The 108524-nt window shown below is 41.1% G+C and overlaps 2 protein-coding genes across 2 annotated transcripts; one reads left to right on the top strand and one right to left on the bottom strand.

Annotated features, from left to right (window-relative positions):
• Positions 1 to 18022: 18022 nt before the first annotated feature.
• On the top strand, positions 18023 to 28553 carry ARL13A (ADP ribosylation factor like GTPase 13A). Its single transcript, XM_040266516.1, has 8 exons — positions 18023 to 18271; positions 18631 to 18701; positions 22759 to 23014; positions 23869 to 23974; positions 24475 to 24659; positions 25232 to 25352; positions 25446 to 25770; positions 28468 to 28553. The coding sequence occupies exons 1-8, from the start codon at positions 18213 to 18215 to the stop codon at positions 28551 to 28553; spliced, it is 1209 nt and encodes a 402-aa protein (XP_040122450.1). The 5' UTR covers positions 18023 to 18212.
• An 18562-nt stretch (positions 28554 to 47115) lies between these two features.
• On the bottom strand, positions 47116 to 91929 carry TRMT2B (tRNA methyltransferase 2 homolog B). The gene is given in 13 exon segments (XM_040264958.1): positions 47116 to 47242; positions 57062 to 57161; positions 57393 to 57521; positions 58873 to 58955; positions 59114 to 59338; positions 59601 to 59714; positions 61334 to 61464; positions 76781 to 76851; positions 80148 to 80247; positions 81577 to 81711; positions 83035 to 83089; positions 83777 to 84012; positions 91823 to 91929. Coding segments are annotated over 13 exon segments (1566 nt in total). The 5' UTR covers positions 91883 to 91929.
• Positions 91930 to 108524: the final 16595 nt, after the last annotated feature.

Raw genomic sequence — 108524 nt, 5'->3', positions numbered from 1 at the left:
GCAAAGTAATGTCTCTGCTTTTGAATATGCTATCTAGGTTGGTCATAACTTTTCTTCCAAGGAGTAAGCGTCTTTTAATTTCACGGCTGCAGTCACCACCTACAGTGATTTTGGAGCCCCCCAAAATAAAGTCTGACACTGTCTCTACTGTTTCCCCATCTACTTCCCATGAAGTGATGGGACCAGATGCCATGATCTTCATTTTGTGAATGCTGAGCTTTAAGTCAACTTTTTCACTCTCCTCTTTCACTTTCATCAAGAGGCTTTTTAGCTCCTCTTCACTTTCTGCCATAAGGGTGGTGTCATCTGCATATCTGAGGTTATTGATATTTTTCCCGGCAATCTTGATTCCAGCTTGTGTTTCTTCCAGTCCAGCATTTCTCATGATGTACTCTGCATATAAGTTAAATAAGCAGGGTGACAATATACAGCCTTGACAAACTTGTTTTCCTATTTGGAACCAGTCTGTTGTTCCATGTCCAGTTGTAACTGTTGCTTCCTGACCTGCATACAGATTTCTCAAGAGGCAGGTTAGGTGGTCTGGTATTCCCATCTCTTTCAGAATTTTCCACAGTTTATTGTAATCTAGAGCCAGACATCTTGGAATGTGAAGTCAAGTGGGCCTTAGAAAGCATCACTATGAACAAAGCTAGTGGAGGTGATGGAATTCCAGTTGAGGTGTTTCAAATCCTGAAAGATGATGCTGTGAAAGTGCTGCACTCAATATGCCAGCAAATTTGGAAAACTCAGCAGTGGCCACAGGACTGGAAAAGATCAGTTTTTATTTAAATTCCAAAGAAAGGCAATGCAAAAGAATGCTCAAACTACCACACAATTGCACTCATCTCACATGCTAGTAAAGTAATGCTCAAAATTCTCCAAGCCAGGCTTCAGCAATACATGAACCATGAACTCCCAGATGTTCAAGCTGGTTTTAGAAAAGGCAGAGGAACCAGAGATCAAATTGCCAAGATCTGCTGGATCATGGAAAAAGCAAGAGAGTTCCAGAAAAACATGTATTTCTGCTTTACTGACTATGCCAAAGCCTTTGACTGTGTGGATCACAATAAACTGTGGAAAATTCTGAAAGAAATGGGAATCTTAACAGACCTAAAGTGAGAAACAACACAAGAGAAGACTCTACACATGGACATCACCAGATGGTCAACACCTAAATCAGATTGATTATATTCTTTGCAGCCAAAGATGGAGAAGCTCTATACAGTCAGAAAAAACAAGACCAGGAGCTGACTATGGTTCAGATCATGAACTGCTTATTGCCAAATTCAGACTTACATTGAAAAAAGTAGGGAAAACCACTAGACCATTCAGGTATCACCTAAATCAAATCCCTTATGATTATACAGTGGAAGTGAGAAATAGATTCAAGGGATTGAATCTGACAGAGTGCCTGAAGAACTATGGACAGAAGTTCATGACACTGTTCAGGAGGCAGGGATCAAGACCATCCCCAAGAAAAAGAAATGCAAAAAGGCAAAATGGTTGTCTGAGGAGGCCTTACAAATAGCTGTGAAAAGGAGAGAAGCGAAAGGCAAAGGAGAAAAGGAAAGATATACCAATTTGAATGGATATTTCCAAAGAACAGCAGGGAGAGATAAGAAAGCCTTCCTCAGCGATCAATGCAAAGAAATAGAGGAAAACAATAGAATGGGAAAGACTAGAGATCTCCTCAAGAAAATTAGAGATACCAAGGGAACATTTCATGCAAAGATGGGCACAATAAGGGACAGAAATGGTATGGACCTAACAGAAGCAGAAGATATTAAGAAGAGGTGGCAAGAATACACAGAAGAACTGTACAAAAAAGATCTTCATTACCCAGATAATCATGATGGTATGATCACTCACCTAGAGCCAGACATTCTGGAATGAGAAGTCAAGTGGGCCTTAGGAAGCATCATGACGTACGAAGGTAGTGGTGGTGATGGAATTCCAGTAGGGCTATTTCAAATCCTAAAAGATGATGCTGTGAAAGTGCTGCACTCAATAGACCAGAAAATTTGGAAAATGCAGCAGTCGCCACAGGACTGGAAAAGGTCAGTTTACGTTCCAATCCCCAAAAAAGGCAATGCCAAGAATGCTCAAACTACTGCACAATTGCACTCATCTCACACGCTAGTAAAGTGATGCTCAAAATTCTCCAAGCCAGGCTTCAACAATACGTGAACCATGAACTTCCAGATGCTCAAGCTTGTTTTAGAAAAGGGAGAGCAACCAGAGATCAAATTGCCAACATCCACTGGATCATCAAAAAAGCAAGAGAGTTCCAGAAAAACATCTACTTCAGTTTTACTGACTATGCCAAAGACTTTGACTGTGTGGATCACAACAAACTGTGGACAATTCTTAAGGAGATGGGAATACCAGAACACCTTACCTGACTCCTGAGAAATCTGTATGCACGTCAGGAAGCAACAGTCAGAACTAGACATGGAACAACAGACTGGTTTCAATTAGGGAAAGGAGTATGTCAAGGGTGTATATTGTCACCTTGCTTATTTAACTTATATGCAGAGTACATCATGAGAAACACTGGGCTGGATAAAGCACAAGCTGGAATCAAGATTGCAGGAGAAATATCAATAACCTCAGATATGCAGATGACACCACCCTTTTGGCATAAAGGGAAGAACGAAAGAATCTCTTGATGAAAGTGAAAGAGGAGTGAAAAAGTTGGCTTAAAGCTCAACAGTCAGAAAACGAAGATCATGACATCTGGTCCCATCACTTCATGGCAAATAGATGGGGAAACAGTGGCTGACTTTACTTTGCGGGGCTGCAAAATCACTGCAGATGGCGACTGAAGCCATGAAATTAAAAGATGCTTGCTCCTTGGAAGAAAAGTTATGACCAACCCCTAGACAACATATTAAAAAGCAGAGACATTACTTTCTCAACAAAGGTCCATCTAGTCAAGGCTATGGTTTTTCCAGTAGTCATGTATGGATGTGAGAGTTGGACTATAAAGAAAGCTGAGCACCGAAGAATTGATGCCTTTGAACTGTGGTGTTGGAGAAGACTCTTGAGAGTCCCTTGGACTGCAAAGACATCCAACCAGTCCATCCTAAAGGAAATCAGTCCTGAATGTTCTTGGAAGGACTGATGCTGAAGCTGAAACTCCAATACTTTGGCCACCTGATGTAAATAACTGACTCATCTGAAAACACCCTGAATGCTGGGAATGACTGAAGGTGGGAGGAGAAGGGGACGACCGAGGATGAGATGATTGGATGGCATCACTGACTCAATGGACATGAGTTTGTGTAAACACTGGGTTTTGTTGATGGACAAGGAGGCCTGGCGTCCTGCAGTCCATGGGGTCACAAAGAGTTGGACATGACTGAGCAACTGAACTGAACTGATCTAAAGTGAGAAATAGGCTACAATACAACAATTTTAGGGGACTTTAATAACCCAGTTTTACCAATGGCTATATCATCCAGACAGAAAATCAATAAGAAAACAATGGCCTTAAACAACACATTAGACCAGATGGGCTTATATATGCACACACATACACAATGGAATATTACTCAGACACATAAAATGAACATTTGACACATGGAATAATATGGATGTCCCAGGACCTGATGGCTCAGCAGGTAAAGAATCCACCTTCAGTGCAGGAGATGCAGAAGACATCGATTCAATCCCTGGGTCAGGAAGATCCTCTGGAGGAGGGAATGGCAACCCACTCCAGTATTCTTGCCTGAAAAATCCCATGGATGTAGGAACCTTGCAGGCTACAGTTCTAAGAGTCCCAGAGAGTTAGACACGACTGAGAAGCTGAGCATGCACACGCAGATGGACCTGGAGAGTATTATGCTTAGTGAAATAAATGAGACAGAGAAAGACAAATACTGTATTGCATCAGTTACATGTAGAATCTAAAGAAAAATAAAATAGTGAATTTAATAAAAAAGAAATAGACTCACAGACATAGAGAACAAACTAGTGTTCCCAGTGAGAAGAGGGAAGTGGGGAGGAGCAAGAGATGGGTAGGGAATTAAGAAGTACAAACTACTATGCATAAAATAAGGTACAAGGATATATTGTACAGTACAGGGAAAATAGTCAATATTTTATAATAACTATAAATGGAATATAATCTAGAAAAATTTTGAATCACCATGTTGTACAACTGGAATTAATATAATATTATACATCGTGTCTGATTCTTTGTGACCTCATGGACTGTAGCCTGCCAGGCTCCTCTGTTCCAGGCAAGAATACTGGAGTGGGTTGCCATTTCCTTGTCCAGGGGATCTTCCCAACCCAAGGATGAAACCTGAGTCTCCTGCATTGCAGCCAGAGTCATGCCATCTGAGCCCCCAGGGAACCACATTAAACATCAACCACACTTCAATTTTAAAATATAATTAAATAAACATCCACAGTATTAAACAAAATCCTGAATATGGATGTTTATTCTAGCTCCAGTCACAACTGCCAAAAACTGGAAATAATCCAAATGTTACTCAAAAGATAGAGTACATACACTGCGGTACATCCACACAATGGAATACTATTTAGCAATAAAGAGAAACCAAGTATTTAATAAACACAACTACTTGGATGAATTTTGATGGCATTAGGCTGATATAAAAAAAGCCAGTTTTAATCACAAATGTATGATTCCATATATATAACATCTCCAAATGACAAAACTATAATGACAGAGAACAGATTATTAGTTACTAGAGGTTAATGGCAGGGGGGAGGTTGAGGTAGAAGTGAAACTATAAAGGGATAACAACAGAGAGTTTTTTGGGGTGACAGAACTATTCTGTATATAGGTGGTGGTGGATACATCAATCTATGTGTCTTAAAACTGTATAGATGCAGGTTTTTAAAGTCTATGTTAATGTATGATAAACTTTAAAAAGAGAAGAAAAAAGAAAGGAATAGAGCATAAACATGTAGATTAAATAAGATAATGGTTACTAGGGTGTTGGTTTTATAGTAACTCTTTAAGCTAAGTTTTGTGTGGTTTTCTGTAGCTTTGTTTTAATTAAATGTTTAAAATAAAAATAAAAGGGATGAAAGGGGAAAGGGGAACAGCCTGGGTCAGGGAAGGCTTCTTTTGAGGAGGTGACAAGAAGACGAGAGAATTGAGAGATGACAATAAAGCATTAAAGTGAAGAATGGGAGGAGAGTATTTGAGGCAGAGAACTAGAGGCAAGAGATAATAGGTAATATAGAAGGAGGTCCTGATGCAAGAACAAGCAGCTGTTCTATCCCAGCAATAGGATATCTGTGTGTGTGTGTGTGTAGATTTATTACAAGGTATTGGCTCATACATTTATACAGTCTGGCAAGCCCCAAGATCAGCAGGGTGAATTGGCAAGCTAGAGATCCAGGAGAGTCAATTGTTTAGTTCCAGGAGGGTTCCTAAGGCCTGAGAACCAGAAGAGCAGATGGTGTAGTTCCAGTCCAAAGACCAGCAGGCTCACAATCCAGGAAGAGCCATTGTTTCACTTTGAGTCTGTAGGCAGGAAAGAAGTCAATGATCCAGTTCAAAAGCAGTCAGACTTTGCCTGACTTTTTCCTCTCTTACTTGGTGAAGGGTCAGCTTTTTTGATTTTAGTCATGCCTCCAACTGATTTTTAGTTGCTCAGTCATGTCCAACTCTTTGTGACCCAGTGGACTATAGCCTACCAGGCTCCTGTGTCTGTGGAATTCTCCAGGCAAGAATACTGGAGTGGGTAGCCAATCCCTTCTCTAGGAGCTCTTCCCTACCCAGGGATCAAACCCAGGTCTCCTTCATTGCAAACAGATTCTTTATCATATGAGCCACTAAGGATGAGGTCAAATTAGGGAGGGCAATTTGCTTTCCTGAGTCTATTTAAAAGTTGCTGCTGCTGCTGCTGCTGCTAAGTTGCTTTAGTCCTGTACAACTCTGTGTGACCCCATGGACGGCAGCCCACCAGGCTCCCCCGTCCCTGGGATTCTCCAGGCAAGAACACTGGAGTGGGTTGCCATTTCCTTCTCCAAAGCATGAAAGTGAAAATTGAAAGTGAAGTCACTTAGTCGTGTCCAACTCTTAGCGACCCCATGGACTGCAACCTACCAGGTTCCTCTGTCCATGGGATTTTCCAGGCAAGTGTACTGGAGTGGGGTGCCATTAACTTCTCCGCTATTTAAAAGTTGCTGCTGCTGCTGCTGCTAAGTTGCTTCAGACGTGTCTGACTCTGTGTGACCCCATAGACAGCAGCCCACTAAGCTCCCCTGTCCCTGGGATTCTCAAGGCAAGAACACTGGAGTGGGCTGCCATTTCCCTCTCCAATGCATGAAAGTGAGGTTGCTCAGTCGTGTCCGACTCTTCGCGACCCCGTGGACTGCAGCCTTCCAGGCTCCTCTGTCCATGGGATCTTCCAGGCAAGAGTACTGGAGTGGTGTGCCATTGCCTGTTAATCTCACCTAAAAACACTCACAGAAACATCTGAAATAATGTTTTGCCAAATATCTGGGCACACCATGGCCCAGTCAAGTTGACACAAAATTAACTTATTACAGAATGTGTGTTACAAATGTACAAAACAACTTCATTGAAGGAGGCAGGGTTAAGAGTGTTGGCCCAGCTAACTTTGGAAGTAAATGGAGTCTGGGACACTAAAGGCAAAAACAACTGCACTAAGGAAATGTGACTGAGGTATGTTCTTTAGTTAGTAATAATGTATCAGTTCATTAGAAAAGACTGATGCTGCAAAAGACAGAAGGCAAAAGGAGATGGGGCGGCAGAGAATGAGATGGTTAGATAGTATCACTGACTCAATGGACACATCAATTTCAAGGGCTGGAGATACTAAAGCACAGGGAAGCTTGATATGCTGTACTCCATGGGGTCACAAAGAGTCAGACACAACTTAGCAGCTGCACAACAACAGCAACAACAATGTATCGATTCTGGTTCTTTAATTTTAACAATTGTACCATACTAGTGTAAGGTGTTACAGAAATGAATAACAGAAACCTCAAATAAAACAGTCAACAAATCAGAGGAGGAGCTCTCACAACTTACGACAGTAGCGGCGTGGAAAAGGAAGAAGAAACAAAGACTTCTTTTTTTCGCCTGACAAGAGTTTAGCCAATGAAAGAGTTCCACCATTCAGCCAATGAAAAGCCACTATATTTGGAACTCTCAATTCGTCCAATGAGCTGTCTGTTTATTAGACTTTGCAACTTCTTTTCCATAACAGTCTTTTTCGCCCGAGGCACAGGGCTTTGTTTGTGGCGGCCATAGTTGGAGACCCCAGGATATAATTGTTTGCTGATTCTGAGTAAATCGGCTTTTACTGGAGAAGCAACTGGCAAACTGTTTAAGGTGAACATTTTGGTGTCCAATGCAGGGATACAGAGAAGACCCCACAACGACTCTGAGGCGGGTAAGCAGATAGGTAAGTTACCTAAAAAGTCCATTGAGGTGTTTTTTTTTTTTTTTTTTAATCACCAGCCCTGAGGCCTAAGGGTAAATTTTTCTCCTGGGGGTTTATTCTGATTAAAGCCTTACTCTGTCTGTGAGTTAAGCACTTCGGCCTGTTTTTTTTTTTTCCAAACCGGTCTATTCCAAATGAAACTATGCTAGCTTTTAGCTGAATTTCTTTTGGAATAGGAGCTGTTTCATTGAAACTGTGCTGTTCAGTCTTCAGCCTGCCTCGTTCAGGATTAGGGTGTGCTGAGCAGCCTTTGTCCTGGCTCCTTTAAAACTAGACTGTTCCCTTAGAACTGGCTGGTATAGGCCTGCAGGGTGTTTGAGCCCATTTAAGCTGTTTTAGGCTGTTTGAAAATTACTGTTTTACTCTAAAGATAAACCTCTGAGAAATGTGATTCCAATTACCTAAATACTTTGAGGGTGCCCTTACAAGAATCCTGACTGATTTTATGTTTAAAAATCTGTAGTCCTTCCTCATGCACATTTCTAAGTAAATGGACCAACCTAACCAAAGGCAATTGAGAACATGAATGGGGATTATAGAGAAATACTGAAATCCCAAACTTACCTTTCTTAAAACAATTGGACAACCATATCTGTAAAATTTCCAAAACTGAATGGAATGCCTATTTCTATATTATATTTCATTATAAGATCAACTGAGGCAACCAAAGACAAAATGGCTGCCAAAGCCTCATGTTCCTTTCCCTGGCTTCTATATCTCGGATACTGTCTCCAGTGTCATCTTGTTCCTTTCCTCTGACTCTGCCTCTGGCATCATCCTCCTTCTTCCCTTTTATACCACTCATACCTCATCTATAACTCTCAGTTCCCCCATACTAATTCTCTTGCCAAACTTTCCCTTTTCTCTGAAACTCCCCTGTGCCATTTCCTCTGAACTTATCAGAACCTGTCTCTTTAAAATTAAGCCTTCAGAGGATCCAGAGGCTAAACTCTTAATTATTTTATATCTCCTGGACTAAAGTGGAACTGCAAAGCCATAGTCAAAGATTATCTCAAAGTAACTGAAATCCTTACAGATTTGCTGATGAATATAATATAGTTATTCAAACTTATCAACTCTGATTTAGATTAGTTAGTTCATATGCCTGTCAGTGAAGACCAGGCCTAAATTTGGATGAAAATTCACAACTGGGGAAATCCTGAAAGCGCTCTACAATTATAACTGGGAGACCAGCCCATTAACGTATAGGATCAAGCTCAGGTAATCACTAAGTGATTTCCGAGAGCAATTCGTAAGGTTTCCCAAAAGCCTGTTAATTGGAACAAAATTCAGGCTTGCACACAAAAATCTGATGAACCTATTCATGACTATTATGATCAACTTCAGAATGTATTTAAAGAAAATTCTTACCTTCCTTCAGATGTTGATTCCACTTGAGTAGCTTTCAACTCTATTTTTATTAGTGTGCTGAACCAGGATCTTTTTCTTCTAGTAAAAAGGACCAAGATTGAATGGGAAACTTTGTCCACTCCATATTTAGTTAATCTGGCAAACCAGGTCTCTCACACTCTAGATTAGTCATGTAAAATGCTGCTGCTGCTAAGTCGCTTCAGTCGTGTCCGACTCTGCGCGACCCCATAGACGGCAGCCCACCAGGCTCCCCCATCCCTGGGATTCTCCAGGCAAGAACACTGGAGTGGGTTGCCATCTCCTTCTCCAATGCATGAAAGCAAAAAGTGAAAGTGAAGTCACTCAGTCGTGTCTGACTCCCAGCGACCCCATGGACTGTGGCCCACCAGGCTCCTCTGCCCATGGGACTTCCCAGGCAAGAGTGCTGGAGTGGGGTGCCATCTACTCACAAACATAACAGCTATGGAAAGTCACTAATTAAAAACTAGGTAAATGAAAACTGCTAAATTCTTAATCTTCAATAAAAACAAATGGAGGTCCCTAAACAAAAACAAAACCCTCCTAGTTTCTGCTATTATTGCAAAGAGCCAGGATATTAGAAAAGAGATTGTTACCAATTTTTGCACTTTGGGTGCCTGCAGCCTTCTAAGTTGTCTTTCCAACATCCCCCTAATTCTCAATAATAAGAGTCAAAGGAACTATAAGAACTATTCCCAATCCCTCCCTCGTGATTTTCTTGAATAACATTTCTCCACGTTAAGGATAAATTTCTTCCAGTCCTAAGTGACACCAGAGCCACACTCTTTGGTGTTCAATTCCACTACAATAAACAGTCTCTGCCTTGGAGTACTAAGATAGTTCAAATAGTAGGGTTCTCTAATGAACTTCAAAAGGTCCCTATCTCCGAAGCCATTCTTTTCTTTAGGCCCTTTGAGAAACACACACCATTTTCTCCTCAGTTCCTCTACCCCTACCTATTTATTTGACCAAGACTTCTTAGGGAAGTATCATGCCAGAATTTTTCTCTCCCATAAGGAGGAAATAATTCTACAACTTGACAGTAGTCATCAAAGCAGTCAATCAGGTAAATTAAATGACCCTTTGACATATTTTATTTCTTCTGTCTTTGATGGTACTACAGCTGATTCTGGAAACACTGACCATTTGTTCCTACTGGATCAGCTACCACCCTCCTTATGGGCAAAATCTCCAACTGATTTTGGTAAAATTCACAGTGCACGTCCCATCATGATCCAAATAAACACCCCCAAATTTCTCGCCAGAATTAATCAACACCCTGTAAGGAAAGAAGGCCTTCGAGGTAAAAAGCCTATAATAGAAGATAACAAGTCATCATTATCCCTTGTACTAATCCCTATAATCCCCTGATTTTACCATCGAGAAACCTAAGGGCTGAGGGTGGAAGTTTGTCCAGGATTTCTGAGCAATAAGCAAGACTCTTATCCCTCGACACTCTTTATTCCTAATTCTCACATACTACTAACATCCATTTCCAACAGAAGCAAATTCTTTACTATAATTGATGTATGCAGTGCACATTCTAACCAATACCTTTTTGCCTTCATTTGGAAAACAAAACAGTGCATCCGTACAGTAATGCCTTGGGGTTTTACTGAGAGCCTTTATTTCTCAGAAATCCTGAAGGCTGATCTGGATGATACAAGTTTCTTAGGGGTTCTGCTTTGGTGCAATGTGTGGATGATTTGCTTCTTTGTTCTCCTTCTCAACCCTTCTCACAGGAAAGCAGCATCCACTTGCTAAAGTTATTAGCCTTAAAGGGACATAAAGTTGCCAAGGGAAGATTGCAGTTTTCCCAAACCCCCTTCAATATTTAGGATAGCTGATACCAGAAAAAGGGCTGTACCTGAACCCAGAAGGCTTCATGTGTCCTAAGCTTCTAAATACCCAAAATGAAGTGCCAAATGTGAGGTTCTCTCAGGCTAGTTGGATATTACTCAAACTGGATTCCAAATTTCTCTCTTATGGCCAAATCTCTGTATATTTTACTAAAGAGCAACCTCAACCCAATTTTATGGGAAGAACCAGACAAAATAGTCTTTAAGGCCTTAAAGGAGAGTTTGATGAACCCACACACTCTTGGGCATCCAATGATCAGATTCTCTTTTCCAGTTTTATATATGAAAAGGAAGATAATGCCTTTGGGGTACTCATCCAAAAACATGAGGACCATTATCTATCCACAGAGTATTAAAGCCAGCAACTGTACACTGTGGCACAGGTCTACCCTGCTATTATTGCAGACAGCCAGGATATTAGAAAAAAGATTGTTACCAATTAAGTACCTTGGGTACCTGCAGCCTTCTAAGTTGTCTTTTCAACTTGCCTTAGAGCCATTACTGCCACTGCCTTTTTGGTTAAGGTCATCAAAAAGATTGAGGTGGGATTCCTTTCAACCATTTTGGTACCTCATGCAGTAGAAGCCTTCTGAATTCTCATCACACTCTATTTCTCAGTGAGCCGCCTCACCTCCTAAGAAGTCCTTTTGTTAAGTTCCTCACATAACTCTTTTAGGTTGTAATAACCTTAACCCTGCTGCTCTTCTGCCCTCCATCACCAATGAAGTCTCTCACCACTACTTAATGCTGATGGATCATATCCTGATGCCTTGTGATGACCTGCAAGAAAATAACTTTGGTAATGCTGACTTCTCAAAGTTCACTGACGGTTCTTATCTAAAAGTTGATCATGGTAAATACTGTGCTGGGGATGCTATTGCAACGCCTTTTGTTGTTTTTGAGGCAGTACCAATGGCTACTTCAGCCCCAAAGTCTGAATTATGTGATCTTACACAAGCTTGTACTTTACTCACATTCAAAACTGCCAGAATTTATACTGATAGTAGATACAGTTTCGGAGAAGCTCATGATTTTGGAATGTTGTGGAAGCAACATGGCTTCTTAACTTTCAGTAGAGATAAAATTTAAAATGTCTCCTATGTTCAAACATTAGTGAATGCAGTACTTTTACCTGCCACTTAAGCTATTATTAAAATTCCAGGACATTTTTAACTTGACTCCCTGGAAGCTAAGGGAAATTACCTTGCTGACAGTTCCACAAGGAACACTGCCCTTAAAGGAATCAAAAGCAGTCAAACTTCTGTCATGATACAAAGGGGTATTTCTCCAAATGATAACTTAGAAAAACTGGCTGGAGAAGCTCAACAATTGGTCTCAGAAAAGAAAAAAGACTGGAAATTCAACTCTTGGTTTGATAAAAAGAGAAACCTCTGATTCAGATCAAATAACAACTCAGTCCTACTAGAGATTCCAAAATTTATACTCCTAACCACTATACATGCCTTAGATCATTGGTCTACTGACAAAATTCTTGCTTTCGTGAATCAATATTGGTGGGGAAACATTTACAAAGTTGCAAAAAGTGCCTACCTCACTTGCCCCACTAATCCAAAGGACAACCCAGGGAAGCCTGTTCTTACTGCTTCCAAACATTTTAAACTGTCTAACGGACTGCGCAAGGTCTGGCAATTAGATTTAATACAACTTTCCCCATCTCAGGGATATAAATATATTTTGGTCATGGTGTGAATGTTTTCACACTGGACTTAAGCCTTCCTTTGCAGACAGGCTACTGCTTTTTCTGTGGCTGGTCTTTCTGGAAAATATTATCCCTACCTGGGGAAATTCTCCCACAATTCATGACGACCAAGGGACCCATTTTACTGGTCAGGTATTTTCATATCTGTGCTGTTTGGCCAGTTTTACAATACTTTCACTGCATTATCCTCTGGTTTAGTCGAATGTACTAATGGAATTATTAAAACTCAGTTGGCAAAATTTGTATGGGCCCTCCAAATATATTGGCCAAAAGCACTGCCACTGATCCTTCTAAATCTTATATCCATCCCTTGTGGAATTCAAACTCTCACCCTTTGAGATAGTCACAGGACACTCAATGTACTTGGCTCCTGCATTGTTTAACCTGCAGCTGATAAAATGAGAAATATTCCAGTGTTGCAAAGGCCTAATTGCTTCTATTAAAAATAACCTGTTGATTTTCTTTGTACAGACCACTGAAGAAACAGATTCATGTTATTCAAATCCCCGCCTAATATTTTGCTTGTTATATGGTGACATAATAAATACAAATTATATTGAAAAATAAAAATAACCATGTTTTCCTAGAGCAGTGTTTTCACAGTCCACTCTCTGGAGATGAAGACTTTAAGCACCCTTGCAACCTGGAGATTTCATATACTGGAAAAAACACCTTCAGAAGGATTCTCTTTAACCTCACTGGAAAGACCCCTATCAAGTACTGCTAACCAACCCTTGTGCCATGAAACTCCAGGCCACAGACTCTTGGATTCATATGATACACGGAGAGAAAGCAGCGCACCCTGAGTGGACCTGCATGTCATCTGGTGACCTGACAGTAAATAGCTCCCAGAATTGAAGCACACAACATCTGATGGAACAGCTTTCCCAAGATAGTTAGATCAGGCTTGTTAGAAGTTTGTCTGCCAAATCTTTCATATGATCTCCAATGTTTATGATCTTGATGATATGTGGACTTTGAGTTCAGTTCAGTTGCTCAGTCGTGTCCGACTCTTTGCGACCCCATAAATCGCAGCACGCCAGGCCTCCCTGTCCATCACCAACTCCTGGAGTTCACTCAAACTCAAGTCCATCGAGTCGGTGATACCATCCAGCCATCTCATGCTCTGTCATCCCCTTCTCCTCCTGCCCTCAATCCCTCCCACCATCAGAGTCTTTGCCAATGAGTCAACTCTTTGCATGAGGTGGCCAAAGTATTGGAGTTTCAGCTTCAGCATCAGTCCGTCTAATGAACACCCGGGACTGATCTCCTTTAGGATGGACTGGTTGGACCTCCTTGCAGTCCAAGGGACTCTGAAGAGTAAGTGGCCTCAGAGTTGTCCCTTCTACTCTTCCTTGTTACCCAAATGTGACCTCAATAGGTTTCCAGTGTGTATGCTTTCCCTCCATCATGGAATACCACACTCAGGAAAGGTCGTTTCTGGCACTGAGGGACAAAAAGTCACTGAAACCAGAAAACCCAAGTCTTAACCAGCACTGCATTAGAATAGGAGGTCAGAAAGAGGAGCTGTCACACCCTATGACAACAGCAGAGCCCAACAAGAAGACTTCCATTTCTTGCATGGCAAGAGCTCAGCTAGTGAGAGATTGCTACAACTCAGCCAATGAGAGATTGCCACAACGCAGCCAGTGAAAAGCCACTATACTTCAAGCTCTGCTGCTGCTGTTGCTAAGTCACTTCAGTCATGCCTGACTCTTAGCGACCCCATGGACTGGAGCCTACCAGGCTCCTCCGTCCATGGGATTTTCTAGGCAAGAGTACTGGAGTGGGGTGCCATTGCCTTCTCTGACTCCAAGCTCTAAATTCCCCCAGTAGACTCTTTTGTTTAGTAAAGCCCACCCAACTACCTTTCCCGCTCCTTGCTGTGACGGGTACTTGTGTGTGACTTGCCATGATGGCAGACCCCAAATTGTAATTCTTTGTTGATCCCAAATAAACCCATTTTTGCTGGAAAAATAACTGGTAGTCTATATGTGTTACATCAATACTATTAATGAAGGGGTAAACAGGTGCAGGGTATAATGTGAACTCTCTGTACTGTCTTTGTAACTTTTCTGTATATCTAAAACTGTTCTTAAAAAAGTTTATTTTAAAGTTGACTTAAAAAGGAGTACAATACAGTTTGTCCAGAAAAGATGGAAAGGCCCGGAGCTGTGGTAGTTTCTCTGGCCTCTGAAAATCTCACTCATACAGCCTGTGAGACCCTTAATACACAGACTCTGAAACTAGACCACCTGGGTTTGAATTCTAGGCATTACCACTTAGTAAATGGGTAAATTTGGGCAAATTACTTAACCATTTTGTGAATGATGGCCCCTACTTTTTGCCATGTTGTTAGTATTAAATGAGTTTAGTATGTATAGATTGCTTAAATGAGTGCTGGCACACTGTAAGTTCTATATAGATACTTTGTAAACTTAAAAACGTGATGACTAAAATTTCATTTAGTAATTAGCTATATAATCAGACAAGGTAGGGAGATATGAGTTTGATTGCTATAAACCAAGCAGTGGTTACCATGGATATGTCAGAACCTTGACAGCCAGCATAAGGGGGCAACTGAGCTGTGTTACTCTGGCAAGAACGCTAGAAGGCACAACACATCTTCCTATTACTCTATTACTCCATTTTAAGTCTTTCTCTCAAAAAGAACCAACTTCTAATCAGATACATAATTAACCACCTCCAGGTAAGCAAAGTATATCATTATCTCCATTCTGTAGATAAGAATTCTGAAAAGGGTAGGTTTAATTTAGGTGATTTCATCCTAGAGTACCCAGGAGAGGTGCAGGAAGTGAAAGGACCTGATAATCCTTAGTCCAATTATTTTCCTTCTTGGTTATCCTACTTATCCTTCTTTAAGATATGTTCTTAAGGAAGAATTTGTGTGATGCCAGTTGGACCTCTCTTGGTGGTACTAACAAATACAGACTGTCTGAGATCAAGCTAGGAAGCTCTGCAATTATCAGGAAATAGACATGAAGCTGCTACTTCCTGTCTTAAAGCAAGATGGCTATCATGGAACCCAGGCAATCAGACACTGGCATTTCAGGCTCCTGGTTTTATCAGCTTCATGAGCAAAGCTGGAATAAGGCTGGTTTTGATCACAGGCCACATATCAGGTTTTCCTTTGGAAGGGCATAAGCCAGACCTATTTTCCAGGAGGTCCTTACGGGAATCTGAATGATTTCCTAGGGAATGAACAATGATCTAATAAGAAATGCTATAAAATGTGAGTCTCTAAAACAGTGGGTGATTCTGCAGAATCCTGCTAAGTTATCCATTGATAAGCAGATACATACCACTGTGGAAAATTCTGAAAGAGATGGGAATACCAGAGCACCTGACCTGTCTCTTGAGAAACCTATATTCAGGTCAGGAGGCAACAGGTAGAACTGGACATGGAACAACAGACTGGTTCCAAATAGGAAAAGGAGTACGTAAGGCTGTATACTGTCACCCTGCTTATTTAAATTATATGCAGAGTACACCATGAGAAACGCTTGGCTGGAAGAAGCACAAGCTGGAATCAAGATTGCCGGGAGAAATATCAATAATCTCAGATACACAGATGACACCACCCTTATGGCAGAAAGTGAAGAGGAACTAAAGTGAAAGAGCAGAGTGAAAAAGTTGGCTTAAAGCTCAACATTCAAAAAACGAAGATCATGGCATCTGGTCCCATCACTTCATGGCAAATAGATGGGGAAACAGTGGAAACAGTGTCAGACTTTATTGCTTTGGGCTCCAAGATCACGGCAGATGGTGACTGTAGCCATAAAATTAAAAGACGCTTACTCCTTGCAAGGAAAGTTATGACCAACCTAGACAGCATATTCAAAGGCAGAGACATTACTTTGCTGACCAAGGTCTGTCTAGTCAAGGTTATGGTTTTTCCAGTGGTCATGTATGGATGTGAGAGTTGGACTGTGAAGAAAGCTGAGCGCCGAAGAATTGATGCTTTTGAATTGTGGTGTTGGAGAAGACTCTTGAGAGTCCCTTGGACTGCAAGGAGATCCAACCAGTCCATTCTAAAGGAGATCAGCCCTGGGATTTCTTTGGAAGGAATGATGCTAAAACTGAAACTCCAGTACTTTGGACACCTCATGTGAAGAGTTGACTCATTGGAAAAGACTGATGCTGGGAGGGATTGGGGGCAGGAGGAGAAGGGAATGACAGAGGATGAGATGGATGGATGGCCTCACCGACTCGATGGACATGGGTTTGAGTGAACTCCGGGAGTTGGTGATGGACAGGGAGCCCTGGCGTGCTGCGATTCATGGGGTTGCAAAGAGTCGGACACAGCTGAGCGACTGAACTGAACTGAACTGACTCACCACATAATCATCAGAGAGCTAACCAAAGCCCTTCTGAGTATCAACCTAAGTACTTTGGTAACCCAGACAGAGCTTCCCCCAGCTCTGGGCCCCATACATAGACATTCAGTTCAGTCACTCAGTCGTGTCCGACTCTTTGCTACCCCATGAATCGCAGCACGCCAGGGCTCCCTGTCCATCACCAACTCCCGGAGTTCACTCAAACTCACATCCATCGAGTCGGTGAGGCCATCCATCCATCTCATCCCCTGTCATTCCCTTCTCCTCCTGCCCCCAATCCCTCCCAGCATCAGAGTCTTTTCCAATGAGTCAACTCTTCGCATAAGGTGGCCAAAGTACTGGAGTTTCAGCTTCAGCATCATTCCTTCCAAAGAAATCCCAGGGTTGATCTCCTTCAGAATGGACGGGTTGGATCTCCTTGCAGTCCAAGGGACTCTCAAGAGTCTTCTCCAACACCACAGTTCAAAAGCATCAATTCTTCAGCACTCAGCTTTCTTCATAGTCCAACTCACATCCATACATGACTTCTGGAAAAACCATAGCCTTGACTAGATGGACCTTAGTTGGCAAAGTAATGTCTCTGCTTTTGAATATGCTGTCTAGGTTGGTCATAACTTTCCTTGCAAGGAGTAAGCGTCTTTTAGTTTCATGGCTGCAGTCACCATCTGCAGTGATTTTGGAGCCCAAAGTAATAAAGTTTGACACTGTTTCTACTGTTTCCCTATCTATTTCCCATGACCAGATGCCATGATCTTCATTTTCTGAATGTTGAGCTTTAAGCCAACTTTTTCACTCTCCTCTTTCACTTTCATCAAGAGGCTTTTTAGTTATCATATGACCCAGCAATTACACTCCTAGTTATATACTCAAGAGAACTGAAACCATATGTCTATACAAAACTTATACAATCCTACACACACACACATATATAGCGGGATTATTCATAAGAATCAAAAAGTAGAAACAATCCAAACATCTTATCGATGGATGGATAAACAAAATGTGGTATATCCATACAATGCAATGTTACTTAGCCATAGAAGGGAATGAAATATTAATACATGCTACACCATGGATTAATCGTGAAGAAATTGTCTAAATTATCCTCCACCCCATCACCAATTCCAAGGTTGAATAAAGATATTCCTAACAGGGATGAACTATGGCTGAAGGGGTAGGCCACACCTAATGCCATCATGCCTGTGTAGGTTGCTTTAATAAGAAATCACTGTTTTCCCACGAGTTGATGATAATCGGTTCCCCCGCACCCCACCCATGACATAAACAAGGTTGGACAGAATGAAATAATGGACTTTTGACAGTCCCAGTCTGTTTATCAGTTTCTGCATATTCATAAGCTAATTTAGGTTCAGAGTTAACCATGGGCTGATTTCTTATTTCCTTTAATATTAAAGAACTAAGCTGAATCATGTTCCGGCTTCTGACCTCCTGCTGGTGTCGTCTAAAGACAACTGAAGAGACCGAGAGGTAATACTGTAATTATTTCCTTAGACCTGTTCCACCATTTCCTCCAGGGTACCTAGCCATGGTCCCTCACAGGACAGATCCTTATGATATATTATTAGGGGCATGACTAGGTAGTGTCTACAAGATTAGGGGCAGGGTTGGGGAAGGATGGCAGTTCTACAAGGCAAGTGAATCAAGGAAGCAAAGTGTCCTTGGAGGCTTTGGGGTGTAGTTCCCACTCCACCTTCTACCACCTGGCTTTGCCTTTATGACTGCATTGGGACTACTGCAGGCAGAGCCCCAAACACCAAAAGTATAATTCTTTGTTTAGACTAACAGTACTTTTAAGGCTTTGACTCATTTTTCTTTTCCATTTCTAGACATGTAGCCATCATCATCATTGGACTGGACAACTCAGGCAAAACTGTTCTTGTGGAGGCGTTCCAGAGACGTAAGGAACTGAGAGCATTAGATACTAGTTTAGGTCTCCCCTGGGTCCCAGTGACCAATGAAATGTCATTCCTTCCTACCCTTACTTCATGGCGCTCCAGTTACCTCATTGGAAGGTAAACACTTCCCAACACACATGAACAAGACACACACACACAGAGACACACATACACTCTTCTCCTCAGGTGTTATCAGCCTGTTTATGTAATGTCTGTTACCTGCTTCCTTTACAAGATATCCCAATTGAAGGTCTTTTCATAGTGTCCGTCTGAATGAACTGACTATGGAAAGCACTGCAGTTGATTAGGAAGGATAGCAAGTTTGAAACAGTGTCTAGTTTCAGAGCTCAATTAATGTGGAATTTGGTCTAGATAAGAGAGACAAGTGTGGGATGATGAAGAAGTTTAATAACGTGAAACTCTTTGTGACAGTTCATATAGAGGGTTGGAGCTTGAGAAATGGTGTCAGTTCAGAGACAGGCAAGTTTAATACCAAATCTCCAGTTTAATACCTTGATATTTCAGCCAGTGGTTCAGCCTGGTATTCCACCTTACAGGCAGCAAACTTGATTCTGCCTCTCCCAAATCTCTGATTGGCAGAAATGATAACTAAAGAAAAAAAAAAAAAAGGTAAGAAGCAGCAAGAAAATCAAGGAGCCAAGATAAATCACAAGGTTACTGATAAAGGGAATAATTTTTAGAGCCCAACTCAGCACCACCCCTAGATTCCCATCCAGTCTGGGTGGGGCCTGGGAATACATTAAGAACACCCCAGGCTTTTCTAATAGCCTTCGTTGGGAAGCACTCAACTGTAATTAGCCTTATGCTATTTTTCCTATGAGAATAGCATGTGCTTTCCATTCTAATTTCTAGAAGATAGAGCTTGCAGTCTAATTTGTCACTGTTTAACTTGCCTTGTGCTTGATGAATAACTTGGGGCTGATTCATAAACTTCATTCACAGAGACATTTTTATGGCTAAGAAGCAAATTTCCACTGATGTCACATTCTGAAGAATTATCTCAGGCCACCTCTGTCTATGTTAAGACTTCCAGAGACTAGTAGACTCCTCTGTACCCAAAATGCAATAGCTTGCCCCCTATCAGTTCAGTTCAGTTCAGTCACTCAGTCGTGTCAGACTCTCTGCGACCCCATGAATTGCAGCATGCCAGGCCTCCCTGTCCATCACCAACTCCTGGAGTTCACTCAGATTCACGTCAGTGATGCCATCCAGCCATCTCATCCTCTGTCGTCCCCTTCTCCTCCTGCCCCCAATCCCTCCCAGCATCAAAGTCTTGCCCTCTATAAGCTCCTGCAAATGCTTATAATTGCTGAAAACAGATGATAGCCTAGGGAGGAAGTTCCAATCTATAAGCAGTAACTTGTGTAAATATTTGAAGACACTGGCCCTAAAATATTTTGGGACATAAGCCATTATTACCAACAACATCATTCACTATAACTATTTTGTCTGGCATGGTCATATGGGGCAAGGGATCCAAGCATGGGCACCAGCAGTGCTCTATATGAGGGTGTTTAAAGCAGTTTCAAACCTAGCTATATATTTCAAACTTGAAAAGAAAATGCTTTCTGAGCCCCACCCCATATCTCTCTCTCTCAAAGAATGAGGCCTAGTGTCATAGGTTTTAAGAGCTCCACAGGTGATCCTGGTGCATAGTGGGTACTGAGAGCCAAAAATCAGAATCACACCAATTCACAGGGGACCTGAAGGTTCAGATATTTGAGCCTGGAGAAGGCCCAGGGAATCAAAAATCTTAACAAGTGTGCCAGATAATGCTGAGACAGGCAAAAATTCTACTGCTCTTTAAGGCAGTGAGTCTCAAAATGTAAGGTGAGAAGAATCACCTAGGGATTTTGTTAAACATAGGAGTTTGCTAAAAAAAAAAAAATTAAAGATACCTGAGAGAAGAAGATGTAAGATTTAAAAAAAAAAAATATGCTTGTGTCCCAAGTGTATGGATTCTTATTCATTTGGCACAGGGTGGGACATAACCGTCACCCCCATATAACTCTAAAGCAGATGATCCCCAAACTGTGCTTTATGTAGCATTCTGCTAGGGATATAGAGATGGATTTGACTCAGTATCTGTCCTCAGAGTGTTTATAAATTAATAGAGGAAATAAGAGAAATGTACATTGTCAGAGAGAAACTTCTGATGGTTTCTAGGGTTTTCCAACAATAGACTGAATTATTGGAGAATTGGAAATATTGGAAAATATAAAGAAATAACAGGGAAAAAACATAAAGTTTGCTTTGATATAAAAAATACAATTTAAAACTTACCTTTAGAGTTTTAACCTATTCATTTATTATTTTTAAGTAGTCTAATATAGACATAACAAATAACATAAAATTGTGAATGAAAATTATATGTTCTGTGAACACTATAATTAAATAATTGATGAAGATAAAATCAGAAGAGGACATTATGAGATGATAGTAAAATGTAATAATATGTACATATAACACATATAGAAGCATATTATGTACACACATAAATGTGTGTATAGTCATACATTTCCAAAGATCTGAAAGCAAGACTTCTCAGCTAATCAACTTATTCTGGCAATCCTATAGAAAATGTCCCATGTAAATTTGAAACTAGAGATAAGAAGCTACTGATTCTGGTCTTAGAACTCCCAGGTATGATTGTAGAGAATCTGTAAAATCATCTTGCTACTAATGTGGGCAGAGATCTAAGCCAGGCTGTCGGTTTAATAGACTGGAATGTGTCTACAGAAATGCTGAACTGCATTTCTCTGGGGGCTGAGTGAGAGGTGGGATGCCCTGTGGGACTGTATGGTCTGGCCATAGCCTTGAAAGGGCAAAGGTGTCTGAGTTTGGCATGGTTTCTAGGAGATATGAGAGGAAGAGGACATCATACTCTCCTCCACAGTAACAGGCCCCATAAACATTTACTGAACACTTGCTATGTGTAAGGGAATGTGGAGCCCCTCCCTCACAAAGCTTATATTCACTGGGGAGGCAGGATGTGCACAGAATGAGGTGAAGGACCAGTTTAACACATCATGTGCTTAACTAGAGATCGAAGTGAGAGCTGGGCCAGTCAGCGAGGCTTCCTAAAGAAAGTGGTACTTGAGCTGGGCCTTAAAGAAAGGATGGGAGAGAAGAGCTTCATCAGATGCATTCAACAAATATTTATTGAACATCTGTCTGCCAGTTTCTGTGCTTGACATTGTGAATATATAATAGTAAATACTGAAAGGGTTTCTATCCTGTTGCAGTTTATAACCCAGATAAATAAATCACAGAATTTATAACACTGTAACATGGGCTTCCCCGGTGGCTCAGACAGTAAAGAATCCACCTGCAATGCAGGAGACCTGGGTTCAATCCCTGGGTTAGGAAGATGCCTTGGAGGACAGCATGGCAACCCACACCAGTATTCTTGCCTGGGGGATCCCCATGGAAAGAGGAGCCTAGCAGGCTACAGTCCATGGGGCCACAGAGAGTCAGACACGACTGAGCGACTAAGCATACATGTGCTGTGGTAGTGGTAAGCCCAGAAGAAAGACACCTTATCCGGACTTGGGGATGGTAGTGTGAGTTAAGAAAATTTTCCAGAAGAAACAAGATCTGAATTGACCTTTTAAAAACCAAGGTGTTAACCAAGCAGAGTCGTGGAAAAGTGTTCTAACCAGTAGGAATAGTATCTTGTGAAGGCCCAGGGCAAGGGAGAGCCTGACATGTGTGTCGAATGGGGGATAGGGAGGCACATGAGTCAAGAAGCAGAAGGAGGAAGAGGCTGGGTACCAGAGACCCTGGATACCAGTCAGGGAAGAAGCGGATCTGGCAGGTTAGGAGGTAAAAGTTTGTATTCTGTCTTCAGAGCAGCAGGCACTCAAGGAAGGTTACTGAGCCAGGATAGGGTAGTGTGGGCAAAGTGCTGGTTTAGGAAGATGAATTAGCATGAGCAGGATGGCAGGACACCTCCATAGGATTCCTGAGGGCAGGCTCTAATCAAGGTCCAGATAATCATGTAACAAATTCTTTCATCCTCTCTTCCCCTATGCATAGAACTCCCTAGTAGTAGTAGGATGGAAAGTTGTTCACACTATGAACTAACCACACTCCTGATGGATAATTATGAAGTTTCCATCTATGACCTGAAAGGAGACACGCAGGGCCGCGAAATCTGGCCAAACTTCTATGCTCAGGCACGTGGGCTTATTTTCGTCCTGGATTCCAGCGACTTGGAGCGCATGCAGGAAGTGAAGGTCATCTTATCCAACCTGCTGTCTGATGAAAGAGTGGCTGGGAAACCCATCCTACTGTAAGACTCTCCCTTTGTGTCCAATTTCCCCTTCCCATTCTGAGCCTTTAGAAGAGTAGACAGAGGAAGGGCTAGGTGGTTTCTCTGTCACATCCAATTAGACTGCCTCTCCTCTTTGGCTGAGGGGTAGTGGCCCAGTCCTCTGTGGGCTGTTTTCAAGAGCCACTTTCTACCAGACATTGCCGTGGGGGAACCTGTTATCTAATTGTGCAAAGGTAATTTTGAAGGCAAGCATCAAAGGGAAATGCACACACCCTCCTCAGCCATTTGTCGAGTCTTCCTGAAGATTGCCTCCCTACATTTGCTTCTCTTCTGGCTTCAGTCTCTGACCTTGAGATGAAGGCAAAAAACTCCTGTGTTGCCTATTCAATGCCAGTGGCCTGCTCCCTTGGCAGACTGCCTGAGACTTATGCCACTACCTCTTATTCCAGGGTGATATTTCAGGTGGCCTGTCAATTCTCCCCACCCCCTTTTAGCCTTTTTTATTCCTTGTTAGTACCCCCAGCTCAAGCATGAACAGAGTTTAGGGGAGGGTATAAAAGCTCCAAATTTGTTCCTACCCCAGTTAGAAATTCTAATTAAAGTTTGATGGTGTAGTGTAGAAGTGAGAAATGAGGCTTGGGGATTATCTCAGATTCAAATTACTTGTGCTATTCTTTTCTCCATTGAGAGCTGGCTAGAAAAATGTCTGGATCACCTTATTGGGTATGGCTTAAAAGCTAGTCCCTGGATATGGAGCAGCTGTACCAGAATTGGATATCCCCCTCTTTCCTTTCTTTTCTTGCCCTTGGTCTCTATCTCAGTTTCACTCATCCTCTCTTCTTCCCTCAAAATCTTCCAATGCCTGGTTTTAGCCTGGCCAACAAGCAGGATAAGACGGACGCCCTGCCGCCTGGTGATATCATTGAATATCTGCTGCTGGAGAGACTAATGAATGAGAGCAAGTGTCCGTGCCGAGTGGTAAGTGCCCTGCCCTCCCTTTCCTTGTCCTCTCAACCAAGGCTGATGCCTTCCACAGCCCATAATCAGTCTCCTATGCCAGATCTCAGGCAAAGCCGCTCCCTGACGCAAGTATGGTGATGATTTCTGACTCAACGGTGATAATAAGTACCACTCACTTACAACACTTTTGCATCTGTTTTCTCATTAGGCCTGCAAAATAGCTCTTTAAAGCTGGAAATTTCAGTAGTCTCATTTTATGGTTAAGAAAGCCAAGACTCAGAGACTCTGTGTGCCTTGTCCGAGGTTATACATCTAAGACATGACACTTGATTAAAGGACCTAGCTTTTGTACCTTTCATTTACCTTCTCAGGAGTAAATGTTGAGTATCTCTTAGGAAGTCTTAAGAGCCTCTCTAGGTACAGCAGAGCTTCTGTGTACCTGTGTGCTGAGGGTGATTGAGACTATGGGCCCCAGAGGTCCCAAGCTCCTGGGCTAGAGTCTTCTCTTTTTGTCACAGGAACCTTGTTCAGTTGTCAAAGACCTCCAAAGGAGCCATCAACCTATAATTGATGGCCTGCACTGGCTGTTATCTGCCATTGGGGAGGAATATGAAGAGCTGTGTACTCGCCAACAGCCACTGCCACCAACCATTGCAGCCTCCAGCGGCACTAGAGGATTTGAGGAAAGATCCCCAGCAGACAGGTAATGAGCTGCCTCTGTTAGGTGTACTGATAAGAACAGATGTGGGAGTTAATCTTCAACAAAAGCAGGGAGTTCTGGGAGGAGCGTGAATTCTGTGAGGTGCTGAGCAAGTCTCTCGAGATCAATTGGCCCAAATGAGGTGAAGGCAGTGATCACAAACATCCCAACACTGTTAGGTACATCCTCCCCTAGGCACAATTTGAGTGGGATGAGTTAAATCATCAGTAGTAGAGTTTCTCCAAAACAGGGTTTCTATTCTCTGGTTTGTTACACAGAGGAGAAAAGGAACACAAGCCCCTTAAGGAGCTTATCGGCAATATTCTATGGATAACTATCCTGGAGCTGCTCCACATTCTCCGCTTCCCATTCTCTGATCATTCCAATAATACAGCAAGGTGGGAGAGAACAGGAATATAGAAAAGAAGAAGGAAAAGAAACAGGAGGTGATCAAGGTTTTGAGGAATAAAAAGACTAAATGTCCTCTTCATCTGTTGTTCCTCTAATTGTCAAAAGACACATGGCAGGAATGGGGGGATAGTTGAATTTGATTAAGGAGCTTGAATCTGTTTTCACTATGGCTTTATCCTCTCTATCGTCTCCAGCTTTGCTACCCAGATGAGAATGTCCAAAGAAAATAGACAGCATGTAGGACAACACTCAATGGAACCTAAGCCTCTGAAGTCAATCCTGCTAGTAAGTGGCTCATTAAATGTTATTGCCTCAGGGACCAATCTCTGAACTCTTTGGGCACCAATTGACTTTCTCCTCCATCTTGCTGATATACAGAAAGAAGGTGTAAGAATAAGACCCAAGAAGAACGTATCAGTAACCTTTGCCTTAGATGAACCCATGGAGGAAGGTGAATATTCTGGGGTAAATGGATCTCGTAACACCGCTGGAGTGCGTAACACCACTGGAGCTCATAACACCGCTGGAGCTGGTAACACCGCTGGAGCTGGTAACACCACTGGGGCTCGTATCGCCACTGGGGCTCATATCACCGCTGGGGCTTGTATCATCGCTGGAGCACCTAACACCTCTGAGCTTCGCTATGGTCCAAGTGATGACTTTCAGCCCCCAGCGCCATATACTGGGGACGATCCTTTTGAAGGTAAGGCTGGATCACTGATTACTTAGGGTAGAAAAGATATAAAGGCCTTTCCTCACAATTTAAAGTGAGGAGTTTTGAGCCCAAAACTCTTTTTTCATGCTATGGTTGGAGATCAGGAGAGAAGCAGATCAAGTGATTGGAGAGTACCATCTGGCAGCCCAGTACGATGCTCCAAGATCTTTGTTTGGATGGCTGTAGGGTTATCTTAAAGGTTATGATTTCCAGTGATAGACGTACAAATTGGTACAATCTTTAAAGAGAGTAGTTTGGTTGTCTGTCTCCCTCCTACTCTCCATCTCTCTCTCTCTCTGTGTGTGTGTGTGTACATGTGCACATGCTCAGTTATGTCCAACTCTTTGCAACCCCATGGACTGTAGCCTGCAAGGCTCCTCTGTCTATGGGATTTCCCAGGCAAGAATACTGGCGCGGGTAGCCATTTCCTACTTCAGGGGATTCCCCAACCCAAGGATTAAACCTGTGTCTCTTGTGCCATATATATATATATATCTTGGAGAAGGAAATGGCAACCCACTCTAGTATCTGTGCCTGGGAAATTCCATGGACAAAGGAGCCTGGTGGGCTACAGTCCATGGGATCACAAAAGAGTGGAACATAACTTAGCAACTGAACAACAAGAACAGCACATATATATATATATATATATATATATATAGAGAGAGAGAGAGAGAGAGAGAGAGAGAACTTTAAAATTGTAGAAACCATATGAGCCAATCATTTTATGTCTTGAATTGTAGCCAAAGATAGACAAGTACACAAAAAAGAATGCTCATAGTTGTTCAATCACAGCATTGTGCATAACAGCTAAAAGCTGGAAACAAGCTAAAGGTCTAACGATGGTGAATGGCTAAATAAATTATGGTGCAGCGATACAATGGAATACTATGCAGACCTTGAAAGGGCTAATGTTGACATATTGACTGGCATGGGAAGTTTTCCACAACCCAGTGTTTTGTTGGAGAAAATAGAAAGTCAGAGGACAGCATGTACAGCATGATGTATATATGTCCATCGACTATCTGGAGGGAAATCACCAAACATGAGCAGTGGTTTTCTCTAAGGGTAAGAGTCTAGGTGATTTTTAGAAGAGCCGAGGTACCTTTCTTAGGATTTTTGTATTATCAGAAATTTTTTAATAATCATATATGATTTCTCCAATACACTAAAGGCACTAAAAAAAGAAAGCTGTGAGGATTTAAAGGCCCATTGTTAATGGCTACTCCATCTCAAATGTTCCTTGGCCTCAGTTTCCATGACGGTAAACCGTCAGTTTTATAATGTCTCCTTTGCTCTCCAAAGAATCTGGCCCTTCAGGCTACCTCAGAGCCTTGGGTTGTTACACCTACACAGAGGGGCTGTTAGTTCTGTCTGTTAATACCTCCACAGTCCCCCTATAATTTCACCTACTCTAACATAGTATCCCTTAGAACTCCCGTTGTGCCCATACATCAATCTTCAAGCCATCAAATTAATCTTATCCCCACCAAGAGGCTCAAAAATAGTTAAGGGGAATGAATAGTTTGAGAATAGCTTGAAATAGTTTAAGGATGAAGACGACCTGGACAGGAACACTGAGGACAGAGGTGCTGCTCTGGGAAGGAGGATGCAAGTTGAGTGGCAGGAATCCAGCAGAAGAGTGGAAGAAGTGTCTTTCTAGATGTCTGATTCTACTCCTAAGTCTCTGTCCAAAATTGAAACGCATTTTTCATTTCTATAACCTCAGAGCCAAGGGCAAAAAGGATAATGGACATCTGGGACTCAGAGATGTTACTGGACAATCCCTGATGAAGCCTTTGAAGCCTTTGACGTGGTTAGTATTCCTCAGGTGAAGGGAAGAGAGCAAGAGGGAGAGCAAGTATGAGGTCAGGGCAGAGGGGGACACCTGGTGGGATGCAATCTACAGCCCTTGGAAAGTAGGCAACACTCTCCTCACCTGGAAGGACAGGAAGTCTGGTGCCTAGCTTCACTTGCAGTGACGCCTGTTTTCTTTCTCTTTTAGCAGACTTTTAACAGAGAGCTAAAGAGAAAAATGAAGGAACATCAAAAGAAACACCTCATATCCCTCCTTTATAAATGGATTCATTTGCAGAACCATTAAGATTTGTCAGTTTTCAAATTTCTGTGTGTTAATACCGCCACAGTCCCCCTATAATTCCACCTACTCTAACATAATATCCCTTAGAACTCCCGTTGTGCCCATATATAAATCTTTGAGCCATCAAATGAATCTTATCCCCACCAAGAGCTCAAAAATAGTTAGGGGGAATGAATAGTTTGAGAATAGTTTGAAATAGTTTAACAATGAAGACGACCTTGGCAAAGAAGATCAGAAGATCTTTGTACCCAGATGCTCCTGATGAAGTCTGTGAGCAACATATCAAGGATAACCAACTGCAGTTGAGTCTTAGAAGTACAGGGCCAGTTTAGAACTACATTTTCTCCCCTTGTGTTCTTGGGTGGAAGGGGACTGGCATTATTCTGCTGAGAATTATGCTCTATGGAATCATTTTTTAGTCACGCCTCCGAAAACAACTCGGTTTTAAATTCCCAGCCACTGTCTGTGAAGCCTGGCAACAATTCTTTTGCTGTCCCTTCAGGAATAGCAACTGTCTCTCCTAACATTTAGGTTAGGTGTGCAAAAACTGTATGAGCTTAAAAACATTCAACTGTCCATCCCAGAGAGGGCAGTGTTAGTGGTGGGAATCATCATTCATTATGATTACAGCTGCTACTTCACCATCAGTACCACAGCCCCCATTGCCTGAGTGCCTTCTGGTTGTCAGACATAGCACGAAGCTCTTCACGTTCATTATTTTATTCACAAAAACCCATGGGTGTAGGCAGCGTATTTGTTTCTGTTTGATAGATGAAGAAATTAAGGGGCAGAAAAAAAATAACTTATCTAAGGTCCCAGAGGCTGTAAGATGCAGAACAAGGAACCAAACCCAGATCTGACTCTGAAGCTACTTTAGGCCAGAAAGATCTTCTTATGCTTTTCTCAAACTTTACCCAGAAGAGAAAGCTATATCCAGGGAAAATGTTGACGCTTCATCATGCCCATGTTAGAAGAATTAGGTTGACTGCAGTAAGCACACTGATGGCAGTGGCAGACCCAAGTGAGCTAGCACTTCCATTCTGCCAGACACTAGGCTAAGCGGTTTGCGTACATTCCTGCCTTTCATCTTCATAAGACTTTGAGGTCAGTTCTACTATACCATCATCTTACAGAGGCAGAAACTGATGTTTAAAGAGGCCAAACAATTTGTCCCAAGGCACCCATTAGGAAATGACAGAACTGCTCTTCAGACTAAACCAAGTCCCAACTCCATAACTCATGGTCTTAACTCCTACCCTATGTGGTCTCACCAGGAAGTATAAACCAACTAGCCTATAATTGTTTCTGAGAGAGAGAAACCTGGCACATAATAAGCATCAGTCTCACAACCCCATCTGGAGAGCCAGACACTGTCTAAGGCTGCAGCATTTGCTATTATGCATTGCATATGGCCTTATGTCCAAGGGGACCACCTCAGGCACTTTGTGGGTCTTTGACAGGATTCTAAGGTCCGGCTTACTAGTCATGGCGATGGAAGCAATCTTAAAGAACCTCTAGTCCAATCCCAGTTGTTATACAGATTAGGCATTTGGTACAGAGAGGTTAAGTGACTTGCTTAAGACTGTAGAGCTGATTACTGACAGACATGTTCCTAAAATCCAGATCTCCTATGTACCTGAGCCAGTGTGCTATCTTCCCTGCCCCAATATACTACACCCTCTCTGGGTCTTCTCTGGACACTCGACCCATTTGGACTTGTGCTTGCATAATTGCTAAGTTACTTCAGTCATGTCTGACTCTGTGCAACCCTATGGACTATAGCCCACCAGGCTCCTCTGTCCATGGGATTCTCTGGGGAAGAATACTAGAGTTGGTTGCCATGCCATCCTCCAGGGGATCTTCCCAACCCAGGTATCGAACCCACATCTCTTCCATCTCCTGTACTGGGAGGTGGGTTCTTTACCACTAGCACCACCTGGGAAGCCCATCTTGACCCCACCTACATTCCCTCCAATTTGTCCAATAAATATTACTGGAAAATTCTGCTGACAGTCCTTCCAACCCAGGGATGTAGCAGATGTCTCTACTGAAGAGGAGTTTACCAGACAGGAGACTATAATTCAACAAACCAAGGTTCTTCACTCATGTTGCTCTTTACAGCATTATGTCTGAGGCAGGCATACTTTCTCAGCCAAGAGGGGAAGAAAGTATGGCTAGAAGGGATTAGGAGTGCTATCTATGAATATGAGCAGGGTGGAGAATTTAGGTTGAAACAACCTCTGACAAAACTGAATTTCAGTATATTGGCTTACTTTCCTTTCTACAATATACGTGTTTCTGGGTGTCAACCAAAGTTTCCTACAGAAAGTCTATTAATCAAAAATATTTAAAGAATATCCCTTCAATACAGCCAGGAAAACCTTATTTATTTTGAGTGAATAATTTGGTTGCTGCAGGGTGTTGCCATACTTTCCAAACCCCTTATCAAGCTGGATGACCTGGCAATTACCCCCAGTGAAGACAAGCACATACCTCACAGGCTTGTTTTGAGGATCAAAGAGGACAAGCCAGGGCCAAAATGCTAGGCAGAGTGCCTGGCACATAATAAGTAGCTCATGAAATGTTACCTACTATTATTATGATTAGGGGAGGATCTTAGATCATCAGATAGCTATACTTCCATACTGGAAGAAGTATCCTCTTTTCTGCAGACTAACCCAAGGAGAGACGTCTTAGATTCTAAACTACAAAGAGTATAGGGAATCTAGGCTAATTATAGGGCTTTCCTGGTAGCACAGCTGATAAAGAATCCACCTGCAATGCAGGAGACCCCGGTTCAATTCCTGGGTTGAGAAGATCCCCTGGAGAAAGGATAGGCTATCCACTCCAATATTCATGGGCTTCCCTGGTGGCTCAAACGATAAAGAATCCACTTGCAAGACCTGGGTTTGATCCCTGGGTTGGGAAGAACTCCTGGAGAAGGGCATGGCAAGCCACTCCAGCATTCTTGCATGGAGAATCCCCATGAACAGAGGAGCCTGATGGGTAACAGTCCATGGGGTCACAAAGAGTCAGACATGACCGAGTGATTAAGTATATAGCACAGCAGAGTGACTATAACCACTGCCAACCCCCACTACCCAGATCCTTGTCTTTGAGAATCCTAAAATTTGCCAAAAAACAAAGGTCTTACAAACTGTCTCAGTGTGGCAGCCCAAGGACCAAAATTAATGAGAGCTTCTTGAGCCTTGGGGGCAAATTTTCTTTCAGGCAAGTGGTTGCCTTGGAGTTTCTCTCCTTTCATTGTCAAGGTCTTGGCCTGCCTCCTCCAGGACTTTTAAAGTCTAGCTCGTGTCAGAGACACTTCAAATATATGACCCTGGCTCATCATTCAACGAGCCCTATGTGGCTCTGGGTACTTGTCCATTTCGTCTTGCAAGACAGGCCTGGGCTTTTGGATTAGAGAATTCCATGTGTATAGGTAGAGATGCTGTGTTCTGAATGGTTTTAACTCCTGAAATCTTGTCACCACTCTTCATATACTGTTACTACCCATCCTAGTGTGCAATCAGTAGGGCTGGTATCCAGTATGATCTGCAGAACATGGGTCAGAGATTCAGTACACTGTTAAGAGTTAAGGAAGAATTGTGATGATTTGGGATTGGATATGGAAACCAAGAACAGGTAACCTAGTCACAAATCCCCTGGAAATTTGAGCTTTTGGTGCTTGAACCATTCTAGTTGTGTTTCAAATATCACTCTTTCCTCCCAGTATCCTATTAAAACCACTCATCTTCAAGGCAGTTGCAACTGGCAAGACTTAAATACACCACTCAGGAGAATTTTGCCAACTAGCATTCTTAACTATAAAACACAATTGGCTATGGGTAGGGTAGGGCTCAAGTCGGGATTCACTGCTTTGTCATTCACCCCTGTAAACTCTTCAATGGATAGCCCAAACTTGGATTTCTGACAGGAAAGGGTGTAGAGAATAGGTGTTCTATCGCCCACCATCCCAACATCCCACTTCATTTTCACAGGTGCACCTAAAAGAACTACAGCCATGGTACCTCTGACCCATGCCTATTCCTTTAACTATAATAATCCATCCTCCCACTCCCCTGGCTTTTTTTCTTATATCAAGCTCTATGGGAAACACAGGTGGAGTTATTATCCCAGGCGAGAGAGAAAGTAGCAGAAACTTCCTGCTATTGGGAGGGAGACCGTATCAGCTGAGGGCTGTGGGAGTCAGGGGGCTTGTACTTCCACTCCAGTGCTCCTGGAGTGCCTGGCTCAGGTCCCAGGAGCCCAGGAGGCTCTGCTGGTTGGTGGTGGGCAAAGCGATGTTAACAAAGTGCTCAAACTGTGCTGGGCGATGATGACTCAAGAATCCCACACAATCCCACGCTCCTGCTAGTCACCACTTCCAGGAATTAAAATAGACCTCTGGTGCTAAGAGACAGCAGGCCTTTTATATCTGCTCAAAAAAATGAGCCCAGCCTTAAGGACTATCCTGCTATTTGATACAATGGAATATTACACAGCCATTAAAGATGCCAATTATGTGCACTGTGCAGGTGGGAACCAGAATGTGAAATAATGTTACACGAAAACAGCACAATAGGAAATAGGTACACATGCTGATCAGAACTATGGAAAACACACATCGAATAATTCATCCCTCAAGTACCAAAGAGAATGAAGAGCACCAGAGTCCTTTGAGTTTCCACCCCTACCCCCAACAACACCTTGTATTTTTTTTAATATCACAGTCTTTTATTTTATTTTTTCCCGTATTTGTATACATCCCCTTCTTTTTTTTAATTTTACTTTATTTTACTTTACAGTACTGTATTGGTTTTGCCATACATCAACATGAATTATAATGCACTTTTTAAAATTGTAGTGCTGGTTATGCTAGGTTACTAAAGCATCTGCCTTTTAAGTGACACAGGAGTTAACTCTGCAAATTATTTGATTCAGGAAATAAATAAGAATTTAATGCTAAGGGGGCTGATGCTTTAAAATGGGTTTCCCAGGTGGCACAGTGGTAAACAACCTGCCTGCCAATCCAGGAGACGAAAAGAGACATGGGTTTGATCCCTGGGTTGGGAAGACCCCCTGGAGTAGGAAATGGCAACCCACTCCAGTATTCTTGACTGGGAAATTCCACAGACAGAGGAGCCTGGTGGGCTACAGTCCATGAAGTCGCAAAGATCCGGACGTGACTGAGTGACTGAGCACATATACACCATTTCAGGTTTAGCACTCCAGTGAGAAATTCCTTCAAAACACCTAGTCCACCAAGCTCCAATATGGGAGTTTAAGGAAACATGTGTTTGGACCTCTTTTAAGTGGGATTGCTGTGTTTTGAACTAAGCTAGCTTATAAGGAGAGAAAGGAACTATTTTTGGATAGGCTTCCAGAAATCCCTTATTGAAGAATTGCTAAATGCTTTCCCCCAGCCCCACCCTTGTCTCCGGTAGTGCTTATTAAACTTAGCCAAACATCTAGCACATATATGGGTGTCTGGGTAAGCACTATTTTTCTGGAGCTCTGGCCTCAAGCCCTGCCCAGACTTGGTTTTTTTTAGAATTAGCTTTCAATCAGTACATCTAGTTTTTAAAAGACTATGTGTAGACTTTTCTTTATTAAAAAAAGAACTTTGTATTCTGAAATTTCAGATTTATGGAAGATTTGTAAATACAGTATGAAGAGTTCCCATATACCCCTCACCCAACTTCCCCTAACGTTAAGATGCATATAACTCTGCTAGATTGATCAAAACTATGATATTAACATTAGCACAATACTATTTATTAAACTATAGACTTAATTCAGATTTCACAAGTTTTTCCAATAATGTCCTTCTTCTGTGCAGGGTTTAATCCAGGATCCTATGCAGTGATTATAGTAGTTTAGTTTAAAAAAAAAAAAACAACCTAGAAACGATTCTCCTTTTAGGAGGTGAAACAGGTAAGCCAGTAAGTGACTGGCCAATTTACGATCCTGAGCTATTCTAAGAAACTCATGAAGGAACTCTATTACTTCTGTACCAAAGCTCTGAATTTGTGACACCTCTCATCATGGTTATTTTCAGAAAACATGTCTTGCATCAGCACTTCTCACAGTAGTACAAAGGGATTTGACAAGTGGGTTATTTTAGCAACCAATATTATGAGGGTGACAAAATGAGCAGGATGGCCTTATCTGTTGCCTATGTGTCATTTTTCTTCAGACTGTATTTAAGCGTCTAACTAGAAGCTGTAATATTTGACTGTAACATAAATGCTGAGAAACACCCACACCAGCACGGAAGGGACTCTCTCCAATGTGTGTTTGGTTTTGTTTGCCTGAAATGAAGTATTGAAATCTTACAGAAACCAAATTGAATAGGTTATTTTGACTCTTTGTTAATCTCAAGAGAGGAAAAGGAAATGAGGCTATGATATCCATTTATTCCCTCAACAAATAATTGGATTATTAAGAATAATCCCCCCTTAATCCATGCAAACTAGGTGCCAGGCAATTTGCAAAGTGCTTCACAAATACTCTTTCACTGAATAAATCACAACAATCTCATGAAGTAAGTACCATTACCATTCTTTTACAGATAGAGGGGCAAGGAACAGAGGTTAAGTAACTCACCCAAAGTCATACGGCACATAAAAGTGATGCAGCCACAACTCAAGACTAGGTCAGCCTGATTCCACAGCTGGTCAGCTTGGCCAGTATGCTATATTATTGCTCTGAGCACCTGCTGCATTTCATACACTGGCTTGGGTGCTAGACAGAAATAGAATAGTGAACAGTCCTTATTCCCTCAAATCTTATTCTAGTTGAAGGAGAGAGACCCTAAAATAGCTAAATAACAGCCCTCTCTTCTCTTTAGGTATTCCTTGGATTGGTTACAAGGTGAGCAGTAAATGCAAACAGTGAATCCCCACACCTTTATATATTTAAACTCCCTGCGTGTACCCTGAGGATCTCTGACAGAAATGGACTAGAGGATATTGACATATTCTTCCATTTTGTGGCTCTGGGCTAGGTGTCAGCATCCCTCCCCACCCACTTAGTCTCCTTTGAGGAAAACTATATATGCAAATGCATATAACAATGAAATCAAATCAGCTGATGGAAATGTTTAAGTCTGGTACATAATAATTATACTCCATTTCAACTGTCCTTTGCACTTGCATTACTTGGTGAGCTCTAAGGGAGCTTCAGTTGGTTCATGACTGTGCTTTATGGCATGCCATTTTGAAATATATTTCTCAGAAAAATGACAATGATGACCCTGTAAATTATAAACTGGAAATGTGATTTTAAAAGTGAAGGGCTAAAAGTTAAATCTCAGCAAATGGCAATCATTCTCTCCTCTCTCCCAACCTCCAAACATCAAATACCCTAACCCTGTGGTTTTCAATGCTGGCTGCATATGGGAATCACTGGGGTAACTTCAAAATTACTAATGCCTGTGTCCACCCCCAGAGATTGAAATGATTTAATTATCTGGGGTGTGGCTTGGGCTTTGGAAGTTTTAAAAGATCCCCAGGGGATTTTAATGTGCAGACAAATTTGGGAACAATGGCCCTTATTGGAGGATCATAACCCTGGCTGCAGACTTTCCAGGTGGCGCTAGTGGTTGCGGGTAGACAGAAGAGACACAGGTTTGAATCCTAGGTCAGGAAGATCCCCTGGAGGAGGGCACAGCAACCCACTCCAGTATTCGTGCCTGGAGAATCCCACGGACAGAGGAGCCTGGCAGGCTGCAGTCCATTGGGTCGCACAGTCAGACATGACTGATGCAACTTAGCACACACATGCAATCCTGGCTGTGGGCTTCCTCTGTGGCTCAGCAGTAAAGAATCTTATCTGCAATGCAGGAGATGTAAGAGACGTGGGTTCGATCCCTGGGTCAAGAAGATCTCCTGGAGGAGAGCATGGCAACCCATACCAGTATTCTTGCCTGGACAGAGGATCCTGGTGGGCTACAGTCCATAGGGTCATAAAGGGTTGGACACAACTGAAGTAACTTAGAAAGCAAGCAAGCAAGTAAGCAACACTGGCTTCACATTAGAATCATGTTCAGGGAATATTTTAAAAATCCTGATGCTTGGGCCACATCCCAGACTAATTAAATTAGAAGATCTAGGGGTAGCGCCCCGGAGAAGGCAGTGGCACCCGACTCCAGTACTCTTGCCTGGAAAATCCCATGGATGGAGGAGCCTGGTAGGCTGCAGTCCATGGGGTTGCTAAGAGTAGGGCACAACTGAGCAACTTCACTTCCACTTTTCACTTTCATGCATTGGAGAAGGAAATGGCAACCCACTCCAGTGTTCTTGCCTGGAGAATCCTAGGGATGGGGGAGCCTGGTGGGCTGCCGTCTATGGGGTCGCACAGAGTCGGACACGACTGAAGCGACTTAGCAGCAGCAGCAGCAGCAGCAGGGGTAGCGCCCAAGTCCCCAAAACCAGGATTTTCTGAAAAGCTCCCAGAGGTAATTCAATGTGCAGCCAAGACTGGGAAGCATGGTTGTGGGAGCAACTTCACACCTGTAAAGGCAATGGTAAAATTTGCACTCAGAGGTTCAGCAACTCTAAGATGAGCCTAATGAGAAGCCAGTTCTAGACACCAGGTAGGAAGCAGGCTGAGGACAAACCCTTAGAATAACTGTCCTACTTTAATATCAATAAAATGAGCTCATCTTTTCTTGTCATTTATGCGAGTCAACTTTAAGGCTTATCTAAGACCACTAGCAACTGAAGGTTCTATGCCTGACTTCCTACCACACCTACCAAAATAACTGCAGAGAGAATGGGAAAGGAAGTGCTTTAAAGGGATGAAAACCTTTGCAAAGGACTGCAAACCAGTGCTCAGAGACCCTGCATGGATATAGACAAGGAGAAACCACAAAAGCAAGTTATTTGGCCTACACATTACCCAACTAGTTAGGTTTTTAAATTTTTTTATTGGAGTGTAGTTGATTTACAATATCGTGTTAGTTTCTGCTGCATAACAAAGTGAATCTGTTATACATATACCTCAACTAGTTAGTTTTTATCTGCAAGTTGATGTGCATTTTTACTCATCAAGCCAAATGCTGGGCTTGTAGGGGGAAAAAAAACCCTAGCACATGATTCTCATCCTTACCTACACATTAGAGCCATCTGAGAAGGTTTTAAAATAATGATGCTAAGGCCACACCCAAAGTGAATTAAATCAGAATCTCTGAGGGGATGACACCCAGAAATCTGTTTTAAAATATCTCCGGGTGGAAAGGTGAGGGAGAGGGATAAATTAGGAGGTTGGGATTAACATATACACACTATATATTTACTATATATATATATATACTATATGTAAAATAGATAATCAACAAAAACCTACTGTATAGCAGAGGGAACTGTATATTCTGTAATAACCTATATGGGAAAAGATTCTGAAAAAAATAGACATATATATATATGTATATATGGGCTTTCCTTGTGGCTCAGCTGGTAAAGAATCCGCCTGCAATTCAGGAGACCTGGGTTCGATCTCTGGGTTGGGAAGAGCCCCTGGAGAAGAGAAAGGCAACCCACTCCAGTATTCTGGCCTGGAGAATTCCATGGACTGTATAGTAATTGGGGTCGCAGAGTCAGACATGACTGAGCGACTTTTATTTTCACATATGTGTATATATGTGTGTGTGTGTGTGTATATATATATATATATATATACACACATACCTATACAGTAGGTTTTTGTTGATTATTTTACATATAGTATGTGTATGTGTGTGTGTGTAACTTAATCACTTTACTTTACACCTGAAACTAACACAACATTGTAAACCAACTACACTCCAATAAAAATAAAAATTAAAACACATACCTTGATTAAAAATACTTTTAAAAGTAAAAATTGCTTTAAAATTCTTTTAAAAAAGGGTCCCCAGATGATTCTAATGTTGCAACCATAAAACAAAGAATGTTGCCCACCATCCACTCCTACCTAAAGTACCCCGAAAGGAATTCAGGGCAAAGGTCAGGAATGAGGCACTCTGTGCTCTTGGAAAAAAGGCTTATAGTTAGATATTTTCAGGAAAAAATTTTATGTCCTCAGGTTTTTGCATCTTTCCATACCCAGAAAAGCACTAAAATCATTAACTGAGATATCTGTTCCTCGTGACAACCAGCAACCTTCTACTGGGATGTGTGCTTGATCGCTCATACCCCCTGCTCCGTATGCTACCTGCGTACGGAGGCTGGCAATGGCACCCGACTCCAGTACTCTTGCCTGGAAAATCCCATGGATGGAGGAGCCTGGTAGGCTCCCTGGCTACCTCATCAGAGCAGTTCCTCAGAGCTATCTGAGAGGCTATCTCCTGGGCTACAGCCCTCAGTAAGTCCCCAAATAAAACTGAACTCACAGCTCACAGGTTGTGTGTTTTTATTTCAGTTGATACAACCAAGGCTGCGAACTGTCATTTTAAACCAGTGGTTCTCAAACTTGAGTGTACATTAGAATCACACACATTCAGTAAAACACAAAAAGCTGGGTCTCACCCTCAGAGGTTCTAATCCAGTTAGGATGGAACCTCGAAGTCTGCATTTCAAACAAGCTCCTAGGTGATGCCAATGCTGTTGGTCTAGGGACCACACCTTGAAAGGTAGAGCCCCACATGGACCACTGGTTCTCAGCCTTGGCTGCACATGAGAATTACCGGGGGGGGGGTGTTGCATTTTAATAATACAGATGCCTGAGTCCTCTGCTAAACCAATTAAACTGCAATATCTGAGGTCCAGGGATCAGTATCTTTAAAGGTGATACTAATGTGCACTGCAGCCATGAAATTAAAAGACGCTTACTCCTTGGAAGAAAAGTTATGACCAACCTAGATAGCATATTCAAAAGCAGAGACATTACTTTGCCGACTAAGGTCCGTCTAGTCAAGGCTATGGTTTTGCCAGTGGTCATGTATGGATGTGAGAGTTGGATTGTGAAGAAGGCTGAGCGCTGAAGAATTGATGCTTTTGGACTGTGGTGTTGGAGAAGACTCTTGAGAGTCCCTTGGACTGCAAGGAGATCCAGCCAGTCCATTCTAAAGGAGATCAACCCTGGGATTTCTTTGGAAGGAATGATGCTAAAGCTGAAACTCCAGTACTTTGGCCACCTCATGCGAAGAGTTGACTCATTGGAAAAGACTCTGATGCTGGTAGGGATTGGGGGCAGGAGGAGAAGGGGACGACAGAGGATGAGATGGCTGGATGGCCTCACCGACTCAATGGACGTGAGTCTGAGTGAACTCCGGGAGATGGTGATGGACAGGGAGGCCTGGAGTGCTGCGATTCATGGGGTCGCAAAGAGTCAGACATGACTGAGTGACTGAACTGAACTGAACTGAATGTGCACTGAAGTTTGTTATCCTAGACCTAGATATTTTACAGTTGCAAGAGATCATTTAGTATAAACCCTTGAATTTCCTGAGAATTTAGAGGTACTTTAGCTACTACTGGTCCACAAACCCCAGTTTCTACTATTCTCCCTTAATCATTAGTAGGTATTAACTACATGAACTGTAAATCAACTATACTTCAAGAAAAAATAATAATAAAAATCAACATGACCAATTTAGGGTGACCAACTTGTCCTGGTTTGTCTAGGATGCTTCTGGTTTTAGCACTGAAAATCCCAGATTCAAAGTAAATCAGGATAGTTGGTTATTACAGTTATGTTTCGCAGCTCACAGACTGAATACAGTGCTATTAAATTTTGCTTCTAACATCCAGCATCCAGATCTTGGTTTCTAAATACCATTCTCTAATAAAAGGGATCAGGGCTCCTTGGAAATGACTGATTTCAGGACTAAGGCAGAGAAATGGATGATGAACCCAGGAATTTTCTGTCAGAATTTAAGTTAGTGATCAAAGACTCATGGAAGCATGTCTAAAGGACTAAAGGGATTCCCATTGGCCAAACTGGAAAAAATTTGAGCATTACAAAGAAAATGACAGAACTGGATGGAAAACATTAAGTAACACTGAATTAAGTGATATCCAAAAAAATAAATAAATCTACCTCTCCACTATTGAAAGTAACTATTATATCAATTTGCTCTGAAAATTGGTATTTGAGGGGAAAGAATCTGGCTTTTACCTGGCCCTTTTGGGTCATATCCTATGGATAAGAAAAAGCTCATTTTTACAGAAGAATGCCAGCTAGTAAATGTAGACTGGACGACTGAATTAGAAAATCATCATTTTGCAACCCCAATCAAATCACAAAATCAGAAAATACATTTTAAAAATTAGAAGAAAAAATTACTGAGTTAGGAAACAATAACTGATGGATGCTGAATTTTTTAGGTGAGAGGTAACTGAGGAACAGGACAGTCTGCTGCTGCTGCTGCTAAGTCGCTTCAGTCGTGTCCGACTCTGTGCGACCCCATAGATGGCAGCCCACCAGGCTCCCCGGTCCCTGGGATTCTCCAGGCAAGAACACTGGAGGGGGTTGCCATTTCCTTCTCCAATGCATGAAAGTGAAACGTGAAAGTGAAGTCGCTCAGTCGTGTCTGACCCTCCAGGTTTATTGTTAATTAGGGAGAGAATAAAATTACATGGAGAGTTCTGAGGGCCATGACCTTAACCACCACCTTTACTATGAGTGGACAATTGTCAGTGTGTACCTCTTAATGGAATGCTACATGAAGTATGCAGAATATTTATGAAGCATTCTTATCAAAACTGAATCTAGTGAAGTAGATAAACCTAGATCCTGTTATACAGAGTGAACTAAGTCAGAAAGGGGAAAAAAATATCATCTGCTGTGCTTAGTTGCTCAGTTGTGTCCGACTCTTTGTGACACCATGGACTGTAACCCAGCAATCTCCTCTGTCCATGGGGATTCTTTCCCGGTAAGAATACTGGAGTGAGTTGTCATGCCCTCCTCCAGGGGATCTTCCCAACCCAGGAATTGAACCCAGGTCTCTTGCATTGCAATCAGATTCTTTACTGTCTGAGCCACCAGGGAAGCCCAAGAATACTAGAGTTGGTAGCCTATCCCTTCTCCAGGGATCTTCCTGACCCAGGAACCAAATCGGGATGTCCTGCATTGTAGGCAGATTCTTTACCAGCTGAGATATTAATGCATATATATGGAATCTAGGAAAATGGTACTGATGAATCTATTTGCAGGGAAGGAACAGCAATGCAAACGTAGAAAACAGACTTGTGAACACAGTAGGGGAAGGAGAGGGTAGGATGAATTGAGAAACTAGAATCAACATATACATACTGTCAGGTGTAAAATAGTTAATGGGAAAGCTACTATATAACACAGAGAGCCCAGTCTGGCACTCTGTCACAACCTAGAGGGGTGGGATGGGAAGGGGGAGGGAGATTCCTGAGGGAGGGGATATATATATAATTATGGCTGATTCACGTTGTTGTACAGCAGAAACATTGTAAACACAACATTGTAAAGCAATTATCCTCCATTTAAAAATAAATTTAAAAAAACTGGATCTAATCAAGCCTCTAAACCCAACAATTTCCAGTTTATAGGAAATTCAGGGGCTGGAAGGGAAAGCTAAACACTTTAGCTTTTCTTAAGAAAACAAACCATCCCGGTTTGCCCAGGACTGAGGACTCTCCAGGATGTAGGGTCAGTGTTAAACCAGGAGAATCCTAGGCAAACCAGGATGGTTGGGCACACACACTACAGACAGATTCATAAGTGGGGTAGACCTGGTCTCTAAAAGTCCATGCCATTAACAAAAAGTGGGCAAACTGTTTTAGATTAAAAGGCACTAAAGAGAGACCATACTCAAATGCACCATATGAACCAACCATCAAAGACATTCGGGGGACAGCTGGGGAAATCTGAATATAGAGCAGTACTACTCAGGCAGCCCAGAGATGTAAATGAACCATGTCACTAAGCACAGTATTTAATCCACCTGACCTATTTCTGGAAATGAAACTTCCTCAATGAAGGATGTGGTGCACTGATACACACTCTGGTGCAAGCTCCTTATCTTAGCAAAATGCTAACATGTGTTGAATCCTGGCAGTGGGTATACTGCCGTTCGTTGTATTCAGATCAGTTCAGTCACTCAGTCATGTCTCTTTGCAACCCCATGGACTACAGTGTACCAGGCTTGGCCAAAAAGTTCATCCAAGTTTTTCATAAGATATTCCAGAAAGACCCAAACAAACTTTTTGGCCAACCCAATACTTATTCTTTCAACTTTCCTGTATGTTTAAAAGTTTGCATTATAAAAATGATGAAAGCACAAATTCTAAAATCATATTACTTACACAATGTACACTAACACAGTTAGCACAAAGCTGATTATCTACAACTAATCCTATATTTATTCATTAGATATTCCTCAGGGAATAGCTAAGTTAAAAATAGAAAAAAAAGTTAGCCAAAAGAAAAAAGCACATTCCATGCTGAGGAAACAGAATGTAGAAGGGACCAGAATGGAAGAAATTTGTCTTTTTCAAGGAAAGAAACTCAATGTATATAGAAAAATGAGGCTACCCAGATGATGAAAGGGCTGTGAGGCTCTATGAAGAAGGGTCTTTATTTTATTTAGGACCTTATTTTAAAAACAAGAAGCCCATGACAGACAGATTTCAAGCACTGGAGAAACAATGAGAATGGCATTTTAGAAAACTCACTCTGGCTGCAGAGAATGGAATGGATGGGGGCAAGCGTGAATACAGCAGCACAAGTTGGGAAGATGGCCCTTTCAATAATAAGCTGCTGCAAGATGATGCAACCTGCAGGACGGAGACCTGGTGGCCAGCTGCATGTGGGCAGAGGGCACAGGAAAAGGACTCAGGTGTAATTCCCAGGCTTCTAGCTTGAGTGACTGAGTAGATTGTTATATTCATCAAGATTGAAAACACAGAAGCAAGAACAGGTTTGGAGCAAAGATGTAAAGTACATAAATTAGATGCTTTGAGTTCAGAGTACCCAGAAGATATCCAGGTAGAACCTACCTTGTAGGCAGTTGAATATGAGAATGAGAAAGATAACTCTGACTTCCAGTTTACACTGAGTAGATAGGGAACAAAGAAGGAGAAAATAAGTCATTTTACATTTATAATTTATGTTAAAATTTTTCAATTATAAAAATAATATACTAATATTATTTATATAAAATAAAAATGGGGAAATGGAAATATATGTCTATAATATATAAACATATATTATTTTCATAAAATGAAAAATAGGGAAATGGAAATAAAACTTATTTGACAACCATTAATCAACACTCTTTATCATTCGAGACTACTTCCTTCTAATATTTTTATATGGATATGCATACAATGGGGCTTCCCTTGTGGCTCAACTGTTAAAGAATCCAACTGCAATGCAGGAGACCTGGGTTTGATCCCTGGGTTGGGAAGATCCCTTGGAGAAGGGAAAGGCTACCCACTCCAGCATTCTGGCCTGGAGAATTCCATGGACTGTATAGTCCCTGGGGTCGCAAAGAGTCAGACACGACTGAGTGACTTTAGCTTTTTCCTTTCACACAGTAGCTTTAAAAGCCGTATTTTTATGACAAAGAGGCTTCCCTAGAGGTATTTACGGTTGACAACAGTTAGAAACACTAGGTGACCTGATATTACTTTGTAAATCAGAAAGTGCTTGCTAAGTTATATGTCCTTAGGCTTTTAAGATGTAAAACATAATTTAACTTTTTAAATTATTAAATTTAATTAAATTAGCCTAAGATTCAAATCATAGTTTGCCTATTTTTCTGAAACTCTTCCAAAAAATTACAGAGAAAGGAACACTTCCAAACTCATTCTATGAGGCCACAAACACCTTGATACCAAAACCAGGCAAAGACAACATGAAAAAAGAAAATTACAGGCTAATATCACTGATGAACATAGATGCAAAAATCCTCAACAAAATTCTAGCAAACAGAATTCAACATCACATTAAAAAGCTCATACATCATGATCAAGTTGGGTTTATTCCAGGGATACAAGGATTCTTCAATATACACAAATCAGTCAATGTGATACACCATATTAACAAACTGAAAGATAAAAACCATATGATCATCTCAATAGATACAGAAAAAGACTTTGACAAAACTCAGCATCCATTATGATAAAAAAAAAAAAAACGCTTTCAAAAAATGGGCATAAAATGAACCTACCTCAACATAGTAAAGGCCATACACGAAAAGCCCACAGCAAATATTATTCTCAATGATGAAAAAGTAAAAGCATTCCCTCTAAGATCAGGGACAAGACCAGGGTGTCCACTCTCACCAATATTAGTCAACATAGTTTTGGAAATTCTAGCTATGGCAATTAGAGAAGAAAAATAAATAAAGGGAATCCAGATTGGAAAAGATGAAGTAAAACTCACCATTTGTAGATGACATGATACTATACATAGAAAACACAAAAGAAACTATCAGAAAATTACTAGAGCTAATCAGTGAATACAGCAAAGTCACAGGATACAAGGTTAATACACAGAAACCACTTGCACTCCTATGTACTAACAATGAAAAATCAGAAAGAGAAATTAAGGAATCAATCCCACTCACCATTGCAACAAAAAGAATTAAATATCTAGGAATAAATCTATTTAAGGAGACAAAAGACTTGTATATGGAAAACTATAAGACACTGATCAAAGAAATTAAAAAATGACATAAACAGATGGAGAACTATTCCATGTTCCTGGGTAGGAAGAAACAATACTGTGAAAATGACTATACTACCAAATGCAATCTACAAATTCAATGTGAATCCTATCAAATTACCAATGGCATTTTTCACAGAACTAGAACAAAAAATTTCACAGTTCATATGGAAACACAAAAGACCCCGAATAGCCAAAGCAGTCTTGAGAAAGAAGAATGGAGCTAGACTTCAGGTTATACCACAAGGCTACAGTCATCAAGAAAGTATGGTACTGGCACAAAAACAGAAATACAGACCAATGGAACAAGATAAAAAGCCCAGAGATAAACTCATGCACATGCACCTATGAGTACCTGATTTTTGACAAAGGAGGTAAGAATATACAATGTGGCAAAGACAGCCTCTTCAATAAGTGGTGCTGGGAAAACTGGACAGCCATGTGCAAAAGAATGAAATTAGATCACTACCTAACACCATACACAAAGAAAAACTCAAAATGGATTAAAGACCTAAATGTAAGACCAGAAACTATTAAACTCTTAGAGGAGAACATAGGCAGAACACTCGATGACAGAAATCAAAGCAAGATCTATGAGCTGCCTCCTAGAGTAATAAGAATAAAAACAAAAATAAACAAATGGGACCTAATTAAACTTAAAAGCTTTTGCAGAGCAAAGGAAGCTACAAACAAGGTGAAAACACAACCCTTAGAATGGGAGAAAATAATAGCAAATGAAACAACTGACAAAGGATTAGTTTCCAAAATATACAAGCAGCTCATACCACTCAATGCCAGAAAAGCAAACAACCCAATCAAAAAGTGGGAAAGGGACATGAAAAGACATTTTTTCTAAGAAGACATACAGATGGCTAACAAGCACATGAAAAGATGCTCAACATCACTCAGTATCAGAGAAATGCAAATCAAAACCACAATGAGGTACCATCTCACGCTGGTCAGAATGGCCACCATCAAAAAGTCTACAAACAATAAATGCTAGAGAGGGTGTGGAGAAAAGGGAACACTCTTGTATTTCTGGTGGGAATGTAAATTGATACAGCCACTATGGAAGACAGTATGGAGATTCCTTAAAAAGCTAGAAATAAAACCACCATATGACCAGCAATCCCACTCTGAGGCATATACCCTGAGGAAACCAAAATTGAAAAAGACACATGTATCCCAGTGTTCACTACAGCACTATTTCCAATAGCTAGAACATGGAAGCAACCTAGCAGATGAATGGATAAAGAAGCAGTGGTACATATATGCAATGGAATGCTACTCAGCCATAAAAAGGAACTCATTTGAACCAGCTCCAATGAGGTGGACAAACCTAGAGCCTATTATACAGAATGAAGTAAGTCAGAAAGAGAAAGATAAATACTGTATACTGACACACATATATGGAATCCAAAGCAATAGCACTGATGAATTTATTCTCAGGGCAGCGATGGAGAAACAGACATAGAGAACAGATCTATGGACGTGGGGGGAGGAGAGGAAGAAGAAGGGGAGATGTATGGAGAAAGTAACATAGAAATTTACAATACCATATGTAAAATAGATAGCCAATGGGAATTTGCTGTATGACTCAGGGAACTCAAACAGGGGCTCTAACAGGCTGAAGGGTAGGATAGGGAGGGAGATGGGAGGGAGGTCTTGGAGGGAGGGAACATGGGTGTACCTATGGCTGATTCTTGTTGATGTATGACAGAAAACCACAAAATTCTGTAAAGCAATTACCCTTCAATTAAAATTTTTTAAAAAATTGTTGGGCACATATCCAAGTACAACTCCAGAGTTGAAGAAATCATGACTAGAGAATGTCAGTTTCAATATCCAGTTTGTTATAGTATATACTGGATCATTAGGGGATTCTGGAACTTTCTGCCTCCAAACTACACAGCACAATTATAGGTATTCAGTTTCTTCTTTGAAGCTCTCCTTTCCCATAGGGTCTCTACTACAATCACTTCTCCTTCCATAGGTGAGAGGTAATTGGGGGTATTGCTCTTAAAGGTAACCACACTTTTAAAGGCTGTTCTAGCCTAAAAAACCCAAAGGAATGAAGCTCTACTGAGATCACACAGCCACTCTGGGATCAATTCATAGCTTACTCTGCTTTTTTAAAAAGCTAGACTTGTTTCTAATTCTAATCCACAGCTACTTCATGAATGCAGAACACATCTAGTAAAATCTCTGGGTAAATAGAGATACCCGAGTCAATGTGAAATTATGACCACATACAGAGAAAAGCTCAATTATCACCCCACCACAGGCAGAACCAGACGGAGGAGACAGGCTATAAACTGGGATCAAGGGAGCCATGACAGGCTGACAGCAAAAGGAAGGAATAGTCCAGATCCACATCCAAAGAATGGTCACAACCAGGCAAATATGCACGAGAGCCAGTTAACCTGAAAACTAAGGTTATAAATCTGCCTCGGGAAGGAGGCCCACTTATTCTTCCTGCTCAAGATCCAAAGATTGGTTTCCTCAGTAATGTTTTCAGGGTCTGTGGTGTCACAATATGCCAAACCTGGAAGTTACTGACAATGCAGCCTTAACAAAGAGCCGACAGGCTTGTAAGAGGCTGCTTATCGAGTAAAGAGAAGCACCAGTTCACAGTGAGGGCTGTGGGGGAACAGATCCATGGGCACAGCTTGTCTCGGGATGAAAGGCTTGCCGAGGAGCTTCTTAGTGGAGTTTGGGGGACAGCACAACCTGTAGAAACCAATCCTAGTATCAGTTTAATAAACCGAGGAGAAACTACAGGAATCCAGTTCCTTATAATTTAAGCCCTCGCTCTGTGTTCCCACAGCCCCATGTTTCTCTCTATAATAGCACTTATCATATTTAATGTAACTACCTGGGTTTGTTTTTTTGTAACCATCTTCCTCATGGGCGTATATAATCTTTTTAAGGGTAGAAATGAGGCCAAAGCTGCTTATTATTCATCTCTGTGTTCTTGGTGTGTAACACAAAGTAGGGATTCAATGGTAAATGGAGCATCACATATTTTTGTATAATCTGCAACCACTAGGTAATTAACATATATTACTGACTTACTCTATTGGAAATTTAGAACAAAAATTCACCTATAAGCTCACCATTCAGTGAAGAATAACTGCTGCTAACTTTTTAGGATGTATCTTCCCAAGTACGTACATTTAAATTGGTGTCTTAAAATGGAATCACACTGTACATATTATACATATTGCTTTACAACAATTTCTTCAAGTAATAATATCATGAGCATCTTTCCACTATACTCTATGTAGTTATCTCTTATTTATTGGCTATATGGTATTTCATTAAATAAATGTAATGTAGCTTATTTATCTAATTCCTTACCACTGGAAATATAAGTTGTTTCTAACCTTTTGCTATTTCAAAAAGTCTCTTCATCAATACTCTGACAGTAAAATTTCTGCATACATTTTTAGTTATATAGTAGAACTGCTCAGTTGAAGAGTCTGTATTTTTTTAAGGCCCTAAGATATGTATGACTAAACAGTTGTCTAAAAATGTTGTATTAGACTTCCCTGGTGGTCCAGTGGTTAAGAATCTGCCTGTCAATGCAGGAGACATGGATTCGATCCCTGGTCTAGGAAAATTTCACAGGCTCTGACGCAACTAAGTCCACGTGCCACAACTACTGAGCCTGCACAAGGCAACTACAGAAGCCGGCACCCTAGAGCCTTGTGCTCTGCAACAAGAGAATCCATCACAATGAAAAGCCCACACACCACAAATAGAGAGTAGCCCCTACTTGCTGCAACTAGAGAAAGCCTGCACAGCAATGAAGACTCAGCACAGCCAAAATCAATCAATCAATTAAAACTGTAAATGTTGTACTAATTTACACTCAAACCAACAAAGAAGAAGAGTTCTGGTTTCCCTGGCTAACACTCAGTAGTTTCAAGCACTGCCCTATTGAAATAAGGAAAAAGACAAGATATGCACCATCATTCCTACATGGGAACATCTTCTATCCAATATAATGAGGGAAAAAAAGTATTTGAAGGAAAGAGACAAAACTGTTTTTATGACCAGCTACCAATAATATGCAAGAGAATCAACTGTAAAATGTATAAAGCAAAGCAAAGAATAGGTAGCTTGACCCAAAATCTCCAATAATGATAGTGATAGTCGCTCAGACTTGTCTGACTCTTTGCGACCCCATGGACTATAGCCTACCAGGCTCCTCCATCCATGGGATTTTCCAGGCAAGAATACTGGAGTGGGTTGCCATTTCCTTCTCCAGGAGATCTTCCCGACCCAGGGACTGAACCCGGGTCTCCCGCATTGTAGGCAGACACTTTACTATCTGAGCCACCAATAATTACTTAGCAAATATCGTGAAAATGGTCCCTTTCATAATAGCATGAAAAACTTTACAGTATCTTATATTAATCTTAAGAAAAAAGACCTATACTGGAAAAAAAAATCAAGAATCACATAAGCCTACAGTAATTTAAGAGACAGGTCACAGAAAAAAATACTGTAAAAATTTCAATTCTCCTTAAATGAATTAATTACTTCAGTGTTCTTCCAATCACAAGCCCCAAAATATTTTTGATAAGTTGATTCTAGAGCTCTGTTAGAAAATACATGAAAATGTTAACAGTATATATCCTTTAACCCAGAAATTCCATATCAGGAATTTATCTCAAATATATATATATCATCACATACACTTATTCATCACATATATACAGTCATTGCACAAATACACAAAGATATATGTACAAGGACATTCACTAACATTATGATAACAATAAAGTAGAAACAACCTTAAAATTAATTAGCAACAGACAAGTTAAATGACATATTTATGGAAGTTAAAACTATATAGCCTATACTAAAAAATCAAGTGGACCTGTAAGTACTGATATAGATTCTACATCATTGTAGAACAGTCTCCAAAGTCTCTTGTTAAGTGGCAAGCATGGTGCAGAACAGTGGTTTTTAACATTTTTTTTAATTGAAATATAGCTAATTTACAATATTGTGTTAGTTTCAGGTGTACACCAAAGTGATTCAGTTATACATACATATTATATACAATATATATTATATATATATATTCCTTTTTAAATTCTTTTCCATTATTGGCTATTACAAGATAATGAATATAGTTCCCTGTGCTATACAGTAGGTCATTGCTGTTTACCTATTTTACATATGTGCATGCTGTGTGCTAAGTCACTTCAGTTTCATCTGACTCTCTGGGACCCCATGGACTGTAGCCTGCCAGGCTCCTCTGTCCATGGGATTCTCCAGGCAAGAATACTGGAGGGTATTGCCATTCCCTCCTCCAGGGGATCTTCTTGACCCAGGGATCGAACCCACGTCTCTTCCATTTCCTGCATTGATAAGCAGGTTCCTTACCACTAGTTCCACTTGAGAAGACCCATTTTATATACAGTAGTGTATAGATGTTAATTCCAAATTCCTAATTTATCTCCCCACTAACCACTGCTAACCCTTTTGGTAACCATAATTTTGTTTTCTATGTCTGTGAGTCTATTTCTGTTTTGCAAATAAGTTTGTTTATATCACCTTTTTAGATTACGCATATAAGTGATTTCGTTGGATCATAGAAAAAGCAAGAGCTGCTGCTGCTGCTAAGTCACTTCAGTAGTGTCCGACTCTGTGTGACCCTATAGACGGCAGCCCACCAGGCTCCCCCATCCCTGGGATTCTCCAGGCAAGAACACTGGAGTGGGTTGCCATTTCCTTCTCCAGTGCATGAAAGTCAAAAGTGAAAGGGAAGTCGCTCAGTCGTGTCTGACTCTTCGCGACCCCATGGACCACAGCCTACCAGGCTTCTTTGTCCATGGGATTTTCCAGGCAAGAGTACTGGAGTGGGGTGCCATCGCCTTCTCCAAAAAAGCAAGAGAATTCCAGAAAAACATCTACTTCTGCTTCATTGATTCACGCCAAAGCTTTTGACTGTGTGAGTGTGAAAGTCACTCAGTCATGTCCGACTCTTTGCAACCCCATGAACTAAACAGGCCATGGAATTCTCTAAGCCAGAATACTGGAGTGGGTAGCCTTTCCCTTCTCCAGCAGAGCTTCCCAATCCAGGGATCAAACCCAGGTCTCCCACATTACAGGCAGATTCTATACCAGCTGAGCCATAAGGGAAGCCCACAGTTTGACTGTGTAGATCACAACAAACTGTGGAAAATTCTTCAACAGATGGGAATACCAGACCACCTGATCAGCCTCCTGAGAAACCTGTATGCAGGTCAAGAAGCAACAGTTAGAACTGGACATGGAACAATGAACTGGTTCCAAATTGGGAAAAGAGTATGTCAAGGCTGTGTATTGTCACCCTGCTTATTTAACTTATATGCAGAGTACATCATGCGAAATGCTGGGCTGGATGAAGCACAAGCTGGAATCAAGACTGCTGGGAGAAATACCAATAACCTCAGATGCGCAGATGATACCACCCTTTTGGCAGAAAGTGAAGAAGAACTAAAGAGCCTCTTGATGAAAGTGAAAGAGGAGAGCGAAAAAGTTGGCTTAAAACTCAACATTCAAAAAACTAAGATCATGGCATCTGGTCCCATCATTTCATGGCAAATAGATGGAGAAACAATGGAAACAGATTTTTTTTCTTGGGCTCCAAAATCATTGCAGATGGTGACTGCAGCCATGAAATTAAAAGACACTTGCTCCTTGGAAGAAAAGCCATGACCAACCTAGACAGCATATTGAAAAGCAGAGACATTACCTTGCCAAGAAAGGTCCGTCTAGTCAAAGCTACGATTTTTCCAATAGTCATGTATGGATGTGAGAGTTGGACTACAAAGAAAGCTGAGCGCTGAAGAATTGATGCTTTTGAACTACGGTGATGGAGAGGACTCTTGAGAGTCCCTTGGGCTGCAAAGAGATCAAGCCAGTCACTCCTAAAGGAAATCAGTCATGAATATTCATTGGAAGGACTGATGCTGAAGCTGAAATTCCAATCCTTTGGGCACCTGATGTGAAGAACTGACTCATTGGGAAAGACCCTGATGCTGGGAAAGATTAAAGGCAGGAGGAGAAGGGGACAACAGAGGATGAGATGGCTGGATGGCATCACCAACTCGATGGATATGAGTTTGAGCAAGCTCTGGGAGTTGGTGATGGACAGGAAAGCCTAGCGTGCTACAGTCCATAGGTTTGCAAAGAGTTAGACATGACTGAGCAATTGAACTGACTGAAGCAAGGGATATCATATGATATTTGTCCTTCTCTGTATGACTTACTTCACTTAATATGATAATCTCTAGGTCCTTTAGAACAGTGTTTATAGTCTGTTTCTACTTGTTTCAAAAAGAGATAAAGAAGGATGTGTACACATACACACACACACACACACACACAAGAAACTAGTAAGAGTAGTGACATCTGAAGCACTAGGAGCCATGAATGGAAAAGACTCATTAGCTGCACGCACAAGCACTTTTTATATTGTTTTAATTTTTCTACCACGTGCACATACCATCTTTTCAAAATAAAATTTTCTTGCCTTTTTGACACCAAGTTGCTTGTTTTACTCAGTCTGACCATTAGCAGAATCCTAGGCTTACTCTAAATCATTGCATTTTTAATCTACTGTTTTGCAAAATATTTTCATTTTATTCAAAAGTGAAACAACATGTAAAGATATATAATGAAGTTTCTCCCTACCTCTGACTCCCATCCCGGTAGTTTTCCTCCACAGTAGGTAACTACTATTATCAGTTTCTTTTTTTTCCCCCCTCCAGCCATGTGGCATGACATTTGGAATCTTAGTCCTCTGACCAGATATCAAATCTGTGCCTCTTGCTGTGGAAATGCAGACTCTTAACCACTGGAATGCAGGGAAGTCCTTTTCATTTTAATTTTTTTCAATTATCAGTTTCTTATAAAACTGATCAATTTCTCTATGCATATACAGCAAATACAAATCAATATTCTGTTCATCTTTTGCCCTTTTTTACAAAGATATTATGAATGCCTTGCTATTTCCACTTAGTAACATACCTTATAACCAAAATCAGAAGCCACAAAAGAAAAAACAGACTGGACATCATCATAATTAAATAATCTTGTGCTTCAAAGAAAGTAAACAGACGACCCACACAATAGTAGAGAATTTTTGCCAATCATGTATCTGATAAGGAACTTGTATCTATAATTTTAAAAGAATTATTAAAACTCAATAATAAAAAGATGATCCAACTGATAAATGGGCAAAACATCTAAATCAACAGGTCTCCAAAGAATATATACAAATGGCCAACAAACATGAAAAAATGCTCAACACCATTAACCACAGAGAAACACATGGTTAACATCATAAACCATGGGGAAATGCAATCCAAACCACAAGGAAATACCACTTCTCACCCACTGGGATGTATATAATAAAAAACACAGACAGTAGAATTGACAAGGATGTAGAGAAAGTGAAACATTCACATACTGCTGGTAGGAATATAAGATGGGCTAGCTGCTTTGGAAATAGTCTGGCAGTTCCACAAAAGGTTAAAATAGGTATCATATGACCCAGCAATTCCACTACTAGGTATCTTCCCAAGAGAAATGAAAACATATGTTCTCACAAAAATTTGCACATGAATATTCATAGCAATACTACTCATAATAGCCAAATAAGGAAACAACCTAAGTGCCCATCAACTCACGAGTGAATAAATAAAAAGTGGTATAGCTATAGAATGGAATATTATTCAGCCATAAAAAGGAACGAAGTACTGCTACATGCTACAACACAGATGAGCCTTACAAATATCATGCTAAGAGAAAGAAGTCAGATACAAAGGACCACATTTGCGAAGAACTTCACTTGTATGAATTGAGCAGGATAGGCAAGTCCATAAAGACAAAGTAGATTAGTGATTACCTAGGGCTAGGAAGTTAGGAAAAAATGTATTCCATTATATGGGATGTAGCATATTTAATTTAACTTAGTTCCTCACTGATGGGGCTTTTTGGCTATTTCATCATTTGCTGTTACAATATTGCAATCAATTAATCAATGTATATCAGTATATTTGTAGGACAAAGCCTCAGGAATGGAATTACTGTGTCAAAGGGTATATATACATTTATAATCTTAATCCATATTGTAAATTTCCCTCCATAGAGATAGTGCTAATTTACACTCTGATTGGTAAATTTTTAGGATTTGTGTTTCCCCACAGTATTGCCAACAGTACATTATCAAATTTATGAAATTGCCAATCTAAGATATAAAAATGGTATCTCAGGGTAGTTTTAATTTGCATTTTCACTGTAATGGAAGAGACTGAATTTCCTCTCGTGGGTCATAAACACATTTATGTTTTCTTTTTATATTGTGCATTCATTTTCCTTTTAGGCTATTGTGTTTTTTCTTATCTCTTTCCAGGAGTTCATTATAAATTAAGGAAAAAAGCCTTTGTGATATGAACTGCAAATTTTTTCCAGTTTGTATGTTTTCTCCTCTCTTTGCTTTTGATGCTTTTTATGAAGCAAGTTACTGATTTTTTAAAACTGTCTTATTGCAATATAATTCAGATACCATAAAGCACAATCATTTATTCAGTTCAGTGGTTTTTGGTATAGTCACAGGGTTATGCATCTCTAACAACAATCAATTTTGAAATATTTTCATTAACTCCTTAGCAGTCACCCCCATTTCTCCTCAAACCCCCGATCCTCTGCCCTGTTGTTGTTCAGTCACTAAGTCATGTCTGACTCTTTGCAACCCCATGAACTGTAGCCCACCAGGCTCCTCTCTCCACGGGACTTCCCAGGCAAGAATACTGGAGTGGGCTGCCATTTCCTTCTCTAGGGGATCTTCCCGACCAAGGGATTGAACCTGAGTCTCCTGCATTAGCAGACAGATTCTTTACTGCTGAGCCACCAGAGAAGCCCCACTCTAAGGCCTGCTGCTGCTGCTGCTAAGTCGCTCAGTCATGTCCAACTCTGTGCGACCCCTTAGACGGCAGCCCACCAGGCTCCCCCATCCCTGGGATTCTCCAGGCAAGAACACTGGAGTGGGTTGCCATTTCCTTCTCCAATGCATGAAAGTGAAAAGTCAAAATGAAGTCACTCAGTCGTGTCTGACTCCTAGCGACCCCATGGACTGCAGCCCACCAGGATCCTGCGTCCATGGGATTTTCCAGGCAAGAGTACTGGAGTGGGGTGCTATTGCCTTCTCTGACTCTAAGGCCTAGGCAACAAATCTACTTTCTGTCTCTAGAGATCTGCCTAGTCTGGACATTTCCTATAAATGAAATCATATACTATGTGACCTTCTGTGCCTGGCTTCTGGATACCAGTCCCTTATCAGGTAAATGATTTTTCAAATATTTTCTCCTATTCTGATATTCTGTGGGTTCTTTTCACTTTGTTGATGGTATCATTTGTAGCACAAAATTTTTTTTTTACCTTTGACGATGTTCAATTACACACACACACACACACACACACTCTTGTAGCTGTTCCTTAGGTCTTTGATGTTATTTCTAAGAAGGGTTTGCCTAACCCAAGGTCAAAGAGATGTACTCCCATGTTTCAGGCTCTTACATTTAGTTCTTTAAATCCATTTTGAAATCATTTTTGTGTATTGTGTAAGAAAGGAAATTATGTTTTACTTAGCCACACTTAACAACCTTTTATTATATGTCTTCTGAATTTTCATAGTTAGGGTTTCTACACTTGATTATTTTTTAAAATTCTCTGATTTCCTAGGGTATATTTATGATTTCTTCCTTTTACACTTAAATCTTCAGGTCTGCAGCATGAGATATGGATCCAATCATTTTTCTTTTTGCCTTGGCTTCCCAGTTGTCAACCACCACCTAATGTATTAAGTAGGTCATTTGTTCCTCAGTGATTTGAGGTCCCATCTTCATAAACATATATATAAACATTTTTAAACTGTATAATGAAAATAAAGGACAACTGGAAGAGTATTCAAGAAAAGAGAAGGAAATAAGAGTGTGAAAATATATGGGCTTCATGACTTTATTTTGGGTAGAAGAAGCTCTTTAACTACTTTCTTAATTTTTTCTTGTGGGTACTGGTATGTTAAAGTTTACTATAGCTTCTAGAATTCATATTAGCCATTTGCATTCTTCTTGAAAATCTTCCATTTCACCTAGGTTTTCAAAGTATTAGGAGGGAGTTATACAAAGTACTTCTTTAAATTTTTAAAAATGTCTTCATACCTATAGTTATACTCTTTTTCTCATTTAAGACTATATTCTTGATTAGGTTTACCTATCTATTTCATTTTCTTCTTCTAATAATACCTTCTGGCTTATTTGTTGAGGTCTATAGGTTTTTTGTTTTGTAGTTCATTTATTTCTGGAATTTTAAAATGTTAGTGATTTCTTCCTTCAGTTATTCTTAGAGTCACTGTTCTTTTCTAGCTCACTAACTTGAAAGCTCAATTTATTTCCTTTTAATTCACACTTTAATCTAGGTATACCATCTTTAATTTATCTATCTGTCTGCCTATCTATTTATGCCACATCATACAGCTTGTGGGATCTTAGTTCTCCAACCAGGGACTGAAGCCAGCCAGGCCCTTGACAGTGAGAGCACAGAGTCCTAATCACTGGACTGCAAAGGAATTCCCTCATTTGTACTTTATGCCTACCTATATTGTTTGAATATTACAAAGAAGTTATGTTACTTATGTAAAAAGAGAGAGAGAGAGAGATTACAAGAAAAGAACATTTCAAAGATCAAAATAATTGACCAGGGTCAGAACTGGGAATAAGGCAGGAGGCATTCACTGTGGGTGTAAAATGTAAAACGGTGCCCCAAACTCAGTACTCAAGACAAATGATATCTTCATACAATAATCTGGAAAATCAAATTGTAAAGCTATGACCTGCAGACTGGCTGCCTGCTTTTATAAACAAAGTTTTATTGGAAGTAGGGCCAGGACTAGAGTAAGATGAATAAGGCATGGTTTAGCAAGTACAGGAATGAATTTCACTTAGTAAAAAACTTAGTATTTTGTTCACAGATATTTTGGACTAATTTTAATTTTTTTAAATATTGCATTAAAAATGTTCTTGAGGATTTCCCTGGTGGTCCAGTGGTTAAGAATCTGTCTGCCAATGAGGGGGACAATAGTTCGATCCCTTGTCCGGGAAGATTCCACATGCCTCAAGGCACCTGGGCCTGTGTGCCACAATTGCTGAGCCCTCGTACCTAGAGCCCATGCTCTGTCTTAACAGAAGGCCCCTGTGTAGCAACAAAGACCCAGTGCAGCCAAAAATAAATAAATACATAAATAATTTTTAAATGTATCTTGATTACTAAGATTTGGGGTATCCTCTTAAATTTTATATCCAATGTGGGTTGCTTTACTTGCCTCATCCAAGATCTGGCCCCATAACTAATGCTTGATGATAGAATAATGACTTTTAAATTTCTTTTCACTTCTCTATGCTTTCCAAATTCTGCACAATAAACATAACAATAAGGATTACTTTGATCATCAGGAAAAGATAATCTGAAAATGAAGTCAAGACTCACTCAATGATGTTCCTTGTGGTTTCACCATGGGACTTGCAGGAAACAAAAACTAGAGTGTGGATGGCCCCACAGTTGCAATTGGCTTGAACCACCTGGTAGTCTGAAGGAGGAAACAGGTTGCTATTAATATAATTAAACTATCATGGTCCAGGTTATCACAAACTCCCAACTGGTAAGCACACAGGACCGGTTAGGAATAAAGAGAAGAAGCAGGTTCAGAGCCAGCCCACTAAGAGCAGCCTTACCAAGGAGTAGATGTGAGGAACCAAAGCTGGTGGACATCATGGAAACGCCGAACTTGCTCCATAGCAGGAAAGCTAGTCATCCGTACACAGTCCTGCCCGGGCTGGGTTCACCACAGCAACAATTAACTGCCCATCTTCCTTTGACTTTAGTAGCTGTGGCAAAATCTTCTCTGCTTGACCAGGGTGGAATTCACAGTTGGTGATGCCTGCAAAAGAGAGGCCCACATGCCATAACCAGGGCTTGGTAACAACCTAGAGGGGTGGGACAGGGAGGGAGGTGAGAGGGATGTTCAAGTGGGAGGGGACATGGGCAAATCTGTGGCTGATTCATGCTGATGTTTGGTAGAAACCAACACAATACTGTAAGGCAATTATCCTTCAAATAAAAATAAATAAATGAAAAAAAAAAAAAAAAAGAACAAGCCCAGCAGTTGGGGGTGGGGAGCTTCAGCTTTACGGAAACATGCAGAAGCCAGGGATCTTCCCATTGGATCTAGCATATTTCTGCCTAACAATGAAAGAAATGCTTTGGACCTGCTTCATTTTTTCCAATGCACTTCCCTTGCAGTATCTCAGTGAGACTTTCACCTTGAAAGACTAGATGTATTATTTTACAGCTCAGCAACTCACACAGTACTTAAGGCCCTATACCAAGAAGAGAACCTTGACTATAACTCAAGTGCTCTTTCTGCTATATTGGAGGCTTTCACACAGAGCCTCAGGAACTGTCTGGAGGTGAGGTAGAGGGGGAGAGAAAATCTTTTTTCTATGTTGCATTTGGCAGAAGATTTTGTTCAAAGAAAAGATCTTATTGCTAAAAATAATTTGAAACTGACTGTATTATGTTATGATGCCTCGTAAGTCTAATGTCAAGAAGGCTTTTATACTAAAGCTTTGCCAAGTTCCCTTTCTATCAACTAGGCTTATTCCTTTCTTTAGGCTTTTTCTGGATAGAAAAAAAGAATGATTCAGGAGGGATAAATTAGGAGTTTGGGATAAATTCAGGAGGGATAAATTAACAGATACATACTACTATATATAAAATAGGTAACCAACAAGGACGTATTGTTTAGGACAGGGAACTACACTCAATATTTTGTAATAACTTATAAGGGAAAATAATCTGAAAAAGAATATATGTATGTATATATATATATATATATATATATATATATATATATATATGAATCATTTTGCTGTACACCTGAAACTAACACAATACTATAAATCAACTATTAGAGAAGGAAATGGCAACCCACTCCAGTACTCTTGCCTGGAGAATTCCATGGACAGAGGAGCCTGGTGGGCTGCAGCACACGGGGTCGCAAAGAGTCGGACATGACTGAGCGACTTTCACTCACATCACATAAATCAACTATACTTCAATTTAAAAAAAAGGCGGGGGGGGAGATTAGTTATTGGGATCTCTTTTGGAAAACCATCAGGATCCAACTCTGACCATTCCAGAATACTTTCCCTTCCTCCCCACAGTCGTGGATACAGTGCATGCTCTTTCCCATGGCAGAGGAACAACAACAACTCTTAATTTCTCCCCAGAAGGTAAGGCTGCTGTCCACCTGGCATCCTCTGCCGCCTGCTCCACCAACTCAATCCCAAGGACCTAGGAGGCATACTGGGCTAGAGAGGCCGATCACACCTGAAGAAGTAGGAGAGAATAAGAGGAGGGCATTTTAGGGTATGGGACCAGTGAGCTTATGCCTATACCACTACCACAGCCTCCCAGTCTGCAAGGGCCCTGGGTGCAGGGTGGATGGTGTTAGGGAGATAAGCTGCATGCAGATTCTGCCCTGGGCTGCCACTTCCACAGCAGATGTCAAGGAGGATGGTGTTAGAGTTCACTCCACTCAGCTCGCCCACAGTCCAATACAGCATCTCTGCACCAGCAGTGTTGACCTGGAAAAAGGCATCCAGAGACATGCAGATCTTCAAGCCTAGGAGATCTTCAAAGATGTGGGGATTCCCAAAGAGGAACTAGTAGGGAGACTGCTGATGGCTGCAATGGGTCATTGTGCTACAAAAGAATAAAAGAAGACAGCCCTTTGGAATGGCAGGCCAACCTATCTCTGTGGTTGGCTGGAGAAGGAGCCCCCAGCATCTCAGCTAGGAGACAAAGCCTCCATGGCGTGGCCCTGAGAGCTCTGCTGGTGTTCCCCTCTCAGGGGATGGAGGTGCGTGCAGGCACTCAGCCATCAGCAGCTCTGCCTCACTATCCACAACCCAGGATATAGCAAGCCATCAGCCTCCAGCTTGCTGTGGGGCTGTCCCAGGTTTACCTTTCCTGGAAGTAAAGTGATGTTAAGTCACAGATTGCTCCTGGCCCTTTGGTGAAAAACTCCTTTACAGCTTCCTTCTGAACAGAGAGCTCCTCCTGAACAGAGAGCTCCTCATGCCCACAGCACAAAATCAGGAGTCAAGAAAAACTCATCTCTGATAATTTTCTCTCCAAGCTCTATGGTAATCAGCCATGCAGCAGTCAGACAAGAAGGTACATTTCTCAAATCCTATTATAAATAACACCTAACATAAAGCAATGTTCTGTAGAACCAAAAAAAAAAAAATGTTATTTTCACTTTTCAGCAGAAGCATTGCTTTGCTTATTGGGTTTTGACAAATCCTAAAGTGCCATAGACATGGCACTTTCTCTGGTTTGAGCATCTTTAATAATTCTCTAAAGAAACTGTGACGCTTATATTTGTTGTAACCAAGGAGCTAAACTAAGCTTTTGTTCCATCTCAAGTAAACAATGATCTTTCAATTTGCTTCATACTTCTCTGTTTCAAATACCCCACCCACCCATCCAAATGCCATCTCAGAAGACATGCATCTTAGGAGAAAGGAAAGAAAGGGCATGGAAGAGAATGACCATAGTAACTAAATCCTTTCTTCGAGTCCCAAATGTTTTAAAATTCTTGTTATCACTACAGAGAGCCCTATCCATTAGCTTGGCACCAGGACATATGACAATAAGCAATGTTTGAGCTCTAGAGCTAAAAGGCCAGGAATCAGTGGTGTAGGTTCAAGCCTTAGCCTTGCTATTCTGTTGTTGTTGTTAGTCTCTTAAGTCGTGTCCGACTCTGCAACCCCATGGACTACAGTATGCCAGCCTTCCCTGTTCTTCACCATCTCCCAGAGCTTGCTCTAACTCATGTCCATTGATTTGATGATCCTATCCAACCATCTCATCCTCTGTCACCCTCTTCTCCTCCTGCCCTCAATCTTTCCCAGTATCGGGGTCTTTTCCAATGAGTTGGCTCTTAGCATTTATTTACTGGCCCTTTAACCTCAGGTACCTCTATGCCACCCTCTCCTTCTCTAGTCTACTTCACAAATTACTTGAGATGATCACTTAAGAATGTTTTAATGTTGGAATGTTTGAAAGTTCTAAGTGTATTACAAATGTAAAAGTATCATGTGGATTATGAAATTCTGACCATATTATGAAAAAAAAAGTGAAAGTATTAGTCTCTCAGTCACGTCTGACTCTTTGCGACCCCTTGGACTGTAGCCCTCCAGGCTCCTCTGTCCATGTAATTCTCCAGGCAAGAATATTGAGTGCGTTGCCATTTCCTTCTCCAGGGGATCTTCTAGACTTAGGGATCAAACCCAGGTCTCCTGCATTGCAGGTGTATTCTTTACCATCTGAGCCACTGGAGAAGCTCTATATTCTAGTCTCTATTAAATTGGCTTTTTGAATTTGGTAGAGCACCTAATAACTTCCGTGGGCAAAGTTCTTGTGAAACACCTTAGAAGTCCTTCCGTGATAACTAACTTGGTAATGGAGCCTGTCCCTTTGGTTTGATTATGCCAGCAGCATGGTTAAGAGAATCCTGGCCATCTCCTCCTCATCATCATCCCTAACCCTTCTAATGCATACAAATGTTCCATGGATGCTTTGTATCTGCTATTTACCCTGAAACCTCTCAACACCAACTACAGCATACTGATAGTAAGGATTACTATAGAAGCTGCCCCTTGTCATTCCTTGAGTCTCTGCATTAATTCCTAGGGATGAAAAATGACGATGGCCACTGTGTGCCCTTGGCTATTGGTGCAGACTATGAGCTCACGCCAGTAGCCACCTTCACGAAACAGAAGGCAGGGCCCTAGTGGGGACTGTCAAAGGAATACTTCATAGTACTGGAAGAAAACAGTATTATTATACAGGCAAAACTTACAAAGTTTGACAGCTGATTACTCATGCTGAGTGACTGCTATGGGCTAAAATACATCCCTCCCCTTTAATTCAAATGTTGAACCCTCAGTACCTCAGAATGTGACTAGATTTGAAGATGAGGTCTTTAAAGAGATGATTAAGTTGAAATGAGGCCATTAGGGTGTCTGAACCCCAGTGGTTTCAGTCGGCAAGGCTGCCACTCGAGTGGGCCCACCACACCAGTGGGCCTGGAGGACAGTATTAACCCAAAGAGGATTATTCTTGAGCCTTAAAATGGAATTTTCCTGCTAGGCTTCAAATTTGCTTGGGACCTGTGACCCCTTTCTTGTTTCCAATTTGTTCCTTTTGGAATGGGAATGACTATCCTCTGCTTCCCACACTTGGGAAGCAGTTAACTTGTTCCATTTCACAGGTTCACAGCTAAAGAGAAAGCCTGTCTTAGGATGAATTATGTGTGTGTGCACTCACTTAGTCATGTCCAACTCTTTGCGACCACATGGACTGCAGCCTGCCAGGCCCCTCTGTCCATGCAATTTTCCAGGCAAGAAAACTGGACAGGGTTGCTATTTCTTACTCCATGGCATCTTCCCAACCCAGGGATCAAATCCCCATCTCCTGCATTGCAGGCAGATTCTTTACCACTATGCCAGCTGGGAAGCCCAATGTAAGTGAGGGCTTCCTGGGCTGCACATGCATGCTCAGTTGCTCAGTTGTATGCAACTCTTTGTGACCCCATGGACTATAGCCTGCCAGGCTCCTCTGTCCAGCCACCTGGGAAGCCCAGGATGACTTATACTTTGATTGGTATCTCTCATCCACATTTCATTTAGATAAGATTTAGGACTTAAGAATTGATGCTGGAATGGGTTAAGAATTTTGGGCTGCTGGGATGGGCATGATTGTATTTGCATATGAGAAGAACATGAATTTTGAGGGTCCAGAGGATACAGTATTATGAGCTAAACTGTGTCTCCCTTGGATTCATACATTGAAGTCCTAACCCCGAATACATCAGAATGTGACTATGTTTGGAAATAGGGCCTTTAAAGACATGATTAAGTTAAAATGAGGCAATTAGGGTAGGCCCTAATCTAATCTGACTGTTATCTCCATATGAAAAGGAAATTGGATACACAGAGACATTGGGGATGCACATGTGCACAGAGGAAAGGCCACATGAGAACACAGCAGAAAGGCAGCCATCTGAAAGCCAAGGAAAGAGGCCTCCAAAGAAACCAAACCTGCTGACACATTGATCTGGGCACTTCCAGCCTCCAGAACTATGAGAAAACAAGTTTATGTTGTTTAAGCCACCCGGTCTGTGCAGTATTTTGTTATGGCACCCCTAGCAAACTAATGCAGTGATATAAGAAATATGATTTCTGCCTATGACCTCACAGAGGGATCCTACCCATTGTAGCTCAAACAGTATGCTCCATGAAGACACAGAATTGTACCCTGAGTCTAGCATACAACAGATGCTCAATAATTATTATTGAGAGAAGGTATGAAAGAACAGGAAAGGTATTTGTATGTAGAATCTCAGTTTATTGTATGCATAATGTGGCATACAATAATCTTCCATTTCTGTGAATTCCTCCTGGAAGCAATTCCTAATATACTACTAAGCTGCTATAATTCCATTTTTATGATAACCTCCTAATGTAAGCCCATGGTTTCTGTATTTCTTCATGTAACCAGGTACCAACTCTACCATAGCTTAGTCAGATCCTTCATTTTGTCCTGGTAAACACAGGTCAAAAGCAATCCTGATTGAGTTGTTGAGATATCAAAAATCCTTAAAGCCAACCTTCAAACAAAAGCCAGTTGCTACGACAACAGGACACATTATCTGATTTACTAGGTCCTCTTGTTTTCATAATACATGTGTTTGGGGTCCACTCTATTTTCAAACAAACCCAAAATTGTGCATGGAAAGGAGAGTTACACCAGAAACCAGTACTGCCTGAAAGGGTAAAAATCAATTAAGGGTGCACTTGATTACTTTTGCTATAATTTCATATAAATGCGACATAAGATGCTTAACTATACTGAACATATTTTCCCTAATTTTGAAGTTGGTGATTTAAAGAAAGACTGGTTCAGGGACTTCCCTGGTAGCCTCATGGTTAAGAATTCACCTTCCAATTAAGGGGACACGGGTTCAATCCCTGGTTGGGGAACCAGTGTCCCACATGCCACACGGCAACTAAGCCCAAGTGCCACACTACTGAGCCTGCATGATGCAATGAGGAGCCCACGAATTGCAACGAAGATCCAATGCAGACAAAAAATAAATATTTTTTTTTAATTGTTAAAATAAAAAAAGACTGGTTCAACTGCTGTTTACTTGCTGGTTTTCTGGAGGCAAAATTCAAATGTCGTTGAGGTCCTAGAAGGATGGGAACTGAAAAACTGAATCTGACCTGGAAGATAATGGGTAAGTAAATATGAAATACAGCTTCTCCACTGTATGAGCCAAGGCCTTGGTTTATTTACAAAACAGAGGCTGAAACTCTTATTCTTACATGGGAATGCCCAGTTTCATATTACAATATACAGTTGACCCTTGAACAACATGGGTTTGAACTATGTGAGTGCACTTACATGTGGATCTTTTTCAATAAAGAAGTACTACACTATCTGTGGTTATTTTAATCTGAGGTTAGTTGATCTCGAGACCTGGAACCACAGATATGGGAAAACCAAGGATATGGAGGGCTGACTATAAAGTTATAGGTGGATTTTCAACTGCAGAATGTCAGTGCCCAATCCCTGTGTCGTTCAAGGGTCAACTGCATAAATGCATCAAATCAACACACTGTACACCCTAAACTTATGCAATGCTGCATGTCAATTATACCTCAATAAAATAATTTTTTTAAGAGTGAAAGGGCCTTTTGGTTAAAATAACAGACTATTCCTCTTAAAAATCCCACTAAATGAAACAGGAATAAAAAACATAAACTTCTTGAAACTCATTGCTCCACCAATTCTCCCTTCTTTCTCTCCTGCATCATTTTCACCCCTCACTACGGGATCATTCCCATCAATACACAAGCATGCCTTTCTTACTCTCCTACCTTTAGAAAGAAAAGTAACCTTCTTGACCCCACTTTCCCCAGCAGCCACTGTTCCATCTCTCTGTTCCTCCTTGAATCAAAACTCTCACAAGAACTGTCTATACTCACTGCCTCCCATTCCTCACTTCCTATTCACCCACTTGAATCAGGTCCCCACTACTCCACCAAAACAGCTTCTGCTGCAGTCACTAATGGTCCCTATGGTTAATTCGCAGTCCTCATCTTGACCCACCAACTTCCAATAGCTCAGAATAAAAGCCAAAGTCCCCACAACGACCTCTAAGGTACTACATGTTCTGGCCCATATTAATCATCTTACCTCATCTCCTGTTCCTCTTCTGGGTGTACCTTCAGTTCCTCCAGAAAGCATGCCACACTCCCACCTTAGGGCTTTTGCCATGGCTGTTCTCTTTGCCTAGAATGGTCTTCCCTCACCTCCACATGGCAGATACCCTCACTTCCTTTAAGTCTTAATTCCAAAGCTTCCCAACCTTGGCGTTATCATCAATTCCTTGCATTGCAGAATGTTTAACAGCACCCTTGGCCTCTACTAACTAAACAGATACCAGCAGCACTGCCCAACCACCCCCCAGTGGTGACAGCCAAAAATTTCTCTAACACTGCTAAATGTCTCCTATGAAAAAATAAAAGATGGTAAAGAATCTGCCTGCAACTTGGAAGACCTGGATTTGATCCCTCGGTCAGGAAGGGGTTGAAAACTGATTTATTCAAGTATCAGTATCAGTATATATGCCAAGTATTCAGGCTTCTCAGTGAAGCCTGCCTTGATCCCATTTAAAACTACAACCCACATTTCCTCCAAACCTATGAATTCTTATCCTCCTTATCCTGCTGTAGGCTTCCCATGGCATTTTTCTTAGTCTGTCTGGACTGCTAAAACAAAATCACCATAAACTAAGTGACTTATAAAGCACAAAAATTTCTCAGTTCTGGAGACTGGGAAATCCAAACTAAAGATACTGGCAGATTCAGTGTCTGGTGACAGTTTCCTCACTGATGGCTGTCTTTTCACTGTAACCTCACATGGCAGGCGGGACAACCTAGTTCTTCGGGGCTTCTTTTATAAGGGCACAATTTCTTTCATGAGAACTCCATTTTCATGATCTAAGTAACCCCCAAAGGCCCCACCCTCCTAATACTATTACTCTGAGGGTTAAGATTTCAACATATAAAATTTGGAGGGACATAAACATTCAGACCACAGCCATACTTATCACTTTCTAATATATTATATAATTTTCTTTATTATTTTTTAACATCTGTCTCCCCCTACTAAAACGTAAGTCCCACAAGGGAAGGGATATTTTCTTCATTATTATATCCTAAGTACCCAGAACAGTGCCTGGCACTTGGTACTCAACTGAACTTGTTGAATGAATAAATGAAAGAAAGAACAGAGATAACGGGAGAGAAGACAACAAGAGCAAACTAAATAAAGTTTTAAAAGATGCAAAGCAGACTGTAGTGGCAACTGACTTAGCAAGATGAAGGAAGCTACATCTGGACTACCTACAAACGGGGATCTGATGAGATATAAAGCTTATCTGCTCCACACAAGCTGGAAAGACTGAAACTTGAAGTGCAAGGCATTATAGGAGGCAGAGGTGGAATAAGGTATAGAGCTAAACACAGGATTTAGTTGAAAGTCTGGACATAGAACTGGTAAGTAACCTCATCCTACCAAAAACCTCTATCCTTCTATAGCAGGAGATTGGGGATTCTTTTTTCTTCGGGAGAAAATGAACACATAAAAGCTCTGAATTTGGCAATACCAGGCAGAGTGGTGGCAGAGCAATGGACACTGGGAAATTCAATATACATCTGGCGGATTCATGTTGATGTGTGGCAGAACCAATACAATATTGTAAAGTAATTAGCCTCCAATGAAAATAAATTAAATTTAATTTAAAAAAAGAAAATTTAATATAAATTCTCTCAAGAAACTGAAAAGTCTCAGAGTAATGATCTCCCAAGACAGAGACATGGGCCCCCACCCATAAGCACCAGCAGTGAAGCCAAGAATCAACAAGCCCATTTAAGATGAATTGCCAATCAATTTTTTAAGGCCTCATTTTAAAATATGAAGTCAGGCAAATACCAACCAGCTATTTGATTAAAGCCTCCATTGCAAAAGACAGTACCCAAAACAAACAAGAAAAAAATATTCCTAAAGGAAGCAGATAATTCAGTGAACAGGGGAAAAAAAGCAAAATATATATATTTATATATATGTATATATATGAACATGAACTTGGGCAAACTCCAAGAGATGGTAAGGGGCAGGGAAGCCTGGCATGCTTCCATGGAGTCACAAAGAGTCGGACATGACTTGGCAACTGAACAACAACAACAAAATATATATATATATACACATATATTACTAAAAAAAAGAAGATGCTATACAAAAGGAACAATGAGAGAACAAGAAAAGCTTTTGAAAATTAAAAGGTAGTAGGAAAAAAACAATAAAAATGTTGGCATTTATGTCAAGAAATTTTCATGAAAAGAACAAATGGGGAAAGAGATGGCAAATAGAAGAGTGAGTAGCAGACTACAGAATTCATTTGTGAAGTCCAAAGTCTAAATAACAGGCAGTATAGAGAGAACATATAAAATGAGAGAAAGGATATAATTCAAATAATAATATATCACACCAGTCAGAATGCCCATCTTCAAAAAATCTACAAATAGTAAATGCTGGATGCAGTGTAGAGAAAAGGAAACCCTACTACATTGTTGGTAGGAATGATTGGTGCAACCACTATGGAAACAGTATGGAGATTCCTTAAAAGACTAAAAATAGAGTTTCTATATGATTCAGCAACCCTACTCCTGGGCACATATCTGGATAAAACTATAATTTGAAAATATACATGCACCCCAATGTCCATAGCAGCATTGTTTACAACAGCCAAGACATGGAAGCAATCCAAAAGTTCATCAACAGATGAGTGGATAAAGATACGATATATACACGTATACAATGTAATGCTACTCAGCCATTAAAAAAAGAATGAAATAATGCCATTTTCAGCAACAGGGATAAGCCTAGTTCAGTTCAGTCACTCAGTCGTGTGTGACTCTTTGCGACCCCATGAACTGTAGCATACCAGGCCACCCTGTCCATCACCAACTCCTGGAGTTCACCCAAACCCATGTCCATTGAGTCGGTGATGCCATCCAACCAACTCATCCTTTGTTGTCCCCTTCTCCTCCTGCCTTCAATCTTTCCCAGCATCAGGGTCTTTTCAAATGAGTCAGTTCTTCACATCAGGTGGCCAAAGTTTTGGAGTTTCAGCTTCAACATCAGTCTTTCCAATGAATATTCAGGACTGATTTCCTCTAGAATGGACTGGTTGGATCTCCTTGCAGTCCAAGGGACTCTCAAGAATCTTCTCCAACACCACAGTTCAAAAACATTAATTCTTTGGTGCTCAGCTTTCTTTATAATCCAACTCTTACGTCCATACATGACCACTAGAAAAACCACAGCCTTGACTAGATGGACCTTTGTTGGCAAAGTAATGTCTCTGCTTTTCAATATGCTATCTAGATTTGTCATAACTTTCCTTCCAAGGAGTAAGCATCTTTTAATTTCATGGCTGCAGTCACCATTTGCAGTGATTTTGGAGCCCAGAAAAATAAAGTCAGCCATTGTTTCCACTGTTTCTCCATCTATTTGCCATGAAGTGATGGGACCAGATGCCATGATCTTCATTTTCTGAATGTTGAGCTTTAAGCCAACTTTTTCACTCTCCTCTTTCACTTTCATCAAGAGGCTCTTTAGTTCTTCTTCACTTTCTGCCATAAGGGTGGCAAATCTGCAAATCTGAGGTTATTGATATTTCTCCTGGCAATCTTGATTCCAGCCTGTACTTCTTCCAGTCCAGCATTTCTCATGATGTCCTCTGCATATAATTTAAATAAGCAGGGTGACAATATACAGCCTTGACGTACTCCTTTTCCTATTTGGAACCAGTCTGTTGTTCCATGTCCAGTTCTAACTGTTGCTTCCTGACCTGCATACAGATTTCCCAAGAGGCAGGTCAGGAGGTCTGGTATTCCCATCTCTTTCAGAATTCTCCACAGTTGATTGTGATCCACACAGTCAAAGGCCTTGGCATAGTCAATAAAGCAGAAATAGATGTTTTTCTGGAACTCTCTTGCTTTTTCCATGATCCAGCGGATGTTGGCAATTTGATCTCTGGTTCCTCTGCCTTTTCTAAAACCAGCTTGAACATCTGGAATTTCACAGTTCACGTATTGCTAAAGCGTGGCTTGGAGAATTTTAAGCATTATTTTACTAGCGTGCGAGATAAGTGCAATTGTATGGTAGTTTGAGCATTCTTTGGCACTACCTTTCTTTGGAATTGGAATGAAAACTGACCTTTTCCAGTCCTGTAGCCACTGCTGAGTTTTCCCAATTTGCTGGCATATTGAGTGCAGCACTTTCACAGAATCATCTTTTAGGATTTTAAATAGCTCAACTGGAATTCCATCACCTCCTCTAGCTTTGTTCTTAGTGATGCTTCCTAAGGCACATTTGACTTCACATTCCAAAATAAGCTTAGAGATTACCATATTAAGTCAGACAGAAAAAGATAAATATAATATGCTATCACTTATATGTTGAATCTCAAAGAAATGATACAATCTAACTTATTTACAAAATAGAAAGAGTCACAGATATAAAAACAAACTTATCTAAGGGGAAGGATTGGGGGAGGGATAAATTAGGAGTTTGGAATTAACTTATACACACTACTACATATAAAATAGATAAGCAACAAGGATCTGCTATATAGTACAAGGAACTATATTCAATATCTTATAATAACCTATAAAGGAAAAGAATATGATAAAGAATATATATGAATCAGTTTGCTGTATACCTGAAACTAATACAACATTGTAAATCAACTATACTTCAAAAAATAAAATAAAAATAGGGAATTCCCTGGCAGTCCAGTGGTTAGGACTTGGCGGTTTCACTGCAGAGGCCAGGGTTCGACCCCTGGTCAGGGAATTAAGATCCCATGAGCTGAGTGGCATGGACAAAAAATAAAAATAAAAAAACATTTAAAGAAATAACACAGGAAAATTCCCTACATCTGAAAGTACTAGCTTCCAGGTTAACAAAGGCTACAAAGTGCCACCACCATGAGTGAAAGAAGAGCCACATGGTCATGAAGTTTCAGGGATAAAGAGATTTCCTAAAAGTTTCTAGACAGAAAAAGAGGGGAGAGGTTATCTACAAAGAAATAGAACTTCAAGTAGCATTTAGATTTAAACCACACTAGCAGTCAGATGACAATGAAACCATGCCTTCAAATTTATAAAGGAAAATGATTCAAATCTAGAATTTGAAATCTAGAAAAACTTTCAATCACATGTCAGGAAAGAATGAAGACATTTATAGACATGCAAAGACTCTTATTCCTGGGCATCCTTCCTCAGGAAGCTAATGGAGGTTGTATTCTAGCCAAATGAGGTGTAAACCAGGAAAAGACAGAGGATCTCAGAAACAGGGGGAAGGACAGGAGGAGAACAGCAAAAGGAGTCCCAAGGTAACAGTCAGGCAGAAGCCCTCAGGAGCCTAGCATGGATTCTCCAGAAAAAAAGCTCTTCAGGGAAAAAAACTAAACTCAAGTTTTTGACCATATGGATAATATTGATGAATGTTCAATAGAGCTCTTAGAGCACTTAGAAGAAACAAAAAGCAATAGGGTCATAGAAAACTAAGCCAATGAGAAAATGATGTAATTAATCAAGCCAATGAAACCAAAAATTTTTAAATTCATCACACTACATAAAACTAAGCAGCTATTTTTTTTAAGGAAGTACATTATTAAATGGAAAAAAAAACTGGGCATACACACTGAGGAAACCAGAATTGAAAGAGAAATGTGTACCCCAATGTTCATCACACCACTGTTTATAACAGCTAGGACATGGAAGCAACCTAGATGTCCATCAGCAGACGAATGGATAAGAAAGCTGTGGTACATATACACAATGGAATATTACAATATCACACAATGGAATCAGCTATTAAAAAGAACACATTTGAACAGTTCTAATGAGGTGGATGAAACTGGAGCCTATTATACAGTGTGAAGTAAGTCAGGAAGAAAAACACCAATACAGTATATTAATGCATATATATGGAATTTAGGAAGATGGTAACAATGACCCTATATGTGAGACAGCAAAAGAGACACAGATATAAAGAACAGACTTTTGGACTCTGTGGGAAAAGGCCAGGGTGGAATGATTTGAGAGAATAGCATTGAAACATGTATATTATCACATGTGAAATAGATCGCCAGTCCAGGTTCAATGCATGAGACAGGGTTCTCAGGGCTGGTGCACTGGGATGACCCTGAGGGATGGGATGGGGAGGGAGGTGGGAGGGGGGTTCAGGATGGGGAACATATGTACACCCATGGCTGATTCATGTCAATGTATGGCAAAAACCACTATAATATTGTAAAGTAATCAGCCTCCAATTAAAATAAATAAATTAATTTTTTTTAAAGATACAGAACCATGTTCACATTAAGCTACCTTTTAGCTAAGAAAGGGGGAGATACAAATATGTTTCCATTTTTCACAAATAAATAAAAGTGAATAATAATGTCACCCTTAGACGAAGGAAGGGAACTGGGTAGACAGGGCAGAGATAAAAGCTAGAACTCTCTACATACACCTTCATTTTGTAGATTTGACTTTGAAACCATGTAAATATCTTATAAAATTATTTTAAGAATTCAATCAGAAGGAAAAAGTAAAAAAAAAAACAAAACCCATGTATCAAGTGTCAAGTTGGTGATGTAACTACAAAGAGATGAATTCCTTCACAGTCACAATAATTTGACAAAAGGAACTGGACAGAGATCTCAAACTCTTTTCAGTAACCATTTGTTAGTAATATTAGTACGACCGTTCTGAAATTGTACATAAAGACTTGTATAGAATAAATAGGTACAGCTGACCCTTAAACAATACAGGTTTGAACTTCATAGGTCCACTTATAGGAGGATTCTTTTCACTAAACCTGTACTACAGGACTATATGATGCATGGCTAGTTGAATCCACAGATGAAAAATCACAGATAAAAGGTGGATTTTTAACTGCACTGGGGTTGGCACCCCTAACCATGACCTTGTTCAAGGGTAAACTGTAATTATGCTAATGCTGTCAGGACTAAAGTTTTTACTATAAGAGACAGGAGATAAAAATGTAAAATCAAAGAATTTAAGTAAAAACTCTGTAATTTTTAATTTGATTTGGGTATATGGCTATAAATTCACATTTTCTTTTTTAAAAAATATTTTCTAGCACTGTCCACTTAAGAGGCTTTGAAATATGACCAACTTAGTATAAATAAGCACCCACCTAGCACCCTACCATTTCCCATTAAACGAGACAAGGATTCCTTGAAGAAACGGCTGATTTCAGCTCCTAAACAGAAAATGGACTAGATGTGCTAGAAATATCATTCTAGAACTATCAGGGCCATCTAGGGTTCATAAGCAAACTAAAGAAGTTTCAATTGGCCAAAAATGGAATATTTTGAGTACCAAGAAAACTCTAGTAGCTGTAGTAGATTGAAATATATCGAGTATGCTAAAAAAAATTTATGATTCATAATGGTACCAAAACAAACACATTTACCTGATCATCTTTTGAGGAAGGACAAAGAAACAAGGATTTATCCTGCCTTTCTTGTAAGAGTACCTTAGAGTAATCAAAGGATTGGTAGGGAAAAGTTATTTCTATAAGGATTTTCACTAATAACTGATAAATTTAGAATATCATTACACTGTAACCCCTTTCTGAAATAATGGATCTAGGCAATGATCACCAAAGAGAGCTAAACCATTAGGTGAAAAGCTGACAGGGAACTTTTCAATGAGTGGATGAGACTGATGATACCTGAATCAATGGTTCAATCTTAACATCACCAAAAGGCAGCCCATTAGACATTGTGTATAAAAACATTCTTGACCAAAATCAAACATGATTCTGATAAACACTCTACATCTACCAGCTCATAGTAAATACAGGGGATAGAGGAATAACACTCAATGATATCAAGGAGATTCAATCAGCAAAATCCAGAAAGTGAGAATCTCCACAGGAATACAAAGCAGTTTCTTTAAAAAGTAAACTGCAGGGACAAAGAAATTAATAGGGAAGGATACTTATAAATTAAGAGGCTAAAGAGACATGTTAATTAAATGCAATGTGTATACATTGCTTGAATCTTGGTTTGAACAAACCAACTATAACAATCAAGCTTTTTGAGATAAGAAAGAAAGTAAAATCACTCAGTCGTGTCCAACTCTTTGCGACCCCAGAGACTATAGCCTGCCAGGCTCCTCCATCCATGGGATTTTCTAAGCAAGAATATTGGAGTGCATTGCCATTTCCTTCTCCAGGGGATCTTCCCGACCCAGGGATCAAACCCAGGTCTCCCGCACTGCAGGCAGACTCTTTACCATCTGAGCCACCAGGGAAGCCCCTTTTATGAGATAATATAGTGCCAAATCTGAACATTTACTAGGTATTTGACGATACTAAGGGATAAATGCTTATTTTCAGGTGTGACAAGAGTATGAAATTATGTTTAAAACTTTAAGTCCTTTCTGTTAAAACTCAAGCTGCAGTATTTGCATATTATATAATATAATGCCTAGAATTTGCCTCAAACAAATCCAAAGGGGTTAGTGGAAAGTGGGTGAGAGTACAGCGAAAACAAGTTGGGTCACGTGTTGATAGTTATTGAAGCTTGGTAATGGGTATATGTGGTTTGTTATACCATTCTATACTTTATTTCTTTGTTTTATTTTTTTTTGTTGTTGTTTTTTAAATTTTTTATTTTTTTACTTTACAATACTGTATTGGTTTTGCCATACATTGACATGAATCCACCACAGGTAGTGTTCATAATACAAAATGAAAGAAAAAATAGTACAATAAAGGAAACAAAATCTTAATACATCTACTTAGCTCAGGAATGAATATTTATAGGATCATAACAATATAGGGGCTTCCCAGGTGGCTCAGTGGGTAAAGAATCTGCAATGCAGGAGACACAGCTTCAATCCCCAGATGGGGAAGATCCCCTGGAGGAAGGCATGGCAACCCACTCCAGTATTCTTGCCTGGAGAATCCCATGGACAGAGGAGCCTGGCCGGCTACAGTCCATAGGTAGCAAAGAGTCAAACAAAACTGGAACGAGAACAGCAAGAATATTGGAGTGCATTGCCATTTCCTTCTCCAGGGGATCTTCCCAACCCAGGAAGAGAAGACCCATGTGTGTAAGAACACACACATGCATAACAAACAGACCCGAAATAATAGTGAGACCAACTTAGAAGCTACTGCAGCAGTCTGAGAGAAGATGGAAGCTTGGACTGGAGTGGTAGTGATCATGATAGTGATAATGGTGGTGGAAACAGAAAGAAGAGGGTGGAGTCAAGATTTTTTTTTAGAAAGAAAAACTGAACCCAATAAATAAATAAGAACAAAACCAAACAACCCCACCCCTCGCTGCCCCACAGCACCAAAAAAAAAAAAAAAAAGGGAAAGGAAAACTAAAAGGACTTGGAGATAATTAGATGTGGCTGAGGAGGAAGAGGTGGGATTAAGACAGAGGAATCTAGGGTAATTCCCTACTGGCCTAGTGGTTAGGGCTCTGCACTTCCACTGCAGGGAGCATGGGTTCGATCCTTAGCTGGGGAACTAAGATCCTGGAAGCTGCATGGCCCAGCCATAAAAAAGACAGAGAAGGCAAAGATGACGTATGTTTCTAGTACACGTTGCTACCATTTACTAAGGTGACAAAAAATGGCACACTTGGAAACGGAAGAGGATATATTTAGTTTAGGGCAATGGTTCTCAACCAGAGGTGATTGTACTGCACAGAAGATATCTGGAGACGTTTTTGGCTGTCACAACTGATTGATGGCCCCTAAGGGCAGAGGCCAGGGATGCTGCTAACATCCTACAGTGCACCTAACAGCCCCAAATGATAAATAATTATTCAATTCAGAATGTAAATAGAGTAGAGGTTGAGAAATCTTGATGTGGGCCAACACTGACTTGAAGAGCTCTGCAGGACAATGCTCAAGAGGGAGCTGGAATGAAAATGTAAGTTTAGGAGTTGTCAATTTATAGGTGGGCATTCCAATCATCCATCCGTCTAGTCAAGGCTATGGTTTTTCCAGTCGTCATGTATGGATGTGAGAGTTGGACTATAAAGAAAGCTGAGTGCTGAAGAACTGATGCTTTTGAACTGTGGTGTTGGAGAAGACTCTTGAGAGTCCTTTGGACTGCAAGGAGATCCAACCAGTCCATCCTAAAGGAAATCAGTCCTGGGTGTTCATTGGAAGGACTGATGCTGAAGCTGAAACTCCAATCCTTTGGCCACCTGATGGGAAGAACTGACTCATTTGAAAAGACCTTGATGCTGGGAAAGATTGAAGGCAGGAGGAGAAAGAAATGAGAGAGGATGAGATGGTTGGATGGCATCACCGACTCAATGGACATGAGTTTGAGTAAAATCTGGGAGTTGGTGATGGACAGGGAAGGCTGGTGTGCTGCAGTCCATGGGGTCGCAAAGAGTTGGACACAACAAAGTGACTGAACTGACTGATTCCAATCATCAGCTATAGGGCTGTGCAGTTTCCCGTGAATATATTCAAAAAGAAGGCCAAGGGCAGAGTCCTGGAGGACACCAACACCTATCATGGGAAAGAAAATGAGAAAAAGATCTCATGAGAAAGACTAAGAGATTTTGGCCAGTGAAACAGGAGGAAAACCATCAGAGAATGGTATCAAAGAAACCAAACAAAAACAGTGTTCCCAAGGAGGAAAATAAGAATAAGAAGTGGTGCCAAAGGCAGAGAAAAATTGAATTAATTACAGGCAGAAAGTTTCCATTAAATTTGGCAAAACAGAGGTCACTGATAACTTTGGAAAGATTGATTTCTAGGGATTATTGGGGGCAGAAGCAAGAACCATCATATTTTTTTTTAAAAAAAGATGAAAGATACTGAACACGCTTATGAACTAAAAGAAAAGAGCTGACAGAGGTGGGGAAAAAGAGGTAAAGAAATAGGAGAAAGAGGGAATGTAATGAAGGAGCAAGGATCCTGGGGAGAGAGGAGATGAGTCCAAGATGGTGTTTCAAGAAGAACAGCCTTGGACAGGGAGAACTGACAGCATTTCACTGATAGGAGGAAAAAGGGGGGTAAGGTTTCAGCAAAATTGGTAGATGGTAGGGGAAGTAGCTAAGAGAGTTCTCATCTGATGGTCTTAATTTTCCAGTGAAGAACCAGGCACAGCCGTCTGTCAAAAGCAAGGGTAAACGTGATGGGATAGGAAATTCAAGGAGAGGTAAGAATTTAGAATAGTCACTGAATACAATGGGAGAAGATGCTGATAAAGGTCATGTAGGAAGATTTCTGGAGAATGGTCCTGTGATGAGAGCTATGTCCTGGCCAGGACATCTTTGAGGTCAAGATGTATCCTATCAGAAGGAACCACCAAGTCTCATAAAGCTGATGGATACTGGTAAGTATAAATAGGGAACAAGTATGTCAGTTGGGAGTCTTGTTTAGTCCTCATAAGTAAGGGTTTTGCCTTCTTAAGTTCCAGGAGGGCAGGCACCATGTTTGAGTCACCCCGAAATCCCCAGCACGTACCACAGTGCCTGACCCATAGTAGGTACTCAGTAAATAATGGGTACATGAAACAGAAGGATGTAAAAATGTCATGATATAGATGTCTTATGCCCACTCCCACATCTCTCATTATAGTTTTCAACCTTGTTCTGCTGAAAACACTAGCCTTCCCACTATTTCAGACACATGCTACTTGCCATCCTGTCCTCATCAGTACCTCTCTGTTCTAAATTTCCCCCCTATTAAATTCTTTGGACATTTGACATTTGCAATAACGGATGCAGTTCTCTCTCCTCTCCATCCTCTCTGAAATGAAACACTAGCAATGTTCTCTCTGACGTTAAGAGGTACACTTTCAGAACAGAATCCCTCCTCCCCTGCAGCACTAGACGCGGCTCTGTTATTAAAATATCAGCGTTGCTGTAGTTAGACTGCTATGCCTCGGGTCATCTTCAACCAACCTTTCTTTGTTCCTTATTACCTGTGCCACTTGACTGTGTTTCTCGGGGATGTTTTTCAGATGGTTAGACCGTACACAGGCCATGTCCCTGTCTACGGAAAGAAAAAGAATTTGATTTACATGGTTTTCTTCCTAAAAGATAATTTAGAAGAAAATGTCTGGCAACTCAAATCCTCTCCTCTAAAGAGGCATATGCAGATGTGAAGAAGCAAAGTACCTAATTCATGCTCAAGGCCATTTTTCAGAGGAAAAACCTGCTTCCCAGTCTAGCCATTAAAACACCTATTCTTAACAAAGCTAGTTCTCAATATTTTCTCTCCTGCCACAAATGCATGATATGACAATGTATGCTTTGTGTTCAGATTTTAAGAGGGAAATAAAATGTAATGGGTTTTGTTTTTCTGTTAGTGAATAACAGAACACTGACGTCATATACTCATTTAATTCAGTACACAGGGGGAAAAAAAGAAACCCAAGTGCCTGCCCTAATGAACTGTAGTCTAAGGCATATGGATATTAAACAGTGTGACTAATATAAAAAGATGGTTTTTCAAGTGAATTTATTGAAAATGGGCAAATGGAAAGTTCAGGAATGGAATCTGGGAATGGATACTGGAACTAAGTATCAGAAATATGACATTGTGATTTCCCTCACAGAACTCACCTTCCTTATCAATTCTTTTAAGGTAGATTTATCACAGAAAGCTCTGATTTTCACGGATTTAGGGATGTGAAATAGAAAAGGCATCTCTCTAATAAGCAGCAGACCACTGTTAGTACAGAAAGTACCATAAAATGAAGACAATAATGATGACAATGATGACAACAGTGATGATAATGAGAGAGCACCAGTATCAGCATTAACATTGATGAAGTGCTTACTAGGTCTCAGGCATATGGTTTTTAGAGGAAGAAAGCTGGGGGCGGAGGTTGATTGCTAGCACTATAATAGAATGATTACTCACCAAAAAGTATCCCCAACTAACCTTAGTTTTTTATGTCTTTTAAAATTGAAGTATAGTTGATTTACAATTTTGTGTTATTTTCACATGTACAGCACAGTGATTCAGATATATACACACATACACACATACATATATATGTTCTTTATCAGATTCTTTTCCTTTACAGGTTATTACAGAATATTCAGTAGAGTCTAATATATAGCACAAGGACCTGTGCTACACAGTAGGTCCTTGTTAGTTATCTGTTTTATATATAGTAGTGTGTCTATGTTAATCCCAAACTACTAATTTATCCTTTCCCCTCACTTTCCCCTTTGGTAATCACAAATTTGTTTTGTGTTTGTGGGTCTATTTCCGGTTTGCAAATAAGTTCATTTCTATTATTGTTTTTTAGATTCTAAATATAAGCAATATATTTTTCTTTATCTGTCTAGCTTATGTCACTTAGGAAGAAGCATCATTACGAACAAAGCTAGTGGAGGTGATGAAATTCCAGTTGAGCTATTTCAAATCCTGAAAGATGACGCTGTAAGAGTGCTGCACTCAATATGCCAACAAATTTGGAAAACTCAGCAGTCGCCACAGGACTGGAAAAGGTCAGTTTTCATTCCAATACCAAAGAAAGGCAATGCTGAAGAATGCTCAAACTACCACACAATTGCACTCATCTCACATACTAGTAAAGTAATGCTTAAAATTCTCCAAGCCAGTCTTCAGCAATACGTGAACTGTGAACTTCTAGATGTTCAAGCTGGACTTAGAAAAGGCAGAGGAACCAGAGATCAAATTGCCAACAACCGCTGGATCATCGAAAAAGCAAGAGAGTTCCAGGAAAACATCTACTTCTGCTGTATTGACTATGCCAAAGCCTTTGACTGTGTAGATCACAACAAACTGTGGAAAATTCTTTAAGTGATGGGAATATCAGAGCACTTTACCTGCCTCTTGAGAAATCTGTATACAGGTCAAGAAGCAACAGTTAGACCTGGACATGGAACAATAGACTGGTTCCAAGTAGGGAAAGGAGTATGTCAAGGCTGTATATTGTCACCCTGCTTATTTAAGTTCTATGCAGAATACATCATGAGAAACGCTGGGCTGGATGAAGCACAAGCTGGAATCAAGATTGCCGGGAGAAATATCAATAACCTCAGATATGCAGATGATACCACCCTTATGGCAGAAAGTGAAGAAGAACTAAAGAGCCTCTTGATGGAAGTGAAAGAGGAGAGTGAAAAAGTTGGCTTAAAGCTCAACATTCAGAAAACTAAGATCATGGCATCTGGTCCCATCACTTCATGGCAAATAGATGGGGAAACAGTGGAAACAGTGTCAGACTTTATTTTTCTGGGCTCCAAAATCACTGCAGACGGTGACTGCAGCCATGAAATTAAAAGACGCTTACTCCTTGGAAGGAAAGTTATGACCAACCTAGATAGCATATTCAAAAGCAGAGACATTACTTTGCCAACAAAGGTCCGTCTAGTCAAGGCTATGGTTTTTCCAGTAGTCATGTATGGATGTGAGAGTTGGATTATAAAGAAAGCTGAGCACTGAAGAATTGATGCTTTTGAACTGTGGTGTTGGAGAAGACTCTTGAGAGTCCCTTGGACTGCAAGGAGATCCAACCAGTCCATCCTAAAGGAGATCAGTCTTGGGTGTTCACTGGAAGGACTGATGCTAAAGCTGAAACTCCAATACTTTGGCCACCTCATGTGAAGTGTTGACTCATTTGAAAAGACCCGATGCTGGGAAAGACTGAAGGCAGGAGTAGAAGGTGACAACAGAGGATGAGATGGTCGGATGGCATCACTGACTCAATGGACATGGGTTTGGGTAGATTCCGGGAGTTGGTGATGGACAGGGAAGCCTGGCGTGCTGCAGTTCAGGAGATCACAAAGAGTTGGACTCAACTCAGTGACTGATCTGAACTGAACTATGTCACTTAATACGATAATGTCTAGGTCCATCCATGTTGCTGCAAATGGCTTTATTTCATTATTTTTGTGGCTGAGTAATATTCCATTGTGTATATATACACACCACATCTCCAATTAACCTTGTGATCGTGCTCTGAGTCAAAGGCTTCCAATTTAACCTTCTCCTTTGGGCTTCCCGGGTGGCTCAGATGGTAAAGAAGCTGCCTGCAATGCAGGAGACCCAGATTGGATCCCTGGGTTGGGAAGATCCCCTAGAGAAGGGAATGGCAATCCTCTCCAGTATTCTTGCCTGGAGAATTCCATGGACAGAGGAGTCTCGTGGGGCTACAGTCCATGGGGCATCAAAGGCTTCAAATTCAACCTTCTCCTTTAAATCTACCATATTTCCCGCTCCTCTCCACTCCCACAGACTGTTCTCTGCAATCTCCTCTTTCCTCTCAGTGTTTGGTTTCTTATTTCTACTAGGCAGCCACTCCAGCTGACCTCTCCAAGTTCCCAGGTAGTACCCCACATTCTTCGGATTGCCACCTGGACCTCAGTTCACAAAGAAGGTGGACTTATTTCAGTAGCCATCAATGACAGGCTGGAGAAGGCAGAAGGACAGGATAGGGACAACAGGTCAATTAAAACCAAGCAGGACAAATACAAAGAATCAGAGAGTGTTGTCTGGATGAGAAAAAAATAAAAGATGCTTGATTGGGAGGTATGACTACATGAAAGTCCATGGCTGAGAAGATAAAAGCACTCCATAGACACTTTACAGAAGAAAAAGAGCTCCAACCCTTCCATAAAGCAGGAGCTGAAAAACTTTTTCAATAAAGGAAGCGTGCATGTGGGCTTAGTTTTGTCTAACTCTCTGTGACCCCCTGGCCATAGCCCGCTAGGCTCCTCTGCCCATGGAATTTTTCAGGCAAGAATACTGGAGTGGTTTGCCATTCCCTTCTCCAGGGGATCTTCCCAACCCAGGGATCAAACCCATGTCTCTGGCATCTCCTGCATTGGAAGGCAGATTCTTTACCACTGAGCCATCTGGGAAACCCAATAAAGGGCCAGACAGTAAGTAATTTTAGGCTTTTCATGCTGTATGGTCCCTATCACAACTATTTAACTCTGCCATGGCAGTGCAAAAGTAGCCACAGATAATCCATAAACAAGTGAGCTCAGCTGTGTTCTAATAAAACTTTATTTACAGTCAAGCAGCAGGGCAGATGAGGCTTTTGGGCCATAGTTTGTCAACCTCTGTCACAAATTAAATTCTGCCTCTCTGCAGCCTCATTAGAAGTTTTCCAAAGTCTGAGATCTAAGGAGGAAGCAGTGTGTACTGGTTGAAAAAGTGGCTTTGCATCAGATCGACCTAAGTAGATCTGGCACTTTCTAGATGTGTGTCCTTCAGCAAATCATTTAATCTCTTGGGTTTCCCTGGTGGCGCAGTGGTTAAGAATCTGTCTGCCAATGCAGGGAACATGGGTTTGATCCCTGCAGGAAGATTCCACATGGCATGGAGCAACTAAGCCCATGCACCACAGCTACTGAAGCCTGCATTCCCTAGTGCCCATGCTCTGCCAACAAGAGAAGCCACCACAATGAGAAACCCACACAACACAACTAAAGAAGAGTCCCCTGCTTGTTGCGACCAGAGAAAGCCTGTATGCAGCAACAAAAACCCAGTGCAGCCAAAAATTAAAAATTTAAAGCAGACAAAAATAATAAAATCACTGAACGTCAAGTATTCACCTGTAAAATGATAGTGCCTACCCCTCAGTGTGACTGCAAACAGTAAAACAAGACAATGATGCATGTTACTCACTGAGCATAGAGCCTGGTCCCCAGCAAGTGCCCAGTTAAGTATTGGCTGATATTATCAGCTATTAAGGAGACTTAGTAGATAAAGGATAGGGCAGTATGGACTTACAGGAGGTATAATAGGCTGGAGAAAACAACAGAGCCCCTTGGATCTGGGTCCAGTTGTTGTCATATTGACTCCATTTAGCCCTTGGAAGTAAAATGCTAGTCTCTGTAAAATTTTCTTCTGAGCTTCAAATTTCACCTGCAAAAGAACATAAGCAATGACACAAACACTTCAGCAGTATCAACTCAAAGAACAGAAAACAAACAGGATGAGAGAAAGTGGTCTCATGAATCCTTGGGTCATGGTCTCAGCAGACAAGGAACTCAGAATGATGGGACAGCCACAGATCTAACATGGTATTGAAAAAAGGTGAAGTGAGCTCTTGTGGAAACTCATCGTTCTATCTGACCTTTCAGACTGAACACTCCAGCTATATGTTAGTGCTGTCCAGTAGACCTGCTGTGATAATGGAAATGTTCTCTACTGGTGTTATGTTCTCTAAAATACAGCAGCCTACACTAGCTACAGGTGGCTACTGAGCCCTTGAAAAGTGACTCATGCAACTGAGGAACTGAATTTTTCATCTTATTTCATTTTAATAACAGTTGGCTCTGCTATCATATATGACAAGCATTCTTACTCCATACTATGCGCAATACTCCAAACAAATCACAGGGCTCATGGGAAAATGGGGTTGTGCACTCACATTCCAAACCTTTATCAGTTACACTCACAGAAAATGTAGGAAACTAATAAAAAACAACACAGTTTTCTGCATGTTAAATGGTTAAGCAATGTATAAATGGGATGGCACGTTACCACAAAGACCTGAAACTCGCTTGTGGAAGTGGCTGTCCACTTGTGAGTTACCATGAGATGGTGAAAAGAGCGTTATGTGGGTGGAACAGAAAGTTCTCACAGCAGATGTGAATGGGTGTGGCTCATAACACACTCAGTGAACTGAGGAAGCCGGGAGATGTATGATATGTGTACACGTGTTCATTTTATGAATTCATACCCAGCTCAGTTCAGCTAGGTATGGATACCCTTTTATCTTGTGTTTCTTATGGATGAAGTCATTCCTAAGCAAACATGAAATCTGCATTATCTTCAAATTGTTCCCTAAGACCTCAATCTGTTGGAACAAATTCTCATTTTCAAAACAAGCATTAGAGCAGGATTGACTGTATTTAAATTTAAATAGCCACATGTAGCTAGTGGCTCCCGTGTTGGAAAGTGCAGCTATATATGAAGCAAGAACAGTTGCTACACACATACACAGAGCTATAAGTACCACACACACACAAAAAAAAAAAAATCAAGGAAGAAAGGACAGGCATTTGGATATAAGGCTCTAGTGTTTGGCAGACATAACTGGCCTGAAGTGAAAGTTTCAGATTCATTAGCATATTGCTTTTTTAACGACCTGTTGGGGCAGCTGGGTAGAGCTGTCCAGCCAAGCTTCCTACGAGTCTAGGACCTGATGGGATAGAGTAGTGAAGACTTGAGCTGGGTCCCTACCTTGAGCTGCTCTTCATAGCTCAGCCTCCAGAGTGGGATCACAACATCAGCCAGCCTTGAATAAAATAAACCAGGTACCTAATTCATTATCTAAATATGTACCGAGCCTCTTACTCCGAAAAAGTACTTCCTGCGGCCATTTGCTCCGGCATTTTACTTGTCATTCAGAAGACCTAACTCTCAGGCCCCCGGGGAGATAAGAGTCTGGGAGAAGAGCCTGTTTTGGTGCTATCTGCTTAACAAAGCTGAACAGATGGGCAAACCTAATATAAGAAAAATCCAGATTTATCAGGAGGTAATTAATCATATTACAAAAAGGCTTCACTGTTGGGTTCCTTTAAATAGCTCACCTCCCTAACACTTTTAAAATATAATTTGATTTAGAAAATACAGTCGTTGCATAAAATGAGGTGTATTTGTATTTGCATGACTGCAGTGAGACTATTCATTTCTAATCCATCTCATCTCCAAGTCCCTTGTTTTCAGCAGACCTATCCTGGACCTTTTTAGACACAAGATCGCAGTTTAATATCCCCTTTCTGCCAAAAACACACGTAAAGGCGAGAAGAATATTTTCTGTAATCCCAAAGCATTTCCACCAGCATTCCTTAGATGTTTTCAATTTGTTCTGGGTATCCTTCCTGAGGTGCCCTCTGAGTCCTTGCAACACCACATTGCACATCAAGCCTACAGAATTTCAACAGGCCCAGAGATTCACACTTGTTAAGGGGAAGGGCCTTACCTTTCCTGCCAGGAATCATCTAGTGGTCCAAGATGTCTTGGTTTCTTCTGACTTTCCTGTCCTCTTTGATGCTTCTTGGCTATCACCTGGGTGAAGTTTTCCTTACATGCTGAGTCCAGAAAGAGCTGTGACCAACCTGGAGGTTTTCTGGCATACCAGGGGAACAGCCCCGGTTTAGAGAAGAGACCCATTCTGGAGAGGAAGCATCTTGGGCTGTGCACTGGGACTCTTAGTACCTGACAACCACAGAAACACTGAAATTCACCAGCAGGAAAGGTGGACAAACAGAAGTTGGGAAACAGAGGCAGAACTTCAAAAGTCCTTCATTCATTTAGAAAGTTTACCCAGCACCTAGCACAGTGTCACTGCTTGGCTGAACTCAATTACTGTGCTCCAGGCACTAGCTATGGCTCCCAATATAAAAAGATGAGGAAAAGATAGTATCTGTCCTCCAGAAAAGGGTTCAGCTCTCTGGATACATTTTTGTGGCCAGTCCCTCTCCATTCTACCCTCCTACTAAACAACCCATCAATCAACTAATATTTAGTAAGTAGTGACTATGTGCCAGGCACTGTGCCACACTAGATACCAGAGGGGTTACAAAGGTCATAATCTATTGAGTAATTTAGGAGATCAGGCATGGACACAGGAAAAGATGAAATAACACCCTATGCCTGGTTCCTGATGAGTGCTCAGGAAAGGTTTCTCATAGTAAGCAGACCATGCACTGGGTCTTAAAAGATGGCAGGGAGGTGAATCAGATATTTGGAGGACAGTGGCTCAATCAGTCTGGCTAAAATGGTAGTTCATTTTAGGGAACAGAGGAAATCAGGTTGAAAAGTTCCACCAAAGGGTTATCTACAAGAACTTTAATGCCTGAGTAAAATGTGGACTTTATTGTGAAGGTGACTGTGAGCTGATGGAGTCTTTACATAGAAAAATTAAGATGAAACTCAGAGGTCAATAAAAAGCAAAATCATGTTTGAGGCACGTGTTTGAAATGGTAGGGAAACATCCAAGTGGGAACATCTAACAAGTAAGTAGAGAAGCAGTACAATTCAGGAGAGAAGTCAGGGTGAGAGACTTGGTCAAGTGTCTACAAGATTAAAAAAGAGCTTTTAGCAAAGAGAAGAGCAAAATGACAAAACCTGGGAGAAAGGCAATATTTGGAAAGCAAGATGACATGCTGGTGACCCAGTTGAATCAGGGGATTACAGAGCTTGGTGGCCAAGGGAGATGACTTTTGGCCAGAGCACCCACCCATTCAGTAAATCTGAGTCCAAAGAAAAACAGGAAATAAGGCAATGGGAAATGGTAGGCAGTAGGGACAAAAGAAAGTTTGAGACCTTAGGAGTACAGACCCTAGAGTCAGGAAGACCTGGGCAATTCCCTGGCTCCACCACCTACTAGCTAGGTGGCCTTTGGCAGGTTAATCATTTTTTTCTGATCCACATCTTTTTCATCTGCAAAATGCAAATAATAATAGCATTTATCTTATAGAGTAGCTGCAAGAGTTAATAAAGGATAATTAATAAAAAGCACTTAGCAGAACATTAAATAGACATGATGTTTGTAAAGCTCAGAACAGTGTCCAGTGCCTGGGAAAAACTAAGTATGTGTTAATTACAACTGTCATAATGTTTAAACACAGTATTGGACTGAGTGGGGTGACAATATTAAAGGAAGGGAGCAGAGGGGGAAAGAATAGTGGGAGTAACTATGAATCAAAAACTGGAAGAGTTAGAACAGGTGAACGACCTCACTTTGGAAAGAGGAAGTAATCCCTTTTTCCCAACACAAGACTCTATGTTGTTGCCTATTTACCTAATGGTGCATGATCATTGATGTGTAACTTTTTTAAACACCCAGGACACGTGAATGGACTCAGACACCTCACTGATCTGTCATGAAATAACTTTTTTGCCCTTGCCCTCTACCTTGGATTTCATGTTAAGTCATACTTTAATTCAGAATGAAATATATTTAAAGTTTAATTATGGAATTGGTTTATTAACAAAGATTCTTCCATGGCTCTCTCTATTACCACAAAATTAGCATGCATGATCACTAGGTAATTTAAAGGATGCTGACATGGGTGCTATAATATTTAGCCATATAACATTTTGCATGTTTACAAAGTATTAAAGAAGGTAACTGTTATAACATGGAAGCCTTCTCTGTGTGTGGGGGGTTGTTGAGTTGAAGTCGCTCAGTCGTGTCTGACTCTTTGCGACCCCATGGACTATAGCCTACCAGGCTCCTCAGTCCATGGGATTTTCCAGGCAAGAGTATTGGAGTGGGTTGCCATTTCCTTCTCCAGGGGATCTTCCTGACCCAGGGATCGAACCTGGGTCTCCCACATTGGAGGCAGACGCTTTACCGTCTGAGCTACCAGGGAAGCCCCGTGTGTGTGTGTGTGTGTGTGGCGGGGGTGGTGGTGGGGAGTTAAATTTCTAACAGGATAAATGTAAGTTGGCCCAGAGTTCAAGTGTTAATATCAGTTCAGTTCAGTCCCTCAGTTATGTCTGACTCTTTGTGACCCCATGGACTGCAGCACGCCAGGCCTTCCTGTCCATCACCAACTCCCTGAGTTTACTCAAACTCATGCCCATTGAGTCAGTGATGCCATCCAGCCATCTCATCCTCTGTCGTCCCCTTCTCCTCCTGCCCTCAATCTTTCCCAGCATCAGGGTCTTTTCCATTGAGTCAGTTCTTCGCATCAGATGGCCAAAGTATTGCAGTTTTCAGCTTTAACATCAGTCCTTCCAATGAACATTCAGGACTAATCTTTAGAATGGACTGGTTGGATCTCCTTGCAGTCCAAGGAACTCTCAAGAATCTTCTCCAACACCGCAGTTCAAAAGCATCAATTCTTCGGTGCTCAGCTTTCTTCACAGTCCAACTCTCACATCCATACATGACTACTGGGAAAACCATAGCTTTGGGACGGACCTTTGTTAGCAAAGTAATGTCTCTGCAGTTTAACATGCTGTCCAGTTTGCTCGTAACTTTTCTTCCAAGGAGCAAGTGTCTTTTAATTTCATGGCTGCAGCCACCATCTGGAATAATTTTGGAGCCCCAAAAAATAAAGTCTGTCACCGTTTCCATTCTTTCCCCATGTATTTGCCGTGAAGTGATGGGACCAGATGCCATGATCTTAGTTTTCTGAATGTTGAGTTTTAAGCCAGCTTTTTCACTCTCCTCTTTCACTTTCATCAAGAGGCTCTTTAGTTCTTCATTTTCTGCCATAAGGGTGGTGTCATTTGCATATCTGAGGTTGTTGACATTTCTCCCAGCAATATTGATTCCAGCTTGTGCTTCATCCATCCCAGCGTTTCTCATGATGTATTCTGCATAGAAGTTAAATAAGCAGGGTGACAATATATAACCTTGACATACTCTTTTCCTTACTTGGAACCAGTCTATTGTTCCATGTCCAGTTCTAACTGTTGCTTCTTGACCTGAATTCAGATTTCTCAAGAGGCAGGTAAGGTGTTCTGATACTCCCATCACTTGAAGAATTTTTCAAAGTTTGTTGTGATCTACACAGTCAAAGGCTTTGGTGTAATCAATAAAGCAGAAGTAGATGTTTTCCTGGAACTTTCTTGCTTTTTTGATGATCCAGCGGATGTTGGCAATTTGATCTCTGGTTCCTCTGCCTTTTCTAAAACCACCTTGAACATCTGGAGGTTCATGGTTCACCTACTACTGAAGCCTGGCTTGGAGAATTTTGAGCATTACTTTACTAGTGTGTGAGATGAGTGCAATTGTGTGGTAGTTTGAGCATTCTTCGGCATTGGCTTTCTTTGGGATTGGAATGAAAACTGACCTTTTCCAGTCCTGCGGCCATTGCTGAGTTTTCCAAATTTGCTGGCATATTGAGTGCAGCACTTTCACAGCATCATCTTTTAGGATTTGAAATAGCTCAACTGGAATTTCATCACCTCCACTAGCCTTGTTCGTCATGACACTTCCTAAGGCCCACTTGACTTCTCATTCCGGGATGTCTGGCTCTAGGTGAGTGATCACACAATCATGATTATCTGGGTCATTAAGACCTTTTTTGTACAGTTCTTTTGTTTATTCTTGCCACCTCTTCTTAATATCTTCTGCTTCTGTTAGGTCCATAGCATTTCTGTCCTTTATTGAGCCCATCTTTGCATGAAATGTTCCCTTGGTATCTCTAGTTTTCTTTTTCTTTTTTAATTTTTTTAAATATAAATTTATTTATTTTAATTGGAGGTTAATTACTTTACAATATTGTATTGGTTTTGCCATACATCAACATGAATCCGCCACAGGTATACACGTGTTCCCCATCCTGAACCCCCTCCCTCCTCCCTCCCTGTACCATCCCTCTGGGTCATCTTAGTGCACCAGCCCCAAGCATCCAGTATCATGCATTGAACCTGGACTGGTGATTCATTTCATATATGGTATTATATATGTTTCAATGCCATTCTCCCAAATCATCCCACCCTCTCCCTCTCCCACAGAATCCAAAAGACTGTTCTATATATCTGTGTCTCTTGCTGTCTCAAGAGATCGCTAGCCTTTCCCATTCTGTTATTTTCCTCTATTTATTTGCATTGATCACTGAGGAAGGCTTTCTTATCTCTCCTTGCTATACTTTGGAACTCTGCATTCAAATGGGTATTTCTTTCCTTTTCTCCACTGCCTTTCACTTCTCTTCTTTTCACAGCTATTTGTAAGGCCTCCTCAGACAACCAGTTTGCCTTTTTGCATTTCTTTTTCTTGGGGATGGTCTTGATTTCTGCCTCCTGTACAATGTCATGAACCTCCGTCCATAGTTCTTCAGGCACTCTGTCTATCAGATTTAATCCCTTGAATCTATTTCTCACTTCCACTGTATAATCACTTCCATTGTATAATGACCTGATTTGATTTAGGTCATACCTGAATGGTCTAGTGGGTTTCCCTACTTTCTTTAATTTAAGAAAGAAATTTAAGTCTGAATTGGGCAATAAGGAATTCACAATTTGAGCCACAGTCAGCTCCCAGTCTTGTTTTTGCTGACTATATAGAGCTTCTCCATCTTTGGCTGCAAAGAATATAATCAATCTGATTTCAGTATTGACCATCTGGTGATGGCCATGTGTAGAGTCTTCTCTTGTGTTGTTGGAAGAGGGTATTTGCTATGACCAGTGCGTTCGCTTGGCAAAATTCTATTAGCCTTTGCCCTGCTTCATTCTGTACTCTCAGCCCAAATTTGCCTGTTACTCCAGGTATTTCTTGACTTTCTACTTTTGCATTCCAGTCCCCTATAATGAAAAGGACATCTTTTTTGGGTGTTCATTCTAGAAGGTCTTGTAGGTCTTCATAGAACCATTCAACTTCAGTTTCTTCAGCATTACTAGTCAGGGCACAGACTTGGATTACTGTGATATTGAATGGTTTGCCTTGGAAATAAACATACTTCAACCAATTCCCAGAAAAGGGCATGTGATTAAGAACATGGGCTTTGGGGTCATGTTCAAACCCCAGCTCTGCTTCTTACTAGCTCTATGACTTTGGGCAGGTTATTTAAGTGCTATGAATCTCAGTGTCCCCATCTATAAAACAAGAACTGGTATCACCTACCTTTCAGGGTTGTGGTAAGAATTCAGTTCAGTTCAGTTCAGTTCAGTCGCTCAGTCGTGTCCGACTCTGCAACCCCATGGACTGCAGCACGCCAGGCCTCCCTGTCCATCACCAACTCCTGGAGTTCACCGAAACTCATGTCCATCAAGTCGGTGATGCCATCCAGCCATCTCATCCGAAGAATTGATGCTTTTGAACTGTGGTGCTGGAGAAGACTCTTGAGAGTCCCTTGGACTGCAAGGAGATCGAACCAGTCCATTCTAAAGGAGATCAGTCCTGGGTGGTAAGAATTAAATGGCCTCATATATGGAAAACACTCAGGACTGGGTCTAACACAGCAGGTGTTCAACATGTATCACCGTCCTGCCTCAGGCTCTGATTCAAAGTGTGTCACTTGACTTCTTTGTGCCTCAATGTGTCCAACCTGCAAACCTGGCAAGATTTAAAAATGCATGTGAGTGTTGTGAGGGTAAAAACTATTATTGTTGTTGTTTAGTCACTAAGTCGGTTCCAACTCTTTGCGACCCCATGAAATGTAGCCCACCAGGGTCCTCTGTCCAAGGGATTTCCCAAGCAAGAATACTGGACTGGGTAGTCATTCCCTTCTCCAGGGAGCTTCCCGATGCAGGGATCAAATGTGGGTCTCCTGTATTGCAGGCAGATTCTTTACTGACTGAACCACCTGGAAAGCTCAAAAACAATTATGTGGAAACTTAAAAAACAGCACACAGGGACTTCCCTGGTGGTTTAGGGCTTAAGAATCAGCCTTCCCCTGTAGGGGACATGGGTTCAATCCCTGGTCGGGGAACTAAGATTCCACATGCCTCGGAGTAACTAAGCCGGCACAGAACAACTACAGAGCCTGCGTGCTCCAACTACTAAAACCCATGCACTCTGGAGCCTGCACACCACAACTATTTGAGCACGTGTGCCACAACTAGAGAATCGGCGCACTGGAACGAAAGATCCCACGTGCCACAACTAAGACCTGATACAGCCTAATTAATTAATTAAAACACACACACAAACTTTCCTAACCTCAGTGCTTGCTGGAGTGTGATGAACTTAAGGCTCACTCCGGACCACTTGTTAATATTATTAAATGTGTGACCTGTGAGAGACCTTTTTCCAAGGTGAGACACATGTGTGTACTTGATATAAGGAAAAGCAAAAGCCAGAGAGAGGAAGTGAGTGAAGGCACAGGAGACAAAGAATACAGAATGATTTGGAGGGGGCCACTGAAGAGACCCCACTACAGAGAGAGGGAGCGGTGCTCATCCAGGAAAGGGCCACTGTCTCTCCAGCTGGCAAGGAAGGAAGTAAGCTGCATGCCTTAGTGGGGTTGGCAGGGGAGCTGAGGTACCTGAAGACAGCTATCTCTACCCCATAACATCCAGACTTTTGGGGAAAGTGTGGCCCCTTTCCCTCCTGACTGCCACAATGACTGTGTTCCATTTGCCTTGTACCCCTTGTCTTTCTAGATTTCCTTCTCCAAATGATCAGATATAGTCTACAGCAGGACTCTACTATTTCAAGGTGCCAACAAGACATCTCTCCTGGTAAAGAACCTCTCATCATACTCAGTAATTTCTGTAGTGAAATACATGTTTCGAGGCAGTACAGTAATACTAAAGTGAGTTATATCTGTTTCTTGATGACAGAGGGGGCATTTGTTCATAGAAAAGACTACTTTGTTTTTATAATGTTTCCTCTTTTAAGTAAATACTTGGATTCAAAAAAAAAAAAAAAAAGACTGTGACAATCTATTTCTGCCTCAAGAATTTATCAGAAAGGGCACCCAGGGTCCAAAGCCGCCAGACATGGAGGTAAACTAAGTCTCTAGGGCTGAATAGCGAACTAGCCTGAAATGCTCAGAGAGGTTCAAAGCAGAGACTATGTGGTAGGTCTGATCGTCACAGAGCCATGGATCTCCTTGGAGCAAATGTAAGGACTCTGCTTACATTCTCCATTCACCTTTCTTTCAGGTGACCTGGCCCCAGACATGCTTCCTGGCTAAACCAGATGGACAGACGGGTTTACTGCCGCATCCGTGGCTGCAGCCCTCATGACTGCAGCCCGCGTGCAGTCAGGTCCTTCCTTCCCCCACCAGACCCTCATTCACCAGCCCCTCCATCCCTTTCCTCTTTGGGCAAGTTCTGCCCACCGAGTCCATAAGAAGCCTAAAAAGAAGAGACACTAGGAAAGGCAACTACTTAACTTTGGCGGGCTGCAGGGCCAGGGGAGCCGGGAACCCGGAGGTCTGAGCACAGACAGACGGACGCAGGGCAGGACGCGCCCAAGTGCAGCCAGCGTGGGGTCGTCCCCTCCCGCCGCGCCTACCTTCCCCACTCCCCGCCCGGCGGGCAGTTTAGCGCAGTAAGCAGTTTTCTGTACTGTAGGGAATATTCAAGTCGGGTTTTCGGACACTTCACGCACCCCTCTTACCTTCTGTAACCAATACAACCCGCAGGCTGTCAACGAAAAGACTAAGCTAAGGGCCCGCATCGCAGCCGCTGGGTAGAGTCACTTCCTGGTGCGCTCGGCGCCGCGAGTTCCCGAAAGCAGGCGCGGCAGGACGCGAGGGTTTCTGCCGGGAACTAGCGGCCTGGCCCCGGGCAGCCTGTCTCGAAATCCAGTCCCACGACTTTGCCTGGGGCACGTCTTCTGCAGACTTTCCGCCAGAGCACTACTGGCCCTACAGTCTGGCGCCTCCGCGCCCAAGTTCCTCCCACCCCACCCCTCTGCGCGACCCTGCCCACTGCCTGCTCTCCTCACCCTCCCATTGGTGGACCTGGATAAACCTCCAAAATCACTTAGAAATCTCCCTGTGGTGTAAACAGCCCTAAACCTGTCCCGGCTGCTTGCCGTTTAACTCTTTCAACTGAAAGAATAGTTTTCTAGTGGTAGAATCACAGGCATCAGATCCTTAATGGAATGGAAGATTGGGAGATGTAGAGTTGGGTGGTTTCCTCAAATCAGTGTTGAAGGATGCACACATGTGTGCTGTAAAAAAAGTTACTTTAACAGAATAAAATTTACAACAAAGCGAATCTCATTTTATGACACTTGATTTGCATGCTTAATAGTAATTGGGCTTAAATGAAAGCACTTTATAGTCAGCATTTCAGCTTCCCTGGTGGCTCAGAGGTTAAAGCATCTGCCTCCTATGCGGGAAACCCGGGTTCCATCCCTGGGTCGGGAAGATCCCCTGGAGAAGGAAATGGCAACCCACTCCAGTATTCTTGCCTGGAGAATCCCATGGACAGAGGAGCCTGGTGGGCTACAATCCACGGGGTCACAAAGAGTCGGACACGACTGAGTGACTTCACTTTCACTTTCACAAAGCAAAATATGCCTATTATGTGTAAGGCAATGTATTACCCTAGTGAGTACAGCAGTTAAAATTAAACATGGGCCAGTAACTCACTTCAGTTCAGTTCAGTCGCTCAGTCGTGTCCGACTCTTTGCAACCCCATGAATCACAGCACGCCAGGCCTCCCTGTCCATCACCAACTCCCGGAGTTCACTCAGATTCACGTCCATCGAGTCGGTGACGCCATCCAGCCATCTCATCCTCGGTCGCCCCCTTCTCCTCCTGCCCCCAATCCCTCCCAGCATCAGAGTCTTTTCCAATGAGTCAACTCTTCACATGAGGTGGCCAAAGTTACTGGAGCTTCAGCTTTAGCATCATTCCTTCCAAAGAAATCCCAGGGTTATCTCCTTCAGAATGGACTGGTTGGATCTCCTTGCAGTCCAAGGGACTCTCAAGAGTCTTCTCCAACACCACAGTTCAAACGCATCAATTCTTTGGTGCTCAGCCTTCTTCACAGTCCAACTCTCACATCCATACATGGCTACTGGAAAAACCATAGCCTTGACTAGACGGACCTTTGTTGGCAAAGTAATGTCTCTGCTTTTCAATATGCTATCTATGTTGGTCATAACTTTCCTTCCAAGGAGTAAGCGTCTTTTAATTTCATGGCTGCAGTCACCATCTGCAGTGATTTTAGAGCCCCAAAAAATAAAGTCTGACACTGTTTCCACTGTTTCCCCATCTATTTCCCATGAAGTGATGGGACCAGATGGCATGATCTTCGTTTTCTGAATGTTGAGTTTTAAGCCAACTTTTTCACTCTCCTCTTTCACTTTCATCAAGAGGCTTTTTAGTTCCTCTTCACTTTCTGCCATAAAGGTAGTGTCATCTGCATATCTGAAGTTATTGATATTTCTCCTGGCAATCTTCATTCCAGCTTGTGTTTCTTCCAGCCCAGCATTTCTCATGATGTACTCTGCATATGAGTTAAACAAGCAGGGTGACAATATACAGCCTTGAAGTACTCCTTTTCCTATTTGAAACCAGTCTGTTGTTCCATGTCCAGGTCTAACTGTTGCTTCCTGACCTGCATACAGATTTCTCAAGAGGCAGGTCAGGTGGTCTGGTATTTCCATCTCTTTCAGAACTTTCCACAGTTTATTGTAATCCACACAGTCAAAGACTTTGGCATGGTCAATAAAGCAGAAATAGATATTTTTCTGGAACTCTCTTGCTTTTTCCATGATCCAGCGGATGTTGGCAATTTGATCTCTGGTTCCTCTGCCTTTTCTAAAACCAGCTTGAACATCTGGTAGTTCATGGTTCACGTATTGCTGAAGCCTGGCTTGGAGAATTTTGAGCATTACTTTACTAGCATGTGAGATGAGTGCAATTGTGCAGTAGTTTGAGCATTCTTCGGCATTACCTTTCTTTGGGATTGGAATGAAAACTGACCTTTTCCAGTCCTGTGGCCACTGCTGACTTTTCCAAATTTGCTGGCATACTGAGTGCAGCACTTTCACAGCATCATCTTTCAGGATTTGAAATAGCTCAACTGGAATGCCATCACCTCCACTAGCTTTGTTCTTTCCAAGGCCCACTTGACTTCACACTCCAGGATGTCTGGCTCTAGATGAGTGATCACACTATCATGATTATCTGGGTCGTGAAGATCTTTTCTGTACAGTTCTTCTGTGTATTCTTGCCACCTCTTCTTAATATCTTCTGCTTCTGTTAGGTCCATACCATTTCTGTCCTTTATTGAGCCCATCCTTGCATGAAATGTTCCCTTGGTATCTCTAAGTTTCTTGAAGAGATCTCTAGTCTTTCCCATTCTGTTCTTTTCCTCTATTTCTTTGCATTGATCGCTGAAGAAGGCTTTCTTATCTCTTCTTGCTATTCTTTGGAACTCTGCATTCAGATGCTTATATCTTTCCTTTTCTCCTTTACTTTTCACTTCTCTTCTTTTCACAGCTATTTGTAAGGCCTCCCCAGACAGCCATTTTGCTTTTTCGCATTTCTTTTCCATGGGGATGGTCTTGATCCCTGTCTCCTGTACAATGTCACGAACCTCAGTCCATAGTTCATCAGGCACTCTATCTATCAGATCTAGGCCTTTAAATCTATTTCTCACTTCCACTATATAACAGCCAACATTGTCTGCTAAGGGCTTGCGCACTTAGTCGCGTCCAACTCTGCGACCCCATAGACTGTAGCCCACCAGGCTCCTCTGTCCATGGAATTCTTCAGGCAAGAATACTGGACTGGGTAGCCCATTCCCTTCTCCAGGGGATGTTCCCAACCCAGGGATGGAACCCAAGTCTCCTGCATTGCAGGAGGATTCTTTACAGGCTGAGCCACCAGGGAAGCCCGCTGTCCACCAGACCAAGGTTCAAAGCACTGATCTGCCACTTACAAGCTGTGTGAATTTGAGCCAATTACATAATTGCTGAGTGCCTCAGTTTTCTCATCTGAAGAAAATGTCCATAATAATTGCACCTATCTCACTGGGTTGTGAGAAAATTAACAAAATTAATACATGCAAAATGCTAAAAACAGAGTAAGCCCACAATAAATATTAGCTATTATCATTCAAAAATATTTGTATATACTGTGTGCATATATACACATGTGCACACATGTGAATATATACCTTTTTAAAAAAAGAGATCTTTATATGATGTATAAAATAAATAAGCTACAAGGATGTATTGGACAGCACAGGGAATTTTATATTTTTTAATATATAAAAAATTTGAGTCTCTATGTTGTACACCTGAAAGTAAGAGTATTGTAAATTTACTATACCCCAATGAAAAAAAAAATTAATCCACTAAAGAAGAAAAGAAAAAAAGAGAGACTTTTGCCTTCCATTTCTAAAGACTTGAGCAGGTAAGTCCTTGACTCAAATTGTGGCCTTCCTAACTGTTCTAATGGCTCTTGAGCAAAATGGGAGCTCAAACTGTTGCTCAAGGTTTTTAATTCTATGCTGAGCTAGTAAGTGAGACCAAGCCAGAGACTGCAACTTCGGGTCTCTTCTCTCTCTCCTTTTAATTCTCTCTTACTCAGAAAGTCAGCCCTGCTCTTTTCCTCACCTCTTCTTCCCATTTCTTCTCCTTCTGATGCCCTCTGATCCTTTATCATCCCTCATCTTGGCATCCTTTGTTGTGCCTATCCCAGAGCCAGATGCCCAATAGGAGCTCAATAAATATTTGATGAATTGAATTGAATCCCACCTCCTCCACTGAAAGGACAGTGCATCTTTGGTCACCCCCACCCCCACCTGCTCTGAGCAACCAAGCAAACTCATTTAAAGCAGGTCTGCTATTTGAGAAAGGAAAACCCTGACGGGTGCAGAGAGAAAAGAGATTAAGGAAGCTATAATGTAATTATTTTGCCATTAACACTTTTATAGATGTTTAATCTGATAAACCATGGTCTACTCTACACAAGAAATCATTACATATGTAAGAGGGGAAAGAAATATCCCATATTATGGAAAAGGTTAGACTCTTCAACTGGCAAGTCAATAAATGAACATGTCATAGATGATAAGCAATATTGTTAAATTAAATAAGAGCTGAAACCAAAATAACCTTTGCTTAACTTTGTTACCAGCAAACCAAATCACTACAAAGTGAAGTCTCTAGAAAACTGTCAAATATTCTCATTTTGGACAAGGAAAGAATTTCTGAGGCTACGGCATTAGCTCTCAGAAATAACATGTATTAAAATCACTTGGCAGTGAGGTCTGGTTTGGTTCTATTAACCACATTCTTTCGGTGTGCTTTCCTGGCCTCTTGGCCTGTGTTAGAGGCCACGAGGGATAAGCACAGACCGCACCCTTGAGAGTGTGTGACCTGATGGAAAGACAAGATGCACAAAGTCAGAATACACAACCGTGGGTTTTGGTAATTCAAGGAAAGAAGCAGATCTTGGTAGTCAAGGAAGGAAGAGAATGAAAACTGAACTGAATGCACAGAATTTTAATCACTTGAGAGGAGGTGGGGGCTGCAATATGAAAACAGGAATGAGCAATATGTGTCCAAGGTCCAAGGCCCAGGAGGAGGCAGGCTGGGTTGGAAAAGATTGTGGTGCCTTTTTTCTGTGCATCTTGCTGGATCTTAGTTCCATTGGACTGCCAGGGAATTCCTCCTACTGTATTTTTATACATTTTGGCAGATTAAATATTTTTATTAAATAGAATAAAAAAGAAGGGCCTGGAGTTGGAGTGCTGGGATGCAGGGTTTGATCTAGTTCCCTTAACAACAGGCAACTGGTGAAGAGTTTTTCATGAGATGTTCCTGGAAGGGAATTCTAGGAGCTGTGTCATCAAGATGGGAGGTGCTGAGTCTTTGTACTAAGGCAGGCTACACTGTATTCTGTAAGAGTGTTTTAACATGTGCACAGAAGCCCATGAGCAACTTAAGCAGAGGATGATTATAATACACGTAGGTTTCTGAGCCCTACTCCACACCTACAGAATCGAAATCCTGGGGGTCGGGCGTAGGGCTCAGGTATATTGGGCTTCTAATAAGCACTCCAGTGATACCCATGAAAATCTGAGCCCACTACCAGGCAACAACTCAAAATGCTAGATGGATTAACTGAAGGTCAAAAGAAAATCAAATCATAAAAGCCCTAAAATATAGATGATTATACCTCTGAAATTTGGACATAGGAAAACTTTAGCAGTGCAAAAAACCACTGTGTAGGTAAATTTTACAAGAAAAATCTGAAAAACTTATATATGACAAAAATTTAATTAACAAATTCAGTCATAAACAGAAAAATATATATGACTATGGCAAAAGAGCATTATTTTATTGCAGAAAGAGCTATATAAACTTATAAGAAAACCCCAATGACCCCAACAAAGACCTTGGCAAAGGCACGGAGAGATAATTCACAGGAAAAGAAACATAAGTGGTCAAAAATTGCTTTGTTCTACCTCTCTAATAATGACAGAGCATGCCCACTACAGCATGTACATAATATTATTTTATCTATAAAATTAATGGAAAGAAAAGAACCGATGTTACTGAAAGTAGTCCATGGACAGTGAGGCAGATGCTCTCGCACATTGCTGGTGGAATTGTAAATTGATACAAATTTCCTGGAAAGCAATTAAAATCCAGAGCTTTTAAACTTTTCATACTATTTGCCCTAGAAATTCCACCTCTAGGGATCTATTTTAAGGAAGTAGAGATGTGAACAAAGATATATGACCAGAGGGTCTCAAAGTTAAAAATAAAAAACTATCTTCAAGGTCCAACATTAGAAGAACAGGGAATGGTTACATAAAATATGGTCTGTCCATAGACGATTCAGTTCAGTTTAGTTCAGTTGCTCAGTCATGTCCGATTCTTTGCGACTCCATGAACTGCAGCACGCCAGGCCTCCCTGTCCACAACCCACTCCAGGAGTTCACTCAAACTCACATCCATCAAGTCAGTGATGCCATCCAGCCATCTCATCCTCTGTCATCCCCTTCTCCTCCTGCCCCCAATCCCTCCCAGCATCAGAGTCTTTTCCAATGAGTCAGCTCTTCGCACGAGGTGGCCAAAGTATTAGAGTTTCAGCTTTAGCATCAGTCCTTCCAATGAACACGCAGGACTGATCTCCTTTAGAATGGACTGGTTGGATCTCCTTGCAGTCCAAGGGACTCTCAAGAGTCTTCTCCAACACCACAGTTCAAAAGCATCAATTCTTTGGTGCTTAGCTTTCTTCACAGTCCAACTCTCACATCCATACATGACCACTGGAAAAACCATAACCTTGACTAGACGGACCTTTGTTGGCAAAGTAATGTCTCTGCTTTTGAATATGCTATCTAGGTTGGTCATAACTTTCCTTCAAAGGAGTAAGCGTCTTTTAATTTCATGGCTGCAGTCACCATCTGCAATGATTTGGGAGCCCCCAAAATAAAGTGTGACACTGTATCCACTGTTTCCCCATCTATTTCCCATGAAGTGATGGGACCAGATGCCATGATCTTCATTTTCTGAATGTTGAGCTTTAAGCCAACTTTTTCACTCTCCTCTTTCACTTTCATCAAGAGGCTTTTTAGTTCCTCTTCACTTTCTGCCATAATGCTGGTGTCATCTGCATATCTGAGGTTATTGATATTTCTCTTGGCAATCTTGATTCCAGCTTGTGCTTCCTCCAGCCCAGCGTTTCTCATGATGTACTCTGCATAGAAGTTAAATAAGCAAGGTGACAATATACAGCCTTGACATACTCCTTTTCCTATTTGGAACCAGTCTGTTGTTCCATGTCCAGGTCTAACTGTTGCTTTCTGACCTGCATACAGGTTTCTCAAGAGGCAGGTCAGGTGGTCTGGTATTCCCATCGCTTTCAGAATTTTCCACAGTTTATTGTAATCCACACAGTCAAAGGTTTTGGCATAGTCAATAAAGCAGAAATAGATGTTTTTCTGGAACTCTCTTGCTTTTTTGATGATCCAGCGGATGTTGGCAATTTGATCTCTGGTTCCTCTCCTTTTCTAAAACCAGCTTGAACATCTGGAATTTCAGGGTTCAGGTATTGCTTGGAGAATTTTGAGCATTACTTTCCACGTTCAAGGTCAGGAGGAGCGGCCATGAGAAGATACCCATAGACAATTACAGAGACACTAAAAATTATGCTTGTGGCATGGTGTTAGAAATCAGGATGCCCTTTAGGGTACAGGGAGTAGCTGTCAGGGGGCATGAAGAGGCTGCTGAGGTACAGATAGTATTTTATTTCTTCATCTGGGTGCTGGTTATAAAGATGTATTCACTTTGTGAAAATTCATTGTTATACTCTTGATATGTGTGCTTTTCTGTATGCATGTTATATGTCAATAAAAAATGAACTTAAAATTGTGTCTTTGAAAAGTCTATAATGACATGAAAGTGTGTGTAGAAGGCAATCTTAAGTGAAAAGGGCAGGATAAAGAGTTGTGCACTCAGTATAATTTTAAATTTGTAAAGACAAAAGTGCATTGGAAGACAATGGTTGCTTCTAAAGAGTGAACTTGGGGTGACCATTTACAAAATTTTTCTTCCATTTTTCCTTTTCTGTACTTTCCAATGTTTTCTACAATGAACAGTCATTACATTGATAATTAGGGGAGAAAACACCTAAAATATCAGAGAAAAAGTGAATTGATAAATCTTAGTGAGAATTCCATAGTATGTGAAACTGAGAACTAGATTTCATCAGTTCCCAGGGAAGTGGTTTAGACTCTGAGGGACTAACTTACACTAAGCAGATTTATAGAAGATATAGTGCCATTGAGGAATATAGTTTCTAGAGACTGAAACATTCTTATCTCCTATATAAGGTTATACCTACCAGCCATGAATGTATCTGAGAAACCAAACCAACAATCATTTGTAGTTTGAATATATGGAGCTAAATGGTTTTGACAGAGCTCTTTGACTGGGCTATATGTAACACATTTATCAGATCAGTGTTTCTGTTACTTGATCAAAGATGGATAAACACGGACTTTCCAATGGTCTTTTCCCACCATCTCTAACTAGTTACCAGAATCTTCTGTCATTACATTATTAATTGCCTCCTAGCCTCATTACATGTCACAGTTGCCAAGGTAACAGCTCATCTTACATGAATTACATTCTAGGTTGGTAGCTCCCAAGTGAGATATTGGGAAGCATCTTAATCTCATTGGCAGTATATCTGCAAATTATATTCACAAGAAGTTGCTTCAAGGAAGAGTCACAGATGGCTAGTTTCATCCACTGTGAGCTTTTAAAAATTTTTCAATTGAAGAGTCTATCGCTTTCTGATATATGTGTCTAATTTTTTCTATATTCTACCTCTTAGGTTTGGAGAGAGACATTACCTTGGGGGCCCTTCAATTACCTGATAAACATCAAGCATTTTGGATGATAGTACTTAGGAGAATGACACTTACAAAAATAGGGAAGTCAGAAAGGGAAGCTTTTGGGAGAAGGAGATGATAGTGGAACATCAAGTGAAGGTCCAGTGGGCATGTAGAAAAAAAAAAGGAGTTAACACAATAGGAAAGCTCTTATGTTGGAGGTGGGAGGAATTACCTTGGAAACTGTCACCAAACTACCTAGCTACTTTTATGTTCTGGTTTCTAGGGTAACACAGATATTTACTACCTCACATTTACATGGGTGGTGCTAATGTTCATTTTCTCACTTAATAAGGTTTCAACCCTTTGCTTTTATATAGCATTGAAATTTGCAATTCAATGTCAATAGCATTCCAGCATTGACAGCTCATCCCTTAGAGCTAGGTGTAGAGAAATAACATGGGGACACCTATTCCATGTCCTGCTCTACATTGGAATGCTATCAGTACATGAGCCTTGGCTTCATGCCTGGGACTCAGCACCAAGGGCACAAATTCTACAACTACCTAGAGGCTAAAATTTCAATCCTTTCCAAATTGCCATCCTCAGTAAACCCCCAATAACACAGACACTCATCTCTACTTTGTTTCCTGATGCTCTGTGCTTGCATTTCTTTTAAGAGCCATTATTAGGTTGAATGGAGTGGTAGAACTAGATTGCTTCTGAGTCATGTCCCCACTTTTATGTTCCATGAATCGCTGAAGAAACTGGTAGATGAAATACTTTTTGCCCCATCCCCACTGAGTTGTTTGGGCTTCCCTTGTGGCTCAGCTGGTAAAGAATCCTTCTGCAATGGGGAAGACCTGGGTTTGATTCCTGGGTTGGGAAGATCTCCTAGAGAAGGGAAAGGCTGCTCACTCCAGTATTCTGGCCTGGAGAATTCCATGGACTGTATAGTCCATGGGTTCACAAAGAGTTGGACACGACTGAGCAACTTTCACTCACTTCACTGAGTTAAGATACACTACTGGGTTTATGATCTTATAATCAGGATCTTTTCCAAGGGAGCCCAGTCATATTGGAAATGAAAGGTGATTACAGTAAGTCCCCTACATACAAATGAGTTTCATTCTGAAAGCACATTCGTAAGTCCAGTCTGTAAGTCCAACAAATTTAGCCTAGGTATCCAACTAACATGATCGGCTATATAGTACTATACTGTAATAGGTTTATAAGACTTTTCACACAAATAATACATAAAACAAACACAAAAAATAAAACATTTTAATCTTACAGTACAATACCTTGAAAAGTACAGTAGTACCAGCTACATCACCACTGTTTTTATGCTTGCTTCTAGACATCTTGAGCTTGAATTGGAGATATTGTACTACTGTACTCTAGACATTACTGTAAAACAAAGTGCACAAAAGCACAACCACTTACTAAAGGATGTATGCATATGACAATGTATGCCAGACATGTGAACTCACTTGTGGATTTGGACATGCGAACTTGATGTTTGCATCTTTAAAAGTTCTCAATGTGAAGGTTCCTATGGAAAGGACTCACTGCACCCAGAACAGCCCATATAATAATGAGTGTGTGTGTGTGTGTGTGTTTAGTCACTAAGTTGTGTCCAACTCTTTGCAACTCTCTGAACGGTAGCCCACCTGGGCTCCCCTGTTCTTGGGATTTTTCAGGCAAGAATACTAGAGTAGGTTGCCATTTCCTCCTCCAAGGGAATCTTCCTGACACAGGGATTAAACCCAAGTCTCCTGTGTCTCCTGAATTGCCGGCGTATTCTTTACTCACTGAGCCAAAGTATCCAACATTTATTGAATCCTTACTTTGTGCATCATACTGTGCTCTGTGTTCTCTACACATCATTCTGTGTAAGTACCTATTTTACAGAGAAGAAAATTAGCAGCTCTATTTACAGATGTGATAACTGAGGCTTAGAGAAGCATCAGTAACCTGCCCAAGGTCACACTGTAAGTGATGGAACCAGAACTTGAATTCAACAGTCTGATGCTACATCTCCACTTTTAATCTTTTAACTTTTGGCCAGTGGCTCTCAAATTTTAACATGCATCAAAATGCCCTAGAGGGCTCCTCAAAACACAGATTGCTGGGTTCCATCTTCCAGAGACTCTGAGTCAGTAGGTCTGGGGGCAGGGCCTGAGAACATGCATTTGTAAGACATCCCCAAGTGATGCTGGCATTGCTTGGAGCAGAGGACCTGCATTCTGTACTCTACTTCCTCTGGTGACGAACAGAAGAGCCTACAGCTGAACAGAGCTGTAGGTGGTTTGTGTTCACCTCTTGGCTCAGTGCTCAGGGATCCTGGGGATGTTCTGATCTGCAGGTTTCAGTTGCTTCTCCAGGAAGACCAGACAACTGGCTAGAGACACCACCCAGGCTGAGAAAACAGTGCACTGGCTGCCCTCACAGAATATAGTATTTCTGGAAACAGCTAGACATATCCTGAGTTAGGCTCAGTTTCTTAGTCCTGACGGCTATGGAAGCCTGATGCATGTACCGTGTGATCTTGGTTCTCCTTTGGAAGTAACCTGAAGAGTTAAAGAGGAAGTTCAGTATTGGCCCAGTAGAGCTACCTGTCAGTTGGGATTTTGATATAACTCACACGTTCAGTTCAGGGCTGTGGAGGGGCTTGATTATCACTACTTGTGAAGCTGAGGAAAGAGCCATTACTGTGAAAGCTCTCCTCAGAGCTGGCTGTTCACACGTACCTTATAAAGAATGTCTGTTGCCTACAGTAGACAGAGGCACCCATTGAACATAAACTCACCCCACCATGACCTGATTTCTCTTTTCACTTTTTCCACCACGTGCCTCGTGTTTTCCTGAGATACAGCTGAGGCCGCTGAGTTTTAAGACTGCATTCATTAGTGTAGATGCATATTAGAAGCACTTGGACAGCTTTGTAAAATACAACTGCTGCAGATCCCACCTCAGGCAAATTAAATCAATCTCTGTCGATGGGTCCCACTGCTGCTGGTGCTCAGGGGCTCAGTAGTGTCCAACTCTTTGCAGCTCCATGGGCTGTAGCCTGCCAGGTTCCTCTGCCAGAGGACTCTTCAGGCAAGAATACCTGCATGGAGTGCCACTCTCTTCTCCAAGGGATCTTCCCAACCCAGGGATCAAACCCACATCTCTTATGTCTCCCAAATTGGCAGGCCAATTCTTTACCACTAGCACCACCTGGGAAGCCTCTCTGGTTGGTCTTCAGTTGCTCAGTCGTGTCCGACTCTTTGCAACCCCATGGACTGCAGCACACCAGGTTTTCCTATCCTTCACCATCTCCTGGAGCCTGCTCAAACTCATGTCCATTGAGTCGGTGATGCCATCCAACCATCTCGTCCTCTCTCATCCCCTTCTCCTCCTGTCCTCAATCAGCATCAGGGTCTTTTCTAATGAGTTGGCTCTTTGCATCATGTGGCCAAAGTATTGGAGCTTCAGCTTCAGCATCAGTCCCTCCAGTGAATATTCAGGGAGGGACTGAATATCAGGGCCTCTGTGCCCCACCAATATGCATTAAAAACCCATTTCCTGGTGTTTTTAATGCTAGTCAAGGTTAAGGATCAATAATGATCCAAAAATATAGGCTCTGCTGTGGCTCAGACTCCATTTCTAACTGTGCCACTTAGGAAAAAATGATCTTGGGCAAATGACCTAAACTCTCTGAGCCTCAATTTCCCCCATCTGTAAAAATTGGCATAATGACTGAATCCACTGGGCTTGTTCCATAGGACTATTTGGAGGATTGAATGGGCTGGCATATGTAATGCACTGTAATGATACAGTGCCTAACACAGAATGATTGCTATCAAGATGGTTGTTGTTCAGTCACTAAGTCGTGTCCCACTCTTTGCGACCCCATGGACTGCAGGACGCCAGGCTGGAAGCCAGTGATAAAATTAAGGCATCCCACTTCAGTCTACAGAGCAAGTCATCATGCTGTGACCCTATGGGAGGTGTGGGTGTTACACACATGCTGCTGTGACTCTTAGTCTTTCAATCAGGACCTCTGCTGCTGCTGCTAAGTCGCTTCAGTCGTGTCCGACTCTGTGCGACCCCATAGACGGCAGCCCACCAGGCTCCCCCGTCCCTGGGATTCTCCAGGCAAGAACACTGGAGTGGGTTGCCATTTCCTTCTCCAATGCATGAAAGTGAAAAGTGAAAGGCAAGTCACTCAGTCATGTCCGACTCTTTGCAACCCCATGGACTGCAGCCTACCAGGCTCCTCTGCCAATGGGATTTTCCAGGCAAGAGTACTGGAGTGGGGTGCCATCACAAGGCAAATGACTCAGCGGGATATCTACTACACATCACAGCAAACCTCTCCCATAACAGATAGGGGGAATGACACTTCTTTGGATAAGACACAAGTAAAAGCAAATCAGAAGCAAAATAATACTAATCCTCTAAGCGATTAGCCCACAAAATACCTCAAGGAAATAATGGACCACTTGAGGTTCTCAAACTACTCTTTGAGAACCACCAAAAGAATGTGAGTGATCTGTGCTATAATTGGTGCCCTCATTAGCAGTCATCCCTGAATTTCCAGAGCATTCAGGAGTCACAATATAAAAACTTAGTATCTGCTGCCTAATGTCTCACCAATTAACACATTTATGTTAACTCTTCACTGTCTGCAGGCTTGTGAGTTTGCAATGCCTTGGGCAGTCACCATTCAGAGACCTCTACAGTTGGAGCAAAACCCCACCAATATTTAAGTGCTAGGATGTAAGGAATGAGATGGATCAAGAAAAGAATTTCTCAGGCCCTAAGAAACAACAAAGACGTCCACCTCTTTGAAGGAACAAGGTATAAGATCTCAGCTCAGTTTTAAGTTCAAGATGAAAAATGTAGTATTCTATTTCACATCCAGAGCCAAATAAAGATAAAGAATATCCATCTCAAACCAACAGCCAACATCATGACAAATGATTAAACAGAAGTTAGCAAAACAGTAGTTGTTAACAAAATGAACTTTTGGTTTCACACCTACCTAGGTTTCAAATGCCGGCTCAGGGACATACAGGCATGTGACTTTGAGCAAACTACATAATCAGTCAAAGCCTAACAATGATAGTTGCTACTTTTTAGGGTTGCCATAAGAATGAATTAGATTACATGTGTAAAGCACTTAGAATGGCATTTGACACATGCTGAGTCCTCAATAAATGATAGCTCTTTACTAACTTGAAATAAAAGGCAAATGCATCCAAATGCCATGATGTGAGTTATGCTGCCACTGATGTCAGACACTGTTTGGTGTATAGGGAAAATTTGAGTAGCAGAAGTGCTTAGTAAGAGAAAAGACAAATTAACTTGTCAAGTCCTTCCTCCTCAATAGCAATAGATTCTTTCATAATGATGATTGTTTCTCAGTAATAACAAGCATTGGCTTTCATGCTTCTTTTTGTGTTCCAATCCATGGTTCCTTGATATACAGTAAGTGGGCCTCCATTTGTACTCTTGCCCCAGGCCAGGCAAATGTAAGAAGCTTTAGCTGGTAGCTAAAGCAGTAAGATGTAAAAAAGAAACAAGGCCTAAGTATTGGAAGGGAGACAAAAATCATCATTATTTGCAGCTGATCTGGTTGTCTATCCAGAGAACACCCAAGGGAATCAATTGAAACCCATAGATTTAACAAGAGTTCAGAAGAGTTCAGCAGAGTGGCTGAATACTAATCAATAGTTTCCTGTAAGTCAGCAACAACTAGTTAGAAGTATAATGAAGAAAAAAATCCATTCATGATGACAAGAAAAGTATAAAATCCATAGAAATAACTTTTTAAAAAGTATAGGCCCTACACAAAGAAAACAAGGATGTTTGTACATCTCTCAGCAACTAGGATTTGAATAAATGGAAATCGATACCATATTTCTGGATGGGAAAGCTAAATTTTGTAAGATAGCAAGGTTTAAAATTAATTACATGTTTAATTCAATCCAGTCAAAATTCAAAGTTATTTTACCTTGATAAAGTGATTCTAAAGTTTATGTAAAACAATAAAGAGGGGAGAAAGGCAAAGAAATTTTAGAAAAAGAATAATAGTGATGAGAGACTTGGCTTATAAGATATTAAAATATATACATAAGTTATAATATTTAAAATACAGTACTGTCACAAGAGGGCTTCCCAGGTGGTCCTCATGGTAAAGAATCTGCCTGCCAATGCAGGAGACAACGGTTTGATCTCAGGGTCAGCAAGATGCCCTGAAGGAGGGCCTGGCAATGCACTCTAGTATTCTTGCCTGGAGAATCCCACGGACAGAGGAGCCTGGCAGGCTACAGTCCATGGGGGTCACAAAGAGTTGAACACAACTGAAATGACTTAGCACGCATGCATGCACATACTGTCACAAGAATCAGCAAACAAAATCAGTAGGATTGGACAGAAAGCCTTGAGACTGACCTAAAACAAAACAAGAACCTGATGATATACAATAATTGATGGCTGATTTGCATTGTTATATGGCAGAAGCCAACATCACATTGTAAAGCAATTTTCTTCCAATTCAAAAAGAAAAAGAAGCATCACAGACCAATGAGCACAGATTTCATCAATAATATTAAATGTAAAAAAAAGATGAAGAACTAGAACTGCTTTAAGAAAATATAGACAAATGTTTAATCTTGAGATTGAGATGAATTTTCTAATCAAAAATCAATGAATAAAATCACAAAAAGATTCCTAGATTTGACTCTACCAGATTTATTGACAAAGAAGAGCTCTTATGAATCAATCAAAACCCACTAACACTCAAAATAGAAATGGAAGAGGACATAAACTGAAGACATGCATACAACTAATAAATATATGAAAATGTTTTAACACACTAATAATCCATGAAATACAAAATTCTACACAATGAAATTGGTGAAGATGAAAACCACATTGATACTCTTGGTGCAGATCTGATGTGGTAATGTGTATATATTTCTATGTTGCTGATCAGAGGGTACAATATTTTCTGGAAAGCACTTTATTAATATGTACCAAAAGTCTTTTAAATATTCATATCTTCTAAATGAATTAAAGGAGTGTGCACACCAAGTAGCTTCAGTTGTGTCCGACTCTTTGTGAACTCATGGACTATAGCTTGTCAGGCTCCTCTGTTCATGGAATTTCCCAGGCAAGAATACTGGAGTGGGTAGCCATTCCCTTCTCCAGGGCATCTTCCTGATCAGGGATCGAATCCAGATCTCCTGTATAAGTAGGCAGGCAGGTTCTTTACCACTAGCCCCACCTGGAATGCCCAATCAAAGAAGCAGCAGCAACAAACTGAGGAACAATACAGGCCTGAGTACCCTAACAGGCGGAAGCCCTACTCTAGACTTGAGGAGATGTTTCCCTCCTGGCTCAGTTTCCTCATTCACAAAATGGAGACAATTAATAGTACTAATCTCACAGTACGTGCAAGTCACTTAGCATAGTGCCTGGTATCCTCTAAGTGATGAGTAAATGTTAGCTCTAGTTAAATTTGTATATATTTGAAAACTTCATAATTTTGACCTATCATCTTCTAGGAATTTATCCTAAGAAAAAGTTCAGGAATTCAGATAAAGATATATAAGGATATGCACAGGGAAAAAACATGGAAACATCAACCATCAACACCTAGCAATAGGAGAATAGTTAAACGAATTGCAGTATCAAAAGATGCTAAAGGACTATGCGATCATTTTTTAAAGATGTGTCTAATGATACAGAAAAACTGCTAACAAGTCAAAAACAAAGCAGGGCATGAAGCTGACTCTATAGTAGAATCAAATTTTGAAAAATTAATTTATAAATATTTTGTACAGAGAGGTATTTAAGAAAAATGTCGGTGAAAATATCGACCCGTCAAAATATTAAGAATATTTATATCTGCACACTGGAATCATGAGTAACTTTTTCCTTATTCAGGATTTTATTTATTATTCAGTATTTTATACATTTTTATAATTAATAGTGTTAGTCCCAAT

This window comes from Oryx dammah, unplaced genomic scaffold (assembly GCF_014754425.2).
Source record: "Oryx dammah isolate SB20612 unplaced genomic scaffold, SCBI_Odam_1.1 HiC_scaffold_23, whole genome shotgun sequence".
Taxonomy (NCBI): domain Eukaryota; kingdom Metazoa; phylum Chordata; class Mammalia; order Artiodactyla; family Bovidae; genus Oryx; species Oryx dammah.
This window is presented reverse-complemented; position numbering and strand designations above follow the sequence as displayed.

Excerpts from the sequence above, each read along its gene's own strand:
- ARL13A (XM_040266516.1), top strand. The coding sequence starts at position 18,213 with ATGTTCCGGCTTCTGACCTCCTGCTGGTGTCGTCTAAAGACAACTGAA. Across the intron at positions 23,015-23,868 it reads GCTGGGAAACCCATCCTACT|CCTGGCCAACAAGCAGGATA; the intron begins GTAAGACTCTCC and ends GCCTGGTTTTAG. Across the intron at positions 25,353-25,445 it reads CTCTGAAGTCAATCCTGCTA|AAAGAAGGTGTAAGAATAAG; the intron begins GTAAGTGGCTCA and ends GCTGATATACAG.